This window comes from Eleutherodactylus coqui, chromosome 10 (genome assembly GCF_035609145.1).
Source record: "Eleutherodactylus coqui strain aEleCoq1 chromosome 10, aEleCoq1.hap1, whole genome shotgun sequence".
Lineage (NCBI taxonomy): Eukaryota > Metazoa > Chordata > Amphibia > Anura > Eleutherodactylidae > Eleutherodactylus > Eleutherodactylus coqui.
This window is the reverse complement of record NC_089846.1, coordinates 98730700-98874878: the sequence shown is the minus strand read 5'-3', so window position 1 is coordinate 98874878 and position 144179 is coordinate 98730700. Positions and strand designations below refer to the sequence as shown.

At 45.7% G+C, this 144179-nt stretch overlaps 6 protein-coding genes across 11 annotated transcripts in view; 3 read left to right on the top strand and 3 right to left on the bottom strand.

Annotated features, from left to right (window-relative positions):
* The first annotated feature begins 29510 nt into the window (after window positions 1–29510).
* Window positions 29511–57714, top strand: CLIC1 (chloride intracellular channel 1). The gene is made up of 6 exons (XM_066581619.1): window positions 29511–29669; window positions 48970–49079; window positions 50774–50899; window positions 52561–52667; window positions 54804–54985; window positions 56337–57714. The coding sequence occupies exons 1-6, from the start codon at window positions 29631–29633 to the stop codon at window positions 56496–56498; spliced, it is 726 nt and encodes a 241-aa protein (XP_066437716.1). The 5' UTR covers window positions 29511–29630; the 3' UTR covers window positions 56499–57714.
* Window positions 57715–58410: 696 nt separating this feature from the next.
* LOC136580773 (ly6/PLAUR domain-containing protein 2-like) lies at window positions 58411–62841 on the bottom strand. Its single transcript, XM_066581618.1, has 3 exons — window positions 62781–62841; window positions 60508–60630; window positions 58411–58748 (listed from the first exon to the last, which is right to left on the bottom strand). Exons 1-3 carry the CDS (start codon window positions 62827–62829, stop codon window positions 58546–58548), a joined length of 375 nt encoding a protein of 124 aa, XP_066437715.1. The 5' UTR covers window positions 62830–62841; the 3' UTR covers window positions 58411–58545.
* A 6419-nt stretch (window positions 62842–69260) lies between these two features.
* LOC136580772 (CCN family member 5-like) lies at window positions 69261–77299 on the bottom strand. Of its 2 annotated transcripts, none has more exons than XM_066581617.1 (6): window positions 77166–77299; window positions 76885–77089; window positions 74871–75050; window positions 74242–74376; window positions 72176–72369; window positions 69261–70135 (listed from the first exon to the last, which is right to left on the bottom strand). In XM_066581617.1, the coding sequence occupies exons 1-6, from the start codon at window positions 77235–77237 to the stop codon at window positions 69812–69814; spliced, it is 1110 nt and encodes a 369-aa protein (XP_066437714.1). In that variant the 5' UTR covers window positions 77238–77299; the 3' UTR covers window positions 69261–69811. The 2 variants fall into 2 exon arrangements, with proteins under 2 accessions (XP_066437714.1, XP_066437713.1); XM_066581616.1 differs by having other exon boundaries at window positions 74239–74376; window positions 77166–77298.
* A 3263-nt stretch (window positions 77300–80562) lies between these two features.
* Window positions 80563–96853, top strand: DDAH2 (DDAH family member 2, ADMA-independent). 4 transcript variants are annotated; one of them, XM_066581614.1, is made up of 8 exons: window positions 80563–80689; window positions 85121–85563; window positions 88112–88476; window positions 88551–88650; window positions 90337–90410; window positions 91770–91889; window positions 92016–92159; window positions 94677–96853. In XM_066581614.1, the coding sequence occupies exons 3-8, from the start codon at window positions 88213–88215 to the stop codon at window positions 94791–94793; spliced, it is 819 nt and encodes a 272-aa protein (XP_066437711.1). In that variant the 5' UTR covers window positions 80563–80689; window positions 85121–85563; window positions 88112–88212; the 3' UTR covers window positions 94794–96853. The 4 variants fall into 4 exon arrangements, with proteins under 4 accessions (XP_066437711.1, XP_066437709.1, XP_066437710.1 ...); XM_066581612.1 differs by lacking the exon at window positions 80563–80689 and adding an exon at window positions 84366–84480; XM_066581613.1 differs by lacking the exon at window positions 80563–80689 and adding an exon at window positions 84523–84737.
* A 2361-nt stretch (window positions 96854–99214) lies between these two features.
* LOC136580770 (uncharacterized) lies at window positions 99215–103867 on the bottom strand. 2 transcript variants are annotated; one of them, XM_066581610.1, is made up of 7 exons: window positions 103688–103776; window positions 103085–103176; window positions 102334–102648; window positions 102031–102160; window positions 101244–101278; window positions 100883–100950; window positions 99215–100801 (listed from the first exon to the last, which is right to left on the bottom strand). In XM_066581610.1, the coding sequence occupies exons 2-7, from the start codon at window positions 103137–103139 to the stop codon at window positions 100706–100708; spliced, it is 699 nt and encodes a 232-aa protein (XP_066437707.1). In that variant the 5' UTR covers window positions 103140–103176; window positions 103688–103776; the 3' UTR covers window positions 99215–100705. The 2 variants fall into 2 exon arrangements, with proteins under 2 accessions (XP_066437707.1, XP_066437706.1); XM_066581609.1 differs by lacking the exon at window positions 103085–103176 and having other exon boundaries at window positions 103688–103867.
* Window positions 103868–137153: 33286 nt separating this feature from the next.
* Window positions 137154–144179, top strand: part of LOC136579791 (uncharacterized) — an 8789-nt gene continuing 1763 nt past the window's right edge. The window contains exons 1-3 of the mRNA XM_066579851.1: window positions 137154–137258; window positions 142137–142234; window positions 144051–144179. The exon at window positions 144051–144179 is cut by the window's right edge and continues 396 nt beyond it. Coding sequence (XP_066435948.1) covers window positions 142183–142234; window positions 144051–144179 — 181 coding nt within the window. The 5' untranslated portion in view covers window positions 137154–137258; window positions 142137–142182. The remainder of the gene's footprint in view (window positions 137259–142136; window positions 142235–144050) is intronic.

The following is a 144179-nucleotide window of genomic DNA, read 5'->3' as shown; positions in this document are numbered from 1 at the left end:
ATACAGTATATACCCCTCAGGAGCCACTCCTGTCTGAGGTAATGAGGGAGCATCCTGTCATCACAATGACCCCAGCACCTTCCCCACTATATACAGTATATACCCCTCAGGAGCTGCTCCTGTCTGAGGTAATGAGGGAGCATCCTGTCATCACAATGACCCCAGCACCTGCCCCACTATATACAGTATATACCCCTCAAGAGCTGCTCCTCTCTGAGGATCCTGTCATCACACTGACCCTAGCACCTGCCCTACTATATACAGTATATACCCCTCAGGAGCCGCTCCTCTCTGAGATAATGAGGTTGCATCCTGTCATCACACTGACCCCTCCCCCACTATATACAGTATATACCCCTCAGGAGCCGCTCCTCTCTGAGGTAATGAGGCTGCATCCTGTCATCACACTGACCCCAGCGCCTGTCCCACTATATACAGTATATACCCCTTAGGAGCCTCTCCTGTCTGTGGTAATGAGGCTGCATCCTGTCATCACACTGACCCCAGCACCTGCCCCACTATATACAGTATATACCCCTCAGGAGTCGCTCCCCTCTGAGGTAATGAGGCTGCATCCTGTCATCACACTGACCCCAGTCCCACTATATACATTATATACCCCTCAGGAGCCACTTCTGTCTGAGGTAATGAGGGAGCATCCTGTCATCACACTGACCCCAGCGCCTGCCCCACTATATACAGTATATACCCCTTAGGAGCCGCTCCTCACTGAGGTAATGAGGGAGCATCCTGTCATCACACTGACCCCTGCCCCACTATATACAGTATATACCCCTCAGGAGCCACTTCTGTCTGAGGTAATGAGGGAGCATCCTGTCATCACACTGACCCCAGCGCCTGCCCCACTATATACAGTATATACCCCTCAGGAGCCACTCCTGTCTGAGGTAATGAGTGAGCCGCTCCTGTCATCACAATGAGCCCAGCGCCTGCCCCACTATATACAGTATATACCCCTCAGGAGCCACTCCTGTCTGAGGTAATGAGGCTGCATCCTGTCATCACACTGACCCCAGTACCTGCCCCACTATGTACAGTATATACCCCTCAGAAGCCACTCCTGTCTGAGGTAATGAGGGAGCATCCTGTCATCACACTGACCCCAGCGCCTGCCCCACTATATACAGTATGTACCCCTCAGGAGCAACTTCTGTATGAGGTAATGAGGGAGCCACTCCTGTCATCACACTGACCCCAGCGCCTGCCCCACTATATACAGTATATACCCCTCAGGAGCCAATTCTGTCTGAGGTAATGAGGGAGACGCTCCTGTCATCACACTGACCCCAGTACCTGCCCCACTATGTACAGTATATACCCCTCAGGAGCTGCTCCTGTCTGAGGTAATGAGGCTGCATCCTGTCATCACACTGACCCCAGTCCCACTATATACAGTATATACCCCTCAGGAGCTGCTCCTGTCTGAGGTAATGAGGCTGCATCCTGTCATCACAATGACCCCAGCACCTGCCCCACTATATACAGTATATACCCCTCAGGAGCTGCTCCTGGCTGAGGTAATGAGGGAGCATCCTGTCATCACAATGACCCCAGCACCTGCCCCACTTTTTACAGTATATACCCCTCAGGAGCCGCACCTCGCTGAGGTAATCGGGGAGCATCCTGTCATCACACTGACCCCAGTCCCACTATATACAGTATATACCCCTCAGGAGCTGCTCCTGTCTGAGGTAATGAGGGAGCATCCTGTCATCACAATGAGCCCAGCGCCTGCCCCACTATATACAGTATATACCCCTCAGGAGCCACTCCTGTCTGAGGTAATGAGGGAGCATCCTGTCATCACACTGACCCCAGCGCCTGCCCCACTATACGCAGTCTATACCCCTCCGGAGCCGCTCCTCACTGAGGTAATGAGGGAGCATCCTGTCATCACACTGACCCCTACCCCACTATATACAGTATATACCCCTCAGGAGCCACTTCTGTCTGAGGTAATGAGGGAGCATCCTGTCAACACACTAACCCCAGGGCCTGCCCCACTATACACAGTATATACCCCTCAGGAGCCAATTCTGTCTGAGGTAATGAGGGAGCCGCTCCTGTCATCACACTGACCCCAGTACCTGCCCCACTATGTACAGTATATACCCCTCAGGAGCTGCTCCTGTCTGAGGTAATGAGGCTGCATCCTGTCATCACACTGACCCCAGTCCCACTATATACAGTATATACCCCTCAGGAGCTGCTCCTGTCTGAGGTAATGAGGCTGCATCCTGTCATCACAATGACCCCAGCACCTGCCCCACTATATACAGTATATACCCCTCAGGAGCTGCTCCTGGCTGAGGTAATGAGGGAGCATCCTGTCATCACAATGACCCCAGCACTTGCCCCACTATATACAGTATATACCCCTCAGGAGCCGCTCCTCACTGAGGTAATCAGGGAGCATCCTGTCATCACACTGACCCCAGTCCCACTATATACAGTATATACCCCTCAGGAGCCGCTCCTGTCTGAGGTAATGAGGGAGCATCCTGTCATCACACTGACCCCAGCGCCTGCCCCACTATATACAGTATATACCCCTCCGGAGCCGCTCCTCACTGAGGTAATGAGGGAGCATCCTGTCATCACACTGACCCCTGCCCCACTATATACAGTATATACCCCTCAGGAGCCACTTCTGTCTGAGGTAATGAGGGAGCATCCTGTCAACACACTAACCCCAGGGCCTGCCCCACTATATACAGTATATACCCCTCAGGAGCCACTCCTGTCTGAGGAAATGAGGGAGCCGCTCCTGTCATCACACTGACCCGAGTACCTGCCCCACTATGTACAGTATATACCCCTCAGGAGCCACTCCTGTCTGAGGTAATGAGGGAGCATCCTGTCATCACACTGACCCCAGCGCCTGCCCCACTATATACAGTATATACCCCTCAGGATCCACTCTTGTCTAAGGTAATGAGGCTGCATCCTGTCATCACACTGACCCCAGTCCCACTATATACAGTATATACCCCTCAGGGGCCGCTCCTCTCTGAGGTAATGAGGGAGCATCCTGTCATCACACTGACCCCAGCGCCTGCCCCACTATATACAGTATATACCCCCTCAGGAGCCGCTCCTCTCTGAGGTAATGAGGCTGCATCCTGTCATCACACTGACCCCAGTCCTACTATATACAGTATATACCCCTCAGAGGCCGCTACTCTCTGAGGTAATGAGAGAGCATCCTGTCATCACACTGACCCCTGCACCTGCCCCACTATATACAGTATATACCCCCTCAGGAGCCGCTCCTCTCTGAGGTAATGAGGCTGCATCCTGTCATCACACTGACCCCAGTCCTACTATATACAGTATATACCCCTCAGGGGCCGCTCCTCTCTGAGGTAATGAGGAAGCATCCTGTCATCACACTGACCCCAGCGCCTGCCCCACTATATACAGCATATACCCCCTCAGGAGCCGCTCCTCTCTGAGGTAATGAGGCTGCATCCTGTCATCACAATGACCCCAGCACCTGCCCCACTATATACAGTATATACCCCTCAGGAGCCGCTCCTGTCTGAGGTAATGAGGCTGCATCCTGTCATCACACTGACCCCAGTCCCACTATATACAGTATATACCCCTCAGGAGCCACTTCTGTCTGAGGTAATGAGGGAGCATCCTGTCATCACACTGACCCCAGCGCCTGCCCCACTATATACAGTATATACACTTTAGGAGCCGCTCCTCACTGAGGTAGTGAGGGAGCATCCTGTCATCACACTGACCCCTGCCCCACTATATACAGTATATACCCCTCAGGAGCCACTTCTGTCTGAGGTAATGAGGGAGCATCCTTTCATCACACTGACCCCAGCGCCTGCCCCACTATATACAGTATTTACCCCTCAGGAGCCACTTCTGTCTGAGGTAATGAGGGAGCATCCTGTCATCACACTGACCCCAGCGCCTGCCCCACTATATACAGTATATACCCCTCAGGAGCCACTCCTGTCTGAGGTAATGAGGGAGCCGCTCCTGTCATCACACTGACCCCAGTGCCTGCCCCACTATGTATAGTATATACCCCTCAGGAGCCGCTCCTGTCTGAGGTAATGAGGGAGCATCCTGTCATCACAATGACCCCAGCACCTGCCCCACTATATACAGTATATACCCCTCAAGAGCTGCTCCTCTCTGAGGATCCTGTCATCACACTGACCCTAGCACCTGCCCTACTATATACAGTATATACCCCTCAGGAGCCGCTCCTCTCTGAGATAATGAGGTTGCATCCTGTCATCACACTGACCCCTCCCCCACTATATACAGTATATACCCCTCAGGAGCCGCTCCTCTCTGAGGTAATGAGGCTGCATCCTGTCATCACACTGACCCCAGCGCCTGTCCCACTATATACAGTATATACCCCTTAGGAGCCTCTCCTGTCTGTGGTAATGAGGCTGCATCCTGTCATCACACTGACCCCAGCACCTGCCCCACTATATACAGTATATACCCCTCAGGAGTCGCTCCCCTCTGAGGTAATGAGGCTGCATCCTGTCATCACACTGACCCCAGTCCCACTATATACATTATATACCCCTCAGGAGCCACTTCTGTCTGAGGTAATGAGGGAGCATCCTGTCATCACACTGACCCCAGCGCCTGCCCCACTATATACAGTATATACCCCTTAGGAGCCGCTCCTCACTGAGGTAATGAGGGAGCATCCTGTCATCACACTGACCCCTGCCCCACTATATACAGTATATACCCCTCAGGAGCCACTTCTGTCTGAGGTAATGAGGGAGCATCCTGTCATCACACTGACCCCAGCGCCTGCCCCACTATATACAGTATATACCCCTCAGGAGCCACTCCTGTCTGAGGTAATGAGTGAGCCGCTCCTGTCATCACAATGAGCCCAGCGCCTGCCCCACTATATACAGTATATACCCCTCAGGAGCCACTCCTGTCTGAGGTAATGAGGCTGCATCCTGTCATCACACTGACCCCAGTACCTGCCCCACTATGTACAGTATATACCCCTCAGAAGCCGCTCCTGTCTGAGGTAATGAGGGAGCATCCTGTCATCACACTGACCCCAGCGCCTGCCCCACTATACACAGTCTATACCCCTCCGGAGCCGCTCCTCACTGAGGTAATGAGGGAGCATCCTGTCATCACACTGACCCCTGCCCCACTATATACAGTATATACCCCTCAGGAGCCACTTCTGTCTGAGGTAATGAGGGAGCATCCTGTCAACACACTAACCCCAGGGCCTGCCCCACTATATACAGTATATACCCCTCAGGAGCCAATTCTGTCTGAGGTAATGAGGGAGCCGCTCCTGTCATCACACTGACCCCAGTACCTGCCCCACTATGTACAGTATATACCCCTCAGGAGCTGCTCCTGTCTGAGGTAATGAGGCTGCATCCTGTCATCACACTGACCCCAGTCCCACTATATACAGTATATACCCCTCAGGAGCTGCTCCTGTCTGAGGTAATGAGGCTGCATCCTGTCATCACAATGACCCCAGCACCTGCCCCACTATATACAGTATATACCCCTCAGGAGCTGCTCCTGGCTGAGGTAATGAGGGAGCATCCTGTCATCACAATGACCCCAGCACCTGCCCCACTATATACAGTATATACCCCTCAGGAGCCGCACCTCGCTGAGGTAATCAGGGAGCATCCTGTCATCACACTGACCCCAGTCCCACTATATACAGTATATACCCCTCAGGAGCCGCTCCTGTCTGAGGTAATGAGGGAGCATCCTGTCATCACAATGAGCCCAGCGCCTGCCCCACTATATACAGTATATACCCCAAAGGAGCCACTCCTGTCTGAGGTAATGAGGGAGCATCCTGTCATCACACTGACCCCAGCGCCTGCCCCACTATACACAGTCTATACCCCTCCGGAGCCGCTCCTCACTGAGGTAATGAGGGAGCATCCTGTCATCACACTGACCCCTGCCCCACTATATACAGTATATACCCCTCAGGAGCCACTTCTGTCTGAGGTAATGAGGGAGCATCCTGTCAACACACTAACCCCAGGGCCTGCCCCACTATATACAGTATATACCCCTCAGGAGCCAATTCTGTCTGAGGTAATGAGGGAGCCGCTCCTGTCATCACACTGACCCCAGTACCTGCCCCACTATGTACAGTATATACCCCTCAGGAGCTGCTCCTGTCTGAGGTAATGAGGCTGCATCCTGTCATCACACTGACCCCAGTCCCACTATATACAGTATATACCCCTCAGGAGCTGCTCCTGTCTGAGGTAATGAGGCTGCATCCTGTCATCACAATGACCCCAGCACCTGCCCCACTATATACAGTATATACCCCTCAGGAGCTGCTCCTGGCTGAGGTAATGAGGGAGCATCCTGTCATCACAATGACCCCAGCACCTGCCCCACTATATACAGTATATACCCCTCAGGAGCCGCTCCTCACTGAGGTAATCAGGGAGCATCCTGTCATCACACTGACCCCAGTCCCACTATATACAGTATATACCCCTCAGGAGCCGCTCCTGTCTGAGGTAATGAGGGAGCATCCTGTCATCACACTGACCCCAGCGCCTGCCCCACTATATACAGTATATACCCCTCCGGAGCCGCTCCTCACTGAGGTAATGAGGGAGCATCCTGTCATCACACTGACCCCTGCCCCACTATATACAGTATATACCCCTCAGGAGCCACTTCTGTCTGAGGTAATGAGGGAGCATCCTGTCAACACACTAACCCCAGGGCCTGCCCCACTATATACAGTATATACCCCTCAGGAGCCACTCCTGTCTGAGGAAATGAGGGAGCCGCTCCTGTCATCACACTGACCCGAGTACCTGCCCCACTATGTACAGTATATACCCCTCAGGAGCCACTCCTGTCTGAGGTAATGAGGGAGCATCCTGTCATCACACTGACCCCAGCGCCTGCCCCACTATATACAGTATATACCCCTCAGGATCCACTCTTGTCTAAGGTAATGAGGCTGCATCCTGTCATCACACTGACCCCAGTCCCACTATATACAGTATATACCCCTCAGGGGCCGCTCCTCTCTGAGGTAATGAGGGAGCATCCTGTCATCACACTGACCCCAGCGCCTGCCCCACTATATACAGTATATACCCCCTCAGGAGCCGCTCCTCTCTGAGGTAATGAGGCTGCATCCTGTCATCACACTGACCCCAGTCCTACTATATACAGTATATACCCCTCAGAGGCCGCTACTCTCTGAGGTAATGAGGGAGCATCCTGTCATCACACTGACCCCTGCACCTGCCCCACTATATACAGTATATACCCCCTCAGGAGCCGCTCCTCTCTGAGGTAATGAGGCTGCATCCTGTCATCACACTGACCCCAGTCCTACTATATACAGTATATACCCCTCAGGGGCCGCTCCTCTCTGAGGTAATGAGGGAGCATCCTGTCATCACACTGACCCCAGCGCCTGCCCCACTATATACAGCATATACCCCCTCAGGAGCCGCTCCTCTCTGAGGTAATGAGGCTGCATCCTGTCATCACAATGACCCCAGCACCTGCCGCACTATATACAGTATATACCCCTCAGGAGCCGCTCCTCTCTGAGGTAATGAGGCTGCATCCTGTCATCACACTGACCCCAGTCCCACTATATACAGTATATACCCCTCAGGAGCCACTTCTGTCTGAGGTAATGAGGGAGCATCCTGTCATCACACTGACCCCAGCGCCTGCCCCACTATATACAGTATATACACTTTAGGAGCCGCTCCTCACTGAGGTAATGAGGGAGCATCCTGTCATCACACTGACCCCTGCCCCACTATATACAGTATATACCCCTCAGGAGCCACTTCTGTCTGAGGTAATGAGGGAGCATCCTGTCATCACACTGACCCCAGCGCCTGCCCCACTATATACAGTATTTACCCCTCAGGAGCCACTCCTGTCTTAGGTAATGAGGGAGCCGCTCCTGTCATCACACTGACCCCAGCGCCTGCCCCACTATATACAGTATATACCCCTCAGGAGCCACTCCTGTCTGAGGTAATGAGGGAGCCGCTCCTGTCATCACACTGACCCCAGTGCCTGCCCCACTATGTATAGTATATACCCCTCAGGAGCCGCTCCTGTCTGAGGTAATGAGGGAGCATCCTGTCATCACAATGACCGCAGCACCTGCCCCACTATATACAGTATATACCCCTCAGGAGCTGCTCCTGTCTGAGGTAATGAGGCTGCATCCTGTCATCACACTGACCCCAGTCCCACTATATACAGTATATACCCCTCAGGAGCTGCTCCTGTCTGAGGTAATGAGGCTGCATCCTGTCATCACACTGACCCCAGTCGCACTATATACAGTATATACCCCTCTGGAGCCACTCCTGTCTGAGGTAATGAGGGAGCATCCTGTCATCACAATGACCCCAGCACCTGCCCCACTATATACAGTATATACCCCTCAGGAGCTGCTCCTGGCTGAGGTAATGAGGTAGCATCCTGTCATCACAATGACGCCAGCACCTGCCCCACTATATACAGTATATACCCCTCAGGAGCCGCTCCTCGCTGAGGTAATCAGGGAGCATCCTGTCATCACAGTGACCCCAGTCCCACTATATACAGTATATACCCCTCAGGAGCCGCTCCTGTCTGAGGTAATGGGGGAGCATCCTATCATCACAATGAGCCCAGCGACTGCCCCACTATATACAGTATATACCCCTCAGGAGCCACTCCTGTCTGGGGTAATGAGGGAGCCGCTCCTGTCATCACACTGACCCCAGTACCTACCCCACTATGTACAGTATATACCCCTCAGGAGCCTCTTCTGTCTGAGGTAATGAGGGAGCATCCTGTCATCACACTGACCCCAGCGCCTGCCCCACTATATACAGTATATACCCCTCAGGAGCAGCTCCTCTCTGAGATAATGAGGTTGCATCCTGTCATCACACTGACTCCTTCCCCACTATATACAGTATATACCCCTCAGGAGCCGCTCCTCTCTGAGGTAATGAGGCTGCATCCTGTCATCACACTGACCCCAGCGCCTGTCCCACTATATACAGTATATACCCCTTAGGAGCCTCTCCTGTCTGTGGTAATGAGGCTGCATCCTGTCATCACAATGACCCCAGCACCTGCCCCACTATATACAGTATATACCCCTCAGGAGTCGCTCCCCTCTGAGGTAATGAGGCTGCATCCTGTCATCACACTGACCCCAGTCCCACTATATACATTATATACCCCTCAGGAGCCACTTCTGTCTGAGGTAATGAGGGAGCATCCTGTCATCACATTGACCCCAGCGCCTGCCCCACTATATACAGTATATACCCCTTAGGAGCCGCTCCTCACTGAGGTAATGAGGGAGCATCCTGTCATCACACTGACCCCTGCCCCACTATATACAGTATATACCCCTCAGGAGCCACTCCTGTCTGAGGTAATGAGGGAGCCGCTCCTGTCATCACACTGACCCCAGTACCTACCCCACTATGTACAGTATATACCCCTCAGGAGCCACTTCTGTCTGAGGTAATGAGGGAGCATCCTGTCATCACACTGACCCCAGCGCCTGCCCCACTATATACAGTATATACCCCTCAGGAGCCGCTCCTCACTGAGGTAATCAGGGAGCATCCTGTCATCACACTGACCCCAGTCCCACTATATACAGTATATACCCCTCAGGAGCCGCTCCTGTCTGAGGTAATGAGGGAGCATCCTGTCATCACAATGACCCCAGCACCTGCCCCACTATATACAGTATATACCCCTCAGGAGCCGCACCTCGCTGAGGTAATCAGGGAGCATCCTGTCATCACACTGACCCCAGTCCCACTATATACAGTATATACCCCTCAGGAGCCACTCCTGTCTGAGGTAATGAGGGAGCATCCTGTCATCACACTGACCCCAGCGCCTGCCCCACTATACACAGTCTATACCCCTCAGGAGCCGCTCCTCACTGAGGTAATGAGGGAGCATCCTGTCATCACACTGACCCCTGCCCCACTATATACAGTATATACCCCTCAGGAGCCACTTCTGTCTGAGGTAATGAGGGAGCATCCTGTCAACACACTAACCCCAGGGCCTGCCCCACTATATACAGTATATACCCCTCAGGAGCCAATTCTGTCTGAGGTAATGAGGGAGCCGCTCCTGTCATCACACTGACCCCAGTACCTGCCCCACTATGTACAGTATATACCCCTCAGGAGCTGCTCCTGTCTGAGGTAATGAGGCTGCATCCTGTCATCACACTGACCCCAGTCCCACTATATACAGTATATACCCCTCAGGAGCTGCTCCTGTCTGAGGTAATGAGGCTGCATCCTGTCATCACAATGACCCCAGCACCTGCCCCACTATATACAGTATATACCCCTCAGGAGCTGCTCCTGGCTGAGGTAATGAGGGAGCATCCTGTCATCACAATGACCCCAGCACCTGCCCCACTATATACAGTATATACCCCTCAGGAGCCGCTCCTCACTGAGGTAATCAGGGAGCATCCTGTCATCACACTGACCCCAGTCCCACTATATACAGTATATACCCCTCAGGAGCCGCTCCTGTCTGAGGTAATGAGGGAGCATCCTGTCATCACACTGACCCCAGCGCCTGCCCCACTATATACAGTATATACCCCTCCGGAGCCGCTCCTCACTGAGGTAATGAGGGAGCATCCTGTCATCACACTGACCCCTGCCCCACTATATACAGTATATACCCCTCAGGAGCCACTTCTGTCTGAGGTAATGAGGGAGCATCCTGTCAACACACTAACCCCAGGGCCTGCCCCACTATATACAGTATATACCCCTCAGGAGCCACTCCTGTCTGAGGAAATGAGGGAGCCGCTCCTGTCATCACACTGACCCGAGTACCTGCCCCACTATGTACAGTATATACCCCTCAGGAGCCACTCCTGTCTGAGGTAATGAGGGAGCATCCTGTCATCACACTGACCCCAGCGCCTGCCCCACTATATACAGTATATACCCCTCAGGATCCACTCTTGTCTAAGGTAATGAGGCTGCATCCTGTCATCACACTGACCCCAGTCCCACTATATACAGTATATACCCCTCAGGGGCCGCTCCTCTCTGAGGTAATGAGGGAGCATCCTGTCATCACACTGACCCCAGCGCCTGCCCCACTATATACAGTATATACCCCCTCAGGAGCCGCTCCTCTCTGAGGTAATGAGGCTGCATCCTGTCATCACACTGACCCCAGTCCTACTATATACAGTATATACCCCTCAGAGGCCGCTACTCTCTGAGGTAATGAGGGAGCATCCTGTCATCACACTGACCCCTGCACCTGCCCCACTATATACAGTATATACCCCCTCAGGAGCCGCTCCTCTCTGAGGTAATGAGGCTGCATCCTGTCATCACACTGACCCCAGTCCTACTATATACAGTATATACCCCTCAGGGGCCGCTCCTCTCTGAGGTAATGAGGGAGCATCCTGTCATCACACTGACCCCAGCGCCTGCCCCACTATATACAGCATATACCCCCTCAGGAGCCGCTCCTCTCTGAGGTAATGAGGCTGCATCCTGTCATCACAATGACCCCAGCACCTGCCGCACTATATACAGTATATACCCCTCAGGAGCCGCTCCTCTCTGAGGTAATGAGGCTGCATCCTGTCATCACACTGACCCCAGTCCCACTATATACAGTATATACCCCTCAGGAGCCACTTCTGTCTGAGGTAATGAGGGAGCATCCTGTCATCACACTGACCCCAGCGCCTGCCCCACTATATACAGTATATACACTTTAGGAGCCGCTCCTCACTGAGGTAATGAGGGAGCATCCTGTCATCACACTGACCCCTGCCCCACTATATACAGTATATACCCCTCAGGAGCCACTTCTGTCTGAGGTAATGAGGGAGCATCCTGTCATCACACTGACCCCAGCGCCTGCCCCACTATATACAGTATTTACCCCTCAGGAGCCACTCCTGTCTTAGGTAATGAGGGAGCCGCTCCTGTCATCACACTGACCCCAGCGCCTGCCCCACTATATACAGTATATACCCCTCAGGAGCCACTCCTGTCTGAGGTAATGAGGGAGCCGCTCCTGTCATCACACTGACCCCAGTGCCTGCCCCACTATGTATAGTATATACCCCTCAGGAGCCGCTCCTGTCTGAGGTAATGAGGGAGCATCCTGTCATCACAATGACCGCAGCACCTGCCCCACTATATACAGTATATACCCCTCAGGAGCTGCTCCTGTCTGAGGTAATGAGGCTGCATCCTGTCATCACACTGACCCCAGTCCCACTATATACAGTATATACCCCTCAGGAGCTGCTCCTGTCTGAGGTAATGAGGCTGCATCCTGTCATCACACTGACCCCAGTCGCACTATATACAGTATATACCCCTCTGGAGCCACTCCTGTCTGAGGTAATGAGGGAGCATCCTGTCATCACAATGACCCCAGCACCTGCCCCACTATATACAGTATATACCCCTCAGGAGCTGCTCCTGGCTGAGGTAATGAGGTAGCATCCTGTCATCACAATGACGCCAGCACCTGCCCCACTATATACAGTATATACCCCTCAGGAGCCGCTCCTCGCTGAGGTAATCAGGGAGCATCCTGTCATCACAGTGACCCCAGTCCCACTATATACAGTATATACCCCTCAGGAGCAGCTCCTCTCTGAGATAATGAGGTTGCATCCTGTCATCACACTGACTCCTCCCCCACTATATACAGTATATACCCCTCAGGAGCCGCTCCTCTCTGAGGTAATGAGGCTGCATCCTGTCATCACACTGACCCCAGCGCCTGTCCCACTATATACAGTATATACCCCTTAGGAGCCTCTCCTGTCTGTGGTAATGAGGCTGCATCCTGTCATCACAATGACCCCAGCACCTGCCCCACTATATACAGTATATACCCCTCAGGAGTCGCTCCCCTCTGAGGTAATGAGGCTGCATCCTGTCATCACACTGACCCCAGTCCCACTATATACATTATATACCCCTCAGGAGCCACTTCTGTCTGAGGTAATGAGGGAGCATCCTGTCATCACATTGACCCCAGCGCCTGCCCCACTATATACAGTATATACCCCTTAGGAGCCGCTCCTCACTGAGGTAATGAGGGAGCATCCTGTCATCACACTGACCCCTGCCCCACTATATACAGTATATACCCCTCAGGAGCCACTCCTGTCTGAGGTAATGAGGGAGCCGCTCCTGTCATCACACTGACCCCAGTACCTACCCCACTATGTACAGTATATACCCCTCAGGAGCCACTTCTGTCTGAGGTAATGAGGGAGCATCCTGTCATCACACTGACCCCAGCGCCTGCCCCACTATATACAGTATATACCCCTCAGGAGCCGCTCCTCACTGAGGTAATCAGGGAGCATCCTGTCATCACACTGACCCCAGTCCCACTATATACAGTATATACCCCTCAGGAGCCGCTCCTGTCTGAGGTAATGAGGGAGCATCCTGTCATCACAATGACCCCAGCACCTGCCCCACTATATACAGTATATACCCCTCAGGAGCCGCACCTCGCTGAGGTAATCAGGGAGCATCCTGTCATCACACTGACCCCAGTCCCACTATATACAGTATATACCCCTCAGGAGCCACTCCTGTCTGAGGTAATGAGGGAGCATCCTGTCATCACACTGACCCCAGCGCCTGCCCCACTATACACAGTCTATACCCCTCCGGAGCCGCTCCTCACTGAGGTAATGAGGGAGCATCCTGTCATCACACTGACCCCTGCCCCACTATATACAGTATATACCCCTCAGGAGCCACTTCTGTCTGAGGTAATGAGGGAGCATCCTGTCAACACACTAACCCCAGGGCCTGCCCCACTATATACAGTATATACCCCTCAGGAGCCAATTCTGTCTGAGGTAATGAGGGAGCCGCTCCTGTCATCACACTGACCCCAGTACCTGCCCCACTATGTACAGTATATACCCCTCAGGAGCTGCTCCTGTCTGAGGTAATGAGGCTGCATCCTGTCATCACACTGACCCCAGTCCCACTATATACAGTATATACCCCTCAGGAGCTGCTCCTGTCTGAGGTAATGAGGCTGCATCCTGTCATCACAATGACCCCAGCACCTGCCCCACTATATACAGTATATACCCCTCAGGAGCTGCTCCTGGCTGAGGTAATGAGGGAGCATCCTGTCATCACAATGACCCCAGCACCTGCCCCACTATATACAGTATATACCCCTCAGGAGCCGCTCCTCACTGAGGTAATCAGGGAGCATCCTGTCATCACACTGACCCCAGTCCCACTATATACAGTATATACCCCTCAGGAGCCGCTCCTGTCTGAGGTAATGAGGGAGCATCCTGTCATCACACTGACCCCAGCGCCTGCCCCACTATATACAGTATATACCCCTCCGGAGCCGCTCCTCACTGAGGTAATGAGGGAGCATCCTGTCATCACACTGACCCCTGCCCCACTATATACAGTATATACCCCTCAGGAGCCACTTCTGTCTGAGGTAATGAGGGAGCATCCTGTCAACACACTAACCCCAGGGCCTGCCCCACTATATACAGTATATACCCCTCAGGAGCCACTCCTGTCTGAGGAAATGAGGGAGCCGCTCCTGTCATCACACTGACCCGAGTACCTGCCCCACTATGTACAGTATATACCCCTCAGGAGCCACTCCTGTCTGAGGTAATGAGGGAGCATCCTGTCATCACACTGACCCCAGCGCCTGCCCCACTATATACAGTATATACCCCTCAGGATCCACTCTTGTCTAAGGTAATGAGGCTGCATCCTGTCATCACACTGACCCCAGTCCCACTATATACAGTATATACCCCTCAGGGGCCGCTCCTCTCTGAGGTAATGAGGGAGCATCCTGTCATCACACTGACCCCAGCGCCTGCCCCACTATATACAGTATATACCCCCTCAGGAGCCGCTCCTCTCTGAGGTAATGAGGCTGCATCCTGTCATCACACTGACCCCAGTCCTACTATATACAGTATATACCCCTCAGAGGCCGCTACTCTCTGAGGTAATGAGGGAGCATCCTGTCATCACACTGACCCCTGCACCTGCCCCACTATATACAGTATATACCCCCTCAGGAGCCGCTCCTCTCTGAGGTAATGAGGCTGCATCCTGTCATCACACTGACCCCAGTCCTACTATATACAGTATATACCCCTCAGGGGCCGCTCCTCTCTGAGGTAATGAGGGAGCATCCTGTCATCACACTGACCCCAGCGCCTGCCCCACTATATACAGCATATACCCCCTCAGGAGCCGCTCCTCTCTGAGGTAATGAGGCTGCATCCTGTCATCACAATGACCCCAGCACCTGCCCCACTATATACAGTATATACCCCTCAGGAGCCGCTCCTCTCTGAGGTAATGAGGCTGCATCCTGTCATCACACTGACCCCAGTCCCACTATATACAGTATATACCCCTCAGGAGCCACTTCTGTCTGAGGTAATGAGGGAGCATCCTGTCATCACACTGACCCCAGCGCCTGCCCCACTATATACAGTATATACACTTTAGGAGCCGCTCCTCACTGAGGTAATGAGGGAGCATCCTGTCATCACACTGACCCCTGCCCCACTATATACAGTATATACCCCTCAGGAGCCACTTCTGTCTGAGGTAATGAGGGAGCATCCTGTCATCACACTGACCCCAGCGCCTGCCCCACTATATACAGTATTTACCCCTCAGGAGCCACTCCTGTCTTAGGTAATGAGGGAGCCGCTCCTGTCATCACACTGACCCCAGCGCCTGCCCCACTATATACAGTATATACCCCTCAGGAGCCACTCCTGTCTGAGGTAATGAGGGAGCCGCTCCTGTCATCACACTGACCCCAGTGCCTGCCCCACTATGTATAGTATATACCCCTCAGGAGCCGCTCCTGTCTGAGGTAATGAGGGAGCATCCTGTCATCACAATGACCGCAGCACCTGCCCCACTATATACAGTATATACCCCTCAGGAGCTGCTCCTGTCTGAGGTAATGAGGCTGCATCCTGTCATCACACTGACCCCAGTCCCACTATATACAGTATATACCCCTCAGGAGCTGCTCCTGTCTGAGGTAATGAGGCTGCATCCTGTCATCACACTGACCCCAGTCGCACTATATACAGTATATACCCCTCTGGAGCCACTCCTGTCTGAGGTAATGAGGGAGCATCCTGTCATCACAATGACCCCAGCACCTGCCCCACTATATACAGTATATACCCCTCAGGAGCTGCTCCTGGCTGAGGTAATGAGGTAGCATCCTGTCATCACAATGACCCCAGCACCTGCCCCACTATATACAGTATATACCCCTCAGGAGCCGCTCCTCGCTGAGGTAATCAGGGAGCATCCTGTCATCACAGTGACCCCAGTCCCACTATATACAGTATATACCCCTCAGGAGCCGCTCCTGTCTGAGGTAATGGGGGAGCATCCTATCATCACAATGAGCCCAGCGACTGCCCCACTATATACAGTATATACCCCTCAGGAGCCACTCCTGTCTGGGGTAATGAGGGAGCCGCTCCTGTCATCACACTGACCCCAGTACCTACCCCACTATGTACAGTATATACCCCTCAGGAGCCTCTTCTGTCTGAGGTAATGAGGGAGCATCCTGTCATCACACTGACCCCAGCGCCTGCCCCACTATATACAGTATATACCCCTCAGGAGCAGCTCCTCTCTGAGATAATGAGGTTGCATCCTGTCATCACACTGACTCCTCCCCCACTATATACAGTATATACCCCTCAGGAGCCGCTCCTCTCTGAGGTAATGAGGCTGCATCCTGTCATCACACTGACCCCAGTGCCTGTCCCACTATATACAGTATATACCCCTTAGGAGCCTCTCCTGTCTGTGGTAATGAGGCTGCATCCTGTCATCACAATGACCCCAGCACCTGCCCCACTATATACAGTATATACCCCTCAGGAGTCGCTCCCCTCTGAGGTAATGAGGCTGCATCCTGTCATCACACTGACCCCAGTCCCACTATATACATTATATACCCCTCAGGAGCCACTTCTGTCTGAGGTAATGAGGGAGCATCCTGTCATCACATTGACCCCAGCGCCTGCCCCACTATATACAGTATATACCCCTTAGGAGCCGCTCCTCACTGAGGTAATGAGGGAGCATCCTGTCATCACACTGACCCCTGCCCCACTATATACAGTATATACCCCTCAGGAGCCACTCCTGTCTGAGGTAATGAGGGAGCCGCTCCTGTCATCACACTGACCCCAGTACCTACCCCACTATGTACAGTATATACCCCTCAGGAGCCACTTCTGTCTGAGGTAATGAGGGAGCATCCTGTCATCACACTGACCCCAGCGCCTGCCCCACTATATACAGTATATACCCCTCAGGAGCCACTCCTGTCTGAGGTAATGAGGGAGCCGCTCCTGTCATCACTCTGACTCCAGCACCTGCCCCACTATATACAGTATATACCCCTCAGGAGTCGCTCCCCTCTGAGGTAATGAGGCTGCATCCTGTCATCACACTGACCCCAGTCCCACTATATACAGTATATACCCCTCAGGAGCCACTTCTGTCTGAGGTAATGAGGGAGCATCCTGTCATCACACTGACCCCAGCGCCTGCCCCACTATATACAGTATATACCCCTCAGGAGCCGCTCCTCACTGAGGTAATGAGGGAGCATCCTGTCATCACACTGACCCCTGCCCCACTATATACAGTATATACCCCTCAGGAGCCACTCCTGTCTGAGGTAATGAGGGAGCCGCTCCTGTCATCACACTGACCCCAGTACCTACCCCACTATGTACAGTATATACCCCTCAGGAGCCACTTCTGTCTGAGGTAATGAGGGAGCATCCTGTCATCACACTGACCCCAGCGCCTGCCCCACTATATACAGTATATACCCCTCAGGAGCCGCTCCTCACTGAGGTAATGAGGGAGCATCCTGTCATCACACTGACCTCTGCCCCACTATATACAGTATATACCCCTCAGGAGCCACTTCTGTCTGAGGTAATGAGGGAGCATCCTGTCAACACACTGACCCCAGGGCCTGCCCCACTATATACAGTATATACCCCTCAGGAGCCACTCCAGTCTGAGGAAATGAGCGGGCCGCTCCTGTCATCACACTGACCCCAGTACCTGCCCCACTATGTACAGTATATACCCCTCAGGAGCCACTCCTGTCTGAGGTAATGAGGGAGCATCCTGTCATCACACTGACCCCAGCGCCTGCCCCACTATATACAGTATATACCCCTCAGGATCCACTCCTGTCTGAGGTAATGAGGCTGCATCCTGTTATCACACTGACCCCAGTCCCACTATATACAGTATATACCCCTCAGGAGCCACTTCTGTCTGAGATAATGAGGGAGCATCCTGTCAACACACTGACCCCAGGGCCTGCCCCACTATATACAGTATATACCCCTCAGGAGCCACTTCTGTCTGAGGAAATGAGGGGGCCGCTCCTGTCATCACACTGACCCCAGTACCTGCCCCACTATGTACAGTATATACCCCTGAGGAGCCACTCCTGTCTGAGCTAATGAGGGAGCATCCTGTCATCACACTGACCCCAGCGCCTGCCCCACTATATACAGTATATACCCCTCAGGAGCCACTCCTGTCTGAGGAAATGAGGGGGCCGCGCCTGTCATCACACTGACCCCAGTACCTGCCCCACTATGTACAGTATATACCCCTCAGGAGCCACTCCTGTCTGAGGTAATGAGGGAGCATCCTGTCATCACACTGACCCCAGCGCCTGCCCCACTATATACAGTGTATACCCCTCAGGAGCCACTCCTGTCTGAGGTAATGAGGGAGCATCCTGTCATCACAATGACCCCAGCACCTGCCCCACTATATACAGTATATACCCCTCAGGAGTCGCTCCTCTCTGAGATAATGAGGTTGCATCCTGTCATCACACTGACCCCTCCCCCACTATATACAGTATATACCCCTCAGGAGCCGCTCCTCTCTGAGGTAATGAGGCTGCATCCTGTCATCACACTGACCCCTGCCCCACTATATGCAGTACTAGCTGATATACCCAGCTTCGCCCGAGTTAATTTGGTACTGGTGTTTATCTGGTGTTCACACGGAAAATCTTATAAAGTCGTGGTTACTTTAGAGATACCGGGGAAAAAATATGTTCACCATTTTGCATAGTTCTCTGCGTTACCCAGGAAACACCACGTGGAGATAACCATGCGACGTCTCCTTTATATAAAATGACATCAGGAAGTGAGAGAATGACATTCCGCACGTAAAATTTGGACGCTAATTCTTTTGCGCATAGAATTGAATCATCGAGTTGGGACTCATTAACTTTTCCTATTTATGACACAATCAATGCCCGTGCCAAATTTCATGTTTCTACGACATCTGAAAGTTGGAGAATTAGATTACGTACATAAAATTTGGCGAGTCAGTCAGTGAGGGCTTTCGTCTTTATATATATAGATATATCCCTCAGGAGTCGCTCCTCCCTGAGGTAATGAGGCTGCATCCTGTCATCACACTGACCCCAGCGCCAGCCACACTACACACAGTATATACCCAAGAGCCGCTACTCTCTGAGGTTATGAGGGAGCATCCTGTCATCACACTGACCCCAGCACCTGCCCCACTATATACAGTATATACCCTTCCGGAGCTGCTCTTCTCTGAGGATCCTGTCATCACACTGACCCCAGCGCCTGCTCCACTATATACAGCATATACCCCTCAGGAGCCGCTCCCCTCTGAGGTAATGAGGGCGCATCCTGTCATCACACTGACCTCAGCGCCTGCCCCACTATATACAGTATATACCCCTCAGGAGCCGCTCCCCTCTGAGGTAATGAGGCCGCATCCTGTCATCACACTGACCCCAGCGCCTGCCCCACTACATCTGTATATATAAAGGTGAAAGCCCTCACCGACTGACTCACTCATTGACTCTCAACTAATTCTCTAACTTCCTGTTGTCGTACAAACGACATGAAATTTGGCACAACCATGTTTTAGGTCCTAAATAGGAAAAGTAAAGGGGTCACAACACGATTATTCACTGCAACGTTTTCACTTGGTATATTCCTATGTGTGGTTTCGCAGCAATCTCTATACTTCCGCTCATCGGCAAAAAACTCGTCCATTGTTTCTAGTGGGTGAGAAAAAAATTGCACTGGCAGGTGCATGGGAGTTTCATGTGAGTGCGATGCCATTTTTAAGTTTACCTTTTGAAAATATATGTGGTTTTCTTACAAATCACAATGCACTCGCGATGAACATCGCAATTTTACAAGCGCGATATCAGTCCGAGTTTCCCGTGGCCGCCCATGTGAATGCACCCTGAGGCCACCCTCACATTTATGTCCAGAAAAAGCCACTCAAAATCGTTGCATTTTTACTGCGATTTTAAACAGTGTTTTTTGAACGCACAGTAGAGCGTTTGACAGCGCTTTTTAACGCACCCCATCACGCAAAAAAAATAGAACTCACAGCACTTGAAAATTCCGGCATTTCTAACCCCGCGTTCGCGCGCAGGTATGTGAAGCCCCATTAAAATCAACGGGAGTGCTGTACAGTGGTTAGCGAGGCGCTCAGGACGCCGCTGTAAAAAGCGGTGTGTGTGTGAGAGTGGCCTAACACATTTCCAGAGGTCCATGGTGGTCCTCTGTACACAGACGTACCTCCTATCACAGCCGCCATGCTGAAGGGGGCAGTATATTAGATTTCTAGAGGTACACATATTTCCCTTTATCACAGCTGGCATCCTCCTGTGTAAGAGGCTTTATTGAAGGATTATGAAGCCTTTTTCACATCTGGAGGCGGCACATATCGGGGCTTTCTACCCACATGTGGTACAAAATGCCTGACAAAATAGCACAGCATGCTGCAATATTTCATCCAGGAAATTGCTGGCCTACTTGCCAGACAGACCAATTATAGTTAATGGAATCTGGCGCGGTTTGCGCCCAGCATGGCAGGATTCGGTGTTCTGGCATTTTAGTTGTTCAGCTTCAAGAATGGAGCTGAACAGCAGAAATCACATCGGCGGCCGGACGCACGGGGTGCATGTGAGGCCTTGCTGTTCATGATAATTGCCCTTCCCTTGCAGCCAGACCCCGGTCACGGTAACGCCTCTACAGCAAATTTATGCTTGGAAATTGGCCTCATAAATTTCTACATGAGAATGAACTTGTCATGTGTCCGCTGTGAAATAAAAAATATTGCGGTACCGCTGTCACTTCCCCACCGCTCTGTTCCGCCCGCTCTTCCAGATAGTGGGATCACATGTTGGGCGTCTCAGTTTCCAAGGCCAAGGATTAGCTGCAGCCGCTATATACCATCTCGGTGCACTGATGGATTGTCCCACTTTTTATTCATTGGGAGGCGCTTTTATGTTTACATCACACATAAGTTTGAAAAAAAAAAACGGTATGTTTTTGGTGTTCTCAATGTATTTTTTCTTACCTGTAGGTCAGTAGACATTTATGAAATGCACACATTTTCAGGTCCTTGGAGTCACTTCTGGGTCTGGTGATTTCCAGGCTTTTTTCTAGAGGCTTCGTTATTGTAAATTTCTCTTTAGGAAAAAAAAATCCATGACCAAGATTTTTTCCGAGCTGCACCAGTTCTCTGGACTGCGCTTCCCCCAGACAATCAGGTTGATTCTAAACACCCACAGCTATAGGCTTGCCCTAAACACAGATCTTTTTATGGAGGTCAATCATATTCCCTAAGCTAAACTCTTCTTTAGAGGCGAAACTTGGAGCTCCCGGTGCCCCGATGTAAAACCTGTAATAGGGCCCCCAACTATAATGCTTTATTCATAGTACTGGGCTCCCTATATGAAGAAGAGAGGCCTTATGGGCCCCCCTAGGCTCCTTGGCCCAGGTGCAACCACATCTCCTGCATTCTCTATAGTTACGCCCCTGCTCTTCTTTATCTATCCTTAGAAACCTGAGCGCCTTCTTTGCACTGCGTCCCCCACACACCCCTCTGTACCGCTTACCTGTTCCAATACAAACACTGCAAAATTCCAGTTTCCTTCTGCTTTCCAAGCATCTACACAAACACGGCTGGTGATCGACTCACACAGCTTCATGCATGTGTGTGTGTGTGTGTATATATATATATATATATATATATATATAGCACCCTTAGGGTGACTACCCACTAGCGTTTGGGAATTTGCAGTTTTTTTTCCAGGTGTCTGTGGGGCTTTCTAATGTTAAAACCGTATTGCGGCAAAATCGCAATTTTGCGCGATGCGATTTTAACATTAACAAGTCCCATAGACACCTGGAGGAAAAAAAACGTTGCGAATTTCGCAGTGAAAAAGCACTGTAGTGGGTAGTCACCCTTAGGGCTTATTTAGACGACCATATATCGGCTCGGTTTTCACGCCGAGCCATTATAAGGTGTCCTTGTCTGCAGGGGGAGGAGGATGGAAGAGCCAGGAGCAGGAACTGAGCTGCCGCCCCTCGCCACTATTTGCAATAGGAGGGGGCGAGATGGGGGCGGAGCTAAGTACCTCTTCCTCAGTCTCATTGAGTTTTTGAGGTAACCTCGTAATGTCCTGTTATGAGGGTGTGTGGTACTGAGTCATAGTCTTTCCTGTAGTCAATCCAGGCTGTGTTTAGGGTGGTCTGTCTGATGTTTGGTTCCTCTGGTGTTGTTCCCAATGCCCTTTTGAGCTGTGCTCCTGTATTGGCCCTTATGGTTCTATAGCTTGGTGGCAATGATGTCTGATAGGACTCACCATGCCAGATAGATAGACAAACAGTAAAGCATCAGGCCCTGAACAAAGAACTAGAAAGGATGTGGAAAGTGAAGGTCAAAGTGGTCCCATTGGTGGTACTTTGTCTGTGACTCCTAAGCTGTGGGAATTGCTCCAACAAAACCCAGGAGCAACATCTGAGTACCAGGGCTGTAGAGTCGGAGTCAGAGTCCCATCTTTATGGAGTCGGTGTCGGTAGAACCGTACCGAATCCAGTTTATTATATATATATATATACTGTATTATAAATATGGTACCATTAATTCAAGGCAGAAGTTGCTGCATATTTCCTTTCATAACAATTTAGGAAAAATTTGTGTTCTGAAATTGTATTCCAATAATTATATTTTATGTTCTAATTAGCTTCATTATTTTATCATAACGGCGATTAAAGGCCTGATGTTACCATTTCATTACAGTAAATTTATCACTTAAGAAATATGAGTCATATATGAAGGAGTTGAGAGCCGGAGGTTTGGCTTCCTGACTCCACAGCCCTGCTGAGCACACTGTCCAGAAGAGTATAATAGTAGGAACAGCTACTCCCGGGCCTCTGATAGAGGACCTAAGGTTGGGGAAGGCACATGCTACTCATAGGGGTGAGAGAAAAATATATTTTTATATACATACTATAGGACAGTGATAGAGAACCTTTGAAAGATTGAGTGCCCAAACTGCAACCTAAAACCCACTTATTTATTGTGAAGTGCCAACACGTCAGGTGGCAGGGCTTATCACGGCGTATATTTTTTACCTCCATCATTTTAAAAAGGACAGGGCCACTTCAAAATAAAAGAGGAACGCTCTGTTTTTTTTTCTAGCTGGAGCACTGGAGTACAATTGGTACAGATTTGAATTGGTATCCGCAGCTGATGTCATACTATGCTGCGCCCCCCCCCCCCCCCCCCCCCACCTCATCCAAAGACTTCCCGCTGTCAGCACTCCCCGGCTTCTGGTTCCCAGCGACCCGTAGTGGTCTCACCTGACGAGGCCGCTGGAAAAGGAAGCCAGGGGGCGCTGACAGCAGTAAGCCTACCGAAGAAGGCGAGGGGAGCGCCGTATAGTATGAAATCAGCTGTAGATACGCGATTGATTTCCAATCAAAATCCGCACCAATAGTACGGATTTTGACTGTTTTTTGGACGTGGAAATGCTGCGGAATTTGACACGGAAATTTCTGCTGTGGACATTCCGCAGTATTTCCGCCATATGTAAACATACCCTAAATCAGCTAAAGGTATGCTGCCACATGCAGAGTAATACTGTCCCCTATATCGGCCCAGTAGTAATAGTGTCCCCACATTGGCCTCAGTAGTAATAGTGTCCCCCACAGTGGCCTCAGAAATAATAGTGTCCCCCCACAATGGCCTCAGTAGTAATAGTGACCCCCACAGTGACCAAAGTGGTAATAGTAACCCCCACAGTGGCCTCGGTAGTAATAGCGTTCCCCACAGTGACCTCACCTCAGTAGTAATTCTGCAGCATTTCCGCCACGTGTAAATATACCATAAGGCAGCTTGAGATATGCTGACATTTGCAGAGTGGCCTCAGTAGTAGTAGTGTCCCTATATCGGTCCCAGTAGTAATAGTGATCCCCACAGTGGACCCATTAGTAATAGTGGCCCCAGTAGTAATAGTGACCCCCACAGTGGCCTCAGTAGTAATCATGACTCGCATGGTGGCCCCAGTAGTAATAGTGACCCCCACGGTGGACCTAGTAGTAAAAGTGACCCCCCACAGTGGCGTTGGTAGTAATACTGACCCCACAGTCGTCTTGGCAGTAATAGTGATCCCTACAGTGGCCTCGGCAGTAATAGTGACCCCCACAGTGGCCCCAGTAATAATGTTAACCCCACAGTGCCTCAGTAGTAATATGAACCCCCTCAATAGTAATATTAACACCACAGTAGTCCCAGTAGTAATATTAACCCACTCAGTAGTATTAATCCTACAGTGGCCCCAGTAGTAATATTACCCCCCTCAGTAGTAATATTAACCCCACAATAGCCCCAGTAGTAATATTAACCTCCTTAGTAGTAATATTAACCCCACAATAGCCCCAGTAGTAATATTAACCTCCTTAGTAGTATTAACCTACAGTAGCCCCAGTAGTAATATTAACCCCACTGTGGCCCCAGTAGTATTATTAACCCCCTCAGTAGGAATATTAACTCCATAGTAGCACCAGTAGTAATAGCCTCTCCCCCCCGCCCCGCCCCCCATATACCTACCTCCTCCCTATAGTCAGCGTCCTCTTCTCAGCGCTGATCCCGGGTGCACACTGACGTCAGTGTGTCAGCCTGGAACGCTTTCTCCCTTCTCTTCTACGTAACTAAGGAGGAGAGGAGGATCCCGGGTGTACATACTGATGTCAGAATGTGCACCTGTAGCAGCGTTGCTAACAGTGCCGCTGCGTGATTACCGTAGTGAGCAGCCGTCAGCCCACATGCCAGCAAAGAGGGCTCTGCGTGCTGCCTCTGGCACGTGTGCCATATGTTCGCCACCACTACTATAGGGTATATAGACTTATCAGCAGTTTTGTACAAATATATAGGAGCATACAAATATATCAGTGGTAATGTACATAGATATACACACCATACAGAATATATGGACATGCAGACGCTTCACGTGTTGTTGCTCCCGACGTTCTCGATGCTTGGAGCCCGATTTTTATAAGAGTTGGCATGTGATTTACCAGATGGGATCCTCACACTCCAAGATTTTATGTGTACCTCTTCTACTCTCCTCCACACGCATTTGTTGGCTTCACCAGTCTGCAGATGGCTAATATGATATAACGGTTCATTCAGAAATGAGGTAAACATGCACGAAGAAGCAGTGTAAATTTTCAGACTGTTTAAAGACCATATATGGTGAGAAATGGACATCGGATTCAATTTTTCAGTCTCCATTGACTTCTATGGTGGTCGTGGTTTGGCATTTTTTCAGGCAGTTGCCTGTGTGCTTATCTACAGGACTGGAAAAAACAATGAATGACAAAAATAAGTGGCTGGAAAACTGCGCCACTAAAAACGTAAAAAAAAACATGAAATTCAAAACACTGTGAGTGCAATAGCCTGATGCTGGCTGTCCATTCCGGTAAACAATGTAAAATTCACATGGTCAGCTGCAGTGTTCTTCACCTCCTCACCTCTGTATACAGTCCTCATAGCTCGTGTCCCCCTATTTCCTCATAGACTGTAAGCTCTTGTGTCCCCCTATTTCCTCATAGACTGTAAGCTCTTGTGTCCCCCTATTTCCTCATAGACTGTAAGCTCTTGTGTCCCCCTATTTCCTCATAGACTGTAAGCTCTTGTGTCCCACTATTTCCTCATAGACTGTAAGCTCTTGTGTCCTCCTATTTCCTCATAGACTGTAAGCTCTTGTGTCTCCCTATTTCCTCATAGACTGTAAGCTCTTGTGTCCCCCTATTTCCTCATAGACTGTAAGCTCTTGTGTCCCCCTATTTCCTCATAGACTGTAAGCTCTTGTGTCCCCCTATTTCCTCATAGACTGTAAGCTCTTGTGTCCCCCTATTTCCTCATCATAGATTGTAAGTTGTTGTGTCTGCCGTATTTCTTCGTCAGAAACTAAAAGCTCTTGTGTTCCCCCTATTTTCTCATTGTGATAAAATGATAATAGTAGTTTTGTCATCAATCTTTGCATGTCAATCTGTCACCTTTCTGGTCAAAGAAAAGTTGAGTGGATTTAGGCAGAAGTTTAGCCCTTTCCAATCCAATGTGTATCCTGGTTTTCCTAGGAGGCTACTCTTTTTCTGCCGTTATGCAAAGGCGCTATCTGCTGGCTAAAGCCAGTACTGCATGAGGTGACATGTTGGATAGGCTCCGACAGCAGAGGGGCTGGCAATATACAGTAAGAGCACCCCCCCCGACGGACGTCTTTCAACATTGGAGCTGTACAGCCTCAAATCGGAATATCTTCAGATGTCAGACAGTGGATTAGAAAGGGTTAAGAGTAGAGATGAGCGAGCATACTCGCTAAGGACAATTACTTGAGCGAGCATTGTCCTTAGCGAGTACCTGCCCGCTCAGAGGAAAAGATTCGGGTGCCAGCGGGGGGGAACGGAGCAGAGATCTCTCTTTCACTCTCTTCCCCCTGCTCACTCCCGCAACTCACCGCTCACCTGCGCCGACACCCAAATCTTTTTTTCCGAGCGGGCAGGTACTCGCTAAGGACAATGCTCGCTCGAGTAATTGTCCTTAGCGAGTATGCTCACTCATCTCTGGTTAAGTGTTTTTCCTGCCAAGCAGAGCTCAACAATATTCATTCAACTGCCTTTCACACCTGTACCAGAGGGGCCTTTGGTCTTATGTGCTCCTTCTGAGACCAGCAAGGAAGCCCTTTGTTGTAATGATAACAAAATTAGCCATTGCAGGAGATCCCATTGTCTCTCTATCCTTCAATACACATCCTCCAGACTTGCTGACTGCAATTTCTATTCCCTGAGATGGAGCTAAGAAAAAATTCATAGCAGAGATTAGGAGTCATTCAAAGGTCCCAGCTCAACAACAATTACATTTTGAAACCGTGAGTGCACCATGGACACGATGCATTCACTCCCGTCGCTGTGGGACCCCGGTACCCACAGACTTGTATACCTGCGAAGCTAATCATCTGTCACGTATCATGTTTGGTGTCCACTTGTAGGTAAATTCATGACATGAAACATGGGGGCTATAGCTTCCCTATTGGAGCGCCTCCATATGGCTGAAATGCTAAATTAGGTTTCTATCCAGAAGATTTGTGCATCTACTTAGCCAACCTTCGGTGGTGTCATGAGGAGGGCGGCAGAGGTGGGACCCTGAGGGACTTTAAAACTAAAAGGTGTTGCATCTAAATGCAGGACTGTCCACCTTCCCGTGTGCTACTCGCCCCAGAACTATGGAACAACTTCATAGACTGGTATTTTATTCTTTTTTTTTTTTTTTTTTATACTGTTTTGTGTGTATTTGTAGCTCCTGACCCTTCTGTATTATCTCTTTATGTATATTTTTATTTAAGCAGTGCTAACACTTTTAGGAATAGATATATAGAAATGGGGGGTGCGCCAAGTTATCAGAAGATTAAAGGGGTTGTCCCGCGCCGAAACGTTTTTTTTTTTTTTTCAATAGCCCCCCCCCGTTCGGCGCGAGACAAACCCGATGCAGGGGTTAAAAAAGAAAACCGGATAGTACTTACCCGAATCCCCGTGCTCCGGTGACTTCTTACTTACCTGGTGAAGATGGCCGCCGGGATCTTCACCCTCGGTGGACCGCAGGGCTTCTGTGCGGTCCATTGCCGATTCCAGCCTCCTGATTGGCTGGAATCGGCACGTGACGGGGCGGAGTTACGAGGAGCCACTCTCCGGCACGAGCGGCCCCATTCAGAAAAGAAGAAGACCGGACTGCGCAAGCGCGTCTAATCCGGCGATTAGACGCTGAAAATTAGACGGCACCATGGAGACGAGGACGCTAGCAACGGAACAGGTAAGTGAATAACTTCTGTATGGCTCATAATTAATGCACAATGTACATTACAAAGTGCATTAATATGGCCATACAGAAGTATATAACCCCACTTGCTGCCGCGGGACAACCCCTTTAAGGAAAAAGGATTTTCAGAGCAGTGCATTAATAAACATCTTTGCACTCACCTGGTGCCTAGCAGGGAAAATCTGTCAGATAGACCCTGCCGGCACCGATGTCCAGGACGGCTTTGAATGGAATCTTTAACTCCCTGATCCGTGGAGCCACGGAGAGCTGCAGTGTTCAGCAAGCAAAGCACCTCGCAAGGTGCTTGAGAAATTACTTGAAATGGGGAAAAGACAGCTGACTGCGCTCGTGGAGTTAATGATTTTTATTATTATAACAGAGCGATGCGTTTCGACGGACATATACAGCAGCTTGATAAAGGCGGTGCGGTATATGTCCGTCGAAACGCGTCGCTCTGTTATAATAATAAAAATCATTAACCCCATGAGCGCAGTCAGCTGTCTTTTCCCCATTTCAAGTAACTTTTAGGAATAGATCTTTAAACTTTAGTCATCCTTGAACGATAACCCTGAAGTGTGTTAGTTGTGTGTCGGCTGTTGGAAACCGAGGTGGCTGACCTACCTGTCAGAAACAGTCAGTGGTGGCAGTGAGGTGTGTTGGGGCATGCTAGGCCATGCAGGGTGCGATCTGGGTTCAGGATCCAGAGAGTTAGAAATAAGGCAACCCTGCAGCCTGCCCCTGTGTACCGTAAGTCACAAGTTAGTGACTGTCGGAACCGTAATCCCAGTTACTGTGGCACTCGTATTTCCTCATAGACTGTAAGCTCTTGTGTCCCCCCGTATTTCCTCATAGACTGTAAGCTCTTGTGTCCCCCCGTATTTCCACATAGACTGTAAGCTCTTGTGAGCTGGGCCCTCGCTCCTATTATTCTGTATGTAATGTGTGTGCATGCATGTTCCCTGTGACGTGTACAGCCCCGCAGAATATGTCGGCACTGCACAAAGATTACTTCTGCAGTGTGATACAATGTTTCCTGTGAGCTGCTACTGTTGCTGCAGAAGGAGGCTGTGTGTTGCCCTCTCCTGCCTATAGTTGTGGCCTCGCCCCAGACACCCCCACTTCTCCGCCCCACAGCCCTGCTCTTGTCTCTTCCTGCAGCCACTTCCCACCCCACCCATCTGTGAGCAGCACCATTCACACAGACTCTCTGGAGCTTTCCTGCTGCAGAACTTTGTTTGTGGAGTGTCCAGACCCCCTAAGACCAGAGAGATGTCAGAGCCGCAGGCAGATGTGGAGCTCTTTGTGAAGGTGAGTGTGGCGAATGATCGGATTTCATAGTGTCTGGTGTGACTTTAGTTCAGGGCTTCTCGTTGTTCAGCAGCAGCAGCAGGTGGTGGTCAGGGAACGCTGAGTGACGACTGACATTACCACCAGTGCTTCTACAACTTGTACTACTGCCTACTTATACCCAACTTTCCCCAGGCCCTGATAGATCTAGTGATGGGCCCATGCACAGTTCCACTGTGGCAGGTCAGGATGGTAACTTTGGAAGAGGGAAGGGGGGGGGGGGGGTTGTAATGTTGCGTACATCATTGATCAACCCGCTCTCCCAGAAATAGGAAGTGAACGCCTTTTCAGAAGAAGTAGGTCCCGTCTCTCTCTCTGCACTTTTTTTTTTTCTGGTCGGCATTGCAGTCCTTGTATATTACAGATGAGTTACATCCAGTGTGACGGTGACGCTCCTACTAGGTGTCATCGTAAGGCCATTACCGCATCCTTTCATTGTTGCTGTCATGTTTGGCGCCAGCTGGTGTACATTCTAAGTGATCAGTTGTGGTAATAGAGACGGTCATCAGATGTACAAACCTGAGCCAATTACAAGGTGTGCTGGGAAACAGGGCCCACTGTGATCCTACACTTTGGGACACCTGCGGCTCTGGGGCCGACCCAATATATGTTTTGGGCTTTTTTTTTTTTTTAATTAAATCTTGGTGCCATAGTCTTAGGCGTTCCTTCACCCAGGGCTGCCTCTAAATACCCCAGACTATCATCGCGTGACCTGGATCTCCAGATCTCGTGCATCTGTCTCTCCAGTAAAATGTCAACTAGCTTATAAATGGCGTCTTCTGTGTGTAAAAAAGAACCAAAAAGGTGTAAATCTGTCCGTCCGGTCCACGATCATTACGAGGAGTCCTCTGCAGAGGAACAGGTTTAGTTTGTTATTGGAGGGGGATGGGATCATGGTAAATAATGAGGAGACTAAAGGTCCAGTTACACCTGCACATTCTCTGCCAATCTGTGCTTGTTTAGTGTGGCTGTCCGTCCCCGTACAGTTTGGTTGTCGGCAGAACATTGCAGTTAATGAGGCGAAGACTACTTTAATATCTACTTAAAATATTTAAGCAAACTACTAAAGGGCGTCTGCTCACGTGTCATCGGCTCGGCGGACTGTTTACAGTTGGAAATGATTGGGAATGAATGTTTGTCTGCCTCAGCCTGCGTCCCTCCACCACTGTCCCGTATACAACCCGTAAGGTCAAGTCAAATCGCCCTTTTACGTGGGACAACCTTTTACTGCAAACATCACCCACTACTATCATTTTGGGCACGAAGGCTTTGCTTTTAACCCTACCCACTCTGCTCTCATACCCTGCCCACTTCACAGCAAAGCTTTGCCCCTTATGTGCATAAACTTCACCCATTACAGTCATCGTTGACCATGCCCACTGCAGCCATTGTTGGCGGCAGCTTTCTAAATCATATGGGACAATTGTAGGACACACAAGCGCCGGCCAACCATCCCAGCGATAATCCTTCCCATACTTTCATACAGGAGTGAATATCGCTCAGTGAACGGATGTGGAGCGGGCCAGAGATCGTTCCGGCCACCCACCTCCATTCACAGTAAACGGGCCAATCATTGTTTGTTTGACTTTTTATGCCTGTAGAAAATGAATGGTGAACAACTTATAGTTTAGCGTTCAGTTGCTGCCGGCATTTAGGCCTCATTCACACGGGCATTTTGTCACCGCATATTTCCCGTATGTAACACGCGGTGAATGGAGGCAATGGACGTTTATGGATTTTCGTTCTTCCATTCACACCTGTGTTGGAACTGCAAGAGGACAATGCGTATAAAACGCCTGGGAAATAAATCGCAGTAGTCTCTATTGCTCCGTGTTTCATACACAGCTCTGGGAAGGGCTGCGACTTGAAACTGTGACACTTTTCAATGCCTGCGAATGGACATCATTTAATACACAGCCCGCCTCTATACAGTGTGGGAATTTGAAAAAAAAGTCACATGGCACATTATCGTGACGTCAGAACTCTGCCGGCAGGGGCGCTGGGCTGCGATGCTGCAAGGTACTCGAATCTGAACTATTACTATTCAGTGTAAAAGGCCCTTAAGTTGGAGTGATATTCCAGTGTGCCCAGAGATCTGCTGAGGCTGGTGATTGGCTGCAGCAGTCACATGTTGCAGATGTGATCTCATCACTGCAGCCAGGTAAACAAGGTCTGACGTATGGTGCTGGATCGGCGGGCGATTTATCAGGCCAATACTTGGTCTTTTATCACATTTTACCGAATTCCAGAAAATCCCTTTAAGAAAGGCCGTAGCGTCTTCTCTCTGTAGGCTCCACTCTTTGTTTTGCCTTACAAAGACAGTGTGAGTGAGAGATGTCTGGGTTTTTTGAGTTGGTCTTCTGTGAGAAAAGTCAGAGTGCCGGACTCTTTGGGGGGGTACCTTCAATCCTCATTGGTGAAGGGATGGGAGCGGAAGAGAAGTTTTCCTGAGCACCCAAATTCCAGGAACTGTCTGCGAGAAGTGAGAGAAAAGAAAGGAGTCTACCGTGCAGTGTTCATGCTACAGAGTACAAGGGAGTGTCAGTGGCGTGTTCCCTTCCCTCATCCTCTACCGGAGTGTTCCCTTTCCAGAAGCGGCACCTTACAGATAACTTGGCCTGTAGGTCCGATGTCCTCCTGTGTTCTCCTCCCTGACCTTGCCTAACTGTCATTCCTGCACTGGCGTGTGAAGCTTATATTACAAGAAGTAAAGTTCCAGTCGCTGCCCGTTCCCAGTGATTGAGGTATTTAGGCATAACAGTGTGTGGACTCTATTATTTCTACCGCTAGATGATCAACAGTGGCGTCACGAGTGACAACTTCTACGGTCCACTAAACCTCCCTATACAGGTAACTGCTGTCCCAGTGGTGCCTTGGCCGAGGTTGCATGTGTCTCTCCGGGAAGGAATTTGGTAGAGCCACCGTGACAAGTGCCATCTCTACCCCGCCGTCTCCTCAGCGTGGGCCTTGTGTCTCAGTTGCTGCGGGAGGTTACACCAGTAACACGCTCTGTGCACACAACCTGCAGTTTTGTATCAGGTGTCCTCCCCCAGAGCAAATATTAACTTGCAGCAGAGTGCGGCTCGGGAGGCCGTTGCGGCAAGCCGATATGGACTTATTACAGTTTCCCCACTCTAGGGGGCCAGGCTTTATTTTTATTGACCTGCCAATAAGAACTGTCATAGTCCTAAACAGAACCCCCAGCCCGGATTGTACACTTCTGCCTGAATCTGGCACAGTTATGTTGTGGATGGAGTGGGGTCAGGGGGGTCTGTACTGGGGAAGGAAGCAGATTGTTCTGGAATGCCACAGTTTATAGTAGGGAGGTCTTGTGAGTAATGTGGGGGAGATAATAGGGGCACTTCCTGTGAGAACAGCTGCCTGAATCCTGCAGGAAGTGACTTATCTATAAACATCCTGCGCTCACATACCAAGACCGCGGTCCGATAGCTGCGTACAAGTATTTCTGCTCCACATGTGGTGGTTTTTGCCACTTACATTCAGCCTTCTCTCTTTATTACAGTGATTAGAGTGGAGCTATACGACTCCTTCACAGGGGGCAAAAATATCTCAAGGGGTCGGAGTTCGACATCCGTTGATTCCCTTCACACTGCTCTATGGTAAACGTCTGTATACAGCCACCACTAGGGGGCACTTTTATTAAGTTGAGCTCATCTTTTGTGAGCGCCTCCTAGTGGTGGTTCCAGGTAGAATTTGATCATATAACAGTGAAGGGAAGCAAGATAAGACTAAGGCCGGACTCATACGAGCGTATGGTCACAGCGTATTACATGTGCAGGTTTTGCGCGTATAATACGCTGTACCAATCTCCTATAGGTTGCTGCTCACACGAATTGCTCAAAATAACACACGCAAGAAGAATCACAGCATGTTCTATCTTGCATACGCCCCAAGATGCTGTGTGCCACTATCGTCATGCACGAAGTACTCGGTGATGTAGCATTTCACTGCTGTGTCCTTGTATCCACCCGTGTGTAATAAACCCTACTGACCTGTAATGGGGTTCCGGGTTCTAACTTTCAAATCTGACAGCAGAGCCGCCAATACGGATGGGAACAGAGCCTAAGGCCTCCATGCGAGTGTTTGTGCATGCCTCAGCCCAATGTATTTGTGGAACGAACGATGTTTGTTGGGCGGGGGCGGGGTTTACATGCAAATTGGCATATTTTTACTGTACTTTTTCCTCCTGCAGGGCATGTTTGTTTGCTCGCTGCAAGGATGCTCTGGTTGAGTTCCAGACGTGTTCTTTTTCCAGTGGAATTATACAGTGTATAACCCATATCCTTGCATATTGTGGGCACATTTGCGCACCCTCTGACTTCTATGGGGACCTTCGGTGCAGAAATACTTTTTGGGGGGGAGGGGGGTGTGTGGATGCATGCACAAAATATGGAAATATGAATAAACCCATTGAAATCAATGGGTTCTATTCTCTGCATATTGCATGTGTGAAGGAGCCCTTGGGGTGCGTCCACACATTGCTGATTTTGGTGCAGATTTCACACCTTGAATTAGAATTCAATTGAAAGGGTGAAATCTATAACCAAATCTGCAGCAAATGAGTGATGTGAAGCCTCCCTTGATGCTCTCCCGTCTGCATTCTAAGTCCACGAAGATGCAAAGTTCTGTTCTTCTCATTATTGTAGTAATAATCTTTATAGGCAACATATTTCACAGAACATACAATATGAAATGAAAAATGTGAGCGAGGGCCCAGATCACAAAAGCTTACAATCTATCATATGGGGGGGACGCAAGAGGAAGCAGTTCTGTCTAGACGGCCAGCTTGTATAGAAATATGGTCGTACAGGTAAAGCTGTATGTGCCATCACCAGCCACTGAGAACATATAAATATGAGGTGAGGGTATATACAGATGGGATAAGCGGGGGAGTATGGTAAGCCTCCCTGTGTTTAAGGCTGGGTTCTCACTGGGCGGTTTGGCCGCAGCGAAAAACCGCGAGATTTCCGCCAGGTGATCCGCTGCTTCAAAACCCACGGTGGAAAAAAAATGAACATGCTGCGGTCGGCAAATCCGCGCCGCAGTGGCGGCTTCTGCCGGCTTAGCCGCAGCGGATTTGCCGTCCCGTGTGGACGAGATTTCTGAGAAATCTCCTCCACATGGCTGGCTAATCCCGGGATTAGCGGCCGCATGCGGATTTGCCGTAGCGAAATTCCGCACGGAACTTCCGCGGCAAATCCACCCCATGTGAACCCAGCCTAAGGGCTATTTGGAGACTTTCCCCACCCCCCTCCTTCTCTTGATGCCCAATGGGAAGCTACTGATTCCTGGGGCCGCCGTCAATGGGATCTACGCTACAGTCAGCTTTTCATGCTTCCTGCGCTGACCACAATGGAAGTGTTCCTGGGAATCAGCTGATTGGCGAGGATCCTAATGGTCGGTCCCTGACTATCCTCTATTGATGACCTGTCTATCGCCAATAGAAAAAATTAGGGTCCCATTCCAGAGAAGTAGTGCAGCTCGGGAAAAGTCTTGTAGATTGTGGGAGGTAACCTGAGCTTCTGATGTCACGAGGGCGGTGGGGATTCCTGACACCTGGAGACTCCAGCAGACAATGTAGAGGAGCTGGAGACGCTGATCATGTAGTAACAGCTGAGGAACCCACCAAGACATAGCTGCGACACGTCAAGGGTTAAAATGACACATACTGGGAGGTGGAACTTATATGGTTTAGCAGCTAAATATGCTGTAATGGGTTCTATGCTATTAGTGTTGTTGTGCTCCAGTTTTGTAACAGTCTGAGCTGCAGCAATCACCGGAGATTGTGAAACGGTTGTCCGTGATGCCCGGGAGTTTCTTTTGACACAAAGTCTGTTCTGGTCAAGAGATGACGCCATTCAAGATATTTCTATTAGTCACATCATCTGTAGCACGCACACCAAAGTTATAGGTGGCATTCATAAGCAGACTCAACATCTGGGGCTTCTTGACAGATGAGATGTGTTAATATTATATGGCTCCTATACGGTGCTGTATTATATACATGGAGCACATCATGGCTGCTTATGTAGAGGGCATGGGTCATAATGTCTAAGCCATCTGTCAAATGTATGTTTCAATATGAAACATGGACTGTAAGGGTGGGTTCACACAGGGCGGATTTGCTGCGGTTTTTCTGTTGTGGTTTTGCCGCAGAAGAAATGCTTCTGCGGCAAAACCGCTTCAAAGGTTAATTTTGGCTTGCGTATTTTCTTGCAAATAAAATCAGCAAGCGTTTTTTTTCCGCAGCGTTTTTTTTACTTTTTGCCGCATATTTTGGTGCAGATTTTGCTGCGTCCATAGAGGTCTATGAACAAAAGAGCGCTGCGGAAAAGACAGAAGAATGGACCTGCTGCATCTTTGAAAACCGCGACGCAGTTGCATTTCCGCACTGCGGCTGTGCGGAAAAAATCCGCCCTGTGAGAACAGCTTTTTTGCAAAACTCATTTGTGCTGCATTGCACTGCAAAACCGCAGCAAATCCGCCCTGTGTGAGCGGAGGCTTACTGGTCAAATTCTGCTCAGAGGTGAGTACTTTTGACTACATTTGACCTCCTTCTGTGTGTGGTGTTTTTTTTTGTTTTTGTTTTTTTAAAATGTGAAATGGAAAAGAGTAACATACTAAACTTTTCTGTCCCACAAAAAAATTCTATTGTTGACGTATACATTTACATCAGTCTATGGGAAATGTAAAGCTGTAGGTTTACCGTATACGTTTTTGTCTTCTCGAATGCCTAAGCGGTCAACTACAAAACTTTATGAAAAATGTCTGTCTACATTAAAAACATACACATGCAATGCCCCAGAGGGGTGACGCTAGGCACCTGGCTAACGTGAAGAGCTGGGAGGGATACGTGCTGTCTCGCCACAGTGGCAGTTACCAGGCTCTGATCCCGGAGGGATGACACGTAGCCAAAGCCAAAACAAGATCGCAGGCCAGCTTTAACACTCCTTTGGCAGGGAGTGCCAATAAAGGGGGTGGGGGGAGTAGTACTGATCACTCGTGACGCCACCATTTCCACACACCGATATTCTATGTGGCGGAGAAATGAACACAGAGACTTCTGTGTAGTACCTCGGGTCCCTAGGAATGGTTAGGGCCCGGTATAACTTTTACTTGGTAATAACTTTTGTATAACAGGTAATACAGGTACAATTCACTCAGTAGTTACAGGCTATAAACTCAAGAGTATGGAGGATACACAGGATGAACATGGCCCTACAGTCCATGTTATCTGTATGTCAGTGGGTCCTGGATTAGGTTGCGCTCTCTCTCTGGTGCTGGGACTCGCTTTTCTCACATCCGCACTCCAATCACTACGGGATGTCGCTCTTCCTCCTCCATCTTCACCTAGATGGAAGTTAAAGCCACCCTTCATGTGGCTCTGTGTTAGCACTTTCTTGGAACTTCTGAAGATGGACTCCTTTCACTTTCTCATTTATAACCTCACTGATACCACATGACAAGACAAAATGATACATTTACAGGCATGCAATGATTTTATTAAAGTTAACCTTTTAGATGCTGTAGCTGTACAACACACATACAGAAAATGACATGACAGCTTTGCACAGTGCATCCACATGGGACAATACATGTATGACATTAATACATGGACACAGTATATATTATGCATTGCCGCCATCTTTCAGTTTCTTTCCTCCTCGCCATCTCCATATTTGGAGCCGTTTCCTGTTGGTAAAGCAGGTTCCAGAAGAAATGTTTAGAAGAATTTTCTCAGTCGCTGTGTAAGGCTGTATTTCACAATTGAGACAGACCCAACTTACATGTAGCAACCCATTATCTAGTATTTATATGGGCAATTTCGTGATATCGCCTATTTTCTTTTGTGGGAACTAGAGAGGAGCGAGCGTACTCGTTAAGGCAAATTACTCAAGTGAGTATCGCCATTTTCGAGTACATGCCTGCTCGTCCAAAAAGATTCGGGGCGGCAGGGGTGAGCGGTGAGTTGCGGGAGTTAGCAGGGGGGAGCGGGGGAGAGAGAAATCCCCCTCCCCCACCCCACCAGCCCCCGAATCTTTTCGGGCAAGCAGGCATGTACTCGAAAATGGCGATGCGATGCTCGACTAATTTCCCTTAACGAGTACGCTTGAAAATGAATCATCCCACGCGCATGCAGATGCAATTTTCTTGCAAGTGCAATATGGCAACAAAAAGAAAATTCCTGCTGAAACGTCTGTTTATTTTCTTTTTCCACATGCATGAAAATCACATGTGCAGAACTACAACGTGTTTTCACAATATCACGTTTGCACACATGCAATTTTCCCTGCAATTGTAATGCATTTTGTGAGAAAAACGCTTTGCATCTCTGTGTAAATACAGCCTCAATCCTGAAAATCCCCCATAACGTTAACTCTTGAGATGGCCAGTAATTCCTTCCTAGTCGTATTGACCTTACATTCCAGCCTGTTGCATTTTCTTCTTGGAAGACTTTGTTCCTGTATCTGCAGTTCTTGCTATAGAAAGGTCCTGGACAAGGGGGTCTCATGCCGCGGCTGTGCGCGGACATCACTGATGTGGCCAAACTGTCTTCCATTCATCCTTCTGCTTTTTGCTTTAAGCACTTTAGTTTCATGACCGCACTACAGCTGTTAAAGCTTCATATTTGACTATCATTGTCTCCTCCCCAGCCCCTCATCAGTGTACAGTAGGAGTCTGGCTTTGCTAGTGAGAGCCTGGGATGGGGGTCAGAATCGCCATATTTTCTTCTTAGGGAGAACACCTAGACGGTGAGTGAGACTAGCTGGGGAGCATGAATGGCCTTATAGGTCTCCTCACTCACCGTGTAGGTGCTCTCCCTAATGAGAAAATATGGCGTTTCTGACTCGCTGGTAATTGTCACCATTGTATGTATTCACTTTTCCACAAATACCTTTTTTTTCTGACTTTAATCTATTCTCCAGGTCTGTAAATCTTCCTTCTTTTCATAGAAGATACTGGGAGTCATTCCAGTGGTGATCTAACTTTAATGTACCGCCATTCCTTAATAAACTCCTGGTGTGTGTTAATTATTGTAGATTATATTCTCCGCTATCGCCCTGTTAGGTGTTCAACGGAGTATAGGCTGCTGTGTATAGTATCATGTGCCGTCACTTAACCCCTTGAGTGGCAGGTTTCCTACCACCCTGTCGTGCCCACCAGGGCAGGTTTTTTAAAATGGTCAAATCATTGAATTTCAACTAATTTTGCAGTTGCGTCTCAAGAGCCATAACTTTTTCATTTTTCCATTGACATGGCCATATACGGGCTTGTTTTTTGCGGGACAAGTTGTGATTTTTTTTTAAACAGGAGGGAGGAAAAAAAGAAATGAGGAAAAAAGAAAAAAAGGGGCCATGTCATTAAGGGGTTAAATATGTATTAAGTTCCTTCTCTGGGTCATTACGACGCATGGATACCACATGTGTGATTGTATTTTTGATTTTTACAAAGTAAAGGGAGACAAGTGTTTTTTATAATTTTTTTTTTTTAGAATTTTTTTTATTTATTTATTTTTTATTTTTTGTCCCTTTAGGGGACTTCCACAGGGACCCATCAGGACCCCCTGATCACATTCCGGGGGTCCGATGGTGACAGCCCTTTACATGCTGCAGTGACAGCCCTTTACATGCTGCAGTGACAGCCCTTTACATGCTGCAGTCACATAGACTGCAGCATGTAAAGGGTTAACACAGCAGAGATTGGAGGTTTTCTCTGATCTCTGCTGTAAGAGCTGGTACCTAGCTGTCCTCTGACAGCCAAGCACCAAGCTCTCCCTGCCACAGAGACCATCGGCTTGCTTCTGACAAGCCGATGGTCTCTATGGCAACCTGTAAACAAAGCAGGAGGTTGCCGACATATCGCCAATATCTTCTGCTGGTTTTTCAAAGCCCTTGCTTTGTTCTGTGTGGGACTGTGCAGGCAGAGCACACTGTCGCCGCTTGAGGCATTGTGCTCTGCAGCTCCCATAGTGATACATAGCCCGGAAATCTTCCGGGCTACGTCACTTTGAGCAGTGGAGTTCCTCCCGGAAAATTTACGGGCGTGCCACTCAAGGGGTTAATTGATGAAGGTCCCGGACTGTCTTCTCTCCCCCCCCCCCCCCCCCCATTACCCCGCAGTAGGTTTGTATGTCTGGTGACACCAGGTATATTGCTCCATGCCGATGAGAGGGTAGTATGGAGTCTGAAACTAGTCAGTGTGTCGTTGGCACCGTGTGGACGGACCCGGGGCCATACTGTGACATCAGGTTATCATTGTGCAGTCTCTATTCTTGATCATTAATCTGCATCCATCATCATGACTGCCTTCATTAACAGACTGCTCTGGCTGCAGCCGGGTCTTATACGTCTGGCTCTACTCCATCATGGTTTTACACGCTCTCATCTTTCTCCCTAAGGCCCCCTGTCCACAGCCATGACGGAATATCGCTAGCGATATTCTGCAGGGGGGAGGGCTGTTAGGTCTCTGCGGTGAGCCTACCTGACAGATTGGCTCACGCGGAGAATAGCGGCATGCCATGATCTGAATCCCGCAAGCGGAGAATCGCTATGATTCTCCACTCATGGACGTTGGGGCTGCGCTTTCTATGGAAAGTGTTCACTGCGTTACCCGCGGCCAGATTATCGCCGTGGGTAATGCAATGAACTATCGCCCATGGGCAGGCAGCCTTAAGGCCCATTAACACTGGACGAGTGTCGGACAAACGATGCCTGACACTCGTCCATGTGTGTCTGCGCTCCTGCACGGGAGCTAGCAGAGCTGTCTCACACACAGAGCGGCCAGCAGGGGGACGGGGCAGTGCAGGAGATTTCTCGCTCCCCCGCCTCTCTCCATTGAGATACGCAGCGGCTGTTCGCTATTGAATGGCGGCTGTTTAAACTTAACGATGAGCGATTAACTTCATCCTTCATCTTTTATGCTGCATAAAAAATGAGCGATGAAGCTCATCATTAAGTTTTAACGGCCGCTGTTCAATACTGAACCGCCGCTGTGTATCTCAATGGAGAGAGATTTCTATACTGGAGACCTCTTTTAATCTTTTCCTTAATGACTTGATAGTTGGACTACTTTTACACGTAGCGATAACCATTCGCCTGAGCAAATGATGGCGCAGTTTGCTCGCTCACTCGTGCCGTCCGTTTTGGCACAGAAATTGTTTTTATTTTAACGGGATCGCTGAGTCCGCTGTCGCGGTGAATGACGACAACTAAGTGATCAGCGTTTAAACCGAACAATCAGCGAATGAGCCAACAATGATTTTCATGATTGCATGAAAAATAAGTGAACGAATTATTGTTCATCGTTCATTCGTTGGCCGTGTTTACACTGAACAATTATTTAAAATCAAACGCTCGAGCGATAATTTCCCCATCTCTCCCCCCCCCCCCCCACCACCTTCCTTACCCCTGAATTGTGAATACTCCATTTAAAAGCACCTTTACACCCTGCCGCCTGATGAACTGTGATGTGTGTTTCAGCAGAACGTTCTGGAAGTGTGGAGACCCCCTGACTCGGGGTTTGCTGTGTCTTGCTTTGTTTTGTTTTTTTTCCGCTCCTCTCCACACTAAGGCTACCTACACACAGAGGAGCGCAAACGCAGATTAATTTTTTTATTTTTATTTATTTTAATTTATAATTTTTTTACTGATTCTCCGGCACGACTTTCAACCGCATTAGATGATCGCATTGTTTCATTGAAAACAATGAGCGATCCGTTCCTAGGAACACAAAATGATGGAGAATGCAGTGTGTACTTCCTTTTTTTTTCTTTTATAAATATAAAAAGGAGGAAACTCTAGTGTCTTGTTGCAGAATGTGACGTCTCAGGAGGCTTTTATGTAAAATTCATCTGGTCCCTTTATACACAGTAACATTCACCCGATGTCTGACATTTCTGCATCCAAGTACACCTAAACCCCAGTGTAATACGGCACAACGTGGAAAGAGCTGCTGGGCAGTGAGTACCAGAACAATTCTATCCCGACTGTTCGCGCCAAAAAAACTGTCCGCAGATGTATGGTATACCATGTCGGCAAGTAAACTGCTGTAACTCCCCCACGTAGATGGGGGGGGGGGGGGCGCAACTTGTTCACTGATGTGGGTTGTTACAGAAGTGAATGGCCTCTTTTATTAGAGACCCCCTATTAGTAGCACATTATGCCTCCATTGGACTTCACAACCGCAGCAATTCGTTGTTGTGCAGATTTCACAATGTAGGAATATCGTTGCCTGCCGACAGGAAGCTGCTTGCCGACTCCACAGCCCTGAGTTGTGACCAGCTGACAGGAAGGGGTCATCGGCTCATGCTGCTTGCACTAAATTCTGACCTCCCATCAGAACAATGCTGCAGAAATCTGAATCCATCTGACCGGGTGATGTTTTTCCACTGCTCAGTAATGCACGTTTTGTGCTTTTGCCTTCTAAAGCTCTTTTGCCTTTCTGTTTTATCTTGGACACAATGGCGCTGGAACTGATCGCCTGCTGTTATAGTCCATCCATGCTAAGGAATGGTGAGTTGTGCGGTCAGACACTTTAGTTGGAGCTCCAGCATTGTATTCGGCTGGCTGAGCTGCGCCTGTTGGTCGGTATGGATCCTAACCTCCTCCTCTGACCCCTTTTGGTAGCAAGTTGTTTCTGCCCACAACATCCCCTTTCGCCAGATGTTGTTCCTTGATCATACCGCTCTCTATATACTTTCCACACCGCTACATGAGAAAACCTCACAGTGAAAGCCTGGCCCCGGCCAGCACTGGTACTCCATAAATTAACAGCAGTCTACAATTTCATTCTTTGGTGTTGGTGCTCTTTTAGTTGTAGAGGAAATGTTCCTGCTTCTAAGGAAGACCACAACGCCGCAAGACTGTACACATGGTTTCTAGATTAGTTTTCCCAATTGAAGTCCATATTGAGACAACCACAAGACAAGCGACACTACTTTGCTGTAAGGATGTTCTTCACACGGCTGCTCTGTACTCTGATTTTAGTGTTATGCCTGGTTTAGACACAATGATTATCGCTCAAGATGTCTTTTGATCGATAATCGTGTGCATTTAGCAAGGTGATCACTCAAGTTTTGAGCGATCACTTTGCGCTCTGAGCGGGGTATGCAGAGGACAAGCAGGGCCGCTTGTCTTCTGCATCAAGCTGTTCTATTCTTGGAGCGCTCAGCTATGAGTGCATGCTGAAAGAGAATGATCAGTGATTCATTGACGAAAACTGCACGATGTTGGTGCAGTTAGACACAACGATTATCGCTCAAAGATAGCTTTGAGCAAGAATCATCGGGTCTAAATGGCCCATTTAGTCTGTCTTGTTACTATATTTGATTAAACACTTCCATCACCTCATATTGATATCTACAGGTCAATCAAATCAAGAATCTAGAACTAGAGTGACAGGTTCTGTCCATGCCCCCCCCCCCTTCAGGACACTCGATGCCGGTGTATAGCCGCAGGGTGTGGCCTGTTCTTAAACTCCTAGACTTGGTTGTTGGTGCTTGAAGGCTGGAGCTCTCCTCCGCTTGTGACCAACATTGCATCTGGGTAGAAACCCAACCTAACGCTCCCCATGATTACACAGGAAAAGGCCATCGCCTGCTGTCATATGTTTACAGAACCTCCTCGTAGATTGCTCAGATAATGACCCGTTCGAGAAGGGCGGGTCACAGCTGCAATCTTGGCCTGGTTTATTTTTAATTTTCCAATATCTCATAGTTGTTAATTATCTTGCAGCGATTGCGTGTCCGCTGTGATTTTTGTTCTGTGAATCATCTAAAGCACAAATATAGTAAGAACGTGCGTGACCAACCGTAAGTGAGGACGGCTTCTACAGAAGGCCAAGTGATACTACCTGTGAATCTTCCTGCTGTACTTATTTAGTGTAGAGCGTCATTCGGCACTACAACCTCATAGACGACGCAACAGATTTCCTATCACTATTTGGGAGAGCCACGAGCTTTATTCCTGTCCAATTACATGAGGGCTTTTTATTTTACTTTAGTTTATTGTCACACCACTGGTATAATCGGTATTAAACTTTATTCTGTCCTCATTCTTACGCTGATATCTGATGTTTAATACACTTTAGTTATTTACAACTTATTTGAAATCCTAATCTTCCTGTGTGACCAAAGAGGGACGGGTCTCGAATCTCAAACCTGCGTCACCAAGCGACTGTCCCAGCTCACAGACTCCTGCCCTCCTGTAATAACAGAAGAACTAAAAGCATTAATGCAGATTAATATGATGCACTTATAAGTGTACGGGCCTATATTACATATACGCCCCCAACCGTTTTCTCATGAACTCCTTATGATTAATGATAAATGTTGTGCGCCATAATCTGCCACATTAGGGAGGTGTTCTCCCCTACAGTGATCAGTTCATATAGTGGACTCTTCTTCCTCCGCTCTGTTCTGGTCACATACGTGTAAAGCCCGTGATCTACTAGAACCTTATATTATATTGTGACACGGTGCACTTACTTTTGGCACACGTCTTCCTGTCTGCAGTTCATTTCCTGAACCGGTCTATCGCTCATGTATACAACACACAGATTTTACTAGGCTGCCCCTCCCCCACCAGCTGTCAGATGCAGAAGTCTGCAAAAAACTTTGATTCATACAGCGGGCCTTACAAAAGTTGACCTGGTGGCCTCGTGGTAATGCAGTGTGCATGGAAAATTTAGTGCAGAGCTAAGCCTGCTCCTGTGACTCCACTACTCCTAGTTCAAGCTGTGAAGCTTCTGGTCGACATTGGACTGATCACCAGCATAGAGGGCAGAACAGCTGTAAAGGCCCTCAGAAATAGCTGCTGATGAGATCAGCCCAGACCTACTGAAGCTTGCCAATCCAACCTTGATTAATGGATTAATACCGTCAACTCCATCTTCAATGCCTGTTGGACAAGTGACTGGACAAGAAGGATTATTGTATAGTTGCTGATGAACAGTGACCTTTCAATCTGTTACAACTGGTGAGGATGTAACTGAAAGGCAGGAGAAACAGATTACATATTAGACAGTGAGGGGGATCAATAGGTGGAACAGGTTGCCACAGGGGGTGAGCTCTCCAATGGAAGTCTTCAAACAGACTGAACAGACATAAGTGTGGGATGATATGGGGAATTCTGCATTGAGCAGGGGGCTGGACCCGATGACCCTGGAGGTCCCTTCCAACTCTACCATTCTGTGATTCTACCCGGTTTCCCTGAAAATAAGCCCTAGCGTGTATTTTCAGTTTTTTTGAGGATGCAGCATGATATTTTTTCAGAATGCTTGAAATATATGCCCTACTCCAAATATACACCCAAGTTATATTCAATAAAAAGTCAATTTAAATTGTGTCCAGGCGGCTGGATATGTAAAAAAGATTTTGGAGCAAAATTTAATAAGACCCTGTCTTATTTTTGGTACAGTGGAGTATCTGTCCCAGGCAAAAGAGGCTGATGAGCAACTGTATTGAAGGAATATTCACACTTCAAACCATGATTGAACAGAGCTGTGAGTTCCAGCAGAAGCTGTGTGTGAGTTTTACTGATTGTAAGAAACTTTTGACAGCCTCCTCTGAGACGCCTGATGGAAGACCGTCAAATCTATGGCATACCCGGCCAGTTCATTACCATTATTTGAGTGCTGTATTCCAACTCTGGTTGCATCATTCGGACCGATACGGGAGCCACGGATTGCTTCAATACCAGTACAGGTGTCCGACAAAGGTGTATTCCGTCGCCATTTCTTTTTCATCTAGTGCTCGACCACCTCGTGAAACTAGCAATTGGGGCGAATATAGTTGGTATTGAGGGACATAACCCTTACAATGGTTTACTGACTTGGACTTCGTGGAGGATCCCGCTCTCCTCGCCACATCGCTCACCAAATGGCAACAGATACGGTAGATCCGCTCTGGAACAAGGAGCAGCCATAGTTGGTTTTCATATTGGCTGCGAGATGACAGATTATGTGAGTTGGATACACCATATCCACAAACTCCTCAATCACAGTCAACCAACTGTTGGAAGAGGCCGACCAGTCGATTTCCTTCGGTATCCTCATCATTGATTATTGAACTACCTAGCGTCCTATTGGGAAGAAGTGGGCAATTTTCCAACATCTACACCCTGTATGGGCTACTGTCTCACTCCCACTACAAACAGATACATCTTCTGAACACGATTGTGATCTCAACTGTGCTATATGTATCAAAAACGTGAACAACCACATGTACCAACAGACGACTTAGCAGGTGACAGAGTTAATGGAAAACTAAGGTCACTTACTATGATCCGGTTACTCAAGAAGAAACTTTCTGCTACTCTGGTATGCGGCCTCTCCTTTCCTGAACCGTCAGACTCCACCTCCGTCTTGCTGGACATCTTCTACGCCTCCCTGACACTGGCAAGAATTGCTCCATCAAATCTAAAAAATGGAAAGCGTCGGCGAAGGCAAAAATTCCTGGCAGCATACATTTTATAGAGGACTTGCGCAATACTGACTTTTTATGAGATGATCCCAAAACTGCTGTCTGTCAACTAGGACCTTCTTTTGCCCACCTGATGCGCCAAAAGTTGTGGGAGGACATAAGTCTATATAAGCTTACCATACACATTTATGGATTATCTATAGGAAATCATGTACTCTATCTATCTATCTATCTATATATATATATATATATATATATATATATATATATATATATATATATATATATATATATATATATATATATATATATATAGGTCCTGCATGTACTGACATAGGGCGGTGAGTGGGCCTGGGTTGCCAATACAGGTCAGCTGCTCTACCCGTAAATGTCAATGGCGCAGTGGCTGCTGGTAAAACTTATCTTCCTATGTTGTGTGAAGTGGTACCACTTCCTGGAAGCGCCGCTGGTAGTTGTCAGACTGCGGCCCGTGTCTTCTCATCTGTGGTTTTGGCTCACATTCAGTTACAGAAAGCAGATGTTGTCAAGATCATACAGACTTCTTGCTTTTCCTCAAAGGGGTTCTCTGCAGATCATCTCACTGGCCATAAATCTACCATTGTCGGGGCGATCTACTGGTGATTCCCTGCTTCCCATTCTTGTGAAGTGTGTGTTAGTGGACGTATGTGACGGGAGCCGTAGGTGTTTCGTTTCTAATAAAACGACAGTTTATTGGGGCGATTCGCCAACAATGTGGTGTATGAGAGCAGACATACGTCGGAGGTCTGGGTGTCTACAGACCGCTGTATTGAGCATTGGTCTACAATGCTGTTTTGTAGTCAACTTTTTAATGTTCACTCAAGAAGGAGCCATTCCCACGTAACGCAAATAGCGTGGATTTGACTCAAAATTAGTTGCGCATCCGCAGCTGCTTTCGGCCTGCCGCTCCTCTCGACTTGCACTCTGTAACCCCTCCATGCAACACACGGAGCAGTTCTTGCATCCCTCATCCAGAAGCTACTACTCGGCACCACAACTGCGAGTTAGGTGAAGTCGACGCAGCAGCAGTGCCTAGTAGCAGTTATCAGGTGAGCGCTGCTCTGAGGGCTGCTTATTGTGAAGCGAGAAGAGCAGCAGGCTGAAATCAGTTGCAGATGCACATCTGATTTTATTTATTTTGGTTTGAGACAAAATTGCCACAAATGGTGCAGATTTTGACTGTTTTTGATGTGGAAATACTGCAATTTTGTTGCGGAAAACTTGCAGCACTTCCACTATGTATGAACATACCCTAAAAGAGCTGTCAAGGGTTAGAAAAACATGGCTGCCACCATCCAAAAACAGTGCCATCCCTGTCACCAGGTTATATGAGGTACTACAGCTTGGCCCCATTCTTATCAATAAGAACAGAGCTGTAATGCCAGACAGACCACTCACCACCACAGCCCACTTGGGTCTTGAGTAAAGGAAGTCGTGGATCCAAAGCTGATTGTAAATGTACCCTAGCTGGTGGTTGGCCAACGTCTTCCTGGTCCAGTATAGACTGACTGTCTACGATGTTCTCACATTCCTGATCTGATAGATCTTTTGTTTTCATGACCCTAAATGCACACAGGTACTTTTTTTTTTTGGCTTGGGTCCCAGCTTTTTGCAGCAAAGGTGTAATAACCCTCTTCTTGTAGGTGCGGCCCGTACTTAAAAGGAATCCAGCCCCTTAGAAGAACATCTTTCAGCACTGACTTGCCCTTTCCTATGGGAGGAAGCGGGTGACTTGGAGGGACCCCTCCCTATTCTGCGTTTACTCAGTGAGCTCAGCCCTTCGCGGCTCGGGCGTGGTGTATGGACTTTCTTGCTCACAGCTATTTCTGGACACAGATTATAAAACCCTTAATAGGGCATTTTTCTGATTCCGTGCCCTAGAGCTGTGATGGCATTCAGATGGCAGCGCGGCCACATAAAATCCCCCTGAAATATTACATATAAGCCTGCAGAACAGGGCAAATTACCGACAGGCATGTTAACTCCTGCAGTGGTCTTTGGCATAATTAATCGGTACACGAGAGTCCGGCTTCCGTTATGCATCTAACACGCAAGTGTGGAGCTGCGACTAACCGTGTCCGCCATTCAGGCTTAGTCACCTTGTGTGATGTATATAACCACAATATGGCCACATCTTATTCTCCGCATTATTGCCTGTATACAGGGGCAACGGGGTCCAGACACCAACCTGTCCGTTAGGTCGCCGCCTCCTGTCGCACAACGTAATTCAGTCACACCCCGGCTCTGCTACATCTGTCACATACTGAGCTGTCACACCCTGGCTCTGCTACATCTGTCACATACACTGATTGCTCGCTTGTTGGTGCATGCACAGTTCTCTGTTCTGTTCTGACTCTCCGCCTATCGCCAGCTTTCATCTCCGGTATTATCTGCACCTCGTCCTGCCAAGAACCCACAGTTCTACTTTGCTATGCCTCATCTCCTGGATTAACACCTCCCCACCTCTGCTTGCTGTCCTTCCTCCAACCCCATTCTTCTTATTGTGCACACATTGTCTGTGCCAGGCTTAGTAAGATGTGGGTGTGCCCCCTCCAGGACTCAGGAATTCACCAGCCTGGCGCTGCCAAGTAATGGAAACAGGACAGCGCTCCCTCCACGTCACCGCACCCTCCTCTGTAGACTCCTCCTGGCAGCACTTGATGGATTCCTTCTGGTCCTCCGCTCCTCCGTCTGCTCGCTGCTTTCTCCTTGGTATTAGTGTGATGCTGAAATAGTTAATATTTTGCACTCTTATTAACCCCTAATCTCTCTTCCCTCCAGGCAGGCTCTGATGGACAGACCATTGGGAATTGCCCCTTCTCCCAGCGTCTCTTCATGGTCCTCTGGCTGAAAGGATGCACATTCAATGTCACCACGGTGGATATGAAGAGGTGAGGAACAGCCGGCCAACGACGTCATGTATTATAAGGGGAGCCCACCTCCTGCCCAGGCTGTACTCTCACCAGTTCTATGGGGGTTACCAGTGATCCTATCCAGCCAAGTAGAGGGGACACTGCTTCTCATCCTCCAAGAGGTGTGCTCTGGGGAAAAAAAGGGTTAAAACAAGATTTTAATGAAGCTCAATGAGAGTAAAATCGCACGCAGCCTCACCCATGCTGGACAATGACTGCAAACATGCTGCCACCGGCCGTAGGTGGTTATGGTTTGGCTGCACCATGCACCTTCACCCCAGCAGCTCCACCTGTTTGCAGGGTTTGGAAACTTTAACTCTATAGTTTCCAGAGCTTATAACAGAGGTGCCCCCACCCCCCTCCTCCCGCTTACTCCCCTATCTGTGACTCCCCCATTGATGTCTATGGGAAACTCTGGCTGAGTGTGTCTAGACACCCTCTACATGTGTGGCCGTATCTCCTATATGCTGCTGGGCAGGTGGGGTCCTAGTCTTTGAGGTGGGATGGGAGCCCCCACCATATCTTTGCACAGAGGTCTCCTTCACCCTTCATCCAGCCCTACCAGTTATGTTGTAATTGCCACATTTTCTTATTGGTAGTTTAATTACTCGTAAGCTGTCCATAAGCCGACTTCTGTGGAGTGCACATGGATACAAGCAGTGCTGCAGTGTAAAGCATTGCAGCATGCATAGTTTGTGTAAGATGCTAGACTTCCTACATACATTGTCCACAGCAGCACCTCTCCCTCAGATCAGCGGGCACAGACAAGCGCTTATGGCCCTACAACCTTTCCAAATATGGAAGAAACATTAAGTCTCTTCTGATATCTTATTGCATACGGTCTGTTGTTCCCTGGTATCAGCCATGTCTATAGGGGAGAAGCTGTCCTCATATACAGCAACTCTGCACCTTTTATCGTAACGGACCATAACGTCAGTGACCAGATCCATGTGACGAGGCGGCTGTGAGTCACCACGTCCTGAATGATAGTGGCCGGCTGCCATAAGCCTGAGCCGTTCATTCATCAAGGAGACATTGCTGTTTTCCTTTCCACACCCAGCCTGCAGAATGCTTGAAGGAATAGTTAAGGGTGTGTACATTTTTGCATTACTCCCATGCATTTAAAATAAAAGATGAAGCAACTTTTCAAGTCTTTATTGAAGCTACCGTTTAGTGTATACAGCCCCTGTGCAGAGCTATGTGTCTCCTTGTGTTACTGCATGGCACATAACCGCTCCTTGATAATCTGCAGAGTGCAGAAGAGGTGGTAGAGGAAAAGGAGTGAGCACATGACTGCAGATGGTGCCACATGTCTATCTGTAACCATGGAAACACACAGGTCTACACAGGAGCTGAAGGCTAAGAACGATAGGATGTTCTAAAGTTGTATTTTTGTTTGTTTTTTAATGCATTAAAAAAAAATAATTTTTAATTGATTGCAAAACAGTACCCGCCCTGTAAACTGGCCTATACAGAGGAGTGAGGGGACTGGACAGAGTCATACGCCATCAGATCTGTGGGAGATGCATTAAGTTCCACACAAGCATTGGCCTCGGAAGTAGGACTCCTCATCAATCGGTGTCACTCTTACGGACTCCTGTCACTTTCGGCGCTGTTATAGGTTCAGTGACCCGTACAAGATTTATGGAATTCTCATCTTTTGTATTTCTCAGGAAGCCGGAAATCCTGAAGGACATCGCCCCCGGGGCGCAGCCGCCGTTCCTATTATTCCGAGGAGAGGTCAGAACGGACACCAATAAGATAGAGGAATTCCTGGAAGAGACTCTGTGCCCCCCAAAGTATGTGTATAGTGCATAAAGAGTTAAATGTTAAGGACCGTCAACCTCCAGACATGGCAGCCGTGTTGTAGGCAGATCCAAAATGTTACTTTCATAAGCCACTAATATTCCCCGCACATCACTTGCTACCACACATACATCACATCATATTGTACCATATTGGGACACACACAGAAGGTGATCAAATTGGATTTTATTCCTATTTCTCAGTCTGGTATTTGGCCGCCTTTGGCCTCAATGACTGCAGTAACCCTTCTCAGCGTCTTTCCACCAAATTCCGATAGATGTGTGGAGGAGTTTACCACCATTCCTCGAAGAAAGCTTCAGATAGTAATTCGGAAGATGATGGGGGGTGCACGGATATGGCGTTATAGTCCGTCCCAAAATTTCTCAATGGGTTTGAGATCCGGACTTTGGGTTGGCCAATGAAATTTTGTAGACCTTCTGATCCTCAAACCAAGCCTCCACACTGCGTGCCATATGACTTGGTGCTCGGTGATGTTGGTAGAGAAACGGAGCTGTACCAAAGTATTCCCACATGGTAGGTAATGCCACATTGTTAGGAATGTCTTTGTACCCATTGGCATTGAAGGTACACTTCACTATAATGATCAGAAGATGGTGTACTGTGTCATTCATTTTTTTAGTCCAAGAACGACCTTTACCTTTTTTAATAGACTATGTGCGTAATGCCTTGACAGCTCCTACAAGGCTTAATTGTCTACATTCTGTCATCTTATGAGGGCTCCAAGAACATGGCTGCACCGCACACACCAGATGGTCTCCATCTCCCAATAACATGGCCAACAGTGGACTTTAGAAGGTCCACAATCGCTGGAATTTCCCATACTGATTGCTTGGTGACATTCCACCACCACACCCCGTTGTCAACGCTACACCTGGGGGCATCTGATGGCTTCTGTACTGGCTATCCTGTGTGATACACTCCTCTTATACCTCATGTTCGCACAACTGATCTGCAGGTTCTCCTTACCTGGGAGGGGGACCCAATACCTTTATCAACATAGTGTACATCACATTATAATATAATATAATAACTCCATACACTCCATCTTGTATATTGTACTAGATTTCTACAGTTACCTAGGATTTTCTCCTCTACTGTCACTGCTGCATATTTAAAGGCGGTTGTACCAAAATCAACGATCTCCTATCCATAGGATAGGTGAAAAGTCAGAGTTTTTGGGCTCTCACCACTGAGACCCCCACCGATCCTGAGAATAGCCACAGCTAGGGGATGCTGATTGTATACGGACGGCCTTATCAAGTAGCTCATTATATATATAGAGTATGCAGTGAGCCTCGCAGTGGCGGTTGCGACTATGTCCTCTCATACACCATTTCATGCAGCACTATTGAGGGGAATCGGATCTACTAGGCCAGTTTCACACGGCTAAGAAACTTGCACGAGATTTGTAGGTAGCCTTTTAGGAAGGTAACCACTCTGTACATACAGAGTATTGAAAGCACACTTATGTATTTGTCAAACTGGCTGGGTTACATTGCATACATGTACTTACCGCGATCATCTGAACACTGTTGTTGTATTGGCCATACATAATGTCTGCAGAGTAGGCAAAGGATATTGAGGTGCTGAATACAAGGCCGCGCTGCTTCTAATTTTATATATCTCTTGTCAGATACCCAAAGTTGGCTGCCAAGAACCCCGAATCGAATACCGCCGGACTTGATGTCTTCGCCAAATTCTCTGCCTATATCAAGAATTCCAACCCTAGTCAGGACCAAAGTAAGTGTAAGATGCTGGAGTTCTCCAAACTAAGACGTAAGTCCTGAGGGGGGGTGTATACACCATAGAGGTGGTCCGTATCACAGCTATGGAGGGCCAGCTTAGATCAATTGCATTGCAGGGTTTAATATGTAAGAAGAACCAGTGTGCTGACCAACCCTTCAGACAATATTGGGTATTAACCCCAGGAGCATGGGGAGGCAAACAAGCACCAAGTCACTCCAATCACAGGTGGTTGATGGTGTAAACCAGCACCTGAAGGAAGCCCCATTTTAGTCCTTTTTAGGGCATCCATCACCTCTATGCACACTCCTGTCCTGATGTAATACAATGAAAGCTCCACATCATTGCACTGTCAGCCAGATCCAGCGCTCGGCGCTTCCTCTACACAGGGGTTTGCTGACTCTGCTGTTTCTGGGGTTTGTGTACTGCATGAGGTCACATCTGACTCCATGAACATCAAGAAGAGCGTCAAGGCTCCAGTCTGCATTCACACACCGCAGGTTACATGCATTTCTCCATCTAAAGCCTGGAATGGAAGGAGCGGAGTTCGATTCCTCCTCTATACTTAATTTGGTGTCCATTGCTGGTTTTGGCTGGAAAAAAAGTGCCCTGTATAGAAGGTCTCAGTTACTGCACCAAATGGCATGTAAGTACCCTTCTGTGTATGTGCAGCCCTCCCCTCCCTCTGTGGGGCATGTACGTACCCTTCTGTGTATGTGCAGCCCTCTCTTCCCTCTGTGGGGCATGTAAGTACCCTTCTGTGTATGTGCAGCCCTCTCTTCCCTCTGTGGGGCATGTAAGTACCCTTCTGTGTATGTGCAGCCCTCCCCTCCCTCTGTGGCGCCGGGCCTTCTACTGTCATTTTATTGCTCCAGCTTATCTAACATAAAGGACTTGGACTTACAATAGTCTTGAAGCCAAGTCCTGTATGAGTTGTAGGCGCAAAACTTGTAAGAACGACGTCTTCACGGTTACAGAATACAAACAGACCCCTATACTCTGATCCACAAAGGGTTATATTTGTACATTACTACGAGCTGATTGACGCATTTTAGGTGCGCTATCCCTTTAAATACTGACATTTCCATCTATTGATGGTGGATTACGTTGCTTGTAGTGTAAAATGATGCAATGAAAATCATCCTTCCAGTCACTGAACAACGAGAGCTGAAGTGTAAAAGCATGGCCGAGGGAGAGAGCAGCAGTTGGTGCTTCAGATGAGAACTCTGCCAGGATTTAGCCCACCCCAGACTCTCTCGCTACTGCCCCTAGCTGTATGGTGTCCCATGTGTGATATAGGGTGTCCCCCTTCTCTCCACAGCCCCATATGTCTGCACTGATCAGAGAACTCGGGCAACAACTGTACTGGGGCCCCTCATACCATGTGGCATCTATAATACTGTAGTCCTCTTACAGTGTGTGGCAGAGGGGCTTTTGGGTATCCTTGAACATAGATACCTGGGTGTAACTGCTCACCCTGCCATTACCCCGCTATAACTACCCCCTAGAGTTACACCCCTGCCCCTGTAACTACTCCCTGACCTTACTCAATATGGAGAGTAACAATTCAGTTCACTGGTCTAGTCCTGTATCTAAATGCCACGGCCAAAGTAGAAAGGCTACCCCTAGAACTGGTGGAGAGAGGGTACTACAGATGATGCACTGATAACAGGACCCTGATCCACAGGCAAATAAGAAAGCGCCGCAACATGGTAGAGTTGGAGGCCCTTGCAGAGATTTTTCATCAAGACCCTGTAGCTCCATGTTATACTTCTAGGGTCCCATGTGCCTACACCCTCCCTTCTTTGGAGGAGCACTCTCTACCATATCTGTGCCCAGAGCCTTATCCATTTGAGGACGTTTAGAACAGTAGTCTACATCTTCTCGGTCTCCCCACTTCCTCTGCTCTCCCCTTTCAATCTCACTATCTGTGTTGTGGGGGAACATGTGATAGCGTTGGCACGCCAATGCAATGGAGGGGTCCCAGAATGCCTGCATGCCAGGGTCCAGCACACAATCTCCTGATGTTGGCCAACCCTTATGTGTTGGCCCCTGGATGGCCTGATATGGTGGGGGCCCCCACTGCACCTTTCTATCATGTCATGGTGTAACTCTGGCTCCTCTCTTCCTCAGTTCATGAGAAGGGTCTCCTCAAGGCTCTGCGGATTCTGGACAACTACATGAACTGTCCTCTTCCGGCTGAAATTGATGAGAACAGCGCCGAGGACGAGACCGTGTCTAACCGCAAGTTCCTGGATGGAGACGAGCTGACGCTGGCTGACTGTAACCTGCTGCCTAAGCTGCACATAGTCCAGGTGAGGGTCGGCCATGATGTGTAATACACAGTATATCAGCGGTCCATGTAGCTGTCAAAAGGTTCTTCTTTAGGGGGTGCGATACACTGGACAATTATGGGGTCTTTGTTTCTCAAGTGCAGATTAAAACAGCACCGTGCTATTTAGTGATGTACAGTGTTTGGGAGCCGCAGTGTTTTGTGGGACCTGCATGGCAGCATTACGTGGGCTCTTCAGTGGATTATTTGGCCATTACGTAGTGGTATTGTTATGGCACTATAGGACGGTATGACCGTATTATATAGGCTAATAGTAGGGCAGGAGTCTGTGTCAAGTGGTGGAAGGAATACACTGCCTGGGGCTCCACTTCGTATAAAACTGGCCTCCGCTATTGAGAATGCAGGGAAATGCACAGTGTATGGTCGGTGATGAAGGGTAATGTAGCGGTTCTATATAGACGAGTAGTTTGGAGGGTTTATTTCATCAGTATTCTCCTATATCACAAGCTGCTGTTTCTCACCATGTAAGTGAATACATCACCTTATCACACTGTAAGACATTTACTTGAAGGTGAATCTCTGTGTGAAGGAGCCAACATGTGACTGCGATGCTTATAACCGTGCCCAGCGCTGCCTGATGGCACCTCCCTCATACTGTGTGCTCTGATTAGCTGCTTTTGTCATTGGCGATCGTTACTTGTAGTTTATAATCTTTCTGTCCTGGCTCTAATGGAAATCCTGTTAGTATGCATGGACGATCTCCAATATAGAAGCAGAGCTGCAGGATAAAGCATGGGAAAGGGAAAGGGCTGCAGTCTGACCTTCAGATTAGACAAATGGTATCAGAATACTGCTTTCTGTTTGTAGCTTAGCTACATGCTAGTCCAAGCTACAGTCACTGAGCCTAGCTGTGCCCTAGTGCAGTGTTTCTCAACTCCAGTCCTCAGGGACCCCCACACCCCAGAAACACCCAACGGGTCATGTTTTCTGGATTTCCTATAGTAAAAACACCTGTGACAATGTCTGAGGCACAGGCAATTACATAATCTGCAACACTGAGGAAACCTGAAAACATGACCTGTTGAAGGTTCCTGAGGACTGGAGTTGAGAAACACCGCCCTAGTGGACCAAAGCGAAAAGCAAGCAAACCTCCTCTATGAGGTAGTAGCTGAAAAATCATGGTGTTGCTCCCCCTCCCCTCTCACACTATGCAGTATCACAGACATAGAAACTGCAGCTCCATCCCCCTCCTCCCCTCTCACAGCACTCAGTATCACATGATGGAGAAACTGCAGCTCCAACCCCCTCTTCTCCCTCCTGCCCTTGTGTCTCGCTGACTCCGATTCTCACTTCTCCCCTTTGTCTTTTTGCAGGTGGTCTGCGAGAAGTTTCGAGGATTTAAGATCCCAGAAGAGTTCACTGGAATCCATCGCTATCTCACAAATGCCTACAAGCGGGAAGAATTTGTCAGTACGTGCCCGGCCAAAGCCGAAATTGAACTTGCATACGCCCAGGTGGCCAAGCCCCTCAACTAACAACGCCACTGTTCAAGACACCGAGGAACGCCTCCTATTTAAACTCCTTATAGCAAACAAAAAAGCCCTAGCTTTTATTCCTTTAAGAAGGGCAGAGCATCGATTTGGCCTGTCCGTCTGCCCCTCGATAAATCCGCTCCGTGTGAGCCCCTCCTCATTAGGGCCTTATAGATCAGGCTCAGGGTAGTTCCCAGCCACCATGTATGTGATAGATTCCTGCTTGCTCCTCCCGGATGAGCTTTCTGTAATCTATAGGAGTCCATATTGATAATGGATGCCTCTATAGGATGATGCATAGAGGCAGCTCACATCCCGTGCCACAAGTGCCTTGTACTACCCTCCTGCTGTAAATATGAGGACCAATATTCCATAGGAGACCCCATATAGATATCTTCTGGTGCCTACAATTCTCTCCTGCCCACAGGCCATTTTATTCCTCATCTTGAAGAGACAGTTAAAGGGGTTGTCCGGTTTAGAAGACCTGTTTTTCCTACTAGGGAACATTGAGTGGATAGAGGGGTCATTCAAGACCCCCCTCCATCATCCACAGCAGAGAGCAACTTCAACAGGGACTCTGCAGGACCGACACATCCATTCGGTACATTGACTGCCCAATGGGAATGGTAATACTTCATTCCGGCTCTGGTAGTGCTGCAGGAAACTGAGCACTGGGGGTCCCAACAGTTTATGGGGACCCTCTAACAAAACAGGCCATCCAAAGTGGACAACCCTTTTAGGACTGTACTTGCTGATAATACAGCCTCCAGGGCTGAAGTGCCCAGAGGAGCAGTAGTAAGTAGATGTGTCACGGCCGCTGTCGCCCTCCTGTTCTTTTTATACTAGTCACAAACCTCAATCCTGAGGGTTTGACTGTAGGGGGACCTCTTTCCAGTGCACACATTTCCTGTTAGTAAGCTCTGTGCAGTTATTTAAGTAGGAGCAGCAGAAGATGTAAATTGGAGCGCAGAAACCAGCATTTATACGCCTTTTGTATATTTTATATGTTCAGACGCCTTTTGATTAACACTTACCTGACAAAGTCCAACCCTCTAGCAGCACACACTGACCTGTAGATGTGGTGATGACCCCTAGAGCCTCCTCTCTGACAATCATTTGGGTAGGACTCTCCCTGGAATCCCGGCGTAGAAGTTGTATATTTTAATATCCTGAAGAAATTGCCTGAATATTCACATTTATATTAAAAACAGAACCTGAACGTTTTGCCATTGTCTCTGTGTACAGGACAGGGGGATTTCGTGGAAACAGTCAGCAAGTAGTCTGGCTTTTTTTTTTTTTTTTTTTCTTTTTTTACCACTGAGGGAAATTATTGGGGTTTAACGGCTGGTTTAAACAAACAGTTAATTTTTTTCGCCCCTCACAACAGTGCCGCTCTTGTCCATGGCTGTGTCTGGTACTGCAGCTCGGATCCATTCACTGTTGTCATGGAAGGCTCCACTGTTAGTAGCGCGGGACTGCAGATAGATCTCACAATACACGAACAAACTCTGACACAGCTAGGTCTATTGGGGGCGCTCTGGGAGACTTGGCTGGAGCGTGACCTGCAGATGGTGCAGCACCTTACAGCTTGGGGCTCTTGCTAATGACCAGAACTGCAGATCCCTTGGCCAGGGAAGAGGCCCTCCTTCTCAGGACGCTTGGACTATTACTCTTCCCTCCGTGACTCTTCATTGTAGGGGTTCAGGGGTGTTAGTGAAGGCTAATATACCATAGAGGGGGCTCATGAAGAGAGGGGTTCACCTGTGACATGTCCTAGAGGCTGCCTGCAGCTACCCCAGGGAGGACTTCACTGCAAACAGGTGTATACAGCTCCCATGCAGGTCAGTAACAGCTGTATACAGCTCCCAGGTCAGTACACAATGATAATGTATAGAATGGACTAGTGGACGCCACCTGTAATAACTGCATGCTGGAGCCGCACCTGCTCCGCTTTATTCATATCTGCAGGCTTCTGTGGATATAGAAATACATTGCAGTACATATAGTATACAGATGTGAGCGCCGGTCAATGACACAATACACATCGTCTCTATGACAGGAGGAGCAGCAGGAGTGGCGGTAGCAGGGTGATGCTCAGGGACCACTTGGAGGCCACGCCAGAATTGCAGAGGTCGGTATCACAGCACGTGTTGTGGTAGGTGACGTTGACTCCCAGCGTGCTCTTCTCTCCGCTGATGCCACACAGACTACTCACCGCGCAGCTCATCTCATGCAGGGTAAAGGGAAAGTTTTCTGTGGGAGAAAGCCCATGTCAAGAGGTTGTCGTGTAATCCCCACACTACCCACCAGGTGGCGTCTGCTGCAATGTATCTGTGCTGCTTACAGAGGATTGTCCAGAATGGATACAGCTAGAATGGGCATCACAAAGGGTGAAATCTGCTAAATCCACACCAGTCAGCTATTGCTGCGCAGTTTTCCAGCGGGGGGGTGGGTGAGGGGTTTTCGCGTCCCGCCCTCGATGCTTGTGCCGTAAAACACTGAAGATTCTCCGCATACTATTCTGCTGCCGAGAATCAAAGTATTTCTGCTACACCCTTAGGGCTTATTCACATGACCGTATGTGCGCAGGTATCAAGCCGCGTAAATAAAAAAACAAACGACCATGTGAGGCGCTGTATTCATTCAGATGAACAATTTCTTGACACGTAAAAAAAACGACGGGAAAAATGGCACATGCGCAACTGTTTTCGGCCGCCAGTTTTCTGTGGCGTGTGAAAAGATAGGTCTTGCAAGCTCCCATAGATCCCCATGGGAGGGGGAGGGAAGCGCTGGGGAAAGAAGACAGCTCACTCTAATTAGGCATTATTGGTCATTCCGAGGATTTTTGCCAATCGCTGGTGTTCAACGCTTCTACGTGGGTTTATTTTGCCGATACGCCGCAGTTGCCCATGTGCATGGCATGAAATATGCAAATAAAGGGGTTTTTTTTCCCAGATACACTGAAAATAATGGGTGAAATTGCCAAAAATAGGATGTGCCACATCGCTCATCCAAATAGACCACTGAAAACAACGGGTTCAAGGTCCTTGCGCATCTCGCAATGCATAAAACTTGCAGGGGCGAAATTGCTTGTGTAAACGCACCCTTACGGAGAGATAACTGGCAGTAAGTTTGTTGCAGACACTTATGTGAATGACCATTTATGAGAATGTTGCTTGCAGACATCTGTGTGCCGCTGCTGGACATCCCCAGAGGTACCGAACAAATCTGCCGTGTGTGGATTCAACCGGAGGCCGTGGTCACACCGGGAGCATTTGCAGCAATAAGGCCACTTTCACACAGCCGTGAAAATCCTGCAAGAGTTGTGAGTTGCGAAATGCGCAAATATGAACCCTAATCTTTTGAATGGCGTTATATACCGGAGTGATTTTGTTTTGTTTTTTTCCCGCATCTTGGCATGTCCGATCATTGGCCATTCCCTCAGAACACATTGCTTATTTTTTTCAACGGGACAGGAAAACGCATCGCCGGCGCGTGACACAAGGCTTCCCATTGAAAACAATGAGAAACACTTGCCACGTCGGTGGATCGCAACTTTACTGAATCGATGGGGGGCGTTGTTAAAAGAAAAATGCCTCGCAGCCTCCGTGTAAAAAGTACGCTGGAGAGCATGATAGCGGCGGGTTTCATGGCCGATATCGCGCTCGCCCGTGTGAAAGAAGCCTCCGGATGAGACTTTCAAACTGTTCATAAACTTTGGGAAAAAATCCACACTAAATCAGTTCTGAAATGAACTTGCGCCAAAGTAGGTTTAGCAATGCATCCGTGCAGATTCCACCTCTTCAAACAAGGGTGGGAATATCCGCACCAACTGGTAACCTCCCTAAATCCACCCCACATGAACGCGACCTAAAGCTGGACTTCACCTTGCTGGGAGTTTTCTACTGACTGCTGTGAATCCCAGTAGAGGGGAGAAGAAAACGTACGTGTAATTACAGGGTGGGATGAGTGGTGTAATGCACACACTGACCAGCAGGGCGCTGCCACTTACTTGTCTTCCCGGTGGCTGTAGAGAAGAGGCATCTCTCATTGGGGGGACATTTAACTGGGAACTTAATGCAGTCCATTGGAGAGATGGTTGGGAACAGGCAGGTGTAGCATCGCAGGCCATCCCCTGTAGGGTTAAAGACAGTGTTACTCCGCCCACTCTGCGCCTCATTCTCATGTATGTCGTTTTTGGTCATGGCGAATTAAAAAAAAAAATCTACATAAAAGATGCGAGAGTCTAGAAAACAACATTCATTGTATCCCTCAGTGCACACATGCTGCCATTTTCAGCGCCACTTCTAAAATAATTTATCTTTAACCCCTTCAGGGCACTTTTTCCTGTTGTATATTGTTTATTCCCTTTTATTCCAAAAGCCATAACCCTTTCTCTGCTGATGCGGTCGTACGAGGACTTGTTGTTCGCGGGGCAGCTTGTAATTTTCCAATTGTGCCATTTTAGGGTAACGCACAAAATAATTTATGTGGGAGATTACAAAAAAAAAAAAAACAGCTGTTCCGCCTTTGCTTTTTGTACGGGAGCCCTCATGGGTGGCTCCGGTACTTCTGTGTGTTGTCATATGATGGCGTGATCTGGGTGGGGCACCCCTTTACAGGGAGTTGGTGGCAGAGCCTCTTCCATTTCTGCCTCCTGTAGGTTCTGGACTATCTGGATGACACGATGGTGGCAGAGGTCCACAGTAGGGTGTTCTGTGAGAGGGGGCACTAGAGCAGTTTCTGAGAGGGGGAGGGTTATATTTGGGTCCCGCTTTCTGCTTCTGTCAGGTTATATATGGTGGTCTATATGAGCTCCATGTTCCTGTGCAATGTGTGTATATATGTATATATAATATGGATGGGTTTCTTTGGGATCTTCAAACAGATTTATAATGTGTTGTCCATAGCAACCAGTCAGCGCACTGTTGCGGTAAAATAAAAGCTGTGTTGCGATTGGTTGCTGTGGGCTACAGATCACTTGTCTCTTGGAAGGTTAAATCTGCCCCCGTAAATACCAACCACCCATGGGATGTTATATGCTCTGCCCAACCCTCCCAGGAACGCCCACTTTGGGGAACACTGTAGCAGCCCCACCACATTAAGGGTGCATTCACACATGGCCGATTTTGGTGCAGAGCTGTAGTAACTTTCATCCCTGCAATTTGAATTCAACTGAGGGGGTGAAATCTGGGACAAATCCTCAGCAATATGGGAACGCACCCCAAGGCTGGTTTTGCATTTTTCTGTCAGTCTCTTTCTGATGTTTGCAATGGGGTAACAACATGTATGATATTCTTATCTCCTGACCCGTTTGTCGCCCACAATCCGCCATGTGAATAGGGGTAAGCAGGTGATTGGATCCACACCTGACCAGATCCACGCTCATCATTTCCACCGACCCCCGGATGTCCACAAATGACATCTGATAACATGTAAGAATCTCGTATCTACCGCCTGTACATGAGCTGCAGATATTGGCTCTCAGGACTTCGTGAAATAACCGTCCACGCTCTCCTCTGCGTGTGAGTATATTTGTGACAGAAGTGACCCAACAAACATTCAGTCCATAATACTGCGCTGGATGTAATGGAAGCCAGCCTACAGGATGAGGCGTCGGAGAGCGTGAGGATCGGCGCCACTCTGCTCCTCAGGTTATGTCAGGAATTACAGCTCATTCATGTCAGCATGGAAAAGCTGCAATACCAGGCACAACCCGTGGATAAGGGTGGTGATATTTAGTGAAAATATAAATATAAATATATATACACACACACACACACACACACACCCACACACCCACACACCCTGCGGAGAGGGATCATAGCTAATAAGAAGATGCCCTTGTGCAATATTATAAGGTATCAGTCTTCTAACCCCTCCTGTTCTGTATTTCAGTGTGCCATTACAGTGAATATGTCTAGGGAGAGATTAACTGGTGGAGTATGTGCCCAACTGCTGGTTCTAGGTGGGCAGGTGCCCAGCAGATATAGCCAATGTCCAACTGGTGGCGGCAGCTGCCCAGCTGGTGCCCGGCTGCTGTATTTGGTGGAGCCGGTGCCCAGCTGCTGGGTCTGCAGGGATAGGTGCCCAGCTGCTAGGAGGCCAGGAACAAGAAACTTAGCCTTGGCACTTATATACAGGGCTGATCTTTGCCCCGGATGAAGGAATGTTTTGCTGTGCCTCAGAAGACCTAAAAATACAGGTAACATGGCTGGCTGCCTCCTGCAGTCCCGGTCTCTATAAATGTCCCACTCACGGCTACAGGTAGTTCTATCCACTTACCACATTGTATGAGGAAAAGCAGGGTCGTAGCCACAGTAAAGATCTTCATGTCCGTCCCTTCCTTGAGTGCTCCCGGATCCCCTTCCTGCCTCTTATATCTGCTTACTTCTCCTTTATTACCGACCTCCTCCTCTTAATTATCAGTAATTTAATTTATCTCACTCCGCTCAGCATCCACGGTTCTGGCTGAGCTGCCCCAGAGCCATGAAACATGGAGACGTCGAGATCTATCTGGTGCCATATTTTATGGGGTTTTGAGTCTATGTAGCAATGGTTACATACAGTAAATATTGATGATCACAGTCCACTATAATTCTGATACAATGATTCAGTAGTCAGGGCACCCCAATCATATCAGCTGACTTATTGGATTTGCAGGATCTCCGTGCTTGAAGTAGAGTACCTCCGGATTCAGCAGAAGTCATCATCGTGAACTCTGCTGTGATAGACCACAGATCTATATATCGGACTGGACCCCATGTGGAACACCCCAGAGGGGTGACCCTGGGCACCTGGCTAACTTGAAGAGCTGGGAGAGATAAGTGTTGGCTTGTCACGGTAGCACTTACCAGCGTCTGGTCCTGGAGGGATGACACGCAGCCAAGGACAGAGGAGGATCGCAGGCCAGCTTCGACACCCCTAGGATACGGAATGCCAATAAACGAGTTGATGGATGTAGTAGTACTTATCACTCGTGACACCACAGTTCCCACATACCGGTATGTTACGTGACGGAGAAAAGAACACAGACTTGTGTATAGTATAACTTTTACTTGATAATAAACTTTTACAACCGATTATGCAGGTATAATTCACTTTAAAATGTCAGCAGGCTATAGCTCAGAGGTAGGCCGCCTGCACACGGGCGGAAATCCCGCGGCGGGATTTCCCGCGAGATTTCCGCCACTGAAAGCCTGCATAGGAGTGCATTACAATACGCACTCCTATGCAGACGCCCGCGGTTTGGCCACGCGAAATCTTGCGCGGCAAACAAACCGCGGCATGTCCGCACAGAAACGTCACTCACCCGGCCGCCGACTCCGGTCTGCGCATGCGCCGGAACATGAAAGAGCCGGGGCCACCGGGCGGGGGTGAGTACGCGCTCGTCTCTGCAGGCGCTCGGGTCCCGCGGCGAGAATTCTCGCCGCTGGATCTGACCCGCTCGTCTGCAGGCGGCCGTAGGGAGGATACATGGGATGACTGCGGTCCTACAGTCCACATTATCTGTATGTCACCGGTCTCAGACTGGAAGCACTCCAGGGGAGGATAGGGGTCACTCTGAAGACTCTCTGGCAGACCATTATTGACAGGCAGGCTTAAGCTATAAACATCCTACACGCAAGCGCGTGGGTATGACTCAGTAAAGTACCTCTGTGTGGTGATCCTAACTTTGGACGGCCACACAGGAAAAGCCTGTACTGTGAACTGGTACCTGTTTAGAACTTTTAGTAGGGTTCTCTCTCTGATGGTGGAACTCACTCCATTTACATCCACACTCCAGATGCTATGGGATATCACTCCTCTTCCTCCATCTTCACCTACATGGAAGCTGAAGGTGTTACCATGTGGCTCTGTGTTAGCGCTCTGTAGCAGGCAAGATGGAAGACCTAACTCCCCTTCCCGCTCTCAAGCACTCACATTTATCACCTCACTTGTACCACATGACATGACAAACTGATACATCTACATGCAGGCAGTGATTTTATTACTGTTAACCTCTCAAGCGCCACAGCTGTGCAACACACACACTGAATATGACAAGACAAGCTTTGTACAGTGCATCTACATAGGACATGTATGACATTTATGCAGGGGACCAGGATGGTGTTCTGGGCCACTACACACGGGCCATATAATTATGGGCCTTCCACAGGATCTTTTGGTTGGTGTTTCTCAACTCCAGTTCTCAACAGTTCCCAACAGGTCAAATTTTCAGGATTTCCTCAGTATTGCACAGGTGATGTAATGATTGTCGGTGCCTCAGACATTGCCGCAGGTGTTCTTACTATAGGATATCCTGAAAACATGACCTGTTGGTCCCTGGGGACTGGAGTTGTGTTTTGATCTTCAGCCCATTTTCCGCTCTTGTCCTCAGTGCCTGTTCTTCACTGCTTAGAACCTTGATATTCTACATCCACAATTTATAATGGACCTAGAGAGTCCTTTTTACCCCCTGCCGATGGGCGGTCATTGCCTGTCTGCCAGTTGGGGCTGCTTTAACATCAATACAAAGTACTGATGACCTAGAAGTCCAAGTGCAGATTCAGAAGTGACGATAGATTGCTATGGCTTCCTGAGGCCCCCATACACGTTGGAAAAGTCGTACTAATTTAGCAGGACTGGCTAATTCTTACATGTGTATGGGGGTCTCCTGCCAGATGACGTCTAGGGACATGATGAAGGAAATTATGTTCTTTCTGGTGATAAGTCACTGCCAGATCTGTAAGACTGTTGCTTCATTCACTGTCCCCATGGAAAACATATAAACACTCAGCCAAACTGGGAGTTGGGGAAAATAGCTATCGGTAGAACGTCTGTTCATGTATATGGGGGAAGACAAGGGGACATGTTTGTCAGTGGAACAAGTGTTCATATGTACGGGGGGAGTCGGGAAATAGCTTTTGGCAAAGCGAGCATTCATGTGTATGGGGGAGACGGCGGGAAATGGCTGTCGGTGGAACAAGTGTTCATGTGTGTGGTAGGATTCAGGGGAAATAGCTGTTGGCAGTGGAACAAGGGGGGAAATGGCTGTCGGTGGAACAAGTGTTCATGTGTACGGGGGGGGGGGGGGAGTCTGGGGAAATAGCTGTCGGCAGAGCGAGCATTTATGTGTTTGGGGGAAATGGGGGAAATGGCTGTCTGTGGAACGAGCGTACATGTTTATGGGGGGTGCAGTCAGGAGAAATGGCTGTCAGTAGAACGAGTCTTCATATGGGAGAAGCCGGGGGAAATAGCTGTCGATAGGAGCGTTGATGTGTATGGGGGGCAGTCGGGGGAAATGGCTGTCAGCAAAACAAGTGTTCATGTGTACGGGGAAATGGCTTTCAGTAGAACAAGTGTTCATATGGGGGAAGTTGAGGGAAATAGCTTCATATGGGGGAATGTGAGGGAAATAGCGGTCGATAGGAGCGTTTATATATATATATATAGGGGCAGTCGAGGGAAATGGTTGTCAGTAGAACAAGTGTTGATATATGGGGGGGGTTCAGAGGATATAGCTGTCGATAGAACGAGTGTTCATGTGTATGGGGGCGTTGGAGGAAATGGCCGTTGGCAGATCGTGTTCATGTGTATGGTGAAGTCGGGAGAAAAAGCTGTTGGGTGAGCGTTCATGTGTATGGGGGGAGTCAGAAGATATAGTTTGCAGTAAAATAAACGCCCATGTGTATGAGGAAAGTCAGGAGAAATAGCCGTCAGTAGAACGAATATTCATATGTATGGGGGGAGTCAGAGGATATAGCAGTTGAATGAGCATTTATGTATATGGTTGGAGTCCGGGGACATAGCTGGCAGTAGAACCAGTGTTCATGTGTATGGGGGGGAATTGGTGGAAATAGCAGGATGAATATTCATGCGTATGGGGGGAGACAGGAGAAATCATGGCTCTGACACTGCCTCATAGCTTAATAAGGGGACACTATATAATAGACTGCTAGCCGCGGGAGGATAATAAGCCGCTGTGTTCATTCTCTACATAATTCGTTGGTGACTCACAATGACTGTGTGTGAACATCCTCGTGATTATCACAAGGGCTGGAGGGGGCCCGCTGGCCGCACACTGTCTCTTTGTCCTCTCCTTCATTATTTCTTCCTGGGCTGTTGGGGTTTGTCAGTAGATAGTGGGCCGTGGTGCACAGAGAGGTCGGACAGCGCACTAGAAAAATGAAGCCCCTTTCAGGAGCTTCTTGACATTAGCGCAATCCTCACCACCCAAGACTGTAAGTTATCACCTCACACCCTTGGTGTGCGGGCGTCCCGTCTAACCGCGGTGACTTCTGCTCTTCAAGTTTCCTCGTTCCTTGTGATATTCCTCCCTATGTTACGGTATATATAAGTACCTAATATAAGAGCCGAGCGAAGGACAGGAACCATTAGGAACAAGAACAGCGCTGCAGCACATGGTGCTATAAAAACTACACACAATAGCATGTAAGGTTGGGACATCGACACAAAGATATCGATAGTATCGACTATCGCTGCACAAACTATCGATTATTGTATAATATCGGTGGAAAGCTATCGATATTTCGATATATTGACTTTTTAAAATGCTGTATAAAACTAAAACAGATCTAGGGTTAATAAAGCAACACAAGTAACAAAAAAAATATAGCTTTCTTTTAAAACTTTAAACTGTTGAATTTATTATTAACTTCTAACTATTAATAACATGAAAATATATTAAAGTTACAAATGGAAATAAAAAATTACAGATAAAACATAGAATTAAATTAGGTGTCTGAAAAGAAGTTTCTTATTATTGGCCCCAATAATCGTTATCTAATGAGCCAAGAAATATTAATTTGCTCGCATGCTCTCCCTCCACAATGCTCCTTCGGGCAGACATGACCGGGAGTGCAGAAAGATGATTGGAGGTAAACACACTGAAACAAGGTCCTGCCGGCTACAAGGAAGCCAGAAGATGGACGTTGGACCTGACAGGATGTGAGCATGATCTCTCTGTGTTTGTGGGGCTGTGTGCCCTGCATTTTTTTAAGTTGCCGCTGAGGGATCAACAGTCTCCATGGCAACTTGTAAACAATGCAGGGCCTGGTAACGCGAACGCAGTGCCCAAACGCAATTGTAATTGCGTTAGATGGGTCTCCTATCTTTTCTATGGGCACTGCGTTCGCGTTAGAAGCCGAACGCACGACATGTCGCGTCTCCTTTTCTGGACGCGACCTTCCTGCGTTCAGCACAGCCCTCCATCTGCATGTGTTAATGCTTTCACTTAGAAAGCATTGCCCACAGCCATGGCGTTAGACACAAGAGTTCAGAGCCTGATCTAACGCGATGAACAAATGCATGTGGATAAGGGGCCGAAGACCCCACTTTTTTGGAGAGTCGTTTTGCCTGGAGCAAACCTTATTGGGGACAAAAGAGTCACCTCACACTTTCCAGAAGTTTCTAGAACTTGTTTATAAGTTCATTAGTGCAGCGAGCAAAACTACATCCTGTACCGACACAAAGGAAAGGGCGGAATCTAAAGAAAGAAAATATGGTCACCGGACCACAAGACACGCTTCTTCTTTACAAAAATCAATATTATATCGCCTTAACCCTTTCCAATCCAATTTGTATCCTGGTTTTCCTAGGGGGCTTACTCTTTTTCTGCTGTTATACAACAGCGCTATATGCTGGCTAAAGCCAGTACTGCATGAGGTGACACGTTGGATAGGCTCTGACAGCAGAGAGGCTGGCAATATACAGTAAGAGAACCCTGACGGACGTCTTCCAACATCGGAGCTGTACAGCCTTAAATCATAATGTCTTCACAGGTCAGACAGTGGATTGGAAAGGGTTAAACTATCGATGTTACTGATATATCGCACATAACAATATCGATGAAAATTATCGCCAAAGCATTAGCGATATATCGATTTTTCGATATATCGGTTTTCGATGCCCCAACCTTAATAGCATGTCACATAATAAATATATATGCTAGCAGAATTACGTGGCTTCTATTTTGTTGTTTGATACTGAGATAAAACCAACGTAATAATCATAATAAAGTACAGTCATTTCACGGTGAGTAAAGAAAAACGGCTAGGTTATGTGTAGAAATTTGATGTCATATACTTACCCCTCCGCAGCCACCCGTATCCAGCACTGCAGCCCCACTGTGGTCCTGGTGATTTCTGTGACAGATGATGCCACAAGAAAGCCGGTGACCAATGCAACCAACGAGAGGCTACAGCATCACTGCTCGTTCTCCTGGCATTGGCACTCATATCCTGAGCACCATGATGCCAGGAGCTCAGGAACATAATGCTGCAGCCTTTCATTGGCTGCAGCAGTCACCTGATTTCCTGTGCCATCATCTGTCACAGCAATCACTGGGACCACAGCGGGGCCGCAGCACTAGATTTGGCGTCCGAAGAGGGACAAGTATAGTTCATGTTGTTATCTTCATACAAGGGCTCCTATTGAAGTGGGGTTCTCCAGTAGCTGGACAGCCCCTTTAATATTTGCATTTGCATTCTGATTTTGCGAATATGGCAAGAACGGTAGGTCCTGGGGGGCTGAAATGTGGTTTAAAACCTTCCAAGTCACTTGACTTACCCATGGGGCAAAGTTGGTGCAGATTGCTCCAGTCATTTGGCTGTACATAAGGAACAAACAACAGAAATCCACATATATGATATATACAATCTATCTTGTGCTGCTGTTCTGTTTGTCTCCCTTCTAAATTCCTCCCTCCCCCCCTCCCCCCATGTCATCTGCATTTCATTACAAGCAGTAATAACTTACAGAGGAGACATGTGACAGCGTTTTATTTCACTCATAGACAGATTGTTTAAGTGATGATATATTTAGAGAGCATAGCATTCTAAAACTATAATACTGCACCAAAAGAAGAGTATGAAGCAAGCACCCCGCTCCATGATGGGGTCCTGAGCCAACAGATAAACCGCTGCAAGAGCCGAGACACATCCCGAGTGTCTTAAGGATGAACATTCCTCCAGGGTCCTAGTAAAATGGCTATAGCAGAGCGGATCATGTCTCCCACCTCAAGCATTATACATAGCATCACATTCGGAGTAACGCCAGGACTCTTGGGGAGACCCCCGTGTGCACACACTGACCACCAGGGGGTTTCTGACAAAGATCACGTTTGACAAAGCAGTCATGTCCTACAAGTCTCATCAGAAGGGGGACCAGAGGCCGGACCCCACTGATGTGAATGATGAGATTATGTTCCCCATCCCAGATTCTCATTTGCTTTGTTGTCACCTTTTACTGAACCTTCAGCTTCTTTGCTCATTTGTCAGAATCGCCCCTGCAGCTTTGCGGCAGCTGCCAGGCATCTATTCCTCTCCCACCAGCTCGTGTCTCCTCTCTCCTCCCGGCGTGACTGTATTCTTTCCCTTCTTCCCTTTATTTCGTCTCTTGCCACCGCAACGACACCTCTGCACCCACATTACTTGGCGGGTGACTTTCCTGTTGAGCTGGGCACACTGAAAGGATACTGGGCGCGTTCCGCTCAGGGAAGGGGTGCAGAGACGCCCATCGGAGCAAAGGCCACAGAATTTAGGGAGCAAAGGGCGACTTGACAGACAATCCCGGAAACGGAGATGCAATGGATGGGACCAGCGCATGACATGACTGCAGACGTTGTTTGCCTTAAGGACCTGCAAGACAAGGATGATGGAAGTAATCACTGCAAGAAAGCAAAGATACTAGGAAAAAGAAAAAAGTTTGTTACCATGTTATCCAGAAGAGCAAATGTGATTTTGTAATTCTAGTAATGACTTACAATTCACAGTTAGAGGTACTAAGGAAAGCCGCAATCACATTTGGTCTACTGGCTAACACAACACTAAACTTTTTCCTTTTAGCCAGTAGAGCAAAATCTGATTGTTCTCAGTAAGAGAAACCAAGTAATCTTGTAGATATGATAGCTTTTAATGCCAAACAAAAATACATGATGTTACAGCAAGCTTTCCAACTTACTTAGGGTCCTTCCTCAGGTATAATGGAATAGAACCGAAAAAGTGTGTGTATGTATATATATATATATGAAAAAGGCACAGACATGGTGTGATTAAGCAGAGGAGCAAATAAATTAGTCCACCGATAAGGGATGTGAAAGTTTATGGTCTCTAAATTGGTGTTATGGGGTCAACAGGCCAGAGTGTTTTCTCTGCTACAGAATTCTCATAATCTCCAATGCTGCATGAAGCCTCTTGAGATGTTCATGCATCTCTTGAAAAAGTCAAAGAAGGTTATAAACTTGTACTCACAAATTCTTTTATGGCATTGAGATTTGAAGTTGCATTTTAATATAGTAACCGTCATATGTTCTATGTTGTGTCCGTGTTTGGAAAAATCCTCAGCAACAGATAATTTGGCCTTTCTTTAATTGTGTGGGGGTGAGTCCTCATCCTCGCTTTAACCTTTTACATGCCAACGTTCCCAAATGGGATCATTACTTCAAATTTTTTTTAGTAGCCTAAATTTTACCATTTTGCTAACAAAAATTTGGCCTGTAAAAGTTTACGTTTTTGTCTTATTTCTCCCCCAACAGGACACACAACAGGATTAGGTACACAACATTGGACATGGAACATGTAAATGTCCCCGGGATCTTGTAGTTTTGCTGTGTGTTGGGGATTTGTATCCTGTCTATAGTCAGTACATGCAAGCAGGTCTTGCAGCTCCTTAAGGCCCATTTACACGTAGCGATTATCCTTCAAAATTTATTCAAACGACCAAAAATGAGCGATAATCGTTACATAAAAACTTGCACTTTTCGTTTGAACAATGATTTTAAGGTGAACTTAAAATCTATCGTTCAGCCACTGAGAAGTAAAGCACACACATTTATCTTGCAGTAGACCACACACTGTTATCTCCACAGGAGCCTGCAGATAATATTGTAATCTGCTGCCAGACGTGAGCAGAACAATGCAGCTGTGTGCACAGCTAGGCCTGTGATTAATCACAAACTGGGCTTTGCAAACAGCTCCTGAAGGTCCTTTTACATGCAAATGAAGATGATAAAGTGTTAATGACCATTAACACTTTATTCAAATAGATCGCAAAATCTTTAAGTCATTTGAAAGATTATCTTTGAGTGTAAATGGGCCTTTGTATTGCAGGGAGAATACTGCAAGTAATCATTGTATTACACAACACTCTGCCACATTGTAGAGTATCACAGGATCTTTCTCACAGGCCTGCTGACCACTCTGCTGTCCGTGCATAGGCTTTACACTCACATATGGTCACAGGATGTCCTGAAGTGCCGTTCCATCATCACAGCGCACAAACTGAGCTGCAATCAGCGTCCGTATATCAGCCACGAGGGGCAATAGACAAATGCTTCAAATTTGGGGACCACAATAGTTTGGCTCCTCTAAACATCTGTGTGGATGGTGGGAAGTGGCAGCTGCTCCGGGTTACTATATAATACACAATATTTCCAAACCCCTCCTCTACAACAACCAATACTACAGACATGAGCAGCGTGGCCTGCAGGTTGTTCCATGTGCGTTGTGTCCCAAGTGGTGATTGGTTAGCTGATCTATGTGATATGCAGCCGTGTTTTAGTATATTTCATCGGTGGGGGTTTTACGGATCAAATGCCATGCTGCCACAAGCCCCAAGTTGGTATGGTCTGTGGGTGAATTGAGAATTTAGCGACTGTTGATGGCAGTGGTGATTCTTACCGTGTAGTTGGCACTGGGGTATTGGCCCTTGCAGGGTCTGATCATGCAGAGTCTCCTCTCAGCTTTTGGGACACAGCTTTCCTTCTCGTAAGTTATTCGCACCGAGTTCCCAAATCCACAAGTGCGCGAGCAGGGTGTCCACTCAGTATCCGGTTGGCAGGAGTGCATGTCCTCCAGGGGCTCCTCATCCTGTTCTGCAGGGATGAAATGTGGTCATAAGGAGCTAAGGTTCTATACGACATGGCTCGCTGTACGGATTTCCCCCTATGTAATCTCTGGCTGGCTCATAAGGCTCTCCGGCTAACCTGATGTAGTGGCCCAAAGTATACATATCTGGCCCCTCCATAACTGTCCATAGAGGTGTCCCTAATTGTCTTGTCGGTGATTTATGTGTATTGCACAGCTGCAGCATGAGAGGTTAATGTCTGGGTATGTCTGGGAAATGTAACAGTTTGTGCGTATCCAATGTTGTCACGTGAACATGAAAGATATATGTCTTTGCAAGGTGTGCAAGTCGGTCAGTCTTTACAGTAATTGAGTGGGTCTGCAAGTCTACCCATGGATTACAATCTGGTCTAGAGGAGTGTGAGAGAAAGCGCCACCTAGGCCAATCCAATATGGAGAAAGTAGAGCGATATATCCATATGCTGTAAATGGAGAATAACCTGGCTTATCCCTAGTTGGTATAGAGTCCTGAAGCTACCATGGAAGGATTGAGAGAGTGCCATAACACAACCAAACTGTGAGTGTTGGCCAGTAGAGAGAGTAAGAGAAGTCGTCCGGGAGAGTAGGCTTACAGATAATGAGGACTGTACGTATAAAGATGCCCCGAGTTGCCTCCCTACCTCCTCGCAATTAGCAGTTGTCCTTAAGCCAGTCCTCCACAACAAGAACTATCGTGTATTATCCCTGCTGGATGTTTTAGTAAAGAAAGGCTTTACCAACCGTTCCCGGTTTAGCCTATTTAAAGTACAGCCCTGTGTGTGTGGACTATTTATTGCACCATTGTCAGAGTTAACTGCAGTGGATGGAACGGTGGCGTCACCCGTGACAAATACCGAAGTTTTAATGCAGAGTTTTATACAGGTAACTGCACCACTAGGGTTGCCTGCAGAGGCCTGTCAGGGCCTTGGTAAAGGGTTGCACGCATCCCTCAGGGGAGGAGATGGTAGGGCCACCGTGACATCCCTAACAGCTATGCCGCCATCACCTCAGCTGTGGCCCTGCACCTCGGTCACTGACCCAGTCGTATATTGCAGCCCCAACCACTTTGGACACTATCTGTGTGACAGCTCATGGCGTTTGTGACACTACATGGTGCCCGAATGGGCTGGGGACAGGGAGCTGACTCTCTAGGGACACACAGTTGGGTGTTTAAGTACCAAATTCCTTCAGTTGTTACCAATAAAATCTACTGTTACACTTTTTCTGCTTTCCTTCAAACAGTCTGGTGCTTTTGTGTCTGGCAGTTTATAACGGGAGGGGGTTGAGGTATCCAGTGGGACTGGTTATGGGACATCTGACTAACTTTCTACTAAAGGGGTTCTTTAATGACAAAAACCCCATCCATATGTCAAGTCAAGAACGTCATAGAGGAGCCTCTAAGGGCAGTCTGTCCTCAGGACCCCCGTTCAATATTCTGCCATTGTGCAGAGGTCTTTTCACAGGCTGGTCCAGAGTACTCATCCCCTTATAGTGCTGCATCCTCACACTCAGGTCTATGTCCCCCCCCCCATACAGTGCTCGATCCTCACACTTAGGTCTATGTAATTGCCATCCACTGCTCCATCCCCAACCCAGGTTTATCTCACCCCATACACTGCTTCATCCCCCCCCCACACTTGGGTCTATGTCCTCCCCATACGGTGCTCGATCCTCACACTTGGGTCTATGTCCCCACCAAACACTGCTCCATCCTTACACTCAGGTCTATGTCACCCCTATACAGAGCTCCATTCCCATATTCAGAGCTATGTAACCGCCATTTAGTGCTCCATCCCCATACTCAAGTCTATGTCACCCCCATATAAAGCGTCATCCCCCCACATTCAGGCTTCTCTCACCACCTGAATCTTCTCTTCTGGCCCTTATCTTTGTAGACTCGTCGCCCAGAGCTGGGTAGATATCTTGAGGTCTGGCCTGGTCTTCAGATCCATTGGACACCTCCAGACATCTCCATTGGGCGCAGCACTCACCTGGAGCTGAGGGTAGAACAATGCAATAAGCGCTCTATGTGATGAGAATATAGTGAGCCAGAGGCCTGCACCCCATGAGATTACATGACCTCAATAGACAATGTTTAGGGACTCAATTACACAAGCATATTTGTGCAGCGTATTACGCGCGCAATTTTTGCGCACGTAATATGCAGTGAATAGAATGGCTTTGTTCACTTGAGCATATTTTTTCATGCGATGTACGATCGGCCTGTCCTATTTTGGTGCATATTATTTATATAGAAGGCCATAAAAATAAATGGGTGTGCGTAAGTACACGCAAAATATGCCGGAAACCTGCCTACTTGCTGCGGATTTCCGTAAATTACACTGCATATTCATGTACCGAAATACACATACACCCATGTCAATGCAGCCTATTACTGGGGTCTTCCTATGTGGTAGAGGGGCCTCGGGGTTACTGCTGCCCCCGCACCTGCTATAGCTGCGCCCCGGCTAGAGGCCGTCCATTTTCTTACCTGTCAATAATCGCAATTCCTTGCAGTTGTAGCTGAGGGGTTTCTCCGGCTCGGGACACAGGGGGGCGCACTCGATACTCCCGTTCTCACATCTACAAAGACTCTCACAATCTACTTCAAACTCTTCTCTGTGGAGAATCTCGTTGCCATTGTGGATGCAAGACTGATGCTCATGGCGGACTGGAGAAAAGGAGGAAAAGGGGTTAAATGCTGATGTAGAAACTGAGCAGCGGAGTAAGTTAGATGAGGCAAAACGGTATTACTGACTGTCTCCCAGACCTCCAGCGAAGAACGGAAACTGCTGGTCACCGCCGTCAGCTATATGATTGCTCACTGTCACCTACAAAGGTCTCCAATTGGCGCTCAACTGTCCGTCCCTCTTACCGCCTGTGGACAAGCGGGTGATATTTCTGGAATGTAGCAGCCATGGTTTTCAACCCTGTGCAACACCCTTAATGATCTCTACATTTGAGTCATGTGGGTTCAGACTCCGAGATGGCCCATCACAGCCAAGTCATCTGCCTAAAGTCTGGAACCTTACAAATGTCTCATCCGGAAATTCCCAACATTTGCATCCCCAGCAAAACCCTGAAACTCCCCTGAGATGTCTGACAACTCTGTATAAGGTGCAGAAACCGCAGGATGGGAAATACTGAATTAACTGGCAGTATGTAGAGTGCAAATGTAGACTTCTAGAAGCTTCTTAACTATTGTTTGCAACCATGTAAAGAATGCCAATGGTAGATGTTGTTAATACTTCTCACAGCTGAGGGTTTGGTACAATAGTATCAGGGCTGACAATCCTCTGTGAGATAGATAGTCCAGACTGCTAAACTCACAGAGGGTTGTGTAGACTTGATACAATACAAACCCTCAGCTGTGACAAAACAAGAATGTTCTTATCCGCTAATATTAAGCAGAGATCTTGAAAATGGTGAAGAATTGAAACACAAAGGAAGAAATGTACTTCGAGGCGGTCTAGTAAAGAGCACCCAGAGGGATGTGCAGGAAGTGTGTGGGGGGGCATGAGCCCCCTAATACATGAGGCGCGTGTCTGGCCAGTATGTGCGCCAAACCGTGAGACCTGCGCCGGCTCTAATCCGCTGCACATGTCCACTATAAGGTATGGCAATGTAAACCATAGTAGATGCAGCGAGCTGCAGAGGCCACGCCCACTTTTTGAGATGGCCACGCAGGGTGCACAAAATCCAAAAAGCCGCAAATGTTTACGTGAGAATAACTTGCTTAAAAAAATTAAACTTTTTAATGCGAGAAAACTGCTGTAACATCCTAAACAAATGACCCCCAAAAGTCCGGTAGAAAATTCCAGAACCGCTCATCATACATGGATAGTCATTAGTAGTTGATTATTGGGGGTTGCACTTGGGATCCCTGCTGATCAGCTGTTTACTGGACCCACTGTCATTGTGGACAAAGCCAGAAGCAGACAGCTGTGTGCGTAGTGCAACAGTCCGGGATGGTATCACATAGGTGGGACCTGTGCCTGCATTACCAACCTGGGCCACTGCAATGTACACAGAGCTGTCTGAGTCCGCAGTGATATCAGCTGATCAGATGGGATAACGAGTGGCAGAACCCACTGATCAACTATTGATGACCTATCCTGAGTTCTAGAACACCCGTTCAGGGTGCATTCACACATTGCAGGAACACTTTGGAAAAACCGCAGCAGTGGCTTGTGTATGGTATTGCAGCTCAGGTCCCATTCAATTCAATTGAGCCGAGCTGCAATACCACACACAACCAACAGATAAGGGTGGCGCTGTGTTTAGAATCCCAGAACTGACATTTATTACTTGTGCACAGGGTCTGATTGGCGGTCTTGCAGCTGTGACTCCCACTGCCAGACATTCTGTGGAGAGGTGGTAAATGTCAGTTCTGGGAAGACCCCTGTAGGCTGCTGGGAGGCGCTATATTGTGATGTTTCAATATCAAAGTTGCCTGAAGGCGCTCAGTGAATGTAGTAGAAATACAGTAGAGTGTTATAACAAACCCTTGCACGCGCCTCGCTGTCCGCTCACGTCTCCCTGAAAGTCGCAGATCAGATCTTGTGTTGCATCGCACGGTCTAAATCCATCACATTCAGAGCCGAGGCCTCGGACACAGACGGTACACCCACAACCACAAGAGTCCAGCACTGCAGCCGCTCCCGGGGGGCATGGAGGAGTCTCTGGGCAGCTGCACATCGGTGGGCATCCCTTAAAGACAGAAACAAGAATAGCCATTAGACAGTGAAGGACAGTAACGCGGAGTAATGGAGCAGAAGAGCCTCACCGGCGCCTCCCCTGAGCTGCAGGCCACACATAGCAGCAGCAAGCAGACTGCAGTATAGGAGCCCATTCCCATCAATTAGTTGAGACGTCTCCAGGGATTCCCAAAAGAAGCTGCCACTTATATAATTCAGCAGGACCTCCCGCCATTGGCCAGCAGGATCCCTGAGTCATAATGTACAATCCAAGGTCAGGTACTTCCACCCCGCATAGGATGCCTGCGCCCCGAGATAAGGAAAGCTGACAGTTCTATCGCAAGTCCTCAAGTTATTATTAATCTGCTGAGTACAGGGCGTCCAGCGCTGTAATCCTGACAATTGTCCCTGCAGTGCCCCTACAGGGGACATCAGGCATTGCACAGAACAGAAGCATTAGGTCTCCTCACTATGGCCTGTCCAGGTCACACGCTGCGCCACTACCATAGCTGTGCCAGCGTGGGGCGATTACACTACCCCATCACCGAGATAGAATGGAGATGGTGGGTAATCACTGGATGGTGCAACAGGTGCGACCTTCTACATGGACAGTGGATCTGCTGTGTGTGGAGGACGCCATGCAGGGCGCCGCTTGTCTCGCTCTTGGAAGTTCCCTATTCTGTGGGAGTCATCTGTCCAAAGTCTGGTTATCTATATGGTAATATTTTAAAGAGCATAAAGAGTTATAAACCATACGAGGCCGGAAAGTGTGACTGTACGCTGAATACCGACCCCTCCTGAAGAACGGCCTCAGTGTATTTATATACCACCACAAAGGATAAAGCCTTGAAATAGAAAGTGCAACCGCATGGCTCCGAAGGTCCTGGGATGTCTGCTGCACACAGATAGTAGACACCATGTGCTCACAAGTCTGGGTACATCATGTACCAGGGGCGGCCTCCATGGATCGCAGGGGATCTGGGAGGGAAGTTCGGCACCTTCATCTCTCTGTCTATTCCTGAGCAGCTCCTGCAGTGCAGCCGGCCGCATTATCCTGCTGGAGGCGCTGCTGCCGTATTAGGACAGGGGGGTCAAACTCATTTTCACTGAAGGCCAAATCAGCTTTATGGTTGCCTTCAAAAGGCTGATTGTAATTGTAAGGCTGCTAATAGTGACTTCAGTAGTAATAGGGTCTCCCATAGTGTCCGCAGTAGTAATAGTATCTCCATAGTGGCTCCAGTAGTAATAGTGATCCCCATAATGACCCTAGTAATAATACTGACCTGCATAGTGGCCCTAGAAGTAATAGTGACCTCAGTAGTAATAGGGTCCCACCATAGTGGCCGCAGTAGTAATAGTGTCTCCAGTAGTAATAGTGACCCCATAATGACCCTAGTAATAATGGTGACCCCCATAGTAGACACAGTAGTAATAGTGACCATATAGTGTCTCCTATATTGGCCCGAGTAGTAATAAGTGATTCCCATTGTAGTCCTAGTAGTAATAGTGAGCCCTCTATCGGCCTTTAGCCGGCCAGCATCCCTACAGGCATTTCACTCACCCAGTCTGCAGGTTCAGATAATGATGTCATCTGCAGTCCTATGTAACACCCCAGATAACACACAGTGATAACGCTGAGGACAGATAATGATGCCGCCTGCAGTCCTATGTAACAGCACAGAGAACGCAGTGATAATGCTGAGGACAGATGTGTGTAGTAGATGTGACTTGCAGTCCTATGAAACAGCACATATAAAACACAGTAACATGTTCACTAACATGTTAACCCTTTGCAATCCAATTTTGAATTCAGAGTTTCCTAGGGGGATTTCTCTTTCTGACATTATACAATGGCACCACCTGCTGGCTAGAGCTAGTACTGCAGTATTGGACATGCTGGAGAGGCCTCCAACAACAGAATGGCCAGTAATATACAGTAAGAATAACCTGCTGGACATCTTCCGACATCGGAAGCTGTACAGCCTTCAATCAGAATGTCTTCAGACATCAGACAGTGGATTGGAAAGGGTTAAATGTTCATTTATTCTTTACAGTAGTCTTTTATATTAATTTATTATTGCTATTCTTTTTGGAATATAAGCCATATTTATTTCCTATTACATGGGGTTTGGTGTGTTTTTGAATGTCTAGAACAAATTAATTGGATTTACATTGATTCCTATAGAAATAATTGCCTCGAGTTTCATTGGTTTCAAGTTTGGCCAATTGCTTTCAGACAGATTACCAACAAAACTAGAGGTTTGACTGTACTTTGAAAGTGCAGGAGCTGGGATGGTGAAATGGTAAAATGTTTGAAAGAAGGTGATGTCTTAAGGGTTAAATTGTCTGCGCTGGGAAAAGAGAGCAAAGATAAGTCCCTAGGAACCCTACGGGAAGGTGTCATCAATTTAAATTCCAGCGTCTGCTTGTGCAATGCTGCTGAGGTTTAATCCGGCAAGCACATCCCCAATTCCGTTAGAAGGTGTAGAATGTTCAGCCTATTGTACCACTGGTAGAGCGTCGAAATGATTCCACTCTTCAGGGGAAGTAACAGGGCTGAAGCTCTTTGTTTAGTCTCGGCTGAAGATGAGTGAGATTAATATTCCGTCTTCCAGATCGAGTTGGTGGAAGTGAAGATTATTCCACTTCCACCCATCGTTACATTACCTAATCGGACGCCCTTTTCTATCTAAGTGGCAGCAAGTGTTTCTTTTTGTCTCAGGCTTTGGGGAGCAGAGTAATGTAAGGACCCCATAGCGTATGATGATGTATGCCGTGTTCCGCACAGCTCAACAGTATTTAGAAAGGTACTGGCAAGTCCTCAATTTTATGCACGCTGCCATTAATTTAGAGCTGACACTGGAAGTGAGATTCCGGAAGATAGGCCGGAATGGGTTACTTGCTCTGCCATAACCAAAGCAGGAGGAGTGGTATGGTTCTGCCATGCCCTCGACCAGTCAGGGTTAGTGAATTTTTAAATTCTCCAACTGTTCCTTTATTGTAGTCGGTAAATGCCCTCTTTACTGGGGAGTTGGGAGTTTGTTTATTGGGTTAGTACGTTGAGGAACTCCTGCCTCAGACTTTTCCTCTGATTTCGGAAGGGTCAGCCTTCTTTAAGTGGGGGGGAAATGTAGTGTCCCAGAGTAGAGTAGGGTCACCACAAAGCTCTTTCGTGTTTCCCTTGTCATGTGCTGTCTGTGTTTGGTGTCCATGCCATTAACTTTAATGTGTCTTTGTCCTTGTCACCCTAACCTGCTCGTTGTTGGCGGATTAGTGAGTGGGTGGGTTAGGGGGCGTTTTGGGTAAGTGAGAGAAAGTGGAGAAGACGAGATGTAGGCGGGGAGGACATGTGTAGGAAGCTCAGGTCCCGACGCCATCATGGTCCGGGAGAGAGCCAAAAGAAAACCCATCTTCTGCTTATCCACAGAAGAGTGCAATGGGTCCGGCTACACAGCTGCTGATCGGAGTACAAATCGGGCATGAATGAGTGCATGGAGTGCTCGTTAGATTTGAGAAGAGAGAAACTAAAAACAGAGAGACTGTCCATCTATTTTCCCTGCTGCGCTGACAGAGCTCGCTCAAACAATCCACTGTCAGATAACTGAGACTGATGGCAAGTATGTTTTTGGGGCGGAGTATTAGCAAACAGAAAATGATTGGCGGCTGTCATGGAGAAAATGGTTCAGATCTGTTGTTACTTAAGACTGTTACCGTATGTACTGAAGAGACCCGTGTTACAAACGTTAAGTAAACTGTGTTCCTCCGGTTTAACTAACGATTGGATTATTGACTCTTTATTTGATTCATTAGTTGCGTTACTTTAATGGGGCACTGGCGTCACGTGAACATTTTCAACTTAGAACATTTTCATCCTGCTATCATTTTTTTACCACTGTAAGCTGCCAGTAGAGCTGCCGTTTACAACATCTTTATCCCCGCTGTCTCTTCCCGAAAGCCTGCGCTCGGCTGCCACACCATTGTCACCGGATAACGAATGTCATGGCTGATGGGTATATAAGTATATTCCAAGCCTCTGGTGGACTGCTTCAGCACTGAGAGGCCAGATGTGGCCTTATTACATGCTGTAGATTTAGGCCCGTGGGGCTTCTATAGGGGGCTTTGTGTTGGATTTTTATGGGCGCTATCAGATGGTTGTATTATGGCCACCAGAGCCCTGATCCTTCTGTTAGATCCTTATGTGTAGGTAACATAGACCCTATAATGGTGTCGTGGTTTTCGGGCACATGCACGTGACCATTCTACAGATTTATGTTGTTCGATGTCCGTAGTCACCGTTGGGTCCATACTGTGCTTCTTATATAGCTTCCATATGAACCTGTGAGAGTAAACATTGTGCACTAGATGGCAGCATGGAGTAAGTATGGCTGTAGACACTGTGGGGCATATTTACATACAGTGGCATGCCATATACTAGTCTAAGTAAACTGTGCCGCAGTCAGTGAGACAAATTTTTTAAGGGGTGCAACTTTTGTCCCATCTGGCGGCACATCCGTGCACCAGACTGAAACCTACGTTAGCTCCAAGCTGGTCTAGGATTCAATTACAGTGTACGCCAGTTTCTGGTACATTATAGCAAATCTGATGGCCCAAGCACATTCACCCCACCCCCTAAAGAAGGCCCTGCCCACTTTTGAAAAACAAACTAAGTTTCAGTTTTAGTATGTGCACCAAAGTTCTGACTTTTACACCCCAGAAATGTGGGGTACAAAAAACAAATAGTCATGCCGCTAGGGGGTCGTTTATCATGGTTCTTGCACAGAAAGTTGTAATTTTGGTGCAAGTTTGATTTTATGTCAAAAATTGTGACTTTTTGCATTTGTATGCTGTGGTTGAAAATGAGCGCAGCCTAGCGGGAGGGTGCGGCCGCCATGACTCGGCACGTTTACTATATTTTACACCAGAAGCTGGCATTAATTATAGTGTAAGTCTACACCAGCTTGTATAGGTAGGTATACGATATGTATAAACTTGCCTGTGCTGCTTAATAAATTAGGCACATTTTGCTCCAGCGCTGTACAGGGAACTGATAAATCCCCCATAACACGCTCCATCAGCCGCAGGGGGTGAATGTTGTACTAAATGATTGCAATGAAGGATACTATGGGCCTGTACTGGCCCTCCAACACTTGACCTATAACATATAGATTGTCCCCTTACTCCTGGAAGCACCACATGGCGGCACACAGACATAATGCCGCTCTGGTGTGCAGCCGTACAGGAGACTCGGAGAAAGCTCATGCATGGACATTACTGGTGTGTGTGTATAAAATCTCCTGTGACCTCATGGGTTCTCATGGGACGGAAATCCCGCGGAAATCTCGTGGTTTGGCTGCGCCAAAGAGCCGCAAGATTTCCCACGCGAGAGCCGCGGGTTTTGGAGTGTTTGGCCGCTGGCATTCCGTGGCTTTCTCTCCCCATACAGAGGAGTGGGGCTGCAACGGAAAAAAATAGCAATTGATATGCTGCGGTTGTCAATTCCGCACCGCAACGCCGGTTCCGCCCGACTTTGCCGCGATGGATTGGCCGCCCCGTTTGGACGAGATTTTTGCAAATTCTCATCTACATGGCTGGCTAATCGCGGGTTTAGGAGCCGCGGACGGATTTGCCGCACAGAAATTCTACACTGAATTTCTGCGGCAAATCCGTCCCATGTGAACCTAGCCGAGACTCTCACAGAAGCAGAGACCTAGAGGTGCGGTGGGGAGTCAGGGAAGGGGTTAATTCTAACCACCCTCCTTGATAGGTGGCAGGTGGGATATAATGAGCCACCTTACAGCCAGAGGAGCTGATGGTGGGTGCGGCTGCTCCAGGAGGTGGGTGATGTGCCTCATGTTTGTAGTCTAATTGGCTGAGAGACAGAAAGCGATGTTACATTATGTGTATATATATATATATATATATATATATATATATATATATATATATATATATATATAGGGATTGTAGACCTGTGACTGTATTTTGGGGCGAGGTGCAGTCCTGTATATGAGGCTCTTTGTACTGTCAGTATATAGACTGTTCAGCACCTTATTTAAGGGCCATCAGAGGGATGGGTGGGTGTGTGTCCTGTGTATAAGGGCTGTCAGGTTGTGCTGTCTGTATATGAAGGTGGGGGTGCAATGTCTGGGTGCTTATATAGGGTTGTGCAGTGACTAGAGGGGTACAGCTAGTATATAAGGACTGTCAGGTTGTGCTTTCTGTATGGGGGGGGGGGGGGGCTGCAGTGTCTGGGTGTATATAGAGGGGGCACAACTTGTATATAAGAATAGTCAGGCTGTTATAGCTGTACCCCCCCCCCCCCCCTCCTCATCTATATACAGATATCTCATCCTGTACATAAAGGGGTACAGCTGTATACAGGCACCATTAGGCTGTGCTGTCTGTGTATATATAGGGGGTACAGCCGTAGACAGGTGCTGTCTGTATATAGATGGGGAGGGGGGTACAGTGTCTGAGTATATATGGGGGTGGGGGGTACAGCCTGTAGAGGAGGGTGCAGTGTCTATGTATATACAGGTGTGTACAGCTGTATACAGGAGGGTGCAGTGGCTGAGTATATACAGGGGGGTACAGCCTGTAATGTGTGTGTATATAGGGTGGTACAGCTGTATACAGGAGGGTGCAATGTCTGAGTATATACGGGGGGGGGGGGTGTACAGCCTGTATATAGGAGGGTGCAGTGTCTGTGTATACAGGGGCGTACAGCTATATACAGGAGGATGCAGTGGCTGAGTATATACAGGTGGGTACAGCCTATATACAGGGGGGTCCGGCCTGTATATAGGGGAGGGTACAGTCTTATACAGGAAGGTGCAGTGTCTGAGTATATGCCGGGGTGTACAGTCTGTATATATGGGGTACAGCTGTATACAGGGGGGTACAGCCTGTACATAGGAGGGTGCAGTGTCTGAGTATAATACAGGGAGTACAGCCTGATATATATATATATATATATATATATATATATATATATATATATATATATATATATATATATATATATATATATATAGGGATACAGCTGTATACAGGGGGGTGCAGCTGTATACAGGAGGGTACAGTGGCTGAGCGTATATATAGGGGGTACAACTCTATACAGGAGGGTGCAGTGTCTGTGTGTATATATAGGGGGTACAGCCTGTATACGGGAGTGTAGTGAGTGTATATAGGGGGTACAGCCTGTATACAAGGGGGGTGCAGTGTCTGAGTGTATATAGGGGGTACAGCTGTACACAGGCGCCGTCAGGCTGTGCTGGGAGGAGGGAGCTCCGGGAGGGAGGAGGGAGATGGAGGCAGGGATAGGCGGGAGGCAACAGCCGCTCTGGACGGGTGACCCCCGGGCTCTGCGGTCCTGTGACGTGTGTGGCCCCGGCCCTCCCTGCGGTGAGTGCTCCGTCCCCCCGGGCCCCGCCGCGCCCACTCGGCCGGGTCCTCCTCATCCTCCCGGTCCCCCTGGGGGGCGCTCCGGCCTCTAAACCCGTCCAGATGGCCTAGAAGGGGTTAAAACCCGGAGAGCCACCCCCCCAGTGCAGCGCCTCACATCCCTGTGAGCCGGCCGGGGGCGCGGGACCACCGACCCCATTGTCTGCCCGGGAGGATGCGGCCCGGATTAACCCCTTTATGTCCCATCCAGTAGAAGGGTGGGCAGCACTGAATGGGTTAAAAGTTCTGGAAAAGGGCAAAGTGGTGACTTAACCCCCTAAGTGCTGGAAGTTCACATGTAGCAGAACTGGGTTTGCCCACAAGGGTGACTGGTAGATCCTGTGGTTGTGGGTGCCCAGCCACAAGGGGGCGCTGAGGTTTAGTAGGGCGCGCCGTCTTATTGCAGGGTTGTGTCCCGCTCGCTATGACCCTGAGCTATCTGTAGTTGTCGGCTTCCATCATGGCGGTGGGATGTCCCGCCATCTAGGGGTCTTTGCTGTTACTGTGTGTGTGTGTGTGTGTGGTGTAACGTTTATGTCGCACATGGTGCCCGCCGTCGTCCGCGGCTCTTCTGGACATGATTGTCATTCCTCTCTTGCAGGATGTGAAGTCAGGAAGGAAACCAGAGGAGCTTAGCCAGGCCGGAGACGAGCGGCGCAGGAGACGGGTGCTGCACTGTTACCCCCGCCCCGGGCATAAGACATGGCTGGTAGATACACTCACGCGGTGGTCCGGGGGGTGCCCTCCTCTCTGGCACATGAGGCGGAGGGGAAGGTGGACCTTGCCAGGGCACAAAGGGAAAGTGGCGTCTTCTGTGGCATCTTAAGACAGAAACTGGGGCTTCAAGTGATGGAGCTTCCCGCAAGTGAGAATCTACCCCGAGGGCAGCTGATCGGAGTACAAATCGGGCATGAATGAGTGCATGGAGTGCTCGTTAGATTTGAGAAGAGAGAAACTAAAAACAGAGAGACTGTCCATCTATTTTCCCTGCTGCGCTGACAGAGCTCGCTCAAACAATCCACTGTCAGATAACTGAGACTGATGGCAAGTATGTTTTTGGGGCGGAGTATTAGCAAACAGAAAATGATTGGCGGCTGTCATGGAGAAAATGGTTCAGATCTGTTGTTACTTAAGACTGTTACCGTATGTACTGAAGAGACCCGTGTTACAAACGTTAAGTAAACTGTGTTCCTCCGGTTTAACTAACGATTGGATTATTGACTCTTTATTTGATTCATTAGTTGCGTTACTTTAATGGGGCACTGGCGTCACGTGAACATTTTCAACTTAGAACATTTTCATCCTGCTATCATTTTTTTACCACTGTAAGCTGCCAGTAGAGCTGCCGTTTACAACATCTTTATCCCCGCTGTCTCTTCCCGAAAGCCTGCGCTCGGCTGCCACACCATTGTCACCGGATAACGAATGTCATGGCTGATGGGTATATAAGTATATTCCAAGCCTCTGGTGGACTGCTTCAGCACTGAGAGGCCAGATGTGGCCTTATTACATGCTGTAGATTTAGGCCCGTGGGGCTTCTATAGGGGGCTTTGTGTTGGATTTTTATGGGCGCTATCAGATGGTTGTATTATGGCCACCAGAGCCCTGATCCTTCTGTTAGATCCTTATGTGTAGGTAACATAGACCCTATAATGGTGTCGTGGTTTTCGGGCACATGCACGTGACCATTCTACAGATTTATGTTGTTCGATGTCCGTAGTCACCGTTGGGTCCATACTGTGCTTCTTATATAGCTTCCATATGAACCTGTGAGAGTAAACATTGTGCACTAGATGGCAGCATGGAGTAAGTATGGCTGTAGACACTGTGGGGCATATTTACATACAGTGGCATGCCATATACTAGTCTAAGTAAACTGTGCCGCAGTCAGTGAGACAAATTTTTTAAGGGGTGCAACTTTTGTCCCATCTGGCGGCACATCCGTGCACCAGACTGAAACCTACGTTAGCTCCAAGCTGGTCTAGGATTCAATTACAGTGTACGCCAGTTTCTGGTACATTATAGCAAATCTGATGGCCCAAGCACATTCACCCCACCCCCTAAAGAAGGCCCTGCCCACTTTTGAAAAACAAACTAAGTTTCAGTTTTAGTATGTGCACCAAAGTTCTGACTTTTACACCCCAGAAATGTGGGGTACAAAAAACAAATAGTCATGCCGCTAGGGGGTCGTTTATCATGGTTCTTGCACAGAAAGTTGTAATTTTGGTGCAAGTTTGATTTTATGTCAAAAATTGTGACTTTTTGCATTTGTATGCTGTGGTTGAAAATGAGCGCAGCCTAGCGGGAGGGTGCGGCCGCCATGACTCGGCACGTTTACTATATTTTACACCAGAAGCTGGCATTAATTATAGTGTAAGTCTACACCAGCTTGTATAGGTAGGTATACGATATGTATAAACTTGCCTGTGCTGCTTAATAAATTAGGCACATTTTGCTCCAGCGCTGTACAGGGAACTGATAAATCCCCCATAACACGCTCCATCAGCCGCAGGGGGTGAATGTTGTACTAAATGATTGCAATGAAGGATACTATGGGCCTGTACTGGCCCTCCAACACTTGACCTATAACATATAGATTGTCCCCTTACTCCTGGAAGCACCACATGGCGGCACACAGACATAATGCCGCTCTGGTGTGCAGCCGTACAGGAGACTCGGAGAAAGCTCATGCATGGACATTACTGGTGTGTGTGTATAAAATCTCCTGTGACCTCATGGGTTCTCATGGGACGGAAATCCCGCGGAAATCTCGTGGTTTGGCTGCGCCAAAGAGCCGCAAGATTTCCCACGCGAGAGCCGCGGGTTTTGGAGTGTTTGGCCGCTGGCATTCCGTGGCTTTCTCTCCCCATACAGAGGAGTGGGGCTGCAACGGAAAAAAATAGCAATTGATATGCTGCGGTTGTCAATTCCGCACCGCAACGCCGGTTCCGCCCGACTTTGCCGCGATGGATTGGCCGCCCCGTTTGGACGATTGGCCGCCTCCTCATCCTCCCGGTCCCCCTGGGGGGCGCTCCGGCCTCTAAACCCGTCCAGATGGCCTAGAAGGGGTTAAAACCCGGAGAGCCACCCCCCCAGTGCAGCGCCTCACATCCCTGTGAGCCGGCCGGGGGCGCGGGACCACCGACCCCATTGTCTGCCCGGGAGGATGCGGCCCGGATTAACCCCTTTATGTCCCATCCAGTAGAAGGGTGGGCAGCACTGAATGGGTTAAAAGTTCTGGAAAAGGGCAAAGTGGTGACTTAACCCCCTAAGTGCTGGAAGTTCACATGTAGCAGAACTGGGTTTGCCCACAAGGGTGACTGGTAGATCCTGTGGTTGTGGGTGCCCAGCCACAAGGGGGCGCTGAGGTTTAGTAGGGCGCGCCGTCTTATTGCAGGGTTGTGTCCCGCTCGCTATGACCCTGAGCTATCTGTAGTTGTCGGCTTCCATCATGGCGGTGGGATGTCCCGCCATCTAGGGGTCTTTGCTGTTACTGTGTGTGTGTGTGTGTGTGGTGTAACGTTTATGTCGCACATGGTGCCCGCCGTCGTCCGCGGCTCTTCTGGACATGATTGTCATTCCTCTCTTGCAGGATGTGAAGTCAGGAAGGAAACCAGAGGAGCTTAGCCAGGCCGGAGACGAGCGGCGCAGGAGACGGGTGCTGCACTGTTACCCCCGCCCCGGGCATAAGACATGGCTGGTAGATACACTCACGCGGTGGTCCGGGGGGTGCCCTCCTCTCTGGCACATGAGGCGGAGGGGAAGGTGGACCTTGCCAGGGCACAAAGGGAAAGTGGCGTCTTCTGTGGCATCTTAAGACAGAAACTGGGGCTTCAAGTGATGGAGCTTCCCGCAAGTGAGAATCTACCCCGAGGGCAGCTGATCGGAGATATGGCAGTGGTAATCGCTGACACGGCACTAATCACTCGCCCGGCCAACCCCGCCAGGAGGCAAGAGGTGAGCTCCAGAGCCCGGATGTGATTACATAGGCATCCCCGCGTGCGCTGCTACTAATTTTCCGCTCTTCTCAGGCAGAAGGCTTACACAAGTTGTTCGAAGAGTTGAAGTTTCGGGTCTGTGAAGTTACGGATGAAGGCGCCGCGCTGGACGCCAGCGACATCCTCTTCACAGGTCAGTGGCTGCCGGGACCCTCTAGTGTTGGGGGTAGAGAACAAGTGCAGCACGAGAGAAGTCCGTGGGTGTGGAGGAGGTGGTGAGCAGCGTAGGGGCCAGTTGTCTGGGTGCCCCTGACCATTGACCTCAACCCCCTAGGGAGCCGAGAAATAGTCAGCGACTTGTTGGATGGGTTTAGTCACAGCTCACACGTGAGTCGCCCTTAGTCTATAAGGTCGCTTCATACTTATAAGATGGGCACCCCGCGGTCTCCCCGCTGGCGCCTCTTCCGTCTCCTTCCAAGCTCCGCCTCCACAGTTTCTTAATACCAACGACCAGCAGACTCAGGGCTGGGAAAGAGAGAGAAAGGGGAGGTGGACAGCGCCCACCCCAAAGCCTTAACCAAAGGGGAAGGCGGGACAAAGCTACCTGCGGGCTAACGTCCTCTTGTGTATTTGGCCTATCAAAAGGAGCTGTCCAGGCTGGTGAAATCCTTACCCGGATCCGCAGTGTTGGGACCTCAACTTCATACCCAATGCCAAACTGGGTCATACGTTATGGACTCGCTCTGAGCCTCGCAGGGGGCCGAATGTTCCACTCTTATTGACTAAACCGGCCCCCTTCCGTGTCATGGCCGATGCAGACACATAAGGGGCTCAGTTAGCAGCCAGCCCCCTGCGAGGCACATTTACACGCAACGATTATCGCTCAAAAGTTCAAGCGATGGCATATGAGCGAATTGTTGTGTGTAAATGCTTCCATCTTTCACTCTTCAGCTGAGCAATGACTTTAAAGTCAGTCTAAAATCCATCTTTCAGCCAGAAAGTAGATAACAGGCGCTGTGTTCTGCACTGGAGTAGCTGATTACATTGTAGTCAGCTGACAGCGCATGCGAGAAGAAAGGAGTTGATTGCAAAGATCATACCACTGGCTGTGCTATGTAAACAGCTCCTGGAGGCTCATTTACATGCAAATGAAGCTAATAAAAGTGCTAATGGGCATTAGTGTCCATTATCACTTTATGCAAAATGATCACTAGAACTGTCAATCTTTTAGTCGTTTGAAAGATTGTCTTTGCGTGTAAATGAGCCTTTAGTCCATACCACATGACCTAGTGTTGGAAGTTGAGGTTCTGGCTTCGGGAGTCTGAGTAAGGATTTCACCTCCCTGGACAGCCCCTTTTTAAGGAGGTTTTACAAGACTAGGAAGCATTGGGGGCTTCGTCCGGAAATGATGAGGGGGGTATGGGGAATATCAGGTCAGTGGGACTTGGCTGAAATACCAGACTACCTGCAAACAGCAGCGGCCATGTTTTTTTGCAAAGCCCTTTAAGATTATCTGACTGTGGTACAAGGACCATACATCATGACGAGGCAGCAGGCGGGTTGTTAGATGACTGATTTACAAGTTTGTGAACCCGCATGCAGTCAGCGCCCCGTTCGATGCAGGCTGGTAAGAGGTCTGTCCATATAGGCAACCGTGGAGACGCGCAGCGCTGTATACACAGGACGGTGGGCTCGATGTGCTGCCTTGTGTACACGCTCATTACAGGAAGTGGCGCCAAATCTAAAACTAAGTCTCTGGGCAATGTCGGCTGAGTAGTGAGCTAAGGAAAGGTGTGACGTCTTTCCAGAGATGACGCCCCTGCTGGCTGTATCTGGTATTGCACTTGCTGTGTGGTTGATATCTCTGTTCATTTTGCAGGTACGGAAATCTTTGTGGGTTTGTCCAAGTGGACCAATCTCCAGGGCGCTGAGGTGGTGGCCAAAACCTACCAGGTAGTAAACCAGTGTTCGGCCCTCCCTTCCCACACCCAATTTTCACGTATTGGTACCCCAGAGAGCCAGAATTGTCCCCTGACTAGAAGCAGCCAAGCACTCAAGCGTGACATGGGGGGCTCTTAAATCTCCGCTCTACCTCAGACATCACCAAGATCTGACCCTTCAGGGCCCTGCTGATGGGAACGTAACATGTGCGGAGTGCAAGTTGCATCGTGTCTTTACTCCATTCACACCTGATTCTGCTTCCTTCCTGTTGGCTCTCAGGCTCATCTGAAGCTCCTACTGGCTTTACGGTCTGCAGTGTATTCTGGGAGATATAGCCTGAGGACTGCAGTAATGTTATACATCCCATGTGCTCTTCTGTGTGGAGCAATGGTCATCACTTCCAAGGGAAAGCAGCAGATGGGGAATGCAGCGTTGGATGTGAATGGAGAGCAGAATAAGGCCACTGACCTGCTGCGCGGCGGGCGATCACTATTCTGTGTACTGCTGGTTGCTGTGATGGGGCTGCGGGAGATCCGGAGTGTACTGTAAGTTGGAGGGGAGACCCCAACTACTAATGCCCAGGCAGTGGTCTGCTCTCAGCTCTGCTGCTCATCTATTTCTATAGTTAGGATGTATATAAAGTGAAGCACATCTGCGAATATCCTTTAACTTTGTCTTGTATACCGGCCCTGGAAGACTTCTGTGTAGCCATGATAGAGGACTACAAACAGCTGAAGTCCTGCAGTCCCCACATAGGTTGGCAAGAAGTATGACTGCATGACCAGACTACACAGGGCTTGTTTGTAGTCTGTAACCATGGAGACATGCAGGTCTGCACAGAAGCTGTATATGAAAGTGTTTTTTGTTTTTTTTTAAACCCCCTTCCTTCTCCTCAGACTACCTGCAGAGTTTCCCATGGCCAAGAAAGTCACACCTGACTTTTGCATTGCGAGACAGTAAAACACATTGGGCGGCAAGAGGTTTCCCATTCAATGGAAAGACTTGCCAATCCTCTGACTTGGCTGAAAGCTGCTCCAGGGGGGTCACTACTTTACTGAAGTGATGGGAGGGGTGTTTGCCCAAAAAAAGCCTCGCATCACCACAAAAACGCACGTTGGTGACCGTGATATTGGGCCGAGCTTCTTGGCCTGAGATCGCACTCGCCCGTGTCTAGGTAGTCTTACTCCTGCCATTTATTTGATGCATTGCAGCAATAGAAAGTGGTTTGCAAAAGTATGCACACCCTTAACATGACTCCCTTTCCCATGTTCACCTGCTCACTTACAGAGTGTTTGGGTTATCCCACTTCCGGCACGCAGAGCGGCTGCTGCTCCTAATGACGCCCTAATCCCCCGCGTTGTTTGCCCCTAGGACTTCGCTGTTTCTACTGTTCCGGTTGCCGGCGACTTACATCTGAAGAGTTTCTGCAGCATGTGCGGGCCGGACACCCTGGTGATCGGCAGCAGCGACACGGCTAGGAAAGCCCTGAAGGTGAGGCCAGAGAGGACGGCAGGTCTGCGGTATTTTGGTGTACGCCCCGCCATCTACTGTATGCATTACTCAGATCGGACTGCGCTGCCTCATAAACAATGTAACCGGTGGATACTTGTCTCGCAGATGATGGAACAGCTGACGGATCATCACTACGAGACGCTGACTGTGCCGGACGACCCCGCCGCCAACTGCATCTACGCTCGCGTGGGGCCTAAATCAAACGTGCTGGTTCATCGCAGCGCAGACGAATATCCAAACAGTGTGCAGGTGATTATAGGGGTCGTCGTGTACATACCATAGGGGCAACTGCTGTGGGGCCCCTGGATAGAGGAGCCCATCTTAAAGGGGCATTGCCATCTTGCAGTGAGGGGATATATCATAACTTTGGTGGGGGGTTGATCTCTGGGACCCCCCAGAATCGGAGTGAGTGGGCAACAGCATTGACTTGGCACCCCAACTGCGCCAGGCACAGCAGCTGCTGCCCTACAAGTGAATGAACCCATGCTGCCATTCCCCAGCATAGTGGGTGGCCACAGTATGCCATTAGCACTTCAGCCCCTTTAATCTCAGGATGCACAGGGGTTCCAGAGGACAGACCCCACAAATAATGAAGTGATGGCATCTCCCAGCAATATATCGTTGCTGTATAAGGCAGGAACGCCCCTTGATGGGTGGTAATGTGGGTGCTGCACCTCAGTGTTATCTTTGCTATGGGGCTCCTCGCTTTGTGTGCCCCCCTCCCCCCGAATGCTCTGAGCTATAAATGACTATTAGATCAGGGTCACCACTGTATTTTGGCCGCGTCGTTGCATCCCGGCCTGACTGCAGGTCTCCTGACTCTTAACGCCAGGCAGCGCGGGAATCTGATGCTCAGAGTTCCGGTCAGGAGACCACGGTCAGGCTGGGATGCAACCGCGCAGCCAACATATGGTGGTGTCACCGGCCTTATACAAAGCAGGGCGATCATAATCCATGTCCCGTGTGAGCGCTGCTGGAAGGAGGCAGTGTCTGTACAGTTTAGATTAGATTAACCCCTTAGTGACCGGGCTTTTTTGCATTTTTGTTTTTTCCTACTCCCTTTTAAAAAATCGTAGCGCCTTTATTTATCCAGCGACGTCGCTGTATGAGGGCTTGTTGTTTTTTGCGGGACGAGTTGTAGTTTTCAATGGTGCTATTTATTGTACCATATAATGTACTGAAAAACTTCTAAAAAATTCTTAGCGGAGAGAAATGGGGGAAAAAAGAAAAAAAACATTCCACCATCTTTCGGTGCGTCCTGTTTCTACGGCGCACAAACTGCAACAAAAACGACCTGATATTTTTATTCTATGGGTCAGTACGATTACTACCAAACTTATATAGTATTGTTTTTGCTGTAGTACTTGTATTTGTTTTTTAAGATATTACATTTTTTTCAATTTATTTTCTGCGGTCATTTTGTGCGTGCGATAACTTTTTTTTTTTTTTTATTTTTCCGTCGACCTAGTTGTGCAAGGGCTCATTTTTTGCGGGATTTCTTGTAGTTTCCGATAGTATCAATCTGGAATACATACGACTTTTTGATCGCTTTTTATTGCGTTTTTTTCTGGGAGACAGGGTAACTAAAAAAATGCATTTCTGGTGTTCTTAATTTTTTTTTTTCGGACGACATTCACCGTGCAGAAAAAATAATGCACTACTTTGATAGATCGGACTTTTACGGACGCGGCGATACCAAATACATATTTTTATTTTATGATTTAGATTTTTTTTTTTAATAGATATGGCAAAAGGGGGGTGATTTAAACTTTTCTAACTTTTTTAAATTGTAAAAAAAAAACTTTATTGATCTTTTTTTACTTTACTTTGAAGTCCACCTGGGGGACTTTAACATGTGATGCTTTGATCGCTCCTGCAGTATGACGTAATGCTATAGCATTGCGTCATACTGCTTTTTTACAGGCAGTCTTTCAAGCCACCCTGTGTGGATGGCTTGATAGGCAGTCTGCTAAGGCAGCCCTGGGGCCATTCATTAGGCCCCCGGCTGCCATGACACCTGCACGGATCCCCCGATCTCACCGTGGGGGGGCCGTGCGGGACCCCCAAACAGCATTCGGGGCATTTAAAGGGTTAATAGCCGCGATCGGCCGAGCGCGGCTATTGCCCGCGGGTGTCAGCTGTAATAAACAGCTGACGCCCGCGCTGTATGGAGGGAGATAGTGGCGCTACCTCCCTCCATACACGTCCTGCAGCTGCAGGATGTAAAAACACTATGGCCCGGTCGTTAAGGGTTAAGTTACTGACAGCACCGCATGGCACAGTGCCCAAGCTTACTTTTTTATATTTAATGGGCCCCAGATTCTGCGCTCATGTCTCCTTTCCCTCTATAGAAGTTGTGAAGCATTTCCGATGCTGCCCCCAAAATCCTGTCTTCATGTTGCAGTCATAGAATTCACCGTTCTGCCTTCACCTGCCACTCACAGGTGCTCGCTTCATGCAGGTAGCCGTGATTGTAGTGAGCGCCCCCTAGTGGTGGCTCCAGGCCACCAGACTGATCACTTACTCTGACTGCATGAAGGAGTTTGGAACACCGACCCTAGAGATGTGATGACATTGATCTGCACCTCAGAATAAAGTGGCGTCAAACCTTCTCCTGTCTTATGTTCTTCAGCTGCCTGCCCCCACCCTATTATTAAAGGGGTCTTCTGGGATTTTACGTGGCCTAGCACAGCTGGTTACACTTGATGCTATTCTCTGATGTACTACATCTCCCAGCATGTACTCACCACTGTCTCCATTACACAGGTCTTCCAGAAGCTTACGGATTATACGCTTGTCCCGGCGTCCTGCACGGAGGTGTCGAAGATCGGAGGCTGTCTGACCGCCTGCTCTATACTGATCAATCGCAAGCTGGAGCTCTGAGCTGTTCCTATAGGGGCGGCCTCCCTCCTCCTATATCGTCATACCGCCAATGTATCCGACTATGGCTTTAATGGGATCCTGCATATCTTCCACCACCGCACAGCCTGTAGCACTGCGTATATACATATCTAGGACAGTCCGACCGCCTGTTGTCTGGAATGGGACACGATTTTTTTTACTTCTTCCCATAGGTGGGAGCGTGTAAGATGCAAATGGCTGCAATAAGGGAATCCGGCTCTTCTGAGCACCAACCTGTATCTTAGCAGCTGATATAGATGACCTTCCAGCACAACAACCCATATCCGACTGCTGGAGCTGTTATGCGCCATTGATGTTTGCTCCAATCTAGAGCAGTGTGCGGCTGTGACGTGTATATATGGCCCAACAGATGCCAGCTGTGATCAGACACCGTATAACCCTTACTGGCGTCACCAGGGTGCCAACACCCCTCTTAGGCAGTTTGTTGGGGGTTCCACTGCCTAATAGCCTAAATGAATCAGCAGTCCCCGCACCCAGTCTGCTTGCTGAATTGGGAAGGGGGCTTGTAGGCACTCGCTCTGCACTTCTCTAGATATGACTGCCATAGGAATCTGAATTCTTCCATTAGACGTGCGCCACCTTTTCGCCATGATCGCAGTATCGCGCACATCTCTAACGCTGTGGACTAGTTAAGGGGTGAAGGCTGATGCTCATGCGGTTTTTTTTTTTCTGGTGCTAATTAGAGTTTGGGCTACACGGTGACGACCTAGTCGCAGAAAAGCTTGGCTACATGTTTGTGTGACTCGCTGTCATGTGACTATTGCAGAAGTGCAGTTTGGCTGTTGAACAGTCGGAGCGCAGACAATTCGCGGTCACACGCGACTCGCGCTGGTCTATGGTGGAAGTGGCACTTGTGACCTGCTACCAAAATCCAACTGACGGGTATACTGCAGCCGTCGCGTCTGGCGGCATATTGTAACCACGACCATTATCACATGCAGTCTTGCGGCTGAGTCTGCGTTCTCCGTGTCGCGGTGTAGCCCTGGCCGTCTCATCTGGCTCCTATCTAATTCCTGAATCTTTATGGTGTTGTCTCCTGCACTCAGTGACCGACCTCTTCAAGGTGATTCTACCTGGCATTGACTTGTTGGGTTGATTAACCTACGAAATGGCGCCTCTGTTATGCGGCGATGACTGCGCTATAGTTGCCTTTATTGCCCTTTTTCCTTTCTCTACATCATACGATCCTACCTGCCCACTACAGTTCTCCTGTGCCGCTTATCTCCCCCATAAGGGACTTCATGGAGGTGCAGACGGCTCGTACGCGCTCTTCCTCCCCGCTGCGCTCATGCGGCCCATCTAGTTGAGCTGATGAAGTTTGACAGTTCAGTTGCTAGGTATGTTGTGATGTGGCTCGCCCCTAGCAACCATTTCTGATCGCTGGACGTTTCCTCTTCGTGCTCTATTAATCAGATTTCAGTAATTGCATGCAGGATCGGCATCACCGTATAATACTTCATAGCTTATGTGCGGGTGGCGTCATGTGACTCTTTTCAGCCAGTCAGGTGTCGGCATCCATGTTGGGTCTAGAACACTAAATCCTCTGTTGCTACGGGTAACACTGCTGTTCGCCGTTAAGCGCAGTGGTGGATCAGGTTCAATCCTCGCCTCTACAGCAGCGCTCTCCACTCTCTTGTAGGACTACAACCCCCAACATGCTGTGGGAGCTTGCAGCTCTGGGGGTTGTAGTTCTGTCACAGATCCGAGAACGCTGCTACATGTTGGCCGACAACTATTCTTACTTTGCACAATCTGACAACTTGTCTTCTCTCTGTGGTCGCTCTGAATGTAGCAGACATGATTGTCGAGGGCGGCGCCCCGCCTGTTGCATCCCACCATTGCCTCCTGGTGCTATTCCGGGTTCTACGGAGGGGGAGGGGTATTAACCCTCATGGTTTCAGCGAGTGATTGATTCCATATTAATGTCCCTCTATAAGGTGCTGTAGCTCCTCCCTGTCTACTATATGCTGGAAACGCTGTTTTTTAACCCTTCAAATTTATAAATAAACTACTTCAATACATTCAGATGTGTGATGTGCCGTCACTGTACAAGTAACTAGTAGTAATTAGTAAATTATAGTACACAGCTCTGCTACATGCACGTCAGACATATATATACATTCTTCATGCAGCAGATTAGAGTCCTGCACACACTAATCACCCGCTGGTCATGTGACAACCGCCGCCTCCTCCCACACAGGTGACTGATCACATGATGGTGACATCACAGGTCCTGCAAGCACACGGCTGCTGTAGATGTTCGTTAATATCCCACTTTCTACAAACCCCCGCAGCCTTAGTTGCTATGGAATAAAAGTGGACAGCAGCCGTGTGCATACAGGACCTATGCTGACATCATGTAATCAGGGGTGGAGCATGTAACTCACTCGGGTTAGGCTTCACCGTCATGTGATCAGGGGTGGAGCATGGCAGTGACATCACACATCCTTTATCCTGAGTGAGTTATGCATCCCCTGCAGCCTCATGTGATCAGGGGCAGAGCATGTAATTCCCTCCGGCTGAAGGACCTGTGATTAGGAGCAGAGCACGTAACTCATGGACGGACATTTGGTCGTTAGTATTTTGAGTGGAGTATTGCATCATAGTACTGCGGTGTACCACCTACTATATAAATAGTAATTTTTTTTTTATCCTTCATTATACTTCCAGAGCTGCACTCCACTAGTTGGCTGTTTAGTGGAGACTGTCAGTAAGCTTGTCAGATATCACTTTACTGCGTAGTTGCTCTCTTAGGGCGCATTCCCACGAACGTATATCGGCTCGGTTTTCACGCCGACCCAATATACGTTGTCCTCATGTGCGGGGGGGGGGGGGGGAGGATGGAAGAGCCAGGAGCAGGAACTGAGCTCCCGCCCCCTCTCTGCCTCCTCTCCGCCCCTCTGCACTATTTGCAATGGGGAGAGGTGGAACAGGGGCGGGGCTAATTCTCAGACCTTAGCCCCACCCCATCCTGCCTCCTTTCATTGCAAATAGGGCAGAAGACGACTTATATCGGCTCGGCGTGAAAACCGAGCCGGTATATTTTCGTGGGAATGCAGCACGGCTGGCTACACATGGGCGATAGCGGGTTTTTTTGACCACGGGAAAATCGCATGTTTTATACACTACGATTTGTGAGCGGCAGTGATGTTTTTGGAGATTAATCTCTCATCGCTGCCGCCCACAATAAGATCACATGACAAATGTGTGGGTTTTTATTGCACAATTCAATGGGACTTTGTAATGTTAAAATCTCAACGTGAGGTTGTAGTGTTGCAATAAAAAGCTTCATAGGAATACATGGGAGATCACAGAGATGGAAGAAGCCACGATTTTTTTTTATATATATCCCCTCAACATCGCAGATGGGAAGGAAACCATTGTAAATTGTTGGTTTCATATTCTCCTTTTCACTGATTATCGCAGCAGGAGAAAATTGCGTAATTTTTCTCACCTGTGTGGAGCCAGCCTTATACTAAGGGGGAAGAAGAGTAACGGCCCATTTAGACAATGATTATCACTCAAAGCCGTCTTTTACGCGATAATCCTTGTGTGTAACTGCACTGACATTGTGCAGTTTTCGTTAAGCCATCGCTGATCTTTCAAGCGTGCTGATAGACAACGATGAGCCTTATCAGGAATACAGCTGATACTATTGTTTCAGCTGTATCCCGTTCCCTGATGACAGGCAGGGTATAAAGAACGCACCTGTCCAGCTGCGTTCTCCATACCCGGCACGGAGCGCTCAGCTGTATAACAACCGGGGTGCTCTGTGCAGAAAACAGCTGGATGCAGAAGACAAGCAGGGCCACCCCCTCTTGTTTTCTGTATCGAGTGCTCAGCTGTATAACAGCCGGGCGCTCGGAGGAACAGTGGGGAACAGCTGGATGCAGAGAACAAGCACCCTGTCCCCGCTTGTCTTCTGCATCCTCCGCTGGGCACACTCGGCTGTGTAACAGCCGGGCGCTCCCAGCAGGGAACAGCTGGGTGAAGAGAACAAGCGGCTCCCTGCTTGTTCTCTGCATCTACCGGAGCCCAAGGTGATCGCTAAACTTTTCAGCGATCATCTTGCGATGTAAATGACACAACGATTATCGCTCAAAAGACATCTTATGAGCAATAATTGTTCAAACGGGCCTTTAATCTTGCATCAATTACTATAGCAAATTGGATGCAAAGATACCATGTCCTGTAATGTAAGCTAATCAGCTCTGTGCAAGGAATGCTGGGAGATCTTAACACGAAAGCCTGCAGAATTGTGAGTTCAGCTCTGGTATAAGTAATTTCCCAGTAGTTCAGTTGCTGTAGCTGTACTCTTTTATATAATTAGCGGTGCCCACACAGAGCATTAACCCTTTCACAACTTCTCTGTATATCAGGGATGGAAGGAAATGTCTTTATTCTCTGCTTTTATTTATTCTCTCACATTCACCTGATGATGGCGCTAGTTTATGGTGGGGACAACCTAAACAGTCTAAAGATAATGCAGTAAGATATCGCAGGAACCAGGATAGACATTCTGGAACGACTCCAGAACCACGGAAGATAATGAATCCCCTGGATATGAGCGTCTTCTGTGCTCATCATGTGCCCCTTATCTCAACTGGAGCCTGCGGGTGAGACTGGGGAAACCCAAGAGGTCGGATCCTGCAAGAGGCTGCTTCGGGCTGGTCCCAAATCTACAAGAGTGCAGGCGGAGCCCAGCGTAGTATCATGAATGGCTTACAAAATGCTATATGGGCGAATCTCAGATGATGTCACAATTGACCACTTAGGGCTTAGTCACACGTATGAGAATCTCGTATGAGATTGGGGCAAGACGGGCAAAACTCGCACAAATATGGAACCCATTCTTTTGAGTGGCCCTATTTACATGAGTGATTGGTTTCTCGCAGCACTTGCTCTGAGGGTGCGTTCACACGAGCGCATAAACGGTGCGTTTTTGCGACCAAACGTATATACGTGACCATCTGAGGCAATGGTTTCAAATGTATTCGTTCACATGGGCGATTTTACGGCGCGTAAAAACGGCAACCCGAAAAAAAAACGGAACACATGCGACCGAAATACGCGCCAACGCATATTCGATGGCCGAAAAGATAGTTTGCAAAGTAGGAACAAACGAAAATACGCTTTCTAGCTCTGGTCGTGTTCGGCGAAAAACGTTCTCTCGGGCGATTATACGTTGCGCTCGTGCGAACGTAAATACGCCTACGCTCGTGTGACCACGCCCTGAGGAAAAGATCGCTATGTGTTCTATTTCTGGGTGTTCCCTCGGAATGCCCTGGCCCATTGTTTCCTAAGGAACCTTGAAAAATGCATGGCGCTCACATGCCATGTTCGCAATTTCACAGGTGTGATGCGATTTTTGCCTTAAAGGGGCGACCGAGCATGAGAGTGTTTAAAAGAAAATTGATAGAACTCTGCTAAAACAGTAACGCTCCTTCCCCCATGCATCATGGCTCGCGGCATCTGAGGGGTGATGCCAGAGGATCAGCATGCACTCTTGGCTGCTGCAGTCCAGTGGTAGCAATTCTAAGACCAGGAGGACCGGATGGATGCAGCACTGATCGCCGGGCGAGAGGACAGATGAGGAACACAGCTTTATTTACAGATTTGCCTCCATTAAGAAAAAAAAAATGTCCTCCCACCTGCAGCCCCTCTAATGCACAAGCGCAGCTGTGGGAGGAGGAGTTACAGTAAAGGGCTGTACATCTGCAGTTGAATGCAGTCTATTGCTGCCTGTTATCAGCCATCTTAGGCTGTGCAGTGGCTGACTATGGGCTTCTTTAATTTTTTTTTTTAAAAAGGATTTCCAACCCTCCCTCCCTCCCATGAAATATAGACTGTATCTGCACCGCCCCCAGTCCATGTCACATGATGTTTGCGTATATTGTATTATAGCTCCTGGAAGGTTTGCGGGACGGTTGGCGTATGATCTCCAGCTCCACGTAAGATACTTCTGTGTCCTGGAAAAGGGAAAGATTCCATCAGTGTTAGTAATTCCCAGGCTGTCCAGCAGAGGGTGGCCCTGAGCTGCTGATACACACCGGCGTTGGGTTGCTGAGGTCGGAGCGGACGTCTTCTGTGAGGGGGAAGTTATCAGATCTCTTTCTGTCTGTAATACAAGAAACAAGTGTAAGAAGACAAGGTCGTGTGCTGAGAGCCCAGAAGTCCATTCACCCCCAGAGCCGCAATCACAATTCTGCTCCAGCGATGATGATAAAGATGGCAGAACATAAGGAATCTGCTGGCAACACCTGGAAACAGTCAGCAGTCTGAGGGCCCACAATGTACTGCTCTCCAGGAAACCAGCAGAATTCTGTATTTGGCTTTATTCACGACCCAAGAAGATGACGTGAAATTAACACAAGTAGATAAAAGTAAATGAACCCTAATGAACTGTCTTACCTTTGTGATATCGGTGGGGAGCAGCGGGCGTTCTCCTACAGAATAAGGGGATAACACAGTTACAAAGAACAAAATCCTAACTGCGCACAGATTCCCAAATCACTAATGAACTGCTGCTCCCTCTAGTGGTGGCTGTATATATCTGTATGTGGGTAGCTCCCCCCTAGTGGTTGCTGTATGTGGGGGTGCTCCCCCTAGTGGTGACTGTATATATCTGTATTTGGGGGAACTCTCCCCAGTGGTATGTATGTGTCTGTGTATGTGCATGTGTATGTGTGTATGTGCGTGTGTGTGTATATATGTAAATGGGAGCACCCTCTAGTAGTGTGTGTGTGCATATGTATATATATATATATATATATATATGTATATGTATATATATATATATATATATATATATATATATAATATATTATAAAATATGGTAGCACCCCCTAGTGGTGGCTGTATATAGGGAGCCATCCTTATGGTGTTGTTTATATCTGTAGGCAGGGAGCTCCCCCTTGTGGTGGCTGTGTTTAGTCAGAATGTGTATCTTAAAGAAAGGGTTGAAGAGACATTAGTTGTGTGTGACAGGAGGACTGTAACCTCTGCTGCACAGATAGCAGGAGGAGGACTGACGCTGTACAGGTCTCAGATGAAAACACTTTTAACTGACAGCAAGCAGAGATACATAAGACTGAAAAGAAAACTTCCCTCTGACCTCATTGTGCACAAACTATACAAAGAGGAAAATGACTATCTTAGCTCTGCTACATCCGTACTATAGTCACAGATGATTACTGACCTGCATTTTCTCATTACACAGATGCCCAATGTGAAGGAGATAGCGGTAATAAGTGCTGCTAGTAGAAGCGCCGCAGTCACGATTGTCAGTAGGGCGCGAGTCGATATTGTGGAGACAGCAACGGAAGTGTCTGGGTGAAGAAAAGCAAAAAATCCTCTTATAGATGAGTGGAATAGAGAGGGTGCAGGGCTGGAGGGCACAGACAGCAAGCTCCACCCGTATCATGGAGGGAGAGGGGCTGGAGGGCACAGATGGCAAGCTCCATCCGCATTGTGGCGTTCACTCTACTCCACCGCTACCTACCTGTGTAATTCGTCTTTGTCGCTGGTGGGGCAGGTGTGGGGGGTCCCAGGTAATACTCGGCTCTAAGCTCTGGAAACTCCTGCACGCTGCACCTCCACAGGCCGCTGCTGTTCTTGTTCTCCAGTAGGTACGATATTTTGCGGCTCGCCGTCTGCCTGAATTGGACGAGTTTTCCGTTCCTGCTGAGTGAGAAGGTGAAATTTCGTCGAGAGGAAGCTTTCTTATCCAGGCAGAGGAGACATTGCAGTGAGGTCTGAGCTCTGCGTCCAGTGAAGAGGGACAGAGAGAGGGAGAGTGACTGCGGAACGGAGCAACCTGCGGACCAGAAGAAGGAACGCTGACAGCAAGCATAGATCTTGAAGATGCTTAGGAATTGAAACGCTAAGTAGATTGGAAAGTTGTAGAACTTTTTTTTTTGTTTACACCCCGCTATACACGACAGTTGCAAGAACCCGTAGACGACTGCTAGTCACCAGCTGGAAGCCCCCCATATAGTCTGCAGACAGGGCTCACTTTTAATGTATCTGGCCATTATAATAGTTACAGTGTGTATGTATGTATGTGTGTGTGTGTTTGTTTATATGTATGTATGTATATATATATATATATATATATATATATTGTCTTATATAGGGACCTCCCTCCACTCACAGTGTCATTTCTGTGTAAGACGCGATAAATTATATCAGCATTGACCTCCCGCCGTGGAGTACACACTGTATCATGTATGGGCACCCGCCATCCTTCTCACCTTCCACACCACAGGATACCACAAGACCAAGTGCCAGAAGGAGCTGCCAGTCCATCCTGCCGATGCTGCTCCTCAGATTTCGGGGATCGATCCTGTGTATTCGGTAGTAGAGTCTGAGGCGAGTGCTTATGCACTTATCACTGACTGTTACTATGTGTGTACCCACTTGTGTGCCAGCCACACAGTCTACACCATCTATGTGCCAGTCTCTCTATGCCACCTGTGTACTACTCTCTCTACACCACCTATGCACTAGACATTCAGTTTACACCATCCATGTGCTAGTTTCTCTATATCACCTGTGTACCAGCCACTTGCTCTATAGCACCTGTGTGCTACTCTCTATACACCACCTGGGTACCGGCCACTCTAAACCAGCTGTGTGCTTGTCTGTCTATAACATCTGCGTACCAGTCACTCTGCCTACAGCACCTGTGTGCCATTCACTCAGGCTTTACCACCCATATGCTTCATTGATTTTATACCATCTGTGTGCCAGTCACAAGATTTACACCAGTAGTGTGCCGATCTGGTTTCTATTCTGTTTGTCTGATCATTACCGTGTCTATGTTTTCTGTGTGCCCCTAACCAAGTCTATATTACCTCTGTGACGTGATTCTCTATACCATCTGTGAGCCAGTCTCTTCCTATACCATGTGTGCCAGTCTCCGGGTCTATAAGGCTTGTGCGCCAGTCCCCATGCTTTCATCCATGTCTATATGCGGGCCTCTGTGACAGGGTGTTGTTTCCCTCATCTCCCATCAGAAGATGACAAAAGGAAGTTCGGTTTATCTATAACAAGCAGCCCTGACTTATGTGCCACATCTCCAGGGATGCCAGCTGGGCTATACATGGGTATAAACCAATACACAGAAGAGCGGAAACCTCCTCCATGACTCGGCACGGCTAATTATACCAAGTAGAATATCTGCAAACACACCGTGCAAAGCACACAGCCGAGAGGAAATACTCCTAATAATTCTTATACATAGTGAGCAATATTATAGTGGCTATATTCTTGTACATAGGGGGCAGTATTATAGTAGTTATATTCTTTTACATAGCAGGCAGTATTATAGTAGTTATATTCTTTTACATAGCAGGCAGTATTATAGTAGTTATATTCTTTTACATAGCAGGCAGTATTATAGTAGTTATATTCTTGTACATAGGAGTAGTACTATAGTAGTTATATTCTTGTACATAGGAGGCAGTATTATAGTAGTTATATTCTTGTACACAGGAGGCAGTATTAGAGTAGTTATATTCTTGTACATAGGAGGCTGTATTATAGTAGTTATATTCTTGTACACAGGAGGCAGTATTAGAGTAGTTATATTCTTGTACATAGGAGGCAGTATTATAGTAGTTATATTCTTGTACATAGGAGGCAGTATTATAGTAGTTATATTCTTTTACATAGGGGGCTGTATTATAGTAGTTATATTCTTGTACAGAGGAGCAGTATTATAGTAGTTATATTCTTGTACATAGGGGGCTGTATTATAGTAGTTATATTCTTGGACATAGGAGGCAATATTATAGTAGTTATATTCTTTTACATAGGGGGCTGTATTATAGTAGTTATATTCTAGTACACAGGAGGCAGTATTAAACTAGTTATATTTTGGTACACGGGGGGCAGTATTATAGTGGTTATATTCTTGTACATAGGAGGCAGTATTATATTAGCTATATTCTTGTACATAGGGGGCACTATTATAGTAGTTATATTCTTGTACTTAGGGAGGCAGTATTATATTAGTTATATACTTGTACATAGGAGGCAGTATTATAGTAATTATATTCTTATACATAGGGGGCAGTATTATAGTAGTTATATTCTTGTACACAGGGGACAATATTGTAGTAGTTATATTCTTGTACATAGGAGTAGTACTATAGTAGTTATATTCTTGTACACAGGAATAGTATTATAGTAGTTATATTCTTGTACACAGGAATAGTATTACAGTAGTTATATTCTTGTATATAGGAGCAGTATTATAGTAGTTATATTCTTGTACATAGGAGGCAGTATTATAGTAGTTATATTCCTGTACATAGGGGCAGTATTATAGTAGTTATATTCTTGTACACAGGAATAGTATTATAGTAGTTATATTCTTGTACATAGGGGGCAGTATTATAGTAGTTATATTCTTGTACATAGGGGGCAGTATTATAGTAGTTATATTCTTGTACATAGGGGGCTGTATTATAGTAGTGATATTCTTGTACATAGGAGGCAGTATTATAGTAGTAATATTCTTGTACATAGGAGGCAGTATTATAGTAGTTATATTCCTGTACATAGGGGCAGTATTATAGTAGTTATATTCTTGTACATAGGAGTAGTACTATAGTAGTTATATTCTTGTACACAGGAACAGTAATATAGTAGTTATATTCTTGTACATAGGAGCAGTATTATAGTAGTAATATTCTTGTACTTAGGAGGCAGTATTATAGTAGTTATATTCTTGTATATAGGGAGCAGTATTATAGTAGTTATATTCTTGTACATAGGGGGCTGTATTATAGTAGTTATATTCTAGTACATAGGAGGCAGTATTATAGTAGTTATATTCTTGTGCTTAGGGGGGCAGTATTATATTAGTTATATTCTTGTACATAGGAGGTAGAATTATAGAAATTATATTTTTATACATAGGGGGCAGTATTATAGTAGCTATATTCTTGTAAATAGGAGGCAATATTATAGTAGTTATATTCTTGTACACAGGGGACAATATTGTAGTAGTTATATTCTTGTACATAGGAGTAGTACTATAGCAGTTATTTTCTTGTGCACAGGAACAGTATTACAGTAGTTATATTCTTGTACAAAGGAAGCAGTATTATAGTAGTTATCTTCTTATACACAGGAGCAGAATTATAGTAGTTATATTCTTGTACATAGTGAGCTGTATTATAGTAGTTATATTCTTGTACATAGGGGCAGTATTATAGTAGTTATATTCTTGTACATAGGAAGCAGTATTATAGTAGTTATATTCCTGTACACAGGGGACAATATTGTAGTAGTTATATTCTTGTATACAGGAACAGTATTATAGTAGTTATATTCTTGTACATAGAGAGCAGTATTATAGTAGTTATATTCTTGTACATAGAGGTAGTATTATAGTAGTTATATTCCTGTACATAGGGGCAGTATTATAGTAGTTATATTCTTGTACATAGGAGTAGTACTATAGTAGTTATATTCTTGTACACAGGAGGCAGTATTAGAGTAGTTATATTCTTGTACATAGGAGGCTGTATTATAGTAGTTATATTCTTGTACATAGGAGGCAGTATTATAGTAGTTATATTCTTGTACATAGGAGGCAGTATTATAGTAGTTATATTCTTTTACATAGGGGGCTGTATTATAGTAGTTATATTCTTGTACAGAGGAGCAGTATTATAGTAGTTATATTCTTGTACATAGGGGGCTGTATTATAGTAGTTATATTCTTGGACATAGGAGGCAGTATTATAGTAGTTATATTCTTTTACATAGGGGGCTGTATTATAGTAGTTATATTCTTGTACACAGGAACAGTATTATAGTAGTTATATTCTTGTACATAGGGGGCTGTATTATAGTAGTTATATTCTTGGACATAGGAGGCAGTATTATAGTAGTTATATTCTTTTACATAGGGGGCTGTATTATAGTAGTTATATTCTAGTACACAGGAGGCAGTATTAAACTAGTTATATTTTGGTACACGGGGGGCAGTATTATAGTGGTTATATTCTTGTACATAGGAGGCAGTATTATATTAGCTATATTCTTGTACATAGGGGGCACTATTATAGTAGTTATATTCTTGTACTTAGGGAGGCAGTATTATATTAGTTATATACTTGTACATAGGAGGCAGTATTATAGTAATTATATTCTTATACATAGGGGGCAGTATTATAGTAGTTATATTCTTGTACACAGGGGACAATATTGTAGTAGTTATATTCTTGTACATAGGAGTAGTACTATAGTAGTTATATTCTTGTACACAGGAATAGTATTATAGTAGTTATATTCTTGTACACAGGAATAGTATTACAGTAGTTATATTCTTGTATATAGGAGCAGTATTATAGTAGTTATATTCTTGTACATAGGAGGCAGTATTATAGTAGTTATATTCCTGTACATAGGGGCAGTATTATAGTAGTTATATTCTTGTACACAGGAATAGTATTATAGTAGTTATATTCTTGTACATAGGGGGCAGTATTATAGTAGTTATATTCTTGTACATAGGGGCAGTATTATAGTAGTTATATTCTTGTACATAGGGGGCTGTATTATAGTAGTGATATTCTTGTACATAGGAGGCAGTATTATAGTAGTAATATTCTTGTACATAGGAGGCAGTATTATAGTAGTTATATTCCTGTACATAGGGGCAGTATTATAGTAGTTATATTCTTGTACATAGGAGTAGTACTATAGTAGTTATATTCTTGTACACAGGAACAGTAATATAGTAGTTATATTCTTGTACATAGGAGCAGTATTATAGTAGTAATATTCTTGTACTTAGGAGGCAGTATTATAGTAGTTATATTCTTGTATATAGGGAGCAGTATTATAGTAGTTATATTCTTGTACATAGGGGGCTGTATTATAGTAGTTATATTCTAGTACATAGGAGGCAGTATTATAGTAGTTATATTCTTGTGCTTAGGGGGGCAGTATTATAGTAGTTATATTCTTGTATATAGGGAGCAGTATTATAGTAGTTATATTCTTGTACATAGGGGGCTGTATTATAGTAGTTATATTCTAGTACATAGGAGGCAGTATTATAGTAGTTATATTCTTGTACATAGGGGGCTGTATTATAGTAGTTATATTCTTGGACATAGGAGGCAGTATTATAGTAGTTATATTCTTTTACATAGGGGGCTGTATTATAGTAGTTATATTCTTGTACACAGGAACAGTATTATAGTAGTTATATTCTTGTACATAGGGGGCTGTATTATAGTAGTTATATTCTTGGACATAGGAGGCAGTATTATAGTAGTTATATTCTTGTATATAGGGAGCAGTATTATAGTAGTTATATTCTTGTACATAGGGGGCTGTATTATAGTAGTTATATTCTAGTACATAGGAGGCAGTATTATAGTAGTTATATTCTTGTACATAGGGGGCTGTATTATAGTAGTTATATTCTTGGACATAGGAGGCAGTATTATAGTAGTTATATTCTTTTACATAGGGGGCTGTATTATAGTAGTTATATTCTAGTACACAGGAGGCAGTATTAAACTAGTTATATTTTGGTACACGGGGGGCGGTATTATAGTGGTTATATTCTTGTACATAGGAGGCAGTATTATATTAGCTATATTCTTGTACATAGGGGGCACTATTATAGTAGTTATATTCTTGTACTTAGGGAGGCAGTATTATAGTAGTTATATTCTTGTACATAGGAGGCAGTATTATAGTAATTATATTCTTATACATAGGGGGCAGTGTTATAGTAGTTATATTCTTGTACACAGGGGACAATATTGTAGTAGTTATATTCTTGTACATAGGAGTAGTACTATAGTAGTTATATTCTTGTACACAGGAATAGTATTACAGTAGTTATATTCTTGTACACAGGAATAGTATTACAGTAGTTATATTCTTGTATATAGGAGCAGTATTATAGTAGTTATATTCTTGTACATAGGAGGCAGTATTATAGTAGTTATATTCCTGTACATAGGGGCAGTATTATAGTAGTTATATTCTTGTACACAGGAATAGTATTATAGTAGTTATATTCTTGTACATAGGGGGCAGTATTATAGTAGTTATATTCTTGTACATAGGGGGCAGTATTATAGTAGTTATATTCTTGTACATAGGGGGCTGTATTATAGTAGTGATATTCTTGTACATAGGAGGCAGTATTATAGTAGTAATATTCTTGTACATAGGAGGCAGTATTATAGTAGTTATATTCCTGTACATAGGGGCAGTATTATAGTAGTTATATTCTTGTACATAGGAGTAGTACTATAGTAGTTATATTCTTGTACACAGGAACAGTAATATAGTAGTTATATTCTTGTACATAGGAGCAGTATTATAGTAGTAATATTCTTGTACTTAGGAGGCAGTATTATAGTAGTTATATTCTTGTATATAGGGAGCAGTATTATAGTAGTTATATTCTTGTACATAGGGGGCTGTATTATAGTAGTTATATTCTAGTACATAGGAGGCAGTATTATAGTAGTTATATTCTTGTGCTTAGGGGGGCAGTATTATATTAGTTATATTCTTGTACATAGGAGGTAGAATTATAGAAATTATATTTTTATACATAGGGGGCAGTATTATAGTAGCTATATTCTTGTAAATAGGAGGCAATATTATAGTAGTTATATTCTTGTACACAGGGGACAATATTGTAGTAGTTATATTCTTGTACATAGGAGTAGTACTATAGCAGTTATTTTCTTGTGCACAGGAACAGTATTACAGTAGTTATATTCTTGTACAAAGGAAGCAGTATTATAGTAGTTATCTTCTATACACAGGAGCAGTATTATAGTAGTTATATTCTTGTACATAGTGAGCTGTATTATAGTAGTTATATTCTTGTACATAGGGGCAGTATTATAGTAGTTATATTCTTGTACATAGGAAGCAGTATTATAGTAGTTATATTCCTGTACACAGGGGACAATATTGTAGTAGTTATATTCTTGTATACAGGAACAGTATTATAGTAGTTATATTCTTGTACATAGAGAGCAGTATTATAGTAGTTATATTCTTGTACATAGAGGTAGTATTATAGTAGTTATATTCCTGTACATAGGGGCAGTATTATAGTAGTTATATTCTTGTACATAGGAGTAGTACTATAGTAGTTATATTCTTGTACACAGGAGGCAGTATTAGAGTAGTTATATTCTTGTACATAGGAGGCTGTATTATAGTAGTTATATTCTTGTACATAGGAGGCAGTATTATAGTAGTTATATTCTTGTACATAGGAGGCAGTATTATAGTAGTTATATTCTTTTACATAGGGGGCTGTATTATAGTAGTTATATTCTTGTACAGAGGAGCAGTATTATAGTAGTTATATTCTTGTACATAGGGGGCTGTATTATAGTAGTTATATTCTTGGACATAGGAGGCAGTATTATAGTAGTTATATTCTTTTACATAGGGGGCTGTATTATAGTAGTTATATTCTTGTACACAGGAACAGTATTATAGTAGTTATATTCTTGTACATAGGGGGCTGTATTATAGTAGTTATATTCTTGGACATAGGAGGCAGTATTATAGTAGTTATATTCTTTTACATAGGGGGCTGTATTATAGTAGTTATATTCTAGTACATAGGAGGCAGTATTAAACTAGTTATATTTTGGTACACGGGGGGCAGTATTATAGTGGTTATATTCTTGTACATAGGAGGCAGTATTATATTAGCTATATTCTTGTACATAGGGGGCACTATTATAGTAGTTATATTCTTGTACTTAGGGAGGCAGTATTATATTAGTTATATACTTGTACATAGGAGGCAGTATTATAGTAATTATATTCTTATACATAGGGGGCAGTATTATAGTAGTTATATTCTTGTACACAGGGGACAATATTGTAGTAGTTATATTCTTGTACATAGGAGTAGTACTATAGTAGTTATATTCTTGTACACAGGAATAGTATTATAGTAGTTATATTCTTGTACACAGGAATAGTATTACAGTAGTTATATTCTTGTATATAGGAGCAGTATTATAGTAGTTATATTCTTGTACATAGGAGGCAGTATTATAGTAGTTATATTCCTGTACATAGGGGCAGTATTATAGTAGTTATATTCTTGTACACAGGAATAGTATTATAGTAGTTATATTCTTGTACATAGGGGGCAGTATTATAGTAGTTATATTCTTGTACATAGGGGGCAGTATTATAGTAGTTATATTCTTGTACATAGGGGGCTGTATTATAGTAGTGATATTCTTGTACATAGGAGGCAGTATTATAGTAGTAATATTCTTGTACATAGGAGGCAGTATTATAGTAGTTATATTCCTGTACATAGGGGCAGTATTATAGTAGTTATATTCTTGTACATAGGAGTAGTACTATAGTAGTTATATTCTTGTACACAGGAACAGTAATATAGTAGTTATATTCTTGTACATAGGAGCAGTATTATAGTAGTAATATTCTTGTACTTAGGAGGCAGTATTATAGTAGTTATATTCTTGTATATAGGGAGCAGTATTATAGTAGTTATATTCTTGTACATAGGGGGCTGTATTATAGTAGTTATATTCTAGTACATAGGAGGCAGTATTAAACTAGTTATATTTTGGTACACAGGGGGCAGTATTATAGTGGCTATATTCTTGTACATAGGAGGCAGTATTATATTAGCTATATTCTTGTACATAGGAGGCAGTATTATAGTAGTTATATTCTTGTGCTTAGGGGGGCAGTATTATATTAGTTATATTCTTGTACATAGGAGGTAGAATTATAGAAATTATATTTTTATACATAGGGGGCAGTATTATAGTAGCTATATTCTTGTAAATAGGAGGCAATATTATAGTAGTTATATTCTTGTACACAGGGGACAATATTGTAGTAGTTATATTCTTGTACATAGGAGTAGTACTATAGCAGTTATTTTCTTGTGCACAGGAACAGTATTACAGTAGTTATATTCTTGTACAAAGGAAGCAGTATTATAGTAGTTATCTTCTTATACACAGGAGCAGTATTATAGTAGTTATATTCTTGTACATAGTGAGCTGTATTATAGTAGTTATATTCTTGTACATAGGGGCAGTATTATAGTAGTTATATTCTTGTACATAGGAAGCAGTATTATAGTAGTTATATTCCTGTACACAGGGGACAATATTGTAGTAGTTATATTCTTGTATACAGGAACAGTATTATAGTAGTTATATTCTTGTACATAGAGAGCAGTATTATAGTAGTTATATTCTTGTACATAGAGGTAGTATTATAGTAGTTATATTCCTGTACATAGGGGCAGTATTATAGTAGTTATATTCTTGTACATAGGAGTAGTACTATAGTAGTTATATTCTTGTACACAGGAACAGTAATATAGTAGTTATATTCTTGTACATAGGAGCAGTATTATAGTAGCAATATTCTTGTACATAGGAGGCAGTATTATGGTAGTTATATTCTTGTACATAGGGAGCAGTATTATAGTAGTTATATTCTTGTACATAGTGAGCTGTATTATAGTAGTTATATTCATGTACATAGGGGCAGTATTATAGTGGCTATATTTTTGTACATAGGAAGCAGTATTAGAGTAGTTATATTCCTGTACACAGGGGACAATATTGTAGTAGTTATATTCTTGTACATAGGAGCAGTATTATAGTAGTTATATTCTTGTACACTGGGAGCTGTATTATAGTAGCTATATTCTTGTACATAGGAGGCAGTATTATAGTAATTATATTCTTGTACACAGAAACAGTATTATAGTAGTTATATTCTTGTACACAGCAGCAGTATTATAGTAGTAATATTCTTGTACATAGGAGGCAGTATAATAGTAGCTATATTCTTGTACATAGGAGGCAGTATTATAGTAGTTATATTCTTGTACACAGGAGCAGTATTATAGTAGTAATAATCTTGTACATAGGAGGCAGTATTATAGTAGCTATATTCTTGTACATAGAGGCAGTATTATAGTAGCTATATTCTTGTACATAGGAGGCAGTATTATAGTAGTTATATTCCTGTACATAGGGGCAGTATTATAGTAGTTATATTCTTGTACATAGGAGTAGTACTATAGTAGTTATATTCTTGTACACAGGAACAGTAATATAGTAGTTATATTCTTGCACATAGGAGCAGTATTATAGTAGTAATATTCTTGTACATAGAGGCAGTATTATAGTAGTTATATTCTTGTACATAGGGAGCAGTATTATAGTAGCTAAATTCTTGTACATAGGGGGCAGTCTTATAGTAGTTATATTTTTGTACATCGGAGCTGTATTATAGTAGCTATATTCTTGTAAATAGGAGGCTGTATAATAGTAGTTATATTCTTGTATATAGGAACAGTATTATAGTAGTTATATTCTTGTACACAGGAGCAGTATTATAGTAGTAATATTCTTGTACATAGGAGGCAGTATTATAGTAGCTATATTCTTGTACATAGGAGTCAGTATTATAGTAGTTATCTTCTTATACACAGGAGCAGTATTATAGTAGTTATATTCTTGTACATAGTGAGCTGTATTATAGTAGTTATATTCTTGTACATAGGGGCAGTATTATAGTAGTTATATTCTTGTACATAGGAAGCAGTATTATAGTAGTTATATTCCTGTACACAGGGGACAATATTGTAGTAGTTATATTCTTGTATACAGGAACAGTATTATAGTAGTTATATTCTTGTACATAGAGAGCAGTATTATAGTAGTTATATTCTTGTACATAGAGGTAGTATTATAGTAGTTATATTCCTGTACATAGGGGCAGTATTATAGTAGTTATATTCTTGTACATAGGAGTAGTACTATAGTAGTTATATTCTTGTACACAGGAACAGTAATATAGTAGTTATATTCTTGTACATAGGAGCAGTATTATAGTAGCAATATTCTTGTACATAGGAGGCAGTATTATGGTAGTTATATTCTTGTACATAGGGAGCAGTATTATAGTAGTTATATTCTTGTACATAGTGAGCTGTATTATAGTAGTTATATTCATGTACATAGGGGCAGTATTATAGTGGCTATATTCTTGTACATAGGAAGCAGTATTAGAGTAGTTATATTCCTGTACACAGGGGACAATATTGTAGTAGTTATATTCTTGTACATAGGAGCAGTATTATAGTAGTTATATTCTTGTACACTGGGAGCTGTATTATAGTAGCTATATTCTTGTACATAGGTGGCAGTATTATAGTAATTATATTCTTGTACACAGAAACAGTATTATAGTAGTTATATTCTTGTACACAGCAGCAGTATTATAGTAGTAATATTCTTGTACATAGGAGGCAGTATAATAGTAGCTATATTCTTGTACATAGGAGGCAGTATTATAGTAGTTATATTCTTGTACACAGGAGCAGTATTATAGTAGTAATAATCTTGTACATAGGAGGCAGTATTATAGTAGCTATATTCTTGTACATAGAGGCAGTATTATAGTAGCTATATTCTTGTACATAGGAGGCAGTATTATAGTAGTTATATTCCTGTACATAGGGGCAGTATTATAGTAGTTATATTCTTGTACATAGGAGTAGTACTATAGTAGTTATATTCTTGTACACAGGAACAGTAATATACTAGTTATATTCTTGCACATAGGAGCAGTATTATAGTAGTAATATTCTTGTACATAGAGGCAGTATTATAGTAGTTATATTCTTGTACATAGGGAGCAGTATTATAGTAGCTAAATTCTTGTACATAGGGGGCAGTCTTATAGTAGTTATATTTTTGTACATCGGAGCTGTATTATAGTAGCTATATTCTTGTAAATAGGAGGCTGTATAATAGTAGTTATATTCTTGTATATAGGAACAGTATTATAGTAGTTATATTCTTGTACACAGAAGCAGTATTATAGTAGTAATATTCTTGTACATAGGAGGCAGTATTATAGTAGCTATATTCTTGTACATAGGAGTCAGTATTATAGTAGTTATATTCTTGTACACAGGAGCAGTATTATAGTAGTTATATTCTTGTACATAGGGGCAGTATTATAGTAGTTATATACTTGTTCATAGGGGTCGGTATTATAGTAGTTATATTCTTGTGCATAGGGGCAGGATTATAGTAGTTATATTCTTGTACATAGTGAGCTGTATTATAGTAGTTATATTCTTGTACATAGGGGCAGTATTATAGTAGCTATATTCTTGTACATAGGAAGCAGTATTATAGTAGTTATATTCCTGTACACAGGGGACAATATTGTAGTAGTTAGATTCTTGTACATAGGAGCAGTATTATAGTAGTTATATTCTTGTACACAGGAGCAGTATTATAGTAGTTATATTCTTGTACAGAGTGAGAAGTATTATAGTAGTTATATTCTTGTACATAGAGGCAGTATTATAGTAGCTATATTCTTGTACATCGGGAGCAGTATTATAGCAGTTATATTCCTGTACATAGGAGGCAGTATTATAGTAGTTATATTCCTGTACATAGGAGGCAGTATTATAGTAGTTATATTCTTGTACATAGGAGTAGTACTATAGTAGTTATATTCTTCTACACAGGAACAGTAATATAGTAGTTATATTCTTGTACATAGGAGCAGTATTATAGTAGTAATATTCTTGTACATAGGAGGCAGTATTATAGTAGTTATATTCTTGTACATAGGGAGCAGTATTATAGTAGTTATATTCTTGTACATAGTGAGCTGTATTATAGTAGTAATATTCATGTACATAGGGGCAGTATTAGGCCTTAGTCACACGGGCGTTTTTTCACGCGATTTGCGCATCGCATGACGGATGCGCATGCGCAAATCGCGTGACCGGCGCCGAAAAATCGGCCCAAAAATCGCCCGAAAATCTGCTCCTAGCCGCGTTTCATTAGAAACGGGCCGGAGCTGTCCAGCGCATTGCATTCAATGGAGCCGGCAATACAGCGGCTCCATTGAATGCAAGCGCTGCGGGCGTGCGCGGGGTTAATTGTCGGGAAGGGGTTAAATATATAACCCCTTACCTGCAATGCATCCTTAAATGTGAAAAAATAAAAAAAAAGGATGTACTCACCTGCTCCCGGCAGCTGGAGATCCCGGCGGTCGGCCTGCAGTGGGTGTGAAGGAGGTGTGACTCAGGCTTGCCCCTGATTGGCTCAGCGCTGAGCCAATCAGAAGCAAGTCTCAGTCACACCCATTCATGAATTCATGAATGGGTGTGACTGAGCTCAGCCTCTGATTGGCTAAGGCTGAGCCAATCAGGGGCAAGCCTGAGTCACACTTCCTTCACACCCACTGCAGGCCGACCGCCGGGATCTCCAGCTGCCGGGAGCAGGTGAGAACATCCTTTTTTTTTATTTTTTCACATTTAAGGATGCATTGCAGGTAAGGGGTTATATATTTAACCCCTTCCCGACAATTAACCCCGCGCACGCCGGCAGCCCATTGCTTTCAATGGAGCGGCTGTATTGCCGCTCCATTGAATTCAATGGGCAAACATCGTTCTTCTCTGCCACAGCTGTTCCAGCTGTGGCAGAGAAGAATGATTTGTCTTCTATATGTTCTCAATGGGGTCGGCGCTGCTGCCGCCGGCCCCGTTGAGCGCATATAGAGAAGAGAACAGGAATCGCAGATCGCAGATAGGTGCGATCTGCGATTTCTGTTCTCTAATTTATCGGACGAGCGCATAAAAAGCGCTCATGTGTCCGATACCATTGCAAAGCAATGGTTTTAAAAAGTCGCCGGACGCATGCGCATGCGCAAATCGCGGCAATAAACGCCCGTGTGACTAAGCCCTTATAGTAGCTATATTCTTGTACATAGGAAGCAGTATTATAGTAGTTATATTCCTGTACACAGGGGACAATATTGTAGTAGTTATATTTTTGTACATCGGAGCTGTATTATAGTAGCTACATTCTTGTAAATAGGAGGCTGTATTATAGTAGTTATATTCTTTTATATAGGAACAGTATTATAGTAGTTATGTTCTTGTATACAGGAGCAGTATTATAGTAGTAATATTCTTGTACATAGGAGGCAGTATTATAGTAGCTATATTCGTGTACATAGGGGCAGTATTATAGTAGTTATATTCTTGTAGACAGGAGGCAGTATTATAGTAGTTTTATTCCTACACCTAGGGGCAGTATTATAGTAGTTATATTCTTGTACATAGGGGCAGTATTATAGTAGTTATATTCTTGTACATAGTGAGCTGTATTATAGTAGTTATATTCATGTACATAGGGGCAGTATTATAGTAGCTATATTCTTGTACATAGGAAGCAGTATTATAGTAGTTATATTCCTGTACACAGGGGACAATATTGTAATAGTTATATTTTTGTACATAGGAGCAGTATTATAGTAGTTATATTCTTGTACATTGAGAGCTGTATTATAGTAGCTATATTCTTGTACATAGGAGGCCGTATTATAGTAGTTATATTCTTGTATACAGGAACAGTATTATAGTAGTTATATTCTTGTACACAGGAGCAGTATTATAGTAGTAATATTCTTTACATAGTGAGCTGTATTATAGTAGTTATATTCATGTACATAGGGGCAGTATTATAGTAGTTATATTCTTGTACATAGGGGAGCAGTATTATAGTAGTAATATTCTTGTACATAGGAGGCAGTATTATAGTAGTTATATTCTTGTACATTGGGAGCAGTATTATAGTAGTTATATTCTTGTACATAGGAGCAGTATTATAGAAGTTATATTCTTGTACACAGTGAGCCGTATTATAGTAGTTATATTCATGTACATAGGGGCAGTATTATAGTAGCTATATTCTTGTACATAGGAAGCAGTATTATAGTAGTTATATTCCTGTACACAGGGGACAATATTGTAGTAGTTATATTCTTGTACATAGGAGTAGTATTATAGTAGTAATATTCTTGTACATTGGAGGCAGTATTATAGTAGCTATATTCTTGTACATAGGAGGCAGTATTATAGTAGTTATATTCTTGTACGTAGGGGCAGTATTATAATAGTTATATTCTTGTTCATAGGGGGCAGTATTATAGTAGTTATATTCTTGTACATAGGAGCAGTATTATAGTAGTTATATTCTTGTACACAGGAACAGTATTATAGTAGTTATATTCTTGTACATAGGGGAGCAGTATTATAGTAGTAATATTCTTGTACATAGGAGGCAGTATTATAGTAGTTATATTCTTGTACATTGGGAGCAGTATTATAGTAGTTATATTCTTGTACATAGGAGCAGTATTATAGTAGCTATATTCTTGTACATAGGAGGCAGTATTATAGTAGTTATATTCTTGTATACAGTAACAGTATTATAGTAGTTATATTCTTGTACATAGGAGCAGTATTATAGTAGTTATATTCTTGTACACAGGAACAGTAGTAGTTATTCTTGTACATTGGGAGCAGTATTATAGTAGTTATATTCTTGTACATAGTGAGCAGTATTATAGTAGTTATATTCTTGTACATAGGGGCAGTATTATAGTAGTTATATACTTGTTCATAGGGGGCGGTATAATGGTAGTTATATTCCTACTCCTAGGGGCAGTATTATAGTAGTTATATTCTTGTACAGAGGGGCAGTATTATAGTAGTTATATTCTTGTACATAAGGGCAGTATTATAGTAGCTATATTCTTGTACATAGGAAGCAGTATTATAGTAGTTATATTCCTGTACACAGGGGACAATATTGTAATAGTTAGATTCTTGTACATAGGAGCAGTATTATAGTAGTTATATTCTTGTACACAGGAGCAGTATTATAGTAGTTATATTCTTGTACATAGTGAGCAGTATTTAGTAGTTATATTCTTGTACATAGAGGCAGTATTATAGTAGCTATATTCTTGTACATAGGAGGCAGTATTATAGTAGTTATATTCCTGTACATAGGGGCTGTATTATAGTAGTTATATTCTTGTACATAGGAGTAGTACTATAGTAGTTATATTCTTGTACACAGGAACAGTAATATAGTAGTTATATTCTTGTACATAGGAGCAGTATTATAGTAGTAATATTCTTGTACAGAGGAGGCAGTATTATAGTAGTTATATTCTTGTACATAGTGAGCAGTATTATAGTAGTAATATTCGTGTACATCGGGGCAGTATTATAGTAGTAATATTCTTGTTCATAGGGGGCGGTATTATAGTAGTTATATTTCTACACCTAGGGGCAGTATTATAGTAGTTATATTCTTGTACATAGGGGCAGTATTATAGTAGTTATATTCTTGTACATAGTGAGCTGTATTATAGTAGTTATATTCATGTACATAGGGGCAGTATTATAGTAGCTATATTCTTGTACATAGGAAGCAGTATTACAGTAGTTATATTCCTGTACACAGTGGACAATATTGTAATAGTTATATTTTTGTACATAGGAGCAGTATAATAGTAGTTATATTCTTGTACATTGAGAGCTGTATTATAGTAGCTATATTCTTGTACATAGGAGGCAGTATTATAGTAGTTATATTCTTGTATACAGGAACAGTATTATAGTAGTTATATTCTTGTACACAGGAGCAGTATTATAGTAGTAATATTCTTTTACATAGTGAGCTGTATTATAGTAGTTATATTCATGTACATAGGGGCAGTATTATAGTAGTTATATTCTTGCACATAGGGGAGCAGTAGTATAGTCGTAATATTCTTGTACATAGGAGGCAGTATTATAGTAGTTATATTCTTGTACATTGGGAGCAGTATTATAGTAGTTATATTCTTGTACATAGGAGCAGTATTATAGAAGTTATATTCTTGTACATAGTGAGCCGTATTATAGTAGTTATATTCATGTACATAGGGGCAGTATTTTAGTAGCTATATTCTTGTACATATGAAGCAGTATTATAGTAGTTACATTCCTGTACACAGGGGACAGTATTGTAGTAGTTATATTCTTGTACATAGGAGGCAGTATTATAGTAGTTATATTCTTGTACATTGGGAGCAGTATTATAGTAGTAATATTCTTGTACATTGGTGGCCGTATTATAGTAGCTATATTCTTGTACATAGGAGGCAGTATTATAGTAGTTATATTCTTGTACGTAGGGGCAGTATTATAGTAGTTATATTCTTGTTCATAGGGGGCAGTATTATAGTAGTTATATTCTTGTACATAGGAGCAGTATTATAGTAGTTATATTCTTGTACACAGGAACAGTATTATAGTAGTTATATTCTTGTACATAGGGGAGCAGTATTATAGTAGTAATATTCTTGTACATAGGAGGCAGTATTATAGTAGTTATATTCTTGTACATTGGGAGCAGTATTATAGTAGTTATATTCTTGTACATAGGAGCAGTATTATAGTAGTTATATTCATGTACATTGGGAGCAGTATTATAGTAGTTATATTCTTGTACATAGGAGCAGTATTATAGTAGCTATATTCTTGTACTTAGGAGGCAGTATTATAGTAGTTATATTCTTGTATACAGTAACAGTATTATAGTAGTTATATTCTTGTACATAGGAGCAGTATTATAGTAGTTATATTCTTGTACACAGGAACAGTATTATAGTAGTTATATTCTTGTACATAGGAGGCAGTAATATAGTAGTTATATTCTTGTACATTGGGAGCAGTATTATAGTAGTTATATTCTTGTACAGAGGAGCAGTATTATGTAAGTTATATTCTTGTACATTGGGAGCAGTATTATAGTAGCTATATTTTTGTACATAGGAGGCAGTATTATAGTAGTTATATTCTTGTATACAGTAACAGTATTATAGTAGTTATATTCTTGTACATAGGAGCAGTATTATAGTAGTAATATTCTTGTACATAGGAGGCAGTATTATAGTAGTAATATTCTTCTACATAGGAGGCAGTATTATAGTAGCTATATTCTTGTACATAGGAGGCAGTATTATAGTAGTTATATTCTTGTACACAGAAACAGTATTATAGTAGTTATATTCTTGTACACAGCAGCAGTATTATAGTAGTAATATTCTTGTACATAGGAGGCAGTATTATAGTAGCTATATTCTTGTACATAGGAGGCAGTATTATAGTAGTTATATTCTTGTACACAGGAGCAGTATTATAGTAGTAATAATCTTGTACATAGGAGGCAGTATTATAGTAGCTATATTCTTCTACATAGAGGCAGTATTATAGTAGCTATTTTCTTGTACATAGAGGCAGTATTATAGTAGCTATTTTCTTGTACATAGGAGGCAGTATTATAGTAGTTATATTCCTGTACATAGGGGCAGTATTATAGTAGTTATATTCTTGTACATAGGAGTAGTACTATAGCAGTTATATTCTTGTACACAGGAACAGTAATATAGTAGTTATATTCTTGTACATAGGAGCAGTATTATAGTAGTAATATTCTTGTACATAGAGGCAGTATTATAATAGTTATATACTTGTACATAGGGAGCAGTATTATAGTAGCTAAATTCTTGTACAAAGGGGGCAGTCTTATAGTAGCTATATTCTTGTAAATAGGAGGCTGTATTATAGGAGTTATATTCTTGTATATAGGAACAGTATTATAGTAGTTATATTCTTGTACATAGGGGAGCAGTATTATAGTAGTAATATTCTTGTACATAGGAGGCAGTATTATAGTAGTTATATTCTTGTACATTGGGATTAGTATTATAGTAGTTATATTCTTGTACATAGGAGCAGTATTATAGTAGTTATATTCTTGTACATTGGGAACAGTATTATAGTAGTTATATTCTTGTACATAGGAGCAGTATTATAGTAGCTATATTCTTGTACATAGGAGGCAGTATTATAGTAGTTATTTTCTTGTATACAGTAACAGTATTATAGTAGTTATATTCTTGTACATAGGAGCAGTATTATAGTAGTTATATTCTTGTACACAGGAACAGTATTATAGTAGCTATATTCTTGTACATAGGAGGCAGTATTATAGTAGTTATATTCTTGTACATTGGGAGCAGTATTATAGTAGTTATATTCTTGTACAGAGGAGCAGTATTATGGAAGTTATATTCCTGTACATTGGGAGCTGTTTTATAGTAGCTATATTTTTGTACATAGGAGGCAGTATTATAGTAGTTATATTCTTGTATACAGTAACAGTATTATAGTAGTTATATTCTTGTACATAGGAGCAGTATTATAGTAGTAATATTCTTGTACATAGGAGGCAGTATTATTGTAGTTATATTCTTGTACATAGGAGACAGTATTATAGTAGTTATATTCTCGTACATAGGAGGCAGTATTATAGTAGTTATATACTTGTACGTAGGGGCAGTATTATAGTAGTTATATTCTTGTTCACAGGGGGCAGTATTATAGTAGTTATATTCCAGCACCTAGGGGAAGTATTATAGTAGTTATATTCTTGTACACAGGAGCACTATTATAGTAGCTATGTTCTTGTACACAGGAACAGTATTTTAGTAGTTATATTCTGGTACACAGGAGCTGTATTATACTAGTAATATTCTTGTACATAGGAGGCAGTATTATAGTAGCTATATTCTTGTACATAGAAGGCAGTATTATAGTAGTTATATTCTGGTACACAGGAGAAGTATTATAGTAGTTATATTCTTGTACATAGGAGGCAGTATTATAGTAGTGATATTCTTGTACATAGGAGGCAGTATTATAGTAGTAATATTCTTGTACATAGGAGGCAGTATTATAGTAATTATATTCCTGTACATAGGGGCAGTATTATAGTAGTTATATTCTTGTACATAGGAGTAGTACTATAGTAGTTATATTCTTGTACACAGGAACAGTAATATAGTAGTTATATTCTTGTACATAGGAGCAGTATTATAGTAGTAATATTCTTGCACATAGGAGGCAGTATTATAGTAGTTATATTCTTGTATATAGGGAGCAGTATTATAGTAGCTAAATTCTTGTACATAGCGGGCAGTATTATAGTAGTTATATTTTTGTACATCGGAGCTGTATTAGAGTAGCTATATTCTTGTAAATAGGAGGCTGTGTTATAGTAGTTATATTCTTGTATATAGGAACAGTATTATAGTAGTTATATTCTTGTACGCAGGAGCAGTATTATAGTAGTAATATTCTTGTACATAGGAGGCAGTATTATAGTAGCTATATTCTTGTACATAGGAGTCAGTATTATAGTAGTTATATTCTTGTACACAGGAGCAGTATTATAGTAGTTATATTCTTGTACATAGTGAGCAGTATTATAGTAGTTATATTCTTGTACATAGGAGCAGTATTACAGTAGTTATATTCCTACACCTAGGGGAAGTATTATAGTAGTTATATTCTTGTACATAGGAGGCAGTATTATAGTTGTTATATTCTTGTACAACGTAGGCAGTTTTATAGTAGCTATATTCTTGTACATAGGAGGCAGTATTATAGTAGTTCTATTTTTGTACATAGGAGCAGTAATATAGCAGTTGTATTCTTGCACACAGGAACGGTATTATAGTAGTTATACTCTTGTACATAGGAGCAGTATTATAGTAGTTATGTTCTTGTACACAGGAACAGTATTATACTAGTTATATTCTTGTACATAGGAGCATTATTATAGTAGTAATAATCTTGTACATAGGAGGCAGTATTATAATAGCTATATTCTTGTACATAGGAGGCAGTATTATAGTAGTTATATTCTAGTGCACAGGAGCAGTATTATAGTAGTTATTTATATTCTTGTACATAGTGAGCAGTATTATAGTAGTTATATTCTCGTACATAGGGGCAGTATTATAGCAGTTATATTCCTGTTAATAGGGGTGCAGTATTATAGTAGTTATATTCCTGCACATATGGGCAGTATTATAGTAGTTATATTTTTGTACATCGGAGCTGTATTAGAGTAGCTATATTCTTGTAAATAGGAGGCTGTGTTATAGTAGTTATATTCTTGTATATAGGAACAGTATTATAGTAGTTATATTCTTGTACACAGCAGCAGTATTATAGTAGTAATATTCTTGTACATAGGAGGCAGTATTATAGTAGCTATATTCTTGTACATAGGAGGCAGTATTATAGTAGTTATATTCTTGTACACAGGAGCAGTATTATAGTAGTAATAATCTTGTACATAGGAGGCAGTATTATAGTAGCTATATTCTTGTACATAGAGGCAGTATTATAGTAGCTATTTTCTTGTACATAGGAGGCAGTATTATAGTAGTTATATTCCTGTACATAGCAGCAGTATTATAGTAGTTATATTCTTGTACATAGGAGGCAGTATTATAGTAGTTATATTCTTGTACATAGGGGCAGTATTATAGTAGTTATATTCTTGTACATAGGAGTAGTACTATAGCAGTTATATTCTTGTACACAGGAACAGTATTATAGTAGTAATATTCTTGTACATAGAGGCAGTATTATAATAGTTATATTCTTGTACATAGGGAGCAGTATTATAGTAGCCAAATTCTTGTACATAGGGGGCAGTCTTATAGTAGTTATATTTTTGTACATCGGAGCTGTATTATAGTAGCTATATTCTTGTAAATAGGAGGCTGTATTATAGGAGTTATATTCTTGTATATAGGAACAGTATTATAGGAGTTATATTCTTGTACATAGGGGAGCAGTATTATAGTAGTAATATTCTTGTACATAGGAGGCAGTATTATCGTAGTTATATTCTTGTACATTGGGATTAGTATTATAGTAGTTATATTCTTGTACATAGGAGCAGTATTATAGTAGTTATATTCTTGTACATTGGGAACAGTATTATAGTAGTTATATTCTTGTACATAGGAGCAGTATTATAGTAGCTATATTCTTGTACATAGGAGGCAGTATTATAGTAGTTATTTTCTTGTATACAGTAACAGTATTATAGTAGTTATATTCTTGTACATAGGAGCAGTATTATAGTAGTTATATTCTTGTACACAGGAACAGTATTATAGTAGCTATATTCTTGTACATAGGAGGCAGTATTATAGTAGTTATATTCTTGTACATTGGGAGCAGTATTATAGTAGTTATATTCTTGTACAGAGGAGCAGTATTATGGAAGTTATATTCCTGTACATTGGGAGCTGTTTTATAGTAGCTATATTTTTGTACATAGGAGGCAGTATTATAGTAGTTATATTCTTGTATACAGTAACAGTATTATAGTAGTTATATTCTTGTACATAGGAGCAGTATTATAGTAGTAATATTCTTGTACATAGGAGGCAGTATTATAGTAGTTATATTCTTGTACATAGGAGACAGTATTATAGTAGTTATATTCTTGTACATAGGAGGCAGTATTATAGTAGTTATATACTTGTACGTAGGGGCAGTATTATAGTAGTTATATTCTTGTTCACAGGAGGCAGTATTATAGTAGTTATATTCCAGCACCTAGGGGAAGTATTATAGTAGCTATGTTCTTGTACACAGGAACAGTATTTTAGTAGTTATATTCTAGTACACAGGAGCTGTATTATACTAGTAATATTCTTGTACATAGGAGGCAGTATTATAGTAGCTATATTCTTGTACATAGAAGGCAGTATTATAGTAGTTATATTCTGGTACACAGGAGAAGTATTATAGTAGTTATATTCTTGTACATAGGAGGCAGTATTATAGTAGTGATATTCTTGTACATAGGAGGCAGTATTATAGTAGTAATATTCTTGTACATAGGAGGCAGTATTATAGTAATTATATTCCTGTACATAGGGGCAGTATTATAGTAGTTATATTCTTGTACATAGGAGTAGTACTATAGTAGTTATATTCTTGTACACAGGAACAGTAATATAGTAGTTATATTCTTGTACATAGGAGCAGTATTATAGTAGTAATATTCTTGCACATAGGAGGCAGTATTATAGTAGTTATATTCTTGTATACAGGGAGCAGTATTATAGTAGCTAAATTCTTGTACATAGGGGGCAGTATTATAGTAGTTATATTTTTGTACATCGGAGCTGTATTAGAGTAGCTATATTCTTGTAAATAGGAGGCTGTGTTGTAGTAGTTATATTGTTGTATATAGGAACAGTATTATAGTAGTTATATTCTTGTACGCAGGAGCAGTATTATAGTAGTAATATTCTTGTACATAGGAGGCAGTATTATAGTAGCTATATTCTTGTACATAGGAGTCAGTATTATAGTAGTTATATTCTTGTACACAGGAGCAGTATTATAGTAGTTATATTCTTGTACATAGTGAGCAGTATTATAGTAGTTATATTCTTGTACATAGGAGCAGTATTACAGTAGTTATATTCCTACACCTAGGGGAAGTATTATAGTAGTTATATTCTTGTACATAGGAGGCAGTATTATAGTTGTTATATTCTTGTACAACGTAGGCAGTTTTATAGTAGCTATATTCTTGTACATAGGAGGCAGTATTATAGTAGTTATATTTTTGTACATAGGAGCAGCAATATAGCAGTTGTATTCTTGCACACAGGAACGGTATTATAGTAGTTATACTCTTGTACATAGGAGCAGTATTATAGTAGTTATATTCTTGTACATAGGAGCATTATTATTGTAGTAATAATCTTGTACATAGGAGGCAGTATTATAATAGCTATATTCTTGTACATAGGAGGCAGTATTATAGCAGTTATATTCCTGTACATAGGAGGCAGTGTTATAGTTGTTATATTCTTGTACATAGGAGTAGTATGATAGTAGTTATTTTCTTGTACATAGGGGGTAATATTATAGTAGTTATATTCTTGTCAGTGCCTTGTACATTACCACATAGGTTCTCTCCACAGGATGTGCAATCATCACCGGTCAGGGGACCTGACATCTGCAGTTGGGAAACACTGCTCTAAAGAAATCACTGCTTCCTCTGTTGCGGCTCATCTCCCTCATGGTGTAACAGAATGCTACGTTGCTGCCATATAGAAAGAACTCTGATATCACACAGTAATGGGGCGAGGAGCACAGGCAATGTGGGGTGAAGAAAGTGCTATGGGCAGGGGCTTAGTGGGGAGAGGAAAGTGCTATGGTTCAAGGGGCAGATGGGTTTTGAGGTGATGGGCAGAAGCACTGTGGGTCAAGGAGAGCACTGTCTGACAGGGGGCAGAAGTGCTTTGAATGAGGGGCAGAGGACTGTGGGTTGAGGTGCAGGTGCTCTGTGGGGCGAGGAGAGTGCTATAGGGTGAGGTGCACAAGTGCTGTGGGGCAAGGAGCAGGAGTGCTGTGGGGTAAGGAGAGTGCTGTGGAGCAACAGGGAGGCACGTTGGGCAGGAGCACTGTGGGTCAAGAACAGCACTGTCTGGTGGGGGGCAGGAGCGTTGTAGCCTGAGGAGCAGGAGGCTGTGGGGGGAGGAGAACGCTGTGGAGCAAAGAGCAAGAGCATTGTTGGCTGAGGAGCAGGAGGCTGTGGGCTGAGAAGCAGGGGTGAAGAGAGTGCTGTGGATTGAGGAGCAAGGGCACTGGGTCAAGGCGAGCACTGTCGGGCACCAGGCAGGAGTGCTGTGGTTCGAGTGACAGATGCGCTGTTGGGTGAGGGACAAAAGCACTGTGAGACGAGTGGCAGGAGCATCGTGTGACGAGTGGCAGGAGCACCATGGCGTGAGGGGCAAAAGCACCATGAGGGAAAGGGCAGAAGCACCGTTGGACGAGGAGAGTGCTATGGGGGGAGGGTTAGTAGTGGTGTGGGGAGACGGGCAGGAGTACTGTGTGGCAAAGAGAGCACTGTGGGTCAAGGGGCAGGAGCACTGTGGGGTGATGGGCAGGATTGTTGTGGGGCGAGGAGAGTGCTGAGGAGCGACGGGCAGGAGCACTGTGGGGTGAGGAGAGCACTGTGGGGCGAGGGGCAGAAGCACTGTGGGGTGAAAAGAGTCCAGTGGGAAAAGAGGCAGGAGCGCAGGCTGCTTTCCAACTTCAGCTAGGGTCATATTCCTGTTATTACAGCACTTATTACTTCCTTTCAGCTTAGTGACTAAGTACGTTCTTTACGGAAATTCTGCAAGGCCTTGGGTAATTCTTCAGGACTGATTTCTAAACTACAAGGAGCGCGATGAGACGGCGTGTCCTTACTGAAAACCATTTTCAGAGTCAGCTGTCCCAAATCCAACATCAGAAACCCCCATCGATCAGCTGTAAATAGCTCAGTATTCAAATCGTAACCCGTTTTTCCCCTGGAGCCCTGTGTAGTGTCAGGGTGGTCAGTACTGTGTGTCACAACTGGATGACTGACGCCTGCGGAAGTCTGAAATTTGCTTAAAAAAACACTGTACTGTAATTATAATAGGAAGCTGGATGTATAAAATGTGCCATCTAGTAAAGTGCAAAATGGCGCCGGGTAGTGGGCAGACCTGACTACCACCCAGTCACGGCTCCCCTTAGACTGTGGTCAAGAATATGGGGGGGAAGTGGAGGTCTATTCAGAGTGATGCTTCATACACCGGAATTAAGTAAAAATCTGTGGATGTGAAATGTGTAAAACGTATTAAGAGGCGAATACGTAATACATTTAGCGCATGTTTGGCTGTCATTGCATCAGAAACTGAAATCTAGTCTTGCAGTATAATTGGTGCCACTGACTTACACATGTTAGAGCAAATCTGTCAGGCTTGCAGGAGACCCCGTCTATCACACTAATCACCATTTGCCCTGAAACCCTGCCCCTTCAAAAGTAACAAATGTTAGTGTATATAAGGCGTGCACCAAGATTTTTGACTTTTTACTATAAATGTGATATAAAGCCTTTAATAAATTCCCCCAGTTGTACTCAAATTTGCAGAAGCCCCCAGAAGGACAGACAAGTCTTCCACAAGGCAAGAGCCAGTCCGGCAGGAGAGACTAAAAACCGTCCATCTACTAAATGAAGCCAGTGATTGGTGCGCCGTCACACGAAAAACGTATCATCAAGTTCAACCAGGAGTTTAGGGAGGACATGCTGCTTTGATTGGCTGGCGCTGCCCATGTGAGCTGCGTGTAGTGTCACATGGCCGTATTTGTGTAAATATGCGCAACATATGCACAAAATCAATGTATACCAGCAACCACTGGCACCACTCAATCCCATCATGGGGGGCTGATGGTGAGTCAGAGGGGGGATACCTCGTCCGGCTGACATCTTACATGCTGCTGTTATGATTAGCCATCAAACAGTTTTGATCGGAGCTGTTCTGATCGCGGCTGTTTGTTGCAGGGATCAGCTGTGCAAACAGCCATCACCTGCCGGGTATACAGAGGGCTCAGATCGCAAGGCAATACCTCTGTAACATACATGACACGCAGGTTAAATCTTTACTAATTAGCCATTGCAATCGGTGCGTCTTTGCAGCTCGCAAATAAACATGCTCTGCGGGCACAAACCGTACAGTGAAATACGCCGATGTGCGCACAAATAAACATTGCTCTTTCCTCAAAAAAAAACAAAACACTATGCTCATGGGTGCTCAAATACACATGAGTTCATTTAAAGCAGGTCTAATAACACTTCTCTGGCATTTGATTTGTTTTCTATGCCACTACAGTGTTGGCTATAAGTAATATCATTCCTAGATTTATTCCCATCATCCTCTCTGGTATAGCTTTTCTCAGGTTATAAAACAAGAGGTTAAGTGTGCGGCCAAGAAGTCCCTTCAATAGGATGACTTTTTTTGCCAAGTTTATTTGTAGCTCGCCCTCTAGTGACAGGCTCATGGCTTTGATGCCCAGGTGGCTGTAGATATGGACGTCTCTGGTGCATCTGCTGCTGCAGCGACCGACTACTAGGCCTTCAGCCGAGGAGACAGTGGGGTACAAGATGGCAGCGGTTCACAGTGGCTCTACCTCCTCCTTTTCCCAAAGACTGAAGTGTAACCCAACTCGATCACTAGCAAGGGAGATAAGATTTTAGCAGGCTTAATAACTGCAGTTCATTCCTAGATTATATTCGTGACGCCAGTGTCCCTAGATAAGTGATAAGTTACTCGTGATAAATAAATGAGTTCACAGGCAAAAAGTGCTATTAAAAACTTGGAACACGAGGTTTCCTTTTACTCACGTTCCAACTTTGATTTTCCAACACAGGCAAATTACTTGTACTTCTCAAGATGAAGATACAGGCTTCGGAACAGATTTCTGAGCTCTACCTTTCTGAACACATATGACAATAAAAGGTTCTTCTCCCAAAACACACATCCTCAGTCAATGCTATCTGTAGGACACTTTCTTGTGTTACATGGTCTCTCAAATCACTCTCACTATAGCTGTTAGCTGTAACAGGTTTCTGCGCAGTACATCGAGGACGCATACAGTTCTTGCATTCCCAAACCAACTTTTGAGCAGCATCTCCTGTGCTTTTGTCCCTGGAGGTGACAAGCCTTCTAGCAGCAGAGACATAGCCACGGCCTAGCCCCGGCAGGAGCATCAGCCCGTCTCTACTGCATGCACCTCCTTCTTCGACTACCAACAACACACACCAATGGCATAGGGAGACGAACAAACTTACTGAAATACAAATAGACTTATAAATGATGGAGGGACCATACACTGGGTCACTACTGTTTCCCCCCAACTTAAAGAAAGCAGACCTCGGCGTCCTTTTGAAAATAGAGACAATGTCCCAGGCAGCAAATCTTCAGTGTCCTAACTAGGGATGAGCGAGTATACTCGCTAAGGCACTACTCGCTCGAGTAATGTGCCTTAGCCAAGTATCTCCCTGCTTGTCCCTAAAGATTCGGGGGCCGCCGCAGCTGACAGGTGAGTTGCGGCGGGGAGCAGGGGAGAGCGGGTGGGAGAGAGAGATCTCCCCTCCGTTCCTCCCCACTCTCCCCTGCAGTTCCCCGCCCCGCGCCGGCCCCCGAATCTTTAGGGACGAGCAGGAAGATACTCGGCTAAGGCACATTACTCGAGCGAGTAGTGCCTTAGCGAGTATACTCGCTCATCCCTAGTCCTAACCCATTACCAAGACCACGAACTCACTACCTCAGTCTGGAGATTGCAGGGCAGAACCGCTACACCCAACCCCCTTTTGGCTCAGGAAATACCTTGAATATATACCAGTTTAGTATTGCCAGGGTTTCACCTTGGGTGTCATACCGTAATATATGACAGCACGCAAAAAGAGGACTGACCAGTCACTTCGACATTACTGCTGGGCCGAGCGGAACTCAGGATTCTCCAGCATACACTATGAGGTCCTTCATAATTCTTCTCCCCAAAGATTCACATATAAAACACAGCGTTGCTGAAACACAGATAGAAAGGAGTGACTGGTAGACGATTAAATGGATAGAAGTGGAATGACCCTCACTCCTGCCTGCTCGCGTTGGATGGCTGACATTCTGTTAATGCCCCTAGGCGAGAGGACTAATATGGTAATGAGGATGTGCTGCCAAGACAATAGAACTGTTGGCTAGACACTAGCAGACATGAGTTCTAATTCACCTAAGTAGGCTTTAGTTTCACAGGACCTCCGGACCAGAAGACACTCAGACAAACATCTTGTCTAAACATTCAGAACATGTGAGACATGGCCCCCAGCATAATTCGAACTCGCCAACACACTCACTCATGCACAGTCATTGGTATATTTATTATTAACAGTATGACTATCAATTAACTAGTGACTGTATCATTTTCATGCCATGGTAAGTTCTGCACCAAAATCTGTAGTTAGACCTGTAGATTTGGTTGCGTCCTGTAGCGTAATTCTTCCGTGTGTGGAAGGTCCCAAAGGGAATCTGTTGCATCCTCGCAGCACTATAAACTAAGTAATGATGCTGTTAGCGGAGGTGACAGGGAGCTGGTGAGGTATTTCTTATACTCCCCGGCTCCTGTGATCGAGTGCCTTCATCCTCTGAAGTTGGTGCGCAGCATGAAAATCTGACTATTTTCAGAATCTCCCACGAGTCGTAGTTTGGTTATTGGCAATGCCAGTGGCAGAGATAGCCTGGCCATCTCTGAGGGCTTCTTCAGACGAGCGTATGCAGAAATATGCTTGCCTCAGCGCAACGTATTTGTGCAGTGAACGAGGTTGCTTTGCATGCTAATCAACACATTGTATTGTACTTTTTTGCTCACACGGGGCTTGTTCATATGCGCACCACCCCTGCTGATTTAAATTCGGCTGTTTAGCCTAATGAGGTCCAGATGTGTTCTCCTTTTCACGGAATTAATAATCTTTATTTGTATAGCTCCAATATATTCTGCAGTGCTTCAAAATCAGGGGGGATACAAACAATACGACAGTTACATGTTGTATCCAATTATTTGGAGAAAGAAGGGTTGGCGTAATTCACGAGGTACAGGGGCAGGAGAAGAGGCATGGGGGAGCAGAAACAGTACAAAGATTACTTGTGGTATTTAGTTATTAGGAAACAAAATAGGGAGCGGGTAATAAGTAAGTACAATGGCAGAAAATGTATATGATAGACAAAGTGGAAAGTGTGGGGCGCCACAGGGAGAAGCAGAGCGCATTTTGTAGGGGTGGGGGATTAGATCAGGAGATTTGGTATGCCTCCCTGAAGAGGTGCGTTTTGAAGGCACGTCTGAAATTTCGAGGCCAGGGATTGTCCGAATGTTATGAGGTAGTGTGTTCCCGAGGAACGGTGCTGCTCTAGAGAGGTGCTGGAGGCGAGCATGTGAAGATCGACCAGGCCAATGGAGTGAAGCAGAGTGAGGAGGAGGTCATGGTCAACAATGTCAAATGCAGCGGAAAGGTCGAGGACTTTACCGTCATCAGGTCTTTTGATACTTTTGCAAGGGTAGTTTTGGTCAAGTGTATGTGGCGGAAGCCTGACTGTAGGGGGTCGAGGAAGGAGGTTGTTATCAAAGAGAAAACGTGTGAATCAGGAATAGACTAGGTGTTCTAGTAGTTTGGAGATGATGGGGAGGTTTGAAATGGGTCGGTAATTGGCAGCGTCAGTCGGGTCAAGGGTCGGTTTCTTTAGCAGAGGGGAAATGATGGAGTGTTTGAATGAGATGGGGAAAATGCTGGAGATCAGGGAGAGGTTGAAGATAGTGGTGAGGTGGGTAGTATTAGCTAGGGAGAGGGAACGGAAGAGGTGTGAGGGAAGAGAATCGCTAGCGCAAGTGGGGGGGGGGCGGGTAGCAGAGAGCAGTCTGGAGACTTCTTCCTCTGTTGTTGGTTCTAGTATGGATAGTGAGTGAGTGATGGATGTGGTGCTGAAGAGACTGTGGTTGGGGCTATTTTTGGAGATTTCTTTTCAGATGTTTTCAATTTTTTTCTTTGAAATGCGCGGCTAGCTCTCCAGCACTGAGATCCATCATGGTGGCCTGTACTTTGGGGCTGAAGAGGAAATGGAATGTATCGAAAAGTTGTTTGGGGTTGTGGGATAGTGAGGAGATGATGGAGATGAAGTAACTTTCTTTGGCATGGTGAAAGGCAAGGTTGTAGGTTTGAGCATAAATTTGAAGTGGAGGAAGTCTGCGGATTGCTTTGACTTCCTCCACAGCCGTTCAGCACACCTAGAGCACTGCCGGATAAAGCGTGGTTGGTGCGTGAGCCAGGGTGCCGCTTCATCCATGGAGTGTTTGAGGGTGGTGGAGTAGTGTTTAGCAGCCAGGTTGGGGCATGAGAGAAGAGAGATGGGGACAGGGAAGACTGTAAGTGCAGGCCCACAGTTGAGAAGACAGCGCGGTAGAGATGTCATCCTTGTCACAGGGCTCTAGCATCTCCTCCCCTAAGGATAGCTTGGGACCCAAGAGGAGATCGCAGGGATAGTAACCAGGGGTTATCTTAAGTCTGATTGTCACTCGTGACGCCACTGTTTCTTCTCCTGGAGTGGATCTTGTAGACGAATAAAATAGTTCAACACCAGAAGGATATATTTTGGAACAAAACTGGGAATGGTTGATCTTGTCCATTTACTTAACTTCTCAATAAAGTCTAAAGCAATAGTAGTAATCACAGCATACAAGACTTTCTATCACGGTGGAACTCATGGGTTATTGGAACAGTCCAAGCTATCTGCAGGTCCTTTCACTCCCGGCAATCACTTTTTCCACCGCGAAAACACTCACATTGATTTTCTTCTCGATGATAAGCGTTTCCATTCTCTCAGTACTCAGCAGTAGTACAGAGGGTTCTTGGGTTGAACGGGCCAAGGATGAGCATCAGGCAGTTGCTCGGCCTCCTCCATACTCCACACACACACCGATCGTACAGCCTCTGTAGTGTGTGTCTGACTGACTCAGACTTCCCTGACTGACATGCATTGCATTCTTGCAAAACACCATCACGTGACCACAAACGATACACACAAAATGATAAATTTTCCAGAAAGGACAGATCATATCAGACATCACCTCCCTCAGTCCTGCAAACATCCAACACACACAACTCCAATGCACTCCACCAACAAGACAGTGACATGAAACAGACAGAACACTCCGGAGGGGGCCCCACCAACTCTGGACCACCACATAAGGTCTCAGCAAACTGCTGTGGACGGTCTGGAGGTTCCTAGAGGTGGTTCCTAGAGAGTTAGTGAAGTAGGATGCAGAGCGGAGACGGTGAAAAATTGAGTCGAGAGTGTTGCCGTCTCTTGCTTGCGCATTTGCGCACTTTCCACAGACTTTTATGCGACCAATGCTGCACAAATATACAGAAAGATAGAGCAGGTCGTATTTAAAGAACCCATTGACATCAATTGGTTCTATTCTCTGCGGACTGCACGTGTATATTTTATGCTCACAAAAACACGTGCAAATACGTTCGTCTGAAAAAGCCTTTAGGCCAGCTTTACATGAATGTAAGCGTATTTGCGCGCACATGAGCATAGTGTTTTTGTGGAACAGACAATGCTTTTTTGCACGCGCATCAGCGTATTTTACTGCACGTTTTGCAACCGCAAGGCATGTACATTTGCGCAAGGCAAACAAAGACGTACCGATTGACATGGTTCCAGATGTGTTCTTTTACCTGCACAATTATGCAGTGTTTCACGCATCTCCTTGCGTATTGCATGCGGATTTGCACATCCCACATTAAATTTTATGGGTACCTTTTGTGCATAAATACGCAGAAAAGTAGACCATGTTCTATTTTTTTTGCATGACTGAAATGCACGCACAAAATACGGAAGTTGATAGATTCTATTCTCTGCTTTTTGCACGCACAAATTTTTTGCGTGTAAATACACCTATGTGAATCCATCCGTAAGCTGTATTCACACGGGTGATTTTCCTGTACGAGTTCTATGTGATTACGAGATGGACGGAACAGGAAAAGAGGCCATTCATTTGATTGGTTCATTCATATGAGCGATTGTTCTTCAGCCTGATAGCTCAAGTCTGAAAACTTGCAGCATGTCTGATTTTTGGAGGCGGATAGTACAAGTAATGCGCACACTGGACAAGTGTTCGGACGCGGTGTCTGATGGATGCTGCAGTTGGGAATCTCGGGCGCTGCCTGCTATCGGCTGTATACATACGGACCTACACTTGGCACAGGACAGATTTTTCTGGTAGTGAGCGGGTTAATCGCTGGATGAGGGATGAGGATTATCACCGCAAACTCCTTAACAGGAAGATGCGTCGGGCGTCTTTGCTGAGCGCACGAGTTTCACTTGGTTAAAGTGCAAGCAAGATTTGATATTGCATTAGTGAATATATGACTTCTATCACATGACACAGCGATAAAATGTTTGTTCGGGTGTTTCTAGTTTGCGGGTCTCTCCGTTGGTGAGTTTGCGGGTCTCTCCGTTGGTGAGTTTGCGAGTCTCTCCGTTGGCGACGGGCTTCTTGTCTGTATCGCATTTAATTGGGTATCTTATCGGCTGGTTTTGCAATTTTAAATCACCTGTTTGTATCAAGTTGCCTCTCTGACTGCGGCCACAATAGCCTGAGGTAAGGAACTGGCGCTCTTCTCTGCCCTTGGGTTCTAAGGGTCCTTTTACACGGTGTGAAAATGTTTCGGATTTCCGCAATCCAGTGAGAATCTGAACAATTGTCGCTCAGGGTAAATGCCCCCGACTGATCGATGAATGAGAATTACTTTGCTTCTGCCTGCAGAAAAACTGAATGACTTCTCGGTCCCTGTAACCAAACAGTATGATCTACGAATGGCTGCCTTTTTACCGTGAATGGAGATGGGCAGGCTGCAATGATCCCTGGTGAAGTGGCCCAGAGTTGGGGTGTCTTTGGATGAGATGTGTATGCCATGTGTGTTTTGTGTATTCGTATCACTCTGTGTTTGTGCTAACAAATTTTTTTGTGGTGGCAAGTCTGTCTCTTCTAACTTGGTGTCTGTGTTGTGATTGGAGAGTTAGCCAAGTTGGGGGGTAGAGACGAGAGTAGAGCGTTCAGGGATGTAGTCGGTGGAGCAGGGCATGTCAGCAGGAGGCTGAAGCTCTGATGCTTCTGCCTGTGCAGAGCCGCAGGCCGATCTCATTTGCCATGGGATGTATCCCCTCAGGGGACTGAAGCTCAGAGTTTGCATCCTGCTATAGTAGTTGGCGAAAGCACCTAGCAAGCAAAAGAAAAGCTATGTGAGTTATCTACTGTGTCAGGAGTGTCCATCCGGGGATCGTCTATCAGATAACAGACTGAGGATACCTAAATGACGGGAAGCAAGAATGACTCTTGAAAAGCGTGTGTGTAGCAGAGTTGGAAAAGGAAGGAAATTTGCCAGAAGTTTTTTGTCAACGCGATCTGTTCTTGCAAAATCAAAGTTGATTATGTGAGTGAACATAAACTGTGTGCCTCCAGTTTAAAACTAACTTCTTGACTGTGGACTCTTTTATTTGCCACGACTGACCATTTGCTTGAGCAAAGGCACTGGTGTCACGTGACATGCTGTTAAAGACTATAATCACCGTTTGCTCTTGCCTGTTTTTGCACTGTGAACGAGCAAGCTGGGCCATGTTCAGCCTTTGTCAAGAGCGATCCCAGAGCCACCCATGAAAACCATCTTAAGAACCCTGTGGTCTCCCCCGCAAGAACCAGCATCCGCTCAGACACCGCCTCCTGCTCCGCCTCCATTCACTCAGCGTTGATTATTCCTCTGTTAAAGCATAGGAATGATCATCGCTGGGACAACTGCCAGGCATCTGCGTCCCGTGTATAAGGGCCATTACCTTTTTTGTGGTTTCCGTGTCCTTCTTGCACTGCTCCCAGCGTATCCCTTACCACCAGCTATGCTGCTCTCTGCTTTCCTGCTCTTTTTGGAGCACACCAATAGTATATGTGTCGAAATTGATTTGCATGAGAATTCTGGGGCAGCGTGTTGTAACCGCCCGGACTCCGAATGTGATGAAGATCAGAAGCATTAGGAAATTGTAATGTGACCATATCTGTGCTGGTTGCTCAATTGCTTATCCTATTGGTAATCTTATTTCTCAACTGATATATAGACTGCAGGAAGGTGCTACAACGAGACACCAAGGACTCGAACACCGAGAAGAGGACAACTCACAGCATCTACCTGAAGAGGACCGAGGGGTCGCCATCACATCGAGGTAATACTGGGTGGGTGGTCGTCTACCTCAGATATCAGTCATGGCTCCTTGCAGTGGTGACGCTCTTCTGATGACTCTGTTCAGGTGACGCTGTTCTGATGACGCTGTTCTCGTGTCGCTGGACTCTTGTTCTATTGCTAACATATATCCAAAATGTGCCATTTTAAATTTTGCTGTTGAATCGTTTTAAAGGAACATCCCTATGAGAAACCTTCATGTCATATCCATGAGTAATGCTCCAAGTGTCTGACTGGTAGGACTGTTCCCATCACTCCCATTGACTGTAATAGCGTAGCACTGCAGGGACAACAGAAAAGACAGTTGCTGAGGTAGCCGTCACTGAAATACTGTAATAAATGATACACCGATCGATGTGTAACACTGCAGGTGAGTAGTTTTATACACATACATATATACAGTATATGCACAAACATTCACTATATTCTCTCCCTTGCTGTTGGGGGGGCTTTAGTAACTAATATACACTCATTGTCAAAAACAATCCCTCCCCTAGAAGTTCAGAACATGATGAAACTTTCTCTGTGTGATTGTAACATTGTTATACGTAAGTGATTACAATATCAGAGCAAAATGATCATTTATTGCAGAAAACTAACCCCTTGTAGAGAGGCTCTAGTACCCTGTTGTACCGCCTCTAGCTTGGATACAAGATGTGATATGGGAGGGCATGGAGGCTCTAGTACCTAGTTGTCCTGCCTCTAGCTTGGATACAAAGATGTGATACGTGCAGACATGGAGGCTCTAGTACCCTGTTGTACCGCCTCTAGCTTGGATACTAGATGCAATACATGCAGACATGGAGGTTCTAGTACCCTGTTGTACCACCTCTGGCTTGGATACAAGATGTGATACGTGCAGAAATGGAGGCTCTAGTACCCTATTGTACCGCCTCTAGCTTGAAAACAAGATGTGATACGGGCGGGCATGGAGGCTCTAGTACCCTGTTGTACCACCTCTAGCTTGGATACTAGATGCAATACATGCAGACATGGAGGCTCTAGTACCCTGTTGTACCGCCTCTAGCTTGGATACAAGATGTGATACGTGCAGACATTGAGACTCTAGTACCCTGTTGTACCGCCTCTAGCTTGGATACAAGATGTGATATGGGGGGCATGGAACGTCTAGTACTCTGTTGTACTGCCTATAGCTTAGATACAAGATGTGATACGGGCGTGCATGGAGGCTCTAGTACCCTGTTGTACCGCCTCTAGCTTGGATACAAGATGTGATACGTGCAGACATTGAGGCTCTAGTACCCTGTTGTACCGCCTCTAGCTTGGATACAAGATGTGATACGTGCAGACATTGAGGCTCTAGTACCCTGTTGTACCGCTTCTAGCTTGGATACCAGATGTGATACAGTTCAGGAATATTCTATTTCCTGTAATAACTATATATGGAAGATGCTGAAGGCGCTCCCCTCTGCTGTAAGAGAGTCACGTGGACATTTTAATCTACAGACATTAGTGACTGCTGTGCATTTAGTTCATTCTTTATTTTCTTGAGGAGGTATCTGGCTGAAGGGTTGGAGAGTCGGGAAGAGGCTTTTGGCAGGAAGGTCAGGAGGGAGATCTTTGGATGGCGGGAATAGGAGTGGGAGGTCCTTTGTTGGAGGGTTAGGAGTTCTTTGGCTGGAGGGGTTGAGGTGAAGGAAGTATTTGGTTGGAGAGTTGGGGGTAGGTCTCTAGCTGGTGGTGTGAGGGGAGATTTTTAGAGAATCAGGCAGAGGTCTTTAGCTACATAGTTGAGGGGGAGGTTTTTGGTATCAGGTAAGGTGACCAGATTTCTCCAGGGTCAAAGCGGGACAAAGGGGTGTGGTTAGAGGTGGGGCTTATCACAACATATGATTTTACCTCAGTTGTTATAAAAACTACAGGGTGCAAATTCCACAGCAGTTCTGCATCCAAAGAAACTGTCAAAATATGTACCATTGGTGCGGATTTTGGCTGGAAATAAGCAGTGTACCCCCAGCTGATTTCATACTATGAGACTCTCCCCCTCACCTCCTCCATTGGCTTCCCGCTGTCAGCGCTCCCCGACTTCCAGTTCCCAGTGTCCTGTAGTGGCCTCACCTGACTAACAGCACCGCACCTGGCCAGGATGCGGGGAACTGGAAGCCGAGGAATGTTGACTGCGGAATGCCTATGAAGGAGGTGAGGGGAGCGCCACATAGCATTAAATCAGCTGTATCATCGGTGGTACAGATTTTTACAGTTTTTTAGATGCGAAATTTGCTGCGGAAATTTCAGTTGCGGACATTCCACATCATTTCTACCATGTGTAAACATACCCCAAGTCAGCTTGAGGTATGCTGCCACGTGCAGAGTGGCCTTAGTAGTAATAGTGAACCCCACAGTAGCCCCAGCAATAATGGCAACACCCCCCCCAGTAGCCCAAGTAGTAATAGTGACCCCCCCACAGTAGCCCCAGCAATAATAGTGACCACCCCCCCACAGTTGCCCCAGCAATAATATTGACCCCCCACAGTAGCGCCAGCAATAATAGGGACAACCCACAGTAGCCCCAGCAATAATAGTGACCCCTCACAGTAGTCCCAGCAATAATAGTTACCCCCACAGTAGTCTCAGTAGTAATAATGATCCCTACAGCAGCCCAGCAATAATAATGACCCCACAGAAGCCCCAGCAATAATATTGCCCCCCCATAGAAGCCCGAACAATAATAGTGACCCCCACAGTAGCCCCAATAGTATTAGTGCTCCCCTATTCCAGGCCAGCACTAATATTGACCCCCCACAGTAGCCCCAATAGTACTAATGCTCTCCTATACCAGCCCAGCAATAATAGTGTCCCCCACAGTAGCCCCATAGTATTAGTGTTCCCCTATACCAGCCCAGCAATAATAGTGACACCCACAGTAGCCCCAATAGTATAAGCGCTCTCCTATTCCAGGCCAGTAATAATAGTGATCCCCACAGTAGCATCATAGTATTAGCGCTTCCCTATTCCAGCCAAGCAATAATAGTGTCACCCACAGTAACCCCAATAGTTTTAGCGCTCCCCTAAGACCTATATACTTACCCTGCTTCTGGTCTTCACAGCACCAATGCTCCTCTCAGCACAGCTGCGAGCGGCCGAAAGTGTGTGTGCCCGCAGCAGCACCTCCTCCTTTCTCCTCTCCTATTACGGAACCAAACAGGAGAGGTAAGGGAATAGGGGGAGAAAGATCCTGGATGCAGACATTGCCATCAGTGTGCGCATCAGGCCCGCGGTGCTGTAAAGTGATTACCAGCTGGGGTGCCACCACCAGAAAGCAGAAGAAATGCCAGTCCCGCTGGGGTCCCGGCGGAAGGCGGGACACAGGGTCCCAAGGCGGGACTGTCCCACTTAAATCGGGGCATCTGGTCCTTATATCGGGGGAAGTCTTGGTTTTAAGGTTGGGGTGAAGTCTGGTTTGGGGAGAGATCTTTAGTTGTGCAAGATCAAGGGAAAGGTCGAAATGCACTTTAAATCTCTGAAAGAAGAACGTAGCAGGCAGAGTTTCTTGATGCAAAGGCAACTTTATTCACAGTTGTGGTACATAAATGTAACGGGTCTATCCAGGTGCAAAATTTGAACTGCAATTTAATAAAACTCTGGCGGCAGTGATGGTGGCTCCCTTTAGTGGCTAATATTAATAAAAGATATGTTTCAGTGTCTATGAGGCTTTCTCTTCTTCACTCTCCTGTCAGTTATATAACTTGTAGTACATTTTTCAGCTGCGGCAAAATCAGTCTTGCACTGTTGTATTTTCGGACTCACTCACTCTGTGTCCAGCCCCGATGGCACTTCCTGCAGCGCTGCGGCTTGCACTCTTTTTCCTTCTACATGGTGCTGCAGTTCCTTTGGCTGGATGTCTGGTGCTGCAGACTGCACCCCTCCTCAGACTTTGACTATTCCCTCAGATCCGCTCATTGCTGTCTGTGGCCGTTCTCCGCCACTCACCGGGGTTTACTCCACTCACAGGGTCTGCGCCCATCCACCTCTGCTCATCGGGTCTGTGGCCAAGCTCATCCACTCATCACGGTCTGCGTGTGCTCTCCTCTTAGCTCAGGTACTATATGGTGCTGGGGTACACGTATATCTGCCCCAGATTCATTGCCCTATTCACACAGCGCACAGACTTGTGTCATACACCCGCCTCTGCCCAATTCCTCTGCATCACAAACTCTTCCCCCAAGGAACCAGTTTCTTTCATGTAGTGTGCTATAACATTGGCTACACCTGCTTTTATTCCTACCCAAGAGAGGCAGCACCTGGCCACATATAAAACAGCATTCAGCGTGATACATACACATATAATAATATAATGGCATATACAGTGAAGCAACCTCTCTAAGCATTTAAAGGCACAGTACACAATAAATGTATATTCGCCCTGGGCGTACCTTACAGTTGGAGGGTTGGGGACGGTAGATAGTTCTAGTTGGAGGGTCAGGAGGGAGGTCTCAGGCTGATGGGAGGTCTTTAATTGGGAAGTCAAGAAAAGGACTTTGGCTGGTGGGTTGAGGGAACGTCTTTGGTTGGAGGGTGGAGGAAGGTCTTTGGTTGGAGGGTTGGGGGTTTGGGGTTTGTGTCTATATTTTTAAAAATGTCAAAAAAACACACAGGTTAAATAACTTAAAGGCGCAGGTCCAGACTTGACGTCTGCAGCGCCATCCAACAGCTGAGGTGGGTTTAAGGAGTCTAAAGTTATCCAAGACTAAAAAATAGAACACAAGACCCCGATAGTCATAACTCTCCAGTATCCTGGACACGTGAGGACTTTGTAAGTTGACATGTTAGTAGATGCCCCGCTGACCCCCCACAATGTGATTCAAGTGTAAGAACTTTGCTTGCTCTTCTCTTTTTCCAGCACATCTCTCTGCCACCAAGAAGTTCTGCGCTGATCCCAGGATTGAATGATGGACTGCGGAAGGAAAACCCTCATCGTCCTCACACTCTGTGCCCTCGGTAAGAGGAAATTGGTAATGATGGGACAAATGGTTATCAATGAGATACAGAAAGTCAAAAACAAGTACAACAACGGTGACGGGGTGACTCCTAAATATATGAGAGACATAACGGATGTAAAGCGGGTACAATAATGTTGTCGGGGTGACTCCTAAATATATGAGGGACGTCACCAATGTACAACACATGCAACAACCCCATTGTTACCGTTGCTACTGAGAAAAGGGATTTAGTTTTTGCGTCTTTCCACCTTTGAGTACTCCTCAGCAACTCTTACTGATCTGTGTACCAGTTTCAGTGTGCTATCTCGGTTCTGTATGTCTTTGGGAAGAAATAGTATGAAAGTGCCCCATTGCCTTGCTGGTGCATTCCAGGTTTCGCCTGGCCCAGCATAAATAGCTTGTGAGTCTAGTACACTCAAGTAAAAGAAAGTAGATCAATCCATTAATGCCTGCTGTTATGTATCCCCTTGGTACCGGAAGGGACGCTTTTTGGCCTAGACCAGACTGAGTGTTGTAAATTCAACAATTAATAAGAGGGTAATGTGCTGTTTGTATTCTGTAGCATCCCAACCAGTTGGAAGAAGTCTCAGACAGGTTTCTATCGATCAAAGGTGCTAATGTAGGGCAGAGCTGTAGTACCTCAGAGTTGGGGTCCCACAGCACTGTTACCGCCACTTTATGTTAATTGTGTGTGTATATCTTTAAATGGTCAAGAATGTGTTAAATTTGTGTGATAATGCAACATACCTCTGCATGACTTTGTAGAATACATTCTAACCTACTCTCACACGTGCCAATCACTGCTAGCTAGTGCATGGATTGGTTAGTTAGTTTTCCCCTAGCCTAGGATTGGTTGCGCTAGAAGGTGTAAAAGGTAGAGTGTGGGCGGAGTTAGGTAGTCTAGTCTAGGCCTGGAAAGAGTCTAGTCTAGGGGAGTCTGAGATAGAGACTAGGGAGGAACCAGGAGAACATCTTTACTCAGAAGTCAGTGCGGTGGGAAGGAGAATATCTAAAGTGTGAGTACCAAGCCAAGTTATTCTGGAGAGTCAGCAGTGGAGAGAGATAGAGGGAGAAGAAGAGGAAGTATCAATGAAAAGAAACAGAAACAAGGAGTTAAAGGGGTTGTCCCGCGATAGCAAGTGGGGTTATACACTTCTGTATGGCCATATTAATGCACTTTGTAATATACATCGTGCATTAAATATGAGCCATACAGAAGTTATTCACTTACCTGCTCCGTTGCTGACGTCCCCGTCGCCATGGTGCCGTCTAATTTCAGCGTCTAATCGCTATGGCTTCCATAGATGGCGGACTTGGGCAATGCTGTTAGACCCCCAGCTGCCGTAGCAACCGATTAGCATCCTGCAATCCCATTCAGGGGAACAATAGGGTACACTTAGGTTCTGCGGTCCCTAATGACTGTGGCACCAAAAAGGTTAAACTGACAAGATCGGAGCTCGTCCCAACCCCGATGTTCCCGCAGCTGCCTGTACTGATGCTGATTACCCTCATTACATCACCATCTTCCCAGCTACGCACATACTGTATGGGGGTCATTAGTGGAAGCAGTAATGACCCCTATTTAGGCACTGATGTACCTTGGGGGCGGAGCTTATTGATTTTAGCCTATTTTTTACATTCTTATTAGGTATTTCTCACTATGAACACAATGTTACTCATCGTGTTTGTTGAGCACTCAGGACATTGTGGGGTATTTCTAAAGGCTGAAAAATCAGGAGAATAGAGTGCCGTTTCTCTACTATCTCTGCTATAGAAACTTTGCAATTCAATTTCTCTTCTTGTTTCTTCCGCAGTTGGAGCAAATGAAGCGCAGCCGCTCCTTACTAATCTAGATATTTTGGTCTCCGTCCCATCAACCCACATCGGAGATACGAAGATCGTGTCTGCTGTCCTTAACGTAACAGCTGCCCACCCATTCAGGT

What these genes read in the sequence shown, in the direction of transcription:
- CLIC1 (XM_066581619.1), top strand. Translation starts at nt 29,631, where the DNA reads ATGTCAGAGCCGCAGGCAGATGTGGAGCTCTTTGTGAAG. An exon ending in ATGTGGAGCTCTTTGTGAAG is followed by an intron (nt 29,670 to 48,969) that starts GTGAGTGTGGCG and finishes TCTTCCCTCCAG; the next exon opens with GCAGGCTCTGATGGACAGAC. An exon ending in CAACCCTAGTCAGGACCAAA is followed by an intron (nt 52,668 to 54,803) that starts GTAAGTGTAAGA and finishes TCTCTTCCTCAG; the next exon opens with TTCATGAGAAGGGTCTCCTC.
- LOC136580773 (XM_066581618.1), bottom strand. Translation starts at nt 62,829, where the DNA reads ATGAAGATCTTTACTGTGGCTACGACCCTGCTTTTCCTCATACAATGT. An exon ending in GCTTTTCCTCATACAATGTG is followed by an intron (nt 60,631 to 62,780) that starts GTAAGTGGATAG and finishes TTAACCCTACAG; the next exon opens with GGGATGGCCTGCGATGCTAC. An exon ending in TACAGCCACCGGGAAGACAA is followed by an intron (nt 58,749 to 60,507) that starts GTAAGTGGCAGC and finishes TTTCTCCCACAG; the next exon opens with AAAACTTTCCCTTTACCCTG.
- LOC136580772 (XM_066581616.1), bottom strand. Translation starts at nt 77,237, where the DNA reads ATGGGAATGGGCTCCTATACTGCAGTCTGCTTGCTGCTGCTATGTGTG. An exon ending in ACAGCGAGGCGCGTGCAAGG is followed by an intron (nt 75,051 to 76,884) that starts GTTTGTTATAAC and finishes CCTTTTCTCCAG; the next exon opens with TCCGCCATGAGCATCAGTCT. An exon ending in GGAATTGCGATTATTGACAG is followed by an intron (nt 74,377 to 74,870) that starts GTAAGAAAATGG and finishes TTCTACCCTCAG; the next exon opens with CTCCAGGTGAGTGCTGCGCC.
- DDAH2 (XM_066581614.1), top strand. Translation starts at nt 88,213, where the DNA reads ATGGCTGGTAGATACACTCACGCGGTGGTCCGGGGGGTGCCCTCCTCT. An exon ending in CAGCGACATCCTCTTCACAG is followed by an intron (nt 88,651 to 90,336) that starts GTCAGTGGCTGC and finishes TTCATTTTGCAG; the next exon opens with GTACGGAAATCTTTGTGGGT. An exon ending in CGGCTAGGAAAGCCCTGAAG is followed by an intron (nt 91,890 to 92,015) that starts GTGAGGCCAGAG and finishes CTTGTCTCGCAG; the next exon opens with ATGATGGAACAGCTGACGGA.
- LOC136580770 (XM_066581609.1), bottom strand. Translation starts at nt 103,793, where the DNA reads ATGAAAGCATGGGGACTGGCGCACAAGCCTTATAGACCCGGAGACTGG. An exon ending in TGTGTAATGAGAAAATGCAG is followed by an intron (nt 101,279 to 102,030) that starts GTCAGTAATCAT and finishes CTTATTCTGTAG; the next exon opens with GAGAACGCCCGCTGCTCCCC. An exon ending in TCCCCACCGATATCACAAAG is followed by an intron (nt 100,951 to 101,243) that starts GTAAGACAGTTC and finishes CTTGTATTACAG; the next exon opens with ACAGAAAGAGATCTGATAAC.